The sequence below is a fragment of the Acipenser ruthenus genome, chromosome 32 (assembly GCF_902713425.1).
Source record: "Acipenser ruthenus chromosome 32, fAciRut3.2 maternal haplotype, whole genome shotgun sequence".
Lineage (NCBI taxonomy): Eukaryota > Metazoa > Chordata > Actinopteri > Acipenseriformes > Acipenseridae > Acipenser > Acipenser ruthenus.
In genome coordinates this window covers 1,602,136-1,744,102 of record NC_081220.1, presented here as the reverse complement: position 1 = coordinate 1,744,102, position 141,967 = coordinate 1,602,136, and the positions used below count along the sequence as shown (strand labels likewise).

Below are 141,967 nucleotides of genomic sequence, written 5' to 3'. Positions count from 1 at the left end.
TACAAATCCTGTCCCAGGCAGTTAGATGAGATCTGAGCTGTGAGCACCAGTGGGGCTTCATAGGGTTGGGCCACTTTTACTGTTTTCTTCTATTTTTCCCCCAGTCAAAGCTCTCAGTATATCACTGCTGTCTAATCTGTGTGTCTGTCTAAACTGACAATAATGTTTGTGTTTGTGTCATTATTTCAATCCTATTGAGAATTAAAGGGTATGTAGTGCCCTACCCCTCACCCTAGTGACTGATCACACTCCATTGCCATGGCAATCCCAGCTCACTGAGAAACACATGGCTCTTGCATTGACATGTTGTTTTGAGAAAGATTGGAACAAACCAGCTTTCTTTCATTTGGAATGAGACTGAATTAGTGGGGAGTCTGTGATGTAGAGAATTCAAGTGAATATTATGAATGTGTTCAAAATATACATGACATGTGACAGTGATATGAATGAAGAATTGTACATTTCAGTAAGTACATTTTTATTTGTATTCACATTTCACCTATTATATACACACACATAATCAGTGATCAGAATATTCTCTCGTCTAAAACGGCATCAATGTCAATATCTTAACTGTCAAGAGGATGTATGCGGCCTCGCAAGATATGCTGACGCCGAAAAACTCTGTTAAAATCAGCATGAAAGAGAAGCAGCAACAGCTGCCGAGCCGTCTGGAAATGTGATTCTACGAATAGATTACACCCACTCAAAGGTATGGATACATTTTAAACAACAACTAAGCCTTGTGTTAGAACTATCTTACCTGCTGCAACTAGTGTCAATGTAGTCATGTGTCAAATTAAAGTTAGTAAGACTTACGCTTTAACTAAGATAAGTAAGAACTCACACACAGCTGGTGCAACCCAGCCCAGGATTCATGGACGTCTTCATATGAGAATCAGATATGAAAAACATGAGTTACATTTTTACAATTCTTGGAATAACTGAATGATGTTTCAGAATTTAGAATAGATGGTATCATCACTACATTACTAGATGACCCTGTAGTCACAACAAAACCAGTTTGTTTAAATAGACTAATATTGAATCCATACCTACATGTAACTGTCTGTTGTTATTGAGCTCAGTGTGTTTGTGTGCAGTTGAGCTCCTCCACAGGCCGGGTCCCGTTTCATTGCCTTCACCCTCAGCACCTGCAGTAGGTCTCAGCTGCAGCAGTGCAGTCGATGTGCAGTCCAGCTGAGGGAGGTTTTTGTACGGGTGTGTAGCACTGTGTGAACACAACACCACTGTGTTCACTCTGACAGTAGTAATCTCCTGCATCTTCAGCCTGGACTCCACTGATGGTCAGAGTGAAGTCAGTCCCAGATCCACTGCCACTGAAACGAGTTGGGATCCCAGACTGAAGGGTACTTGCCAAGTAGATCAGGAGTTTGGGAGCTTCTCCAGGTTTCTGTTGGTACCAGGCTAGGTAGTTGCCATTGCTATCACTGTACACTGCGCTGCTGACTTTACAGCTCAGAGTGACTGTGTCTCCTGGGAGAACAGATTTCACTGCTGGAGTCTGAGTCACAGTATACTGTCCACTGGATTCTGAAAATAATAGACAATAAAATAGAAAATTATAGTAAATTATTTAATTAAATTATGAAAAGACATTAGATTTCATTCATTTTTAATTTGCTTTTTTTCAATTTGCCCCGTGACAACACATATTGTCCAACATTTTTTTTTTTTTCATAAACGTTTTTTCTTCTAAATGGTTCTTACCCTGAGTGCAGATGACAAGTGCCCAGATGAAGATGCTGATGAAAGTCATTGTTGTTGTGGATTCTGTTGCCAGGAAGGGCAGCTCTCAATCATGAAGTGTTAAACTCACAGGGCTATAAACACTCCCAGAGCACTGAAGCATGTGCTGCCAATGCAAAGTGTCTTTTCTATGCAAATTGTCTTCCTTGGCACAGCAGCCACTTCCAGCCAAGAAGTGCTCTTAAGTTTAACCCTTTGCGGTCCATTGTCGGACTGGGTCCGACATTGCAATTATTCCTCACAGGTCCTTTGTCGGACTGGGTCCGACATCATTATAGCAATGCAATAAACGGGTGTCTAGTCGTTTATTCTCCGGAAAAGCCGAGAAAACCATTCAATTGCCGAGTGGGAGCGACAGGAGCTGAGACAAGTCGAAAAAAAAAAAGGCGTATCTCATGAATAGTCATACATGGTATCAGGTATCAGATAACGGGGGCGGACGTAAGTAAACAAGTTGGCTGATTGAATCAGCGCACAGAAAACACGGACATTTGCAGAGCTTTTTTGAGATGTTATAGTAATAAAATAATGACTTGGATCGCATTATTGAGGAGTTTGGTGATAAAACGAGTGATCCGGAGATGATCGATCGGTATGTACGACTATTATTATTATTATTATTTATTTCTTACATAGGTGAACGCTATAGCAAACGAAAGGGTGGGGCTGGGCTGGAGATGCCTAGTGAGTGCTTTGTTGATATGCAGGGCCATTTAAACCCGTTTGACTGTGAAAAAAAATACTTTTAAACAGCGCGTATAAAATTAACTGCGCGTGTGAAAATTAATTAGACCTGGCGTGCCTGACGCGCAATTAATAAATGGACCGCAAAGGGTTAAGTGTGTAGTGTTTGGAACGGGAGTTATCAAATAACAGTTGATTCTTGTGTTTTAAGCGACGCCTAGTGGAAGAGAAGTTCATTACATGCATTTGCAGTCCGAAACTGGAGCAAAATAATCTGTTACACTCACATTTTGGTGCATGTGTCGGTTTAGCTGGAAACAATATATAAATATATATATATATATATATATAGAGAGAGAGAGAGAGAGAGAGAGAGAGAGAGAGAGAGAGAGAGAGAGAGAGAGAGAGAGAGAGAGAGAGAGAGGAACGGTAGTTCCTCGTACAACTTAGAATAACTTGTTTGAGTCTCTATACAGCTCAAAGAGTTTAGCTGTTTTTACCATGTTGCAGCGGCAAAACTAAATCACTTAGAATTACCATCTGTATCAGTATCAAAAGTCTGAAACTTTCTTACCTCAAATGTGAAAAAAAACGTACATACCTCTTATACACAATGAGATATAAGTCGTCAAACTAAGGTGAAATTATTCTTCTTCTTTTTAAGGGTGTGTAGCAACTATTGAAACAGAAAAGCTAAATAACTGGACCTCTACCAATCATGTGATTCCACATGTTGGTCAACGTCAAAACATACCAGGGTGTGCAAGCAGTTTGATATCCACACCATTTATATTAAACAAATTATTTATGTTTTAAAACAGCACATATCGCAGCAGGGAAAAAATAATACAGTGGTTTGGACTTGAAACATGACATTCTTGAAGAGCACACAACCTTGAAATGCGTTCATTATTTAAGCTTACATCCAAGCCTGACCAGCTTTCGCTGAAAACCTGAAGGTGCTGCTCGATTCTAGAAATTTTCGATTTCCTGTTTGAAAATGTCTAGTTTCCTGTTTGGTCGATACCATAGAATGGAATTGCACACAGGAGTGGCATGTAGCTTCCTTGTCTAAATCCCTGAACTCTGATTAATTGCAGTTCCTCATTTAATTAAATATAAATAAAGGAATAATTTATTTGGTAGAAATAAATAAATGATTTAAACAAATGCATAGAGGAATAAATACATTTAGAAATAAACATTTTTAAATAAATAAATGTATAAATGAATACATGTTTATATTATAAATGTATAAATAAATTAATAAATAGCAAGCTAGAAAACTACATGTCATATTAATTGATTTGTTGTCTTATTTGAGAAAATACTGAACGACAGAACCAAAGATTCCAAATATAATCCACTGGACGTCACCAGAAACAGCTTTGATGACACAAAGTCGTATGACACGAACCCAAAGAATGTTATTCCAGATTCATTGTCACTTAGAAACAACTGCAGCCTCCCTGCCTCAATACAAATAATACCAAATGAAAAATCGAATTCCATGTATTTAAAAATGAATGGTCTCATCCATCTGGAACGATTGGTTCTGCATTTATACAGTATCAACCTTAATCTGAGTTGAGAGGAACCCAACCTGTGCAGGATTTTAAATGTGAGGGGATGTGAATAGAGTCAAATACATTTGCATCATTCTGTGTATATATATATATATATATATATATATATATATATATATATATATATATATATATATATTTCAAGTAACTGTAGCTTTATTATCATAATGAAAACACATTCCACATGACCACAGTTCTGTAACAAAATGACAATAACAAAGACGTTTCCATACTGGGAGTCGAACCCGGGCCGCCTGGGTGAAAACCAGGAATCCTAACTGCTAGACCATATGGGAAACTGATTAGCATAATCATGGACATGCAACAGTAGCTAGTATACAGTACAATGATTGGTAAAAGTGAAACACAAAAACCACTAATTCATTACAAACACGTTACAAATTAAAGCAAACTTTAAGCCATTTATATTTATTCTAAATTAATACAAACTCTTCAATTACTAAAAAACTATAAAAAATCTCCCTTTGTGTTTCTCGGAAGGCATACGATGGAGGGCGCACTGCAGTTTTTCAGTCTGGTGAATATTACAAATTAGCAGACTGTGCTTTAAAATACACATGTAGGGCGGGCGTCTCTGTTACAAAGAACTGTCACACTTTGTATTTATCTCCATAATGTGTTGGGACTAAATATGTAGATACACTAAAGCATTTTGGAAAATGCAGGCATCGATCCCTCTATTTTTCACATGCTAAGCGAGCGCTCGACCATTTGAGCTAATTCCCCTTGAATTGCGTCAGTAATTCTCATAGGCTACATCGCAGCGTGATACGAGCAATTGTACACAAACAGCTGCAGGAAGGTTCTCTGTCTCCAGTGTAGGAATTGTTAGTTCCTGAAACCCTTCGGTGTCAGCAAATCCCTCATCTTCCTCCAATTCAATAGACAGATCAGAGCCAGCCTCCAACCTCTCAATCATGGCACCGTAGTTATGGAGAACTGATTGTACAAATACTCCACATCAATTAGTTCCCGTGCAAAAAATAAATAAATAAATTGTGTATTTGTAATTAAGAAATGCAGCCACCTTATAAATATCTGTGAAAGATTATAAAAATCAAACATGTGTGGAATTTCAGAGAAAATTGTGCTAATAATTTAGAAGCTTTATTCCTATATTTTTTAATGGTAATACTGATAATCCTTTAACAAGTTCACTGTACCTGTGTATTTGCATGGTCCAGTATAAGAAGGTACGATTTTTCTGGAGTTCTTGGTTGCTCAGTTCAGCACCAGTCATCAGAGCTGAAAAACAACATCAATAGGTACCTGGTATGGTAACTGGACCACATGTCATTTATATCAACTGACTGTTTTCCTCCAAATATAATAATGCCAGTATTTGATATGTGTATACTAAAACATTCATTATATAACACCCAAGTTCAAATCATGCCATAAGTTATAAAAATGCTTTGTAATAGATAATGAAATTAGCACTGAAAGGGAGACCTATAAAGTAGATATAATGTGAAGCAGTGTGGAGTAGTGGTTAGGGCTCTGGACTCTTGACCGGAGGGTTGTGGGTTCAATCCCTGGTAGGGGACACTGCTGCTGTACCCTTGAGCAAGGTACTTTACCTAGATTGCTCCAGTAAAAACCCAACTGTATAAATGGGTGACTGTATGTAAAAATAATGTGATATCTTGTAACAATTGTAAGTCGCCCTGGATAAGGGCGTCTGCTAAGAAATAAATAATAATAATAAGATCATTCTTTTTATAAGCATTGATTCAAATTCGAACTTACATGGTTGAACCTTCTGGGGCGATACCAGCTTATGGATTACTTTGTATCAGTCAGGTTGAGCTGCCATCAGCCTTTCTTCTACAGTATAATGCAACACTATACCACGGTACTATATGGTACTATTTATTTTACCATGGTACGATTTCTGTTGTCCCGGATACAAGTATTACAGCACCATTATAACGGACAAATGTATTAAATATAATTGCGCTTTGGATAAAACAGTCCCTCAAACAAGTTTCTAGCTGTCGGAAATATTAGATTTTATTAACACTCAGAACTGACACCTATTGTAAAAATGTCAATCGTGTATTTTTATTGATAATATTACAAAACATAGAGTTTACTATCCGCGCATTTCTACAGCTGACATTTGTAATACGAACATATATTATTATTGGGATTTTAAAATTTTTTAGTTACTATACGTACAGTACTAGTGACAATTAAAATAATACTGTAATAAAATTCTTACCTTCAGATGATTGTATTTCGAAATAAACCAAAAGGCTTCAAGATTCAATAATCTCCGGATAATTCCGTCACTTCATTCTTGATAGCTCTGCGAAATCTGATTGGCTCTTTCCTGGTCAATTCTTGGTAGCGACTTGGGCTATGATTGGTCAAACCTACGAAGATCTTCCCAAGATTGAACATCGCCTTTTGGCTGGGTGGGAGGGAGAGCTAGTCGGGCTGGGGACCGCACAGTTGAATAACTTATTTTGCTTTAATAAAGTCGGTCCACAATGCCTGGCATTAAAACACACTGATGTAAGTCTGCAGGAATAACTGGGGTGTGGGACAGACAGCTTACAGCAACTCTCAGAGAGGAGAGCAAGGGGAGAATCATTGCGCTTAAAATGCTGGCCTGCTAAAGGAACTCTAATACTGGACCCTGTCTTAATACTGTATTACATTCTCAATATAAATATAGCTGAATTATTAATTGTAGATAATACTTAGAATACCAGGTACATATTTGGCATTAAAAAGCAATACATGTGATTTATTTAACCGTCGTTCATTATTTTGTGTATCAGCCGCCACACAAAGCTGAGCGCAGTGCGGTATACTGTAATGATGCTCCAGTCAGTCTGTCCGGACTGCACCTGAACCATCTTAAAAACACGAAGCCCCTAATAAGCTAATTTGTAAAAGTTAGTAAAGAGTTGCGCTAATATAACGAAGCTAAATTTGAACTCCTAGCTGGAGCAACGAGAGAGGGCGAGAGGGCGGGGCAGAGAAGGAGGGGGAGACGCTGCTAGGCAACCGGCTCGTGAACATTCCACTCAGCTGAGCAGAGACCGTTAGGATTTAAAAATGCGAACGTTCCAAGCGGCGTTAGGCGCTTCGTTAAATTAACACACCGTTGCTGGCATTTTAATTTTGAAGAAAACCATATTTTAAATACTCAAATAACACTGTATTAAAAAAATACTTTACTTCAGTTCCAGACCGTTTTCCAACAAATAAAAGGAAGTGTGTATTTATAATAAGTATATTTGTTATGATATTAAGACTAAACAAATGTGCTTCAGTTTGGTGTATAATTTATTTATTAATTAAATGTTGTAGTATTTCTTTTTTTAATATTGTATTGTTTTCACAAAATAACATCCATACATTATCAGTTCATCTGCTAGAGTAATCAAATCACAAATATTACTCGTCAGTAATTCATATATAGACACGCTGTGGTAACTTCAAGAAGTTAAAATGTAAGGCTGGATTAAAGTTTAACCAAATAAATAAGTAAATACATTAATAACGACATGAAACAAAAATACGTTTTGGTAGCTCATACGTAGGCCTATTTAAATTACAAAATGCGACCTTTTTTAGAAATTGATTTATATTGTAGCGTTCTCGGTTCCCGCAGGCAGGCGCATCACACAGGGCGAGGAAATCCACACACAGGCGGAGGGCGGGCGCGAACCCGGGACCTCTCGCACTGAAGCATAGCGCCGATACCGCTGTACAAAAGAGCCGGCTCCTTTGCAAGGAGCGTATATCGGGCTTATGTCTCTGTGTGTGATTACGTCACCAACCAGCCCTACTGCTGCCTTCCCCCTGCACGCTACAATATACTACCTGCCATTTAAATCTAAATTATATTTAAAACTGTTTGAGGGGCAGACTAGCATAGATGATTTCTAAAATCCATTAATATGTTAAACTATAACACCACATTAGCACTCTGAGAAATATAAAAATTGATCATTTGTAAAGAATTAGCTGTGAGATTATTTAGATAAATAATCAGAATTATGGATGCATGGATTTTTGATTAAAATATACCCACATGTGTTTTTGTTTCATGTCGTAATTTATTTATTAATTTCATTTGAACCCCTTGCTGGTGCCACGGCTTGTCTCTGTATCAATTCACTGATATTTGAGGTTTTGTTTAGTACACACTAGCAGGTGATCTGATAATCTTATTGATGTTATTTTGTGAAAACAATAACACGTTAATACTGTGCTACAAAAAATGACTCGACGTGTTGTAACGTGTGCGGGTGATGTCATGGGTTGTCATGGCAGCGCCGATCATCATGGGAGTGGTTATCAGTGGTTGTCGGAGGAACGCTGGAGTTCCGCTGGCTTCCGAGGTATCCAACCCGAATATCTAAATCAATACAAGTGACAACAAAGGAATGTGACATATAAACCTAATGACTACATTAATGAAGCAGTAATACACGACAGGGTGTGTGTGTTATCATGAGGTAATATCACCACGCCTTGGGTGCGTTGGGAGGCACTAGACGAAGTCGAGTTCTTCAACTGCCCAGGAAGTGGTGATATATCTCATGATAACACACAGACTCTGGAGTGTATTATTGCTATTATTAAATGGGTCTAGGAGTGTGTTGTTGTTGGTAAATAAAGAAGACTTTAAACCTTATTTTAATAATTTTTATTTGTGTCACCTTCTACTGAGAGAAGTAGTTCCACAGTAACTAAAAATGGTTAGATTAACAATTAAACATTTTATTTTAAACTGTTTTGTATAATATTTTCTTTTTCGGGGCTTCGCTAATAGTTTGTTGTTTAGGCTTAGTAGATATTGAACTGGATCATTGTTTAATGTGTATATCTGGGTTTTGTCCAGTAGATGGCGCTGCTGCTGTTGTGATGTTTTGTTTAGCAGACTGCAGTTCACGTACCGTGTTACAAACGGGACGGCGCTGCACAGAGCGGTACAAACTGTGCAATTAAAATCTCCGGTAGTACTACAGACGGGCCGCCGATAGACATCTCTGATTAACCCAACATGAATATAAATACAAACCCAGTCTGTTTCAAAGAGCACTCAGAGTGACGGCGCCAGAGAGTCTGCGAGCAGGTTTAATAATATGAACGTGCCTCCTCGAGTCTTGCATCAAACTCAGCGTCCTCTATATAGTAAACACATTACACAAGGGGTTGCCAGCAGGTGTAGTGAATTCAGTTCCAATAACTCAGCTCTCTATTTTTTTTTTATATATATATATATATATATATATATATATATATATCCTCCTGTTTTACCAAACAGCTCAAAGAATGGAACTTCTGGTTCAGACTGGTGCGCAGATCTAAAGATTCCCCGCATCGGGTGTACCAGTTTTTTTATGGAACGTGTTTCGTAAAATGAGTTTAACCAGTAACAAACTATATAAACCACAGTCAAAACAAACAAGAAGAGAACATGTTGCCAAGTAGTTGTTTGTTTAACCAGTAACAAAACAAACTCATTTGTACACAGTGTTAAAACTGAAAAAATTAAACTAATACCTTATTGGAGATCTCACCAGGGACCACTTCCTGTGGAAGATGTCTTAACCTCAGTGAACAAAATGAATACAAACTTGTATTCATAACAAAAAAAACAAGCAATCAGCCCATATAAATCTACACACTTTTTGTGATGCTATAACATGGTATTATATATAAGGAGTGTTGATAATTTCACCCTAAACTTGCATACTGAAAGCAGCATATCAAAGCAAGAAGGAACATAAAAAAAAAAAAAAAAAGAGGGTTACAGTTCAATGAAGAAGGAAAGTCTTTGCCCCCGGGTTCACACAGTGAATTAATGAAGAGTCCTTGAGTAACACTCCATATTGAGAATGGCCTGATCAGGAAACAAGCAAAGCATTCAATGCAGTAAGAGGAAAGAATCCCATTAACATGGCAATTCAGGACACTCACCAATATATAAACACAAACCAAAACAGTCTTTACAAGCAAGATTTTTATTTATCAATACACACTTTTGGGCATTTTCCAAAAATATACAACTCCAGCTACACAGACAACCACTGAACACACACCCATTGCAGCTCCCAGAAGGGACCACACATTGACTTGGCCTGCAAGAGAAGAAAGAAATAGTTAGAGGAATATAAAAAGAGATAGTTATATATTTTACTTGAACTGCAATTGTGTTCACATCATGCATATTACCGCTTCTAGGCATAAAGTGAAGGGATCCATCTCTTCCGCTCAATTGGGCCAGAAGACAAATGCCTTTACTGCACCACCATCCATCCCTTCAGCACTGCTACCTACAGGAGGAATCCATCAAAACAAATGGACAAAAATGCATGCAAAATGTCCCCCCTCCCCCCCACAGACAGAGCTCTTACCAAGCCTCTGTTTTCCTGGAATGCACCGTCTGCTACAGAGGCTGTCTGATGGCCGGTTTGAATCACATATCACAACACTGCAGTGGAAGTAAATCTGAAAAAAAACAGTACACTGTCAAGCAAAACTTGCATCAATAGATCAGGCAGTACCATCATCCAATGGGGATTACTGAATTGAAAATCCTCTTTACACAAATATATTGCATCATAGTAAGTGTTTCTTGCAAAAGTGCAGTTATGTTTTCATTCCAACTCACTAAAGATATGAGCACAGTGATCTGCTGCTTGCAAAGCAAGACCCCCATCCCAACACTCCACTTTACCTGTCCTTTCAGTGCATCCTGGCCACTTGTGAAGGAAAACATTTTCACTTCAAACCTCTTCAGATGGGAAGGGAACAGCACTCTTGCATTGCTGGAGACTGGGTGAAAGATGGTCAAGTACTCATCTGCAGAGTTCTCTCAGCTAGAAAGAGAAAGTAGGTCAGGAGCACATCAGCCACAGCTCCAATTCCTAGGTTTTGTAGCAGCAATATCATAATTCAGCATCTTACCTGTCCACAACAACATCCCACTTTGGAGAGGTGTTCCCATCAGCAGAATAGGTTGCCCAGCAGTTCTCCAAAAACAATTCAGCCTGTGGATCCCTGCTGTACAGGAGCTCTACATCAAAATACAAGGGTCTTCACAAGTACTTCACAACAGGGTAATCCTGAGCTCCATAGAAGTCGATGTAGGTTGAATCTGCAGACACACAAAGGGAGAATTTATAGGCGGAAACACACTACTAGAGCATCTATATTATTTCAATTGCCAAGTCATACCCAATGCAAGCCGCATGATGACCGCAAGGTCCCCCAAGCCAGGCTGGACTACAGGTGCAGGATTATTCTGGTACAAGAACTGTACTACCTTGGTGTCATTGACCAGATAGTGACAGGCAACTCTCAACCTGGAAAGAGGAGATGGGGTTAGGAGAGTTTCAGGCTCAACCACAAGGATACTCAATTTGATTGCAATCCTTACCGGTAAGATGTGAACAGCACTTCATTCTCGTAAGTCAGGAGGTTGTTGTCAAACTGGAAGAGAAAATGACAAAGGCTCAGGTTGCAATGAACTTGTAGATTTAGTATGGAGCTGCATACCAAGTTGCAGACTAGCTAATATGGTACTCTGGATCATCCCCAGCTGTGTACTAACTTAGTATCAAATTCACAATTTAAAAATAAATGTTGGTCATGAATTTTTGGGAGCTCATGTTTGTTCCAGTTAATATGATACAAGTCTGTCTACAGAAACTGCTAGACTAATTTGGTATTGTTTTAGTAACCTCTAGGAGGGCAACAGCAGTTATTTTGGATTTGTTGCAAATACACATTAACACAGCTGGTGACTCTTGAGCTACAATTGGTATCAACTCATGTACTAGTTTAGTCCCATCCTACGTACTAACCACGGGATCATCCCCAGTTAGTACGCTCCTTCCAGTTCACTGCAATTGACCCAAAAGGTCTATAGGCAGCACATGCAATGCCATAACCAAGAGTCATGTCATGTGTCACAGCACCTTTCTCAACTGGACAAGCAGTTCAAAACAAAAAGGTGGCATCCTTCAGATGTCCACAATTCATGCAAGTAATTCAGCCGAGAGAAACACCAGTCACCATGGCTCCCCAGATTGATCCAGGGGTGTTGTGGCCAACTTGTCTAGGTTGAACCTCCTCAAAATATGGTTAAATGTGTCAATACTAACCCTTCTAGTGGTGCCACAGGAGTTGACATTGAAGTAGAAAACCGCATTGATAGCATCAGACTGAAGAGGCCGGCAACTTGGATTCCTTAGAGTTAGTTGACTTGGAGACAAGCTGGGGACAGATTCCACTTTCACAGCAAGAGCTGCCATAGTTCCATTGGTGAAGCAATCTGAAACACAGCATTTGAATCCAGGTTAAGGAAACAGATTATAGCTTCAATACCAATTCATGCAACCTTTGGCCAATCTCAAAAGCAGCTATTATACAGAATGCTTGGTCTGCAGGAGAGTTACCAATCATCTTTGTAGGGAAACTGCAGGATAGAGAGAAGTCAGCCACCACAACCATGGTCCCAATATCCTTCAAGGTCAAGTCAAGTCTGCTTCTGATGCCTGAAGAACTGATCACCTACAGGAGACAATACATCAGGTCAGTAATGTGTTGAACCCAAAACAGCTAAACTCATTTTAAAGTTTCATCACTTACTTCATATGTGGCATCAACTGAATTGTATGGGACAGTCATCCAGAAATTGGTAGCGTTGGCATTATACTTGTACAGGGCAAGCAGACTTCCACCAAGTTCTCTTGAGCCCACAAAAGGAATCCAGTTGCGACCCATGTTGCCATATGTTACCATGGTATAGAATGCAGCACCATCACAGTAGCCAGTTACTGTAGGTGGAACTGCAAGAGGAAGAGCAGTTGTCAGGGCAATGGACTGGATTGGTCAGAAAAGGGTAGTTGTAGACCACAAATAGTCAGGCACTTACTGATGTCTTTAAGAATGGCTTCAACTACAGCAGGATGAGTAAAGGGTGTATTCTCTGGCACTATTCAGCAAGTAGGTCAGGGGCAGAATAGAGTAAGAGATCACATAGGTGTTGTCCAATACATGGCTCTGAAAGCACAGAAGCATCTTAGGAGGAAAGCTTTAAAATGAGAAGGATTTAAAAGATGAACTTCTACATACCTTGTAATATCCACCATCAGCTCCCACAGGAATTTTTACAGTGATTAGCTGGGGACCGACATCCAGTTTATAATCTCTATTTTGAATCGTTGCAGGGTCAAGCTTGCGGCCATCAACTCCCATTTGAACATCAAGGGTAGTAATTTGTGGTGTCGGAACAAGAGGAGGTAGAACACGGGGAACATACCATGTAATCATCTGTTCTGTGAAAGCTGTTCCATCTGACAAAGGAACACCATAGACTTGGTATAGAAAATTTACACTTCAACCTAAAACCTAGAACAGTTCTTGAGCACCATTGCAGTCCATAAGCTTACTCACCAGTAGGACATGTAACTGCAGTGTCCACCATCGTGACCATCCATCTTTGCTTATAAAAGGTGGTTGATCTTAGCACAGCCATTGGGACAGTTTGGATCTGTTGGAAACAAAGGCTAAAGTTAGTCCCAGCATGTCACCATTAGAAATAAGTTCACAAGAAATAAAATGAAGACTCACTGTGTTCTGAGCAAAGCAGCTCAACACAGAAGCAAGGAACTTGGCATTTCCCAAGAAGTCAACGGTTAAGCTATATCCACACTGTGCGGCCAGTCTTGGAGAGAGGGACACAAGCGCCCCCTTATTGTCTATGGAAAGAAATCCGGTTGGCCTTTTAAGAAACCGTACAGGTGATCAAGCAAGGTAGAGATATAACAAAGTGAACAACCCCACCGCCCCATTCCATCTACTTATTGACACTCTTTAAAAACTATTTATATTAGTAGAATTATACGCTTGTTCGGAACAGTAGGTTTAGAGTAAAGGATTTCTATTTCTGCGCACTTGCAGTCAACAAATCTGACTAAAGTTGTAGCAGCACAGGTCTATTATTTAGTGTGATCAGCAACATGCTTTTAAAACTAACGCAAGAACCTTTCATAGCCTGCATTTCACAAAAACGAAAGCTGGTTGCTGCCATACAGCGCAGGAGTGCTCTGTACTTAATTCACGTTATTACATTACGAGTCAACAGGCTTTGTACATCAAAAGCTTTCCATTCAAGAAAAAAGATCACTCACCAATCACATTGATGCGAAAATACTTTCCAACAAAAGACTTATCCAACATCATCATCATAACACTCCCTTGACATTCTGTCCTCACCGAGCCTGCAGAAGACAAACGACACTTAAACCAGCAAATAAACAGGAAGCTAAAAGGACAGCTCTGCAAAAGCTACAGTTATCGTACCTAGAGGGGAGTTCTGCGTCCAAACTTCAGTGACTAACACTGCTAACAGCAATGTTATTCTGCATTGGAAACAAAAGACGCAAGTGAGAAACACACAATAAAATGAACGTTTCTAAAGAAGAGAAAAGATCAACAATTACCCAAATCTAAGACAACACGGCATCATTAAATCCAAGGCAGCCCCGACCGTGAACTTCTTTCTCCGTTATAAAGAACCAATAATAAAAACAAAACCGCCAGTAGTTGAGTTTGGTGTTCCTTAGAGCGCAATGGGGTTATAAAGAGGTTCAGGTGCTAATGGGAGCTAAATAGCTGCAATTGATGCGCGCACCTCTTTCATATTAGTCCTCTAATTTTCAATCAGCACGTTAATTTAAATAAATAATAATAATAATAATAATAATAATAATAATAATAATAATAATAATAATAATAATAATAATAATAACCCATTTAGAAGATTGTACTTTGAATTTAAGTTTGGCAGAAGTACGTGCGGATCAAATTGGACTGTCACCGACAAGGACTGTCTGATTAAAGTCTCAGCTATGGAGGCTTATAGTAAACAAACCCCAATGAATAATAAAAAGCAGGCCGCGCAAATGAAGAAACACATTTATATCATGCAGGAATCCAGGCAGATGTGTTGCCTGCGCCAGTTTGAGGGGACGAGAATGACAGCTCGAGTTCTGATGTGAACATCCACAAGTCAATTACACATTTTTACAATTTCACCAGACTAACAGGTAGGCTAAGCAGACATTAATGTAGACAATTTATTTGAGGCCACTTGATTTAAGAAACAGTGCAAAGCATCTCTTTAGCATGTCAGATTTGCCATGACAGGGGCAGTCCCGGGGAATAGAATGACCAAGTGGCAAATGGAAAGCACGGCGCTTAACCTGAAATACAACGCGCAGTATTGATTTAGAACAGACTAAACACAAATCGGAGGGCGTGTTGGAAATTTCAATTGTAATCAATTTATTTAAGATTTGAAGTTCCCCTTTCAATTATTGAGTGTAATTACATTCATTATTTTATGTATAATTCATTCAATTAGTGTGTTGAGCATTTTCAATTTGGCATATTATCTTCGAGTGTTGAGCTTTGTCTATTAGACAGCTGTTATTTCAATTCAAATGTTGAACTTTGTCGTTGATGTTTGACGCTCCGGCTTTTGCAGTTAACATTTTTGTTACATTCCACCTCTCATAGGTTTGAACACAAACGCGTTTATTTATGAAATTGTCAGATTGTTTATTGTGTATCCAGCGATCATCTGAACTAACTGGTTCAGTAGTCTGTTCCCGTGAATAGACAGCACATGCCTGAGGGGGTGTGTTCTGTACAACTGTGCATTTGAGTAAAGTTTGTCGCGGAGTTTTAAACGTTCCTATGGCAACTGAGTCAACAAAACAAACGTCATCACGCATTGAGACGCAAGCTAAGGGCGAGAAGTAAATGGTAAAAAGTGAAAGCAGTGTGAGTCAGTGGAATTTTTTGATTGTTTGATTTTATCAAATGTTCACGATAATCATGTATTTTCTGTAAATGCGGAATGCAATTAGCTGATATGTAAAAGCATGAATAAATGAATGGTGTCTATTCCTAACGCATCGGTAAAGTTTAGCATAGTGCCGCTTTTGTAGCAGCAAGCAGGCTTGTTCCGTCGCCTTGATATTCTTTCTTGTGCTGAACAACCTCAATTCTACTGCGAGGTCCCTTTAGACAGAGCTGTGGACTCGAGTCGGGGACTCCGACTCGACTCCGACTCGAGGCGCATTTTTTGGAACTTGAGACTTGAACGAATTGACTTGAGACTGGAACGAATTGACTTGAGACTTGAGATGTGAACGAATTGACTTGAGACTTGACTTGGGACTTGATGAAAATGACTTGACAACAATAAAAATTCAAACGCTGCACCGGTATGACGGCTCGTGTTGCACCCTCGCTCTGCTCCTCCTCTCGCTCTCTCTCTCCCTTCACTCTCGTGCTGCCAACGCGTGCGTGCATGTGTGTGTGCGTGTGTGTGTGTGTGTGTGTGTTTGTGTGTGTATCAGTGTGTGTGTGTGTGTGTGTGTGTGTGTAACTTATTTACATAGGTGTTCACATAGGGGCAGCGATCTGCCTACACCCCTTTTACATGGCTCAGATCGAGGACTGTTCTGGGTTTAACACAGCGTCAGTATCATATTCTGTGTGGATTTCCAAAACAACTTTGTTGTTGAAAGCTGTCAAAAGAGAAGGAGCTGGTATCATAACATTGTCTGGCAACACCCTGTGCCTTATCTTCAACTTTCAATTTCCAAGAAACGACTCAATGAAGGGCGCCACCCAGTCATCTGCCTGTTACCATGTCACGTGACCGTATTGAGTAATCACTGGCTGCGTTCACGATACGCAGACTTTGCTAACTCTGCGCAGATTCTGCGGAAAACCTGTCCAAATTCATCGTCTACGTTAACTCAGCTGGAAAAGACGTCACCAGGTCACGCATCCACTGGCTTAAAAGTCTGCACAGCCGCGCAGCTTCTCAAGAGGTACTGCGCTGGAGCAGCCGCGGCTCAAAACAATAGACGAGCGTTGACTGACAAAGAAGTGTGTAGGAAACCAGATACAATCCTCACTCCATGTGCTACTGCCACCGAGTCAGGGGGTGTGAATCGCCTTCGAGTCATGGCATTTAATTATCTTATGAATGATTTGTAATACAAATTAAAATGATTTGACTCTTTTTCCACACAGTTATTATACTTTTCAAATATTCAGATATTTATTCTAAAGGTTTAAACATGTAAATAATAATAATAATAATAATAATAATAATAATAATAATAATAATAATGCTAAACGGTTGAAATGAACCTAAAACCGCTCTGTTATTTTCAGCAGGTGTAATTGGTTATTGATGAAAGGCGATCAGGGACAGGGAATAACCTACTTAGAATTAAGGAGAATAAATCAGCTTTAATAACAGGTAGTTGAAGTGAGATATGTGACCATATGTGCAAGTATTTGAACTATTTTTGTCCCAGATCAGAATACAGTACTGTCTAATATAAACATACGTTTATATTATCTCATTATAGCAGGGACTGTTTCTACTATACATTTTCTGATCATGCTGTAAATTATGAAGCTGGTGGAGCACAAAGAACTTCGACTGCATCCACTTCTTCTGCGATTAGAATTTCTCTCAACACCACCTCCATTTTGGTTCTGCTCAGACCTGTAATACCTCGTTTCCACGACACTGTGCTGGCATGGTGCTGTCACTGTTGTGAAAGCGTGTAGAGTTGTTTCCACGATGTTTGTACAAATCCATACCGTACCCTGCCGTGTCAGCACCATGCCGTGCCAGCATCCTTTCATATGTGATACTGGCACGGCACGGTGCTGAGTGTTATGCGCGAGACCATGCAACGGCACAAGAATGAAGAGTAAAAAAAAAAAATGTCGTTAAACAAGCTCCGTGGGAGGATTACGAAATTAAAATGCTGATAAAAACATGGTGTGAATATAACATCCAAAAACAGCTAAACACCGCAGTCAGGAACATGAAGGCGTATAACCAAATATCCCAGATATTAAGAAGCGGTGTCCAGTGTCGTGACAAAATTAAAAAAATGAAAGTTGACTATCGTAAATATAAGGATCTAAACCAAAGGAGTGGACAGGGGCGTCAGGTATACAGATATGATGATCTTATTGAGAAGTTGGAGCAGGATTTAAGTAGGACTGGACTGCACCCTTTTGAAAATCCACCTGAAAGTATCTAGCTAAAGATGAAAAGTAAAAAAAAAAAAGTAGGCTACCTTTCTATTTGCTATCCTTCGCTTCTGAGTGATGATGTCAATCTTCTGTAGCGGGCTTTACGTTGTCTTTTTATTTCTTCTGTAATTGTTTTATGTATAATAAAGTTGAACACCATCGCTACAATAAACAACATCGCATTTAAAAACTCAATCTTAACACTTCTGCGTTTACAGTTATTACCATGGCTACCATTCTAGGTATTGCGTCATTACACAGAATTACACTTCTCGTGGAGACAGCCTGGCATGCTTTCATTACTATGCCATTTGAGTACCGTGCTGACACAGTATGGAAATAAAATGTGTGGAAACGAGGTTTAATTCATCTACCAAAGCTGTCCACGCTCCGTCTGCACAGACCGTGACGTCAGACGCAGACTCCCGTCTGCAATCTAGCCGGCAAAAAAGTGTCGTGAACGCGGCAGGGCAGTGTTTCAGAGCAGAGGTTCTCCCTCTCTCTATCCAAAGGGGTTTTATTTGCTGTCAGGGAATCTACCGGTATGGAAAGGGCAGAGGGTTTTTCTGAAGGGAAACTTTTACCTTCTAATGTTTTTTTTTGCAAGTTTTCAGAAATACAAAGATTCTTTATTAAGATAGTTGATGACAACAAATGAAATGATTTGTGTGCCAACGGCACAAACAATGTTGCAGCCAGGCTGCAGTAGATGGGCAAACGCATACTTGCCAACTTTTGGAAACTGTTTAGCGGGACACGCATCAAACAGATGGGAGGGGTCATACGCAAAAAAACCCTATTATATAACAATAGACGTATCCCCTCAACTCAACACCACACGACCAGCATGACAGTAAACACAGCACAATGAAGCGTTCTTACCTTTTATATACCCGTAAGCTAGTGATCAGCAGATGTGTCAGACGCACGAAGAGCACAGCGTGTGGTTTTCACTAACTCCACTGTGTAAGAACATAAGAAAGTTTATAAATGAGAGGAGGCCATTCGGCCCATCTTGCTCGTTTAGTTGTTCATATCTTATTGATCCCAGAATCTCATATAGAAGCTTCTTGAAGGATCCCAGGGTGTCAGCTTCAACAACATTACTGGGGAGTTGGTTCCAGACCCTCACAATTCTCTGTGTAAAAAAGTGCCTCCTATTTTCTGTTCTGAATGCCCCTTTATCTAATCTCCATTTGTGACCCCTGGTCCTTGTTTCTTTTTTCAGGTCGAAAAAGTCCCCTAGAGTTTTGAATGTTTGAATCAGATCACGCGTAGTCTTCTTTGTTCAAGACTGAATAGATTCAATTCTTTTAGCCTGTCTGCATATGACATGCTTTTTAAACCTGGGATAATTCTGGTTGCTCTTCTTTGCAGTCTTTCTAGAGCAGCAATATCCTTTTTGTAGCGAGGTGACGACAACTGAACACAATATTCTGGATGAGGTCTTACTAATGCATTGTAAAGTTTTAACATTACTTCCCTTGATTTAAATTCAACACTTTTCACAATCTAGATGAAGACATTTCTGAGTCAACATAAACTCCTGGTCTTTTTCATAGATTCCTTATTATTATTTAAATTATAAGAAAAAATATGTATTTCTTAGCAGACGCCCTTACCCAGTGCAACTTACAATTGTTACAAGATAACACTTTTTTTTTACATTAGTAAGTATCACATTATTTTTTTTTTTACATACAATTACCAATTTATACAGTTGGGTTTTTACTGGAGCAATCTAGGTAAACTACCTTGCTCAAGGGTACAGCAGCAGTGTCCCCCCACCTGGGACTGAACCCACGACTCTCCGGTCAAGAGTCCAGAGCCATGAGCCCTAGCCACTACTCCACACTGCTGCCCTATTAAATGTCATTTGCCATGTGTCTGCCCAGTTCTGAATGCTGTCTAGATCATTTTGAATGACCTTTGCTGCTGCAACAGTGTTTGCCACTCCTCATATTTTTGTGTTGTCTGCAAATTTAACAAGTTTGCTTACTATACCAGAATCAAAATTATTAATGTAGATTAGGTATTGCAGAGGACCTAATACTGATCCCTGTGGTATATGTAGAATAAATTATTTTTCTTCTATGTGTAAATATCGGGACTTTCTTCCCATGCATTGGGATGCGGGACATTTGCTAGGAAATCGGGACTGTCCCGACCATATAGGGACTGTTGGCATGTATGCAACAGTGCAGATGCATTAGCATGCACATTGCAAACTAAAATGTAGGGTTGGTCCGGAACCCATGCCCCATAAAATCTAAATATAAAGTTAACCAACAAAATATAAACCAAACTATCCAGCAGTATGTGAGTACCAAATCATTTAGAGGAATATTTTCTTTTTTTAAGACAAGCTAGACAAAAAGTTAGAGGGTATGACATCTTCCTCTACTCTGCTATTAAAATATGAAATCAAAACAGAAATTACTTTTACCAATCAAGAGGTACAGCTGTTTTAGTAACCGCACAAACTAAATTTTCTCTAACTCTCTAACTTTTTATAAACAACTGAAATTTTGACCACTTTCCCTAAAGCAAGCCCCACAACTTTACTTGGAAAGTTACCATCTAGTTATTATTTTTGCTTACAGCCATTAATAAGGTTCGCCATAACATGCAATTACTCTCACAACATATAACACCTTCCTATATTAGAACGATAACATTCTCATTTGTTTTTGATATAATATAATTTCTCCAGCCTTGGATGTATTTATTTTTCAGATGTGAGTCAGTTTGTTCCCAGGCTGTTGTTGTATTGTGCACAGTGTCCCTGTTCTCATTGGAGTGTGGTAATGCCAGTACTAGCTGGCCCAAGGGGTCTGTCTCTGGGGAGAGCTTGTTGCTCATCAGGGCTTTATAATGGCAGCTCTGTGTGTTGGCTTGGTTCAGATGGGCTGCTCTCTTCTGGATCGGGATTATTAAGGGGAACACCCCAGTTCAGCTCGGCATGCATTATTTGGGGTGTTTCTGTGGACTTGTAATATATTTTTGCAGAATTCCATGTGGAGTGTCTCTATTGCACATTTTCCCCAGTGTTATTCCCCAGGGTGAAGTGGTACCTGTTTCCCTGAGATCTGGCTTTCTTTTGGAAGATCATAGTTTGGGTCTTTTTCAAATTTATTGTCAGAGTCCAGGTCTGACAGTACTGCTGTAGAAGCGATAGGCTCTGCTGTAGTTAAATAGATTCATCTTAAACCCTCTTGAGGTTACTGAAATAACTCTTCACATCATTTATTTACCATTCTAATAATGATGGACATGTGTGTGTATATATATACACACGCACGCACACACGCAGGCACACACACACCTATATGTATAGAATCTGGTGATTTATAAAATGCACTTTTGAAAATGTACTTCACATGTTTATTATTTTCTTTTGTTGGGCTGTGTGCCTTATTTGATCTGTCATTTTAACACTCGGGGATCACGAAGGGAACTTCAATTGCTTATATCTCTTCTGCTATAAGAATTCAGAAAAGTCGAACAAGTCAGCTGACGTCCGTCTGCGCTGCTGCTGCCTGACAAAGCTGTCCGCGCTCCGCCTACGTAGACCGATGACGTCAGACGCAGCCCCGTCTGTTTTGCAGCCAGCGATAAAGCAGCGTGAACGCGCTCACGGCACTGCAGAGACACCGCGTAGCTGCAGTACCGACTCACGTTACATTGCTGTGTTCACGCGTGATTGGATACCGGTAAGTAATTGTTGTTTTAAAAGCATTAAAAGCGCAGTGGAAAGTATTTTATTTTTACATGGAGAAAATCTTTTTAGCTCTTTGGTAAAGTTTGGGTTCGGTAGCCTACGTTTAAAATCATAACATCAAGAGATTCCGTTCGGATAGTTTGCTTTAATATTTTATTCAATGTCGATTTATTAATATTTTTATAGGGTTTGCTTTCCAAAAACTTTAGAGAAAAACTTGGCTTATAGGTCGGGCAGAGAGCGGGTGCGGCTCAAAGTTCAGAGATGCTGTTCTGTTCTTTCACTTTCACTTTTAGAAATGCAGACATTCAACATTTTTCAAGACAGTCATTCAGTGTATGTGTGTGTGGTAGTGATGAAAAGAATTGTATTGTCATAAAATACAGTATATATATATATATATATTATAGGGATTTGTTTTTGAGTAACCCAGCCCCCCCCCCCCCCCTCCCCCCCCAGTTGCTGTGTCCACATCTGAGCAATTAGTTATGCAACAAGGTTCCCGCGTACAAGTGTCTTTTTTTGGTTTGTTTTTTTGATGCCATTGTTGTTGGGTTTTTTTCTGAACCAGCATCTACAGTTTTTACAGTTTTTAGTCGTTTTTTTTTTAGGACTGAGGTGACACTCATGTTTTTGAAATAAAATAAATTTGCTTGTAGCAGCCTATGTTTACAGCCACAAATATGTGCACTTATTCCTGGCTATATACACAGTCAACCACCGCTAGCATTTCAAAACCCACTCACATTTCAAAACCCACTCACATTTCAAAACCCACTCGCATTTCAAAACCCACTCACATTTCAAAACCCACTCGCATTTCAAAACCCACTCACATTTCAAAACCCACTCACATTTCAAAACCCGCAAGCATTTCAAAACCCACTCACATTTCAAAACCCACTCGCATTTCAAAACCCACTCACATTTCAAAACCCACTCGCATTTCAAAACCCACTCGCATTTCAAAACCCACTCACATTTCTTTTGTTCTTTCTTACAGGTTTCACACACCCGGCCCTGGCCCAGGTAAGTTTAACAATTTCTTAATTTCTTTTCCTATTTTTTTAACCCAAGCTGTTTACACATAGATATTCATTCATTCTTATTGTTTTTCGATATACAGAGAGTAGTTAGCTGGCACGCAATGCTTCCTGAATGTCTTTCAGCAGAGATAATGTATCTGCAATGGAACTGCAATGTTTTATTGAAATTCACTCCATCACACTATACAACAAAAACGAGGCTTTTTAAATGGATTTGTGTTTTTCACTTCTTCATTGTGACTAGAATTACTGTTAATGTTCATTTAAAAAAGACTTCATATTTCTAAATATGTTCACACAGGTACAACTTTCTGCTGTTGAAAATGATGAATTATTACTATTTTGTTACTAATCTCTGAGATTTTTACATTATTGTTACTTAAGGAGGATAATTTGTGTCAAAATGAATAAATGAACAAATACTTCAATCAATCAATTTTTATTTTATATAGCGCCTTTCATAGTGGAGCAGCAATGCAAAGTGCATCACAAGATGCAGTAACAACAAGAAAATCCATAATACTTTAAATACAGAGAAATGCATAATACATGATATACAGTAAAATACAATGCATAATACATTAAATACAGTGGAAAGTGCAGAATACATGATAGTAACATAATACATGAAATAGTAGCAGCAACACAGCAGCTAATAGCAGATATCAGGCTGGAACGCAAGAGAGAACAGGTGGGTCTTGAGAGTTGATTTAAAGCGAGCGACGGTGGGAGCATCACGCACCAAAGCTGGGAGAGAGTTCCAAAGAGTCAGAGCCATGAAGCTAAACGAGCGTTCTCCGAGTGTGGTGCACTTTTGCTTGGGTATAACAAGCAGGCTAGAGTCAGAGGATCTCGGCTTGCGTGCAGGGACATAGCATAATTGTATGTAAAAATAATGTGATATCTTGTAACAATTGTAAGTCGCCCTGGATAAGGGCGTCAGCTAAGAAATAAATAATAATAATAATTGATCACCCCTTATCTTTACAGACAGACAGCCTTTTAAAGGGCAAGCCACACCCATATTTCCCCAACCTTAATTAAACAATTTGGTACCGTTACTTTTTATAACAAAAAAATATATCTTTTAAATATTTACACATAAAACATACAAATACAAAAGCCATTCTTTTCCAATGCCATGCACTTGTGCTTACAGTAGCCACTAGGTACAGTAGCCACTAGGTTACAAGATGTTATTCTAAGCATCATTGTTATTATAATTTCTAAAATAGAGCCTACCTTAGCCAATTAAACTCTGTGGCTAAAACTAGCACGAAAATAAACTAGCGTGGCTTTAGTTGCAGATTTAAAAACAATGTCAGGGTTTTTAAAGAAAATAGTACTGATACATTGCCTTTAAAAAAAAATATCCACGTGAGGGTGCTTCCTCACACTCACTTACAAAATAAAGGCCAGTGCTTCTGCTGGTAGGCTGCGATAGTTGTTTATTTACAGGTGGATTAATTAAATCAAGTTTAAAGAACACGAATCACTGCACACCTGTGTAGTTGAAAAGCCTGTCGCTTACAAATATTGATATAATAGAAACGTTAATCTACCACTTTTTGACAGCAGTACAATCGCTGTCCAATCTACCACTTTTTGATGTTACATGGGTCACGTTTTGGTACGCCTATCACTTATTGACAAAGTACCACTTTCTGACATCACACCGGGTTTGTTGTTTGTCAAATTATATTTAATTTCATGTTTACAGCTTAGACAAACAAGTCTAGCTAAATTCTAGCTGTGCGCAGTTCATGAACGAGTTGGGCTTTCCCGTTCAAGTAACCTGTCTTAACCAAGTGATTGAGTTTTCATTCATTGGTTTCGTTTCACTGAATCAGTGAATCAAATGAACTAATCTTTTGAATCGTCTCACCAAACTGAATGAATCAAATGAATCGAGTCAGTAAAAAATAATCAAACTGTTGTTTTGTTGACTCTCAGGGTGTTTTGAATGTATTCTATAATATCATTTTGCATGTACATGTTGGTGTTCTCTTTATTAGTTGGTGGTAGCTTGTTTCGCTCAATCCCCCTTTATGTGCTTGTCAGTCTGCAGTCTTAAAGTGGAAGGATCGGATGACTGTAAGGGGAGGAGGAGGCCATCTTGACAAAAAATGCTGATTATGTGGTTTTCTTTCATTTGTCAATATCCTCATTATTTTCTGTGTACAGTTCCAACTTTCCAGCCTTTTCGTTGTAAACATTAAAGAATTCAGGCACTTGTATTTATTCATTCACTCGTGCTGCATCGGGGTTTTACTCTTATTGTAATTGATAAGGACATTGCCTTCACTCGTGCTGCATCGGGGTTTTACTCTTATTGTAATTGATCTGGACACTGCCTTCACTCGTGCTGCATCAGGGTTTTACTCTTCTTGTAATTGATCTGGACACTGCCTTCACTCATGCTGCATCGGGGTTTTACTCTTATTGTAATTGATAAGGACATTGCCTTCACTCGTGCTGCATCGGGGTTTTACTCTTATTGTAATTGATCTGGACATTGCCTTCACTCATGCTGCATCAGGGTTTTACTCTTCTTGTAATTGATCTGGACACTGCCTTCACTCATGCTGCATCAGGGTTTTACTCTTATTGTAATTGATCTGGACACTGCCTTCACTCATGCTGCATCAGGGTTTTACTCTTCTTGTAATTGATCTGGACACTGCCTTCACTCATGCTGCATCAGGGTTTTACTCTTATTGTAATTGATCTGGACACTGCCTTCACTCATGCTGCATCAGGGTTTTACTCTTATTGTAATTGATCTGGACACTGCCTTCACTCATGCTGCATCAGGGTTTTACTCTTATTGTAATTGATCTGGACATTGCCTTCACTCACGCTGCATCAGGGTTTTACTCTTATTGTAATTGATCTGGACACTGCCTTCACTCATGCTGCATCAGGGTTTTACTCTTATTGTAATTGATCTGGACACTGCCTTCACTCATGCTGCATCAGGGTTTTACTCTTATTGTAATTGATCTGGACATTGCCTTCACTCACGCTGCATCAGGGTTTTACTCTTATTGTAATTGATCTGGACATTGCCTTCACTCACGCTGCATCAGGGTTTTACTCTTATTGTAATTGATCTGGACACTGCCTTCACTCATGCTGCGTCAGGGTTTTACTCTTATTGTAATTGATCTGGACATTGCCTTCACTCACGCTGCATCAGGGTTTTACTCTTATTGTAATTGATCTGGACATTGCCTTCACTCACGCTGCATCAGGGTTTTACTCTTATTGTAATTGATCTGGACACTGCCTTCACTCATGCTGCGTCAGGGTTTTACTCTTATTGTAATTGATCTGGACACTGCCTTCACTCATGCTGCATCAGGGTTTTACTCTTATTGTAATTGATCTGGACACTGCCTTCACTCATGCTGCATCAGGGTTTTACTCTTATTGTAATTGATCTGGACATTGCCTTCACTCATGCTGCATCAGGGTTTTACTCTTCTTGTAATTGATCTGGACACTGCCTTCACTCATGCTGCATCAGGGTTTTACTCTTCTTGTAATTGATCTGGACACTGCCTTCACTCATGCTGCGTCAGGGTTTTACTCTTATTGTAATTGATCTGGACATTGCCTTCACTCATGCTGCATCAGGGTTTTACTCTTATTGTAATTGATCTGGACATTGCCTTCACTCATGCTGCATCAGGGTTTTACTCTTCTTGTAATTGATCTGGACACTGCCTTCACTCATGCTGCATCAGGGTTTTACTCTTATTGTAATTGATCTGGACACTGCCTTCACTCATGCTGCATCAGGGTTTTACTCTTATTGTAATTGATCTGGACACTGCCTTCACTCATGCTGCATCAGGGTTTTACTCTTATTGTAATTGATCTGGACACTGCCTTCACTCGTGCTGCATCAGGGTTTTACTCTTATTGTAATTGATCTGGACATTGCCTTCACTCATGCTGCATCAGGGTTTTACTCTTATTGTAATTGATCTGGACACTGCCTTCACTCATGCTGCATCAGGGTTTTACTCTTATTGTAATTGATCTGGACACTGCCTTCACTCATGCTGCATCAGGGTTTTACTCTTATTGTAATTGATCTGGACACTGCCTTCACTCATGCTGCATCAGGGTTTTACTCTTATTGTAATTGATCTGGACACTGCCTTCACTCATGCTGCATCAGGGTTTTACTCTTATTGTAATTGATCTGGACACTGCCTTCACTCATGCTGCATCAGGGTTTTACTCTTATTGTAATTGATCTGGACATTGCCTTCACTCGTGCTGCATCAGGGTTTTACTCTTATTGTAATTGATCTGGACATTGCCTTCACTCGTGCTGCATCAGGGTTTTACTCTTCTTGTAATTGATCTGGACATTGCCTTCACTCATGCTGCGTCAGGGTTTTACTCTTATTGTAATTGATCTGGACATTGCCTTCACTCATGCTGCATCAGGGTTTTACTCTTATTGTAATTGATCTGGACACTGCCTTCACTCATGCTGCATCAGGGTTTTACTCTTATTGTAATTGATCTGGACACTGCCTTCACTCATGCTGCATCAGGGTTTTACTCTTATTGTAATTGATCTGGACATTGCCTTCACTCATGCTGCATCAGGGTTTTACTCTTATTGTAATTGATCTGGACACTGCCTTCACTCGTGCTGCATCAGGGTTTTACTCTTATTGTAATTGATCTGGACATTGCCTTCACTCATGCTGCATCAGGGTTTTACTCTTATTGTAATTGATCTGGACACTGCCTTCACTCGTGCTGCATCAGGGTTTTACTCTTATTGTAATTGATCTGGACACTGCCTTCCCTCATGCTGCATCAGGGTTTTACTCTTATTGTAATTGATCTGGACACTGCCTTCACTCGTGCTGCATCAGGGTTTTACTCTTATTGTAATTGATCTGGACATTGCCTTCACTCATGCTGCATCAGGGTTTTACTCTTATTGTAATTGATCTGGACACTGCCTTCACTCGTGCTGCATCAGGGTTTTACTCTTATTGTAATTGATCTGGACACTGCCTTCCCTCATGCTGCATCAGGGTTTTACTCTTATTGTAATTGATCTGGACACTGCCTTCACTCCTGCTGCATCAGGGTTTTACTCTTATTGTAATTGATCTGGACACTGCCTTCCCTCATGCTGCATCAGGGTTTTACTCTTATTGTAATTGATCTGGACACTGCCTTCACTCCTGCTGCATCAGGGTTTTACTCTTATTGTAATTGATCTGGACACTGCCTTCCCTCATGCTGCATCACGGTTTTACTCTTATTGTAATTGATCTGGACACTGCCTTCACTCATGCTGCGTCAGGGTTTTACTCTTATTGTAATTGATCTGGACACTGCCTTCACTCATGCTGCATCAGGGTTTTACTCTTATTGTAATTGATCTGGACACTGCCTTCACTCATGCTGCGTCAGGGTTTTACTCTTATTGTAATTGATCTGGACACTGTCTTCACTCATGCTGCATCAGGGTTTTACTCTTATTGTAATTGATCTGGACACTGTCTTCACTCATGCTGCATCAGGGTTTTACTCTTATTGTAATTGATCTGGACACTGTCTTCACTCATGCTGCATCAGGGTTTTACTCTTATTGTAATTGATCTGGACACTGCCTTCACTCACGCTGCATCAGGGTTTTACTCTTATTGTAATTGATCTGGACACTGCCTTCACTCACGCTGCATCAGGGTTTTACTCTTATTGTAATTGATCTGGACACTGCCTTCACTCATGCTGCATCAGGGTTTTACTCTTATTGTAATTGATCTGGACACTGTCTTCACTCATGCTGCATCAGGGTTTTACTCTTATTGTAATTGATCTGGACATTGCCTTCACTCATGCTGCATCGGGGTTTTACTCTTATTGTAATTGATCTGGACATTGCCTTCACTCATGCTGCATCAGGGTTTTACTCTTATTGTAATTGATCTGGACACTGCCTTCACTCATGCTGCATCAGGGTTTTACTCTTATTGTAATTGATCTGGACATTGCCTTCACTCATGCTGCATCGGGGTTTTACTCTTATTGTAATTGATCTGGACATTGCCTTCACTCATGCTGCATCAGGGTTTTACTCTTATTGTAATTGATCTGGACACTGCCTTCACTCACGCTGCATCAGGGTTTTACTCTTATTGTAATTGATCTGGACACTGCCTTCACTCACGCTGCATCAGGGTTTTACTCTTATTGTAATTGATCTGGACACTGCCTTCACTCACGCTGCATCAGGGTTTTACTCTTATTGTAATTGATCTGGACACTGCCTTCACTCATGCTGCATCAGGGTTTTACTCTTATTGTAATTGATCTGGACATTGCCTTCACTCATGCTGCATCGGGGTTTTACTCTTATTGTAATTGATCTGGACACTGCCTTCACTCATGCTGCATCAGGGTTTTACTCTTATTGTAATTGATCTGGACACTGCCTTCACTCATGCTGCATCAGGGTTTTACTCTTATTGTAATTGATCTGGACATTGCCTTCACTCATGCTGCATCGGGGTTTTACTCTTATTGTAATTGATCTGGACACTGCCTTCACTCATGCTGCATCGGGGTTTTACTCTTATTGTAATTGATCTGGACACTGCCTTCACTCACGCTGCATCAGGGTTTTACTCTTATTGTAATTGATCTGGACACTGCCTTCACTCATGCTGCATCAGGGTTTTACTCTTATTGTAATTGATCTGGACACTGCCTTCACTCATGCTGCATCAGGGTTTTACTCTTATTGTAATTGATCTGGACACTGCCTTCACTCACGCTGCATCAGGGTTTTACTCTTATTGTAATTGATCTGGACACTGCCTTCACTCACGCTGCATCAGGGTTTTACTCTTATTGTAATTGATCTGGACACTGCCTTCACTCATGCTGCATCAGGGTTTTACTCTTATTGTAATTGATCTGGACACTGCCTTCACTCATGCTGCATCAGGGTTTTACTCTTATTGTAATTGATCTGGACACTGCCTTCACTCATGCTGCGTCAGGGTTTTACTCTTATTGTAATTGATCTGGACACTGCCTTCACTCATGCTGCATCAGGGTTTTACTCTTATTGTAATTGATCAGGACACTGCCTTCACTCATGCTGCGTCAGGGTTTTACTCTTATTGTAATTGATCTGGACATTGCCAGAGTCTGTGTAGTATGGAGTCGGAACATGTTGCTGGAGGCGGGGTTTCATTCAAGCTGGCAGGGAGTGGATTAGATTAGAATGTTAAGGGGATAAGACAGTGTGTGTGCGGATTGATTTAAAATCCAATTCACAGTTAAGCACTTCAACGTTCCAGTGGGCATCTATGCAAAATAGAAGCCCGCTAGATCTGGAAGCTGATTGGCTGTTCGCACTCAATCGTTCTCTAATTCTGGTTTTACTGTAATTAATTGAAAATTAAACTACTTGGATATGAAGAAAACCAGATTTATAATCTGAATATGTATGTTCTTTAATACAATTTCATTTTATTACAGATCTGAAGAAGATTTGCATGATGGAGAAGGTATGTTTGTTTTCTATTCTTCTTTCAAATATGAAAAATTATGAAACATTATACACCTGGCCAAGACATTCAGAGAACCAGCTTGCAAATATGTACAACTGCAGTGGCCACACCATAATAAAACCATAATAAAACCACATTTTGAAACTATCTGCAAACCGGAAAATCCACCCACGGAAAATCGAGAGTCGACTGTACCTAATGTTAAATTACATAGGCTAGTCTAGCAGTCATACTAATTGGCGTCTGTGAAACCAGCCCGTAATGTTTCATAAAATAAGCTAAATTTCACATGCTGTTTTTAAGGAGACATCAGAAGGAGAACATCAGAAGGAGTCTGATCAAGACCGGAAAGAGCTTGAGAAGAAGCTCCAGGATGTCGGGATCGATCCACACATCTGGCTACCGAGACTGCGGGGGCATCTTAACATTACCAGAGCACAAGCTTTACAATACGTGGGCTTCAAGGACTATCAGAAATTACAACATTACTGTGAGCATGAATGGGAAAAAGAGGCCCTCCAAAAACTCCTCAATATACAAGAGAAGGAGTCTCAGTCAAAAAAGAGGCGGGATGATCAGTCAAAACAGTCAAAAAAGCTGCAGGATGAGTGGTCCGAGGCATTTAAAAAGAGACAGCAGGAGGCCAGGTCTGCACTCAATGAGCTTCAACATATGCAAGAAAAAGGAAGAAATCGTAATGATGGCATTGTGAAGGAAAAAGAAGAGCAGCTTCAGCTGGCCTTACAGGTACCCAAAGAATACTGGGTGCATTCTGGGGTACCGCTTCAGGATCTGATAAAGAACATGCATAAGCAGTTAGACCTTGCAGATTGTTCAGTGTTAAAAAGAGATCATCTATCTGATGAAGAGGTTTTGAAGTGTGCTTCAGGAGGACTTGCTTTGGAGGGGATTTACAAATCTAATCAACTGGAGGAAGCTATGGTGAAACGAGAGCGCCTTCTGGATGTCCCTGAGTCTTTCTCTTTCTCCGGCCCTGAACAGATGCCTGTGCTCAATCAACAAGACGTTTCTTCCCATGAAGCAGAATCTACTTTTAGGAAAGCCATGGAAAAAATAGGCCTTAGCATCACCTGCTCAGCCAAAGCTGGCTTTTGGGGTTTTGGTTTAGAAATCAACACAAATGTTAAATCTTCCTCACAATCTGAGCAAACATGCCAGTCAGATTCTGCACACAGCTACGCTTGCACCACAAAGTACAATTACATTCCTCTAGCGTCCTGCTTTTTTGGGAAGGACCAACTTCATCTATCAAATTCAGCACTAAGAGAGCTGCAAAGCATAGATGAAGCATATCTTAAAAATAATGAAGAATTCAGCAAACAAAGATGTTTGGAATTCTTCCAAAGATTCGGCACCCATGCAAACCAAGGGCCTCTTCACTTTGGAGGGATATTCTGGTGGAAGGCGTCTTCTGAAGGCTTTAGTGCACATGAGATGAACGAGGTGAAAACACTGACATCTGAAGCATTGAGTACTTATGTTGGTGCCAGCTATAGTGGACCTGTATTGAGCTTTTCAGCAGGTGTTGATGCAACTCATTCAAAATCAGCAGGATTTGCAAGTCATGATCGCAGAGAAGCTCTTTGGCATAATATAGAGCTTTCTGTATCAAAAACAGGGGGTCCAGCTGAAGCAGACAGTCTCTTGCAGTGGAAAACTGGTCTGATTGCCAGCAACAAGACATGGTGTGTTATTGACAGAGGCCTTCAGATTGTACCTGTGTGGGATATAATCATGTGCAATCATAAGGAGGATTTCAGAGATGCTGTAAAACTTGCCAATAGTCTTTCGGCAGCATATGACATGTTAACAAAGCATGACAAAAAAGCAGAAGTTCTATGTGGGGGAGAACTAAACACTCTAGAAGTTGAGGCCCAAGCTGTCCTTCATGGCATTCGCATGTGGAATGTTTCTACTGCAGAGCAGCACTTAATGAAACTCATTGAATTTAAAAAGAAGCTGACTGATGAAAAGAAGAATGTCAGTGTATGGACCAGCATATTTCTCTCTGATGAGGTTTTTCAGGATTTCTTGACAAAACTTGTTGCGACACATACAAATTCCCCTTGTGATGACACAGTTAAAATCAGGTTTCTAATGCGTCATCTTCTTGAAGATAACATCTATGATGTAGGAAAAGAAAACTTCCCAAATCGATCCAGCATTGTGAAATGGATTCATCAGTCCAACAACAACCACCCAAGTGAAGTTTCAGTATCTGAATTTTCTCAGTTGGCTAAACTTTTAAATCAAGCAAAAAATGACACCCAGGAAATTTCTTACATTTGCGGTTCTTCTGAGGATTCTATACGTAGCGCAAAGGTCCAAAGCACCCGTCTGATTACTGATGCTCTCTACACTCTACGTAAGAGTTTGATCGACACACAGAAGATAGAGGAAGAGTTGCTATTGCTGACAATTAGTGCAGTGAAAGGATACTCTGATAAAGACAACACCTTTGATCACCTTCTTGGATGGCCAGAAATTGAGTTCTTACTCAGTAAATTAGAAAGTGCCCACACCAAGTATTCCAGTCTTAGGAATGAAAGTGTTGCCAAAGCTCAAGCCTTCTTGATCTCAACAGGGTTGACAGTAGCAGCGGATTGCACTGAAGTATCTTCTTATGAGAAGAAACTACGTTTGGCCTTCATGAAAGCTCATTTGAAAGAAACTGTATCTGAAGAAATTGCAATGCTAATTGACTTCTCTGCTGAACCGGTCAGTGGTTGGGACAGGCTTGAGGAAGACTTGAATTCTATTTCAAAAGGAACCTACCAAGCAATGGTTAAGAATGTGCACAATCAAGAAGCATGTTTAACAAAAGATTTGGAGGATATTTCTAAAATGAAAACACAGCCAAAGTCAACGGCAAAAGAAATCTCTGTAGCATTATCAAACAAGGAGTGGGGTGTAATAGAAAGACTGGGGCTTCAGAAATACTATCCAAAGAAAATGACAATGTCCGACATCCTTGTGATTGACAAATCCGCTTTAGAAGACTGCCAGCCCTCCACAGAACAGGAACTGCTGTTTTTTTTCCTGCAAAAGCTTTTGATGTTGGACTACAAGGCGAGGGATGTGTTTTGCAATCTCAAAAGCACTGCAAAGCAAACCACAAGCAGTACTCCAACTGTGGCAATGAGTCTTGATGACTTTTTTTGTGATGGAAATACAAATATAAATAAAAATACTGAAGATGAACCAAAACACATTCATCCCATGGATGTTCAAATGGCTATTTATCACTGTGCCGACAGTTTTTTGTGGCAGTACATTGCAACAAAGCTTTCATTTTGCCAGTATGCACTTCCTTGTTTGGTGCCCAACCCCTTCACATCAAATATAGAATTTCCTTCATGGTCTTTTGTGCAGCTTAAAAAGAGCTGGAAATGTTCAGAAAGAGCTGATCAACAAAGTAAGACAGCAAAGTGCAAAAGCCAATCTCTTTATGAAGCTGAACTTCCGACCGTATCGTTCATACGGTTTGGTTCTTCTGCATCATCGAAGTCTCAGATCTTGAACAATTTATTGAACAGTCAAAAGCACAATACCTTTTTCCACAGACACTGCAAAGGCAGCAGTGCACCTCGCCTCTTCATGGATGGGGTTGTGGAGAGATCGTGGTATTTCCCAGGTGGGAAGGATGATGATGTTTTTGATGACTGTGTTGCATTCACTAATCTTCATGGAGATGCAAGAGAACATGAAAAACAGTTTGAATTTTTACTCAAGACTGCAACCATCAATGTAGTCCTTCTCACAGGCTCTGATCGAAATGAAATAGGCAATGCAATTCTACAGAAACTTTTTAATTCTCCAAAGCCCCTAATCTGTCTTTGTGCTGACATGAAAGTAACTCCAAAAGAACAACAAGGAACAAAGGTTAGAATAGCTGCTGAGAGCAGAAATGAGGCTGACCTTGTTGAGGATCTTGTAACAACAATTAAGCGTCTATTGGGCAGCCTGAAGCATACCTCCAGTATTAAGACATGCACAGGTATTGCTAGGAACCTTGGATTTCTGATTGAAGAGGATCATGAACACTGTAAGCAAGGCAAGTCCTTAGCAGAGGCATTACTGGCACCACTGAAAAGTGAGAAGTTGTCTGTCATTAAAGACAAGTACCTACCACTGCAAGGGGAACTATGGCATACATGGTGCAAGAAAAACAAGGAGCTTTTACATCTGCAGATCAAAGGAAACATAAGTGTTGAACAACACAAAAGTCACATTGAACAGGTCAAAAATGACATCAGAAAAAAACAGTTCAGTAAAGCTTCTCCTATGAACAATGTAATTAGAACATTTCTTACAAATCTACAGTGCAACTCGGAGGCTACTAAAGTGTTTTTTCTCAAATGGATGGAAATATTTTTATATGACCTTACATCAGAACAGCTTTCTGTACTTGATGATACACAGCATGAGAAGTGGTCAAAGATGCAAGCTTTAAAACAAAGAGGGGGAAACACTGACCGCTTACAAAACGAACTAGTCCAGTTATCGAATGAGAGAATTGCTTCTACTTTTAGCCTTGAACACTTTTTAAGGGAACTCGGTCAAATCTATGAAGCTTTGGAGTCCCAGTCTAGCAAACAAAAAGTAATATTTTCTCTCCCAGAAATTGCAGCAGATATGATGATTTCGGGATATCCTATTGAACTGATGGATGGGGATGCTTCACATGTGCCCCTGAAATGGATCAGCTCAGTTCTTGACAAAGTCATTGAGAAGCTTGGTGACCAAAGAGTCTTTGTTCTTTCTGTTCTGGGCATTCAGAGCACTGGGAAGTCCACTCTGCTGAATGCCATGTTTGGACTCCAGTTTGCAGTCAGTGCAGGCAGATGCACCCGAGGAGCTTTCATGCAGCTGGTTAGAGTGAAGGAGGATCTGAGACGAGAGAAGCAGTTGGATTATGTTCTTGTGGTAGACACAGAAGGTCTTCGGACTTTAGAAGTTGGCAAATCAACCCTTAACCATGACAATGAGTTAGCAACCTTTGTCATTGGTCTTGGTAACATGACCCTGATAAATATATTTGGAGAGAACCCCTCTGATATGCAAGATGTTATTCAAATTGCTGTTCAGGCATTTCTGAGAATGAAGCAGATACATCTGACCCCCAGCTGCATGTTTGTGCACCAGAACGTTGGAGAAGTTACTGCAGGAGACAAAAACATGGAAGGAAAAAGGCGAATGCTGGAAAAATTAGATGACATGTCCCGTACAGCTGCGAAGCAGGAGCTGTGTGATGTTAGCTGCTTCAATGATGTCATCAGATTTGATGTTAACACACACATTCATTACTTTGCTCATCTTTGGGAAGGTAATCCACCAATGGCACCTCCTAATCCAAGCTACAGTGAAAACGTTCAGAAGCTGAAACGGATGCTGCTCTGTTCTGTGACACACCAGAATACATTGACGATCTCAGGGTTTAAAACACGCGTCCAAGATCTCTGGAGCGCACTCCTTGCAGAAAACTTTGTCTTTAGCTTCAAGAACACACTTGAGATTGCAGCATACAGGAAGTTAGAGGAAATGTATGCAGACTGGACCTGGAGGCTGAGAAGTCGGATGCTTGACATTGAAAACAAACTGAAGATTAAAATTGAGCATGACAGAGGAGAAGTTGTGGAAAAGAAGGACCTTGAATCAGACATGCAGACAGAATACAATGCTGTCACAAAAGAGATGGAATGTTATTTTTCAGAACACAATGACCGAGAGATACTGATTCAATGGAAAAGAAAAATTGAACAGCAACTTGCAGATGTTAAAGATCAGATAATTGGAGAAACGAAAAGGAAATTTGACAAACTTGTTCGGCAGAAGAAAAGTTGTTGGGATTTGGAGGAAAAGAAATCTAAATATGAAGATCAACTGCTGCAGCGGAGCAAAGAGCTGGCGCTGAGACTTAAAGCCAAAGATTTGGATGAAGAGAAACTGAAGAGTGAATTTCGAAAGCTGTGGTCGACTTGGGTGTATGATGTGTCTTCAGACATGCCCCCTGCTAAAAAAACTGATGTCAAAATTGAGACGGAGCAAATTCTCATTGAGCGTTTAGTAGGTGAGTCACTTTGTACAAGAATGGAGATTGGCTCGTATAGAAACTTACAGTCTTTCTTGAATTTCTCCAATTACATTTCAATAAATACACGTTTCTTTAATAATATGATCACATCAGAAGAAGCTAACCAGCTTTCTCTAAGGTTGACACAAGACATAATCCACAGTGTTAATGAAAGCATTAAAGTTAAGGAGCGTGCCAATGTCGACTACAGTCCAACCTTCATACATGAAATTGTCAACAAAATAGGGAAGGATATACAAGATTTTCAGTCTAAGGAAAAACGATTTGTGCTTAAAAACAATTACAAAACCGATTTATGTTTAATGTTGTGTTATCAAGCAGCACAGAGGTTTCAAGAAATGCATAATGCCTTCCAAACAGCTAATGATCCACTTACATACCTTAAAAATAAGAAAGAGGGCTACTTCGGGATTTTTGCAACTTTCTGCAAGGGTGCGACATCCACCACTGGGCTGGCTGACTTTGTAGGTAGCCAGTTAAAAGAGGCAATCCGTCAGGAGGTCTATAATAAGACAAATGCAGACCTAGCAGGTGAAATCAGGTCCAACACTCCTGCCTTTAAAGGCAATAGATCCAATCTGGAAAGCCACATTCTGAAAACTCTGGCAGAAGATGAAAACTTTGATAAGTTTATGGAATACATCCATCATCCAAAACAGTATTTTGAGGAATTTATTAACCAATCCATTGACAGTTATTGTTGGGATGGGAAATATCCCATGATACTTAAAGTCTTCAGAAAAAGTCTTGAGCACTTTAAGATTCGTGTTTTGACTGCAATTTCTAAATCAACCGAAGTAGTTCAAGACAAAAATGGCGATGTTCCAATGTGGCTGGATGAGTTTTGTGGGGAGCTCAAAGAAGACCTAGAATTCACAAGACGTGACCTGAAAAGTGTTGAATACCAGGAGATCAATGATATCAGGTTCCTTGAAGAAGCAATGACTACAGTGCTGGAACATGTTGTTGAAGATTTAGAAAAGGACTTTCGTCTGGAATCTTCAACCAATACAAAATCATCCAGGACAGAAATTCAAGAAAAACTGTTTGATCATCTCTGTGGATGCTGGGAGCAGTGTCCTTTTTGCAGTGCGATCTGCACAAACACAATCTCGGATCACGATGGAGATCACAGTGTTGACTTCCATCGCCCTACAGGAATACGTGGTGTGGAGTGGTACGAAACTGACAATCTCATTATAGATATTTGCTCTAGCCTTGTAGGGAGTGACTGTCAGATGGAACTGAGTGAGGACAAATTCATTCCTTTCAGAAATTACAGGGAAGCTGGGCCCAGCTATGCAAAATGGAGCATTACACCCGACAGCTCATTACAACCATACTGGAAATGGTTTGTGTGTCAATTCCAATCAGACCTGGAAAAGTACTATTCAAAAAAATGTCATGGACAGGGAGAGATTCCAGCTCAGTGGAAGACCATCACAAAAAGTGCAGCTATTGAAAGTTTGAAACTGTCCACATAACGTGCTTGACCAGTGAATTTCTGGCACAAGACAATTATAAGGCAGCTTGACAAGTTGCAGTCTCATCATTGTTATTTCCTGTTTATTACAACACGTGTGTTTACTATATCATTCTCCAACCATTTTTTATTTTAGAATTATAACAATACATAAACTTATTTTTCCATTATTTTGCTTTGTGCAAAGCTGAAACTGTATTTGGATAGCAGACCTGAGACAAATATAGTTACATTTGATCATTTGATTTGATTTGTAAAAATAATAGTTGTCATTATTATTACAGTATTTTAAACTATTCAAATATTTGTTCCAAAAGCAAATTATTATTTGAAAATAGTCAAAGATTGTTTCCACACTTCAGTACTATTTGAAAATATTGAAATATTAGTAAAATATAAAAGTAAACTTAAAACTATTATGTTCATCACGGCAGGTGTAATTGTTCTTCAAACTGCTCTGTTCATCACGGCAGGTGTAATTGTTCTTCAAACTGCTCTGTTCATCACGGCAGGTGTAATTGTTCTTCAAACTGCTCTGTTCATCACAGCAGGTGTAATTGTTCTTCAACCTGCTCTGTTCATCACGGCAGGTGTAATTGTTCTTCAAACTGCTCTGTTCATCACAGCAGGTGTAATTGTTCTTCAAACTGCTCTGTTCATAGCAGCAGCAGCAGCAGGTGTAATAGGACAGGGCAGGTTTATCTACATTGAATCCTGGAGACTCATTATTAAGCTTTAATTACTGAATGTTACAGAGACATATTTGAAAGTATTGTAGCTGTTCTTGTCCCAGGTTTGTTGGATAGATTGTTCTCTTCTCATTCCATATAACCATTAAACACTGAAACAATCTGCCATGTGTGATCAGTGTGTCATTAAACTCAGATTGCTATTAATATAAAAGGGGTAGTGGGGAAACACTGCTTTTAATTTCATGATATTTTGTGTCAGTAAATCTCAACAAACTTCCACTGAATGTAAGCTGCTGCATTCGGGGTAAACTCATTCATGAGGCAATGCAGAGTTATTGTTTACCATGACACTTTTACTTTTGAATTCAACTTTTTTATTATTGTTGTTACTATTGTACCTGTGCTTTGAAAATAACAGTACACACATATGTAGAAGTTTGCTTAGTTATTTTCTTTTATTGTCTCTGTAATTGCATACCCAAGTGACTTGATTGTGTCATTATTTTGAGACGTACCACAGCAATGTAATGTATGTAGTAAGTCCTGTGTATTCTGATTCCCTCAATAAAACATTAGCAACAAATTACTTCACGATTGTGTGTGTGTAATAATGACTCTTTAATAGGGTTCTCATTCAATTCATTAATTGCATTCAGAAAGATTTTCTTTAGTCAAAAAAATGATCATAGTATTTTTGTTTCTTTTACTTTTAGTTTCTAAATTCACGCGTCTCGCCGGGGTGCAAGGTGCGCCCTATAGCCCTACAGGAGATCGCTGTTTGGAATCCGGGCTGTTCCACTGGCCGGGCGCCTGCAGGCCTGCGGTGCTGTCACTTGATCTGTGTTGCACGATAGGTCAGGTGGCTCGGCTGTGGGTTTGCAGTGTGAATAAAGAGGTCGGCTTGATGGTGCTCGTTTCAGAGGATGCACGTGCTCGTCTTCGTCTCTCCCGAGTCGATACGGGAGTTGCAGCGCTGAGAAAGGGTCTTAAAAACAATAGGATAATCCAAACTGGGAGAAAATGGGGGTAAAATAATTGTTGATTCCAAATTTAAAAAAATAATGATAATGTGTAAAAATAATAATAATGTGTAAACATATTTAAAAGAATTATTAGCTCATGTTTAATCGTTTAAAAATATTTTCAAGCAGGTGTCAGCGATGAGTCCATACAAGGACGTGGTAAGAGTTGTCCATGTCCATACACATTAGTCTTCGCATTGCAGTCAGGTCAGAACAGAGCAGCAGATAATGCGTTTACTTCAACTGAGCTGTCCAAAACTGGGCAAAGTTTTCAAATCAAATCAGTGTTTCTCAATTGGAATCACAATACTCAGTGTTTTTCGAAGATAACACAATGGGCAGTGCAACGTGTTGGTGCCATCTTTTTAAAAAACAGCGAGGAATACATGAGTTAGCCAGTCCAGACACTGAACGAGCCTTCAGTCACATGAATGGGATCAAAACCCTTTACCCAGAATCAACTGGAACCATGCCACGCTGATGCTAGCTGTCCATATATACTGTACAGTATCAGCAGTACACACCAGAACTTCCAGCTCAGTCAGAGTTTGCAAAACCATGAGTGAAGGTAGGGTCTGATCACACAGCCGCAAGTACGTTACTAAAAGTCACCAGATTTTCAGTTAGCTCTGGGATTTTTACTGACATCGGTGCAATTTAATTATAAAAATATTCAGAATAAAAGAAAAATTAAAAGACGATCGTATCGGACTCAACTGGTAAGTTATGAGATTTATTTGTATTTCTTTAATGTCATTTTTACTGTGAATCTTGTGTTTAAGGAAAATAGAAAGAACATTTTACATCCAGTTCATGTTCACAGATCAAGTGCAAAAGCACCCACTCTGGACACAATGTAGCATTTCATTAAAAATGTACTGAGTCTTCCAGCCCTCATCTGGGAGGTTACTGGACCTCCTCTGCTTTTGACCAACTTTGAGGACCCCCTGTTTTTTAGTCCCATGCGAAAAATAATGAAGTGACATTTTTACCTGGGTAACAACACTACAACGTCAGTCAAACCAGTACTAAGAGACCACTCAAGAAGGGACAGTCAAATAGTGGCCTTTTCTTAACACAGGTGGGATCTTAAAAGAGGGACCCATACATTTTCTATTTGTCTCTGACATGCCTTCCTGTAATTATGTATGTATGTTTAAAATATACTGTCTTGAAGATGGAATATAAACATAAGGAAGTACAGTAATTGAATTACATTCATTTAATATGCCAGTTCTTTCCATTTCAAAATGTTCTGTATCTGCGTCTTTCCAGCGCCACGTTTTTCTGGCACTTCCCGTCTTTCCAAGTTCAGTAACTTTAACATCTAGGGTGGGGAGGAACTTTCGCTTCTCCGTGTTTTCTCTCTTCCTTTACAGGAGAGCGCTGTAGTTTTAATAATATGTTTATTGATTATGTGTGTGTGTGTGTTTACTGTCAAAATAAAAAAAAAAACGAATGCAGTCAAGTCAACTCAAAATTCTCACTTATTGAAAGATAGACCAATATACAATAGTAAATAAAGTTATTAAATTAATCCCTGGATTTATAAACATCAAGTTTATGAGCAAACAAAGAAGGTTACCAGTATTAAAATTATTATTATTTCTAAACCACTGGTTTTTAATCTCACAATACATTTTCAATTTAAAACCGCTTAGATAATATTTAATATCTGCTGGCTTGCAATGCGCTCATCTGAAGGTTAGATATGATTTGCAGGTATGAATATAATCCTAATACACTCCTATTGATGTACAATAAAACCTCTATTTTCCAAATTAATTGGGACCAGGTGGTGTTTTTATAGTGGAATTATTCTGGTTTTTGTTATACTGTGCAGTTAGAATTGTAGGCTATACGGTAAATCTCATTTATGATAACTAGAATGTGATTCAAACAACATAGTGCTGTTTCAAGATTGGTATATACACCTGTTCGTCCATTAAAAGCAATAAACAGATTATCGATAATATTCTTGTTATCGCGATGATGAAAAAAAAAATAAAAAATCGATAACAACCTCACGATAGATACTGGTCTGTCTGTCGTCCCCTCCCTAGTTGGAAGGCAGGGAAGTCCCCCTCAGGGCAGCCAGGAGAGTGCAGAGTGCCAGGCAGCAGAGGTTCCCAACCACGCAGAAGATAAGCACCAGGGTGCTGTGGTAGCACTCCACCTCGATAGAGGCCTCCGTCTCGGTGAGAACGTAGCAAGACTCTGGGGGAACATACATACTGTGACAGAAATATAATGAGTTTTGGTTGTAAGTCTCCCTCCCGACCTGTGAGGGACGCTAAGCAGCGAAAGGGGAAGGCTTTGGATGGACTGGCCTGACAGTTCTTTCCCCGGGCTGGGAAGTCGGTCAGTCTGGAAGAAGGCAAGACTCCATTGCAGGAACGTATTGACCCGGAAGGGAAACAATGTAGCAGCTGCAGACAGTAGAGACAGCTGCAGTCGTTTACCAAGGTGTCATGCGTGATAGCACAAAGGGGATGGAGAATCGTAAATGTTTTCCTTTGCTTGGGTTTCAGAGCATACGTAACTGGATCGGGAGAGATCCCCTGTGTATTGTGAGCAGTATTCATGAGTGTTTTGTTTGTTTGTAGCACTGTTAGTAATTGTCTTTTGTTTTGTAAATTCACTAGACGACTAACACATCTCCTGAGCTGTCGCCTTGGGTCAGCACTACCCGGAACAACAACACCACAGTCACTGTTTATTGTTATCATCCACCTTGAGCACTACTGCACGCACCTGGACTGGTGACCGTGTTTAGTAATATTGTGGGGTGGATAACGTGTTATTATTATTTGGTTTTGCAAACCATTATTATTGTTTCCTTCTGTGTTTTACACATTGATGTGTATTGCTGGAGGATTATTCTTTGGTCGCCAGGCCGGGAGTTTTACAAAATAAAGACCCCTTTTCCAAACCGGATTACAGTTTCCATTTGTGTGATTATCCCTGCACTGCATCACCTCTGCACCTGTTTCTACTCAGACCACATACACACCATTTTTGCTCAAACCATTGGGGCAACCTTGCCCAGCACAAAGCAAGTAGGCACAACTGTAAAACCAATGGGGGCCAAGGTTGTCCCAACTGTTTCTACTAAATTGGCTTGTGTTTTTCATGCGTTTGATCTGCATTTATTGTGCCTGAAAAACACAAGCAGAGTTAGTAGAAACAATTGGGGCAACCTTGGCCCCCACCACTTTGACAGTTGTGTGTGCTGGAATTGATTGAGGATTATGATTTCATTACATGAGAGTAGATGTTAAAACTTCATGCTGATTTGAACTCGGCTCTCACCAAGATAAGCACCAACTAAGACATAGCTTTACAGTAAACTAATGTGTCCACCTGTGTCTCCATCCATTTGCGTTTCCTTCCATATGATGATATAAGTATCCTTCTGCCTGGTGTTGATGGCTGAAGTGTAATGCTGGCTCCAGAGATCAGCTTATTTTGCCTCCCTAGCACATCAGCACACACAACAGCTGTGATGCTGGCTCCGGGGATCAACCACAGTGCGGTCTCACCAGTGCATCAGCATGACAACTGTCTGGATTGAGCTAAGTAGGGTACATCTCTGTGACCTTCAAGTGGGCACCTTCCATCCTCTGTGTTTTGTCGACTAGCCTAAGCCACCTCAAGAGGGCTCGGCAGTGATTCTAGCGTCCCAGCATCACCCCCCTCCGTCCCCCACTCAACTCAGCCCAGCTTACTTACCCGTACATCAGCGTTTCTTTCTATTGTGCTTGAGATCCCCAACCAGAATCTTTCCATCTCAATCACAGCCAGCTGCTACTCCTCTCTGCTGTTGTAGATAAGTTCTTCACTGTGCGACGCAACTCCTGGCCATTGAATCCGACGTCTCTGAGAAACCGACTTGTAGAGTGTGCCACAAATCCTCGACAACCCACCTCCACTGGGTAAACCCGGACTCTCCATCCTCGCTGTTCCGCTTCAGCGGCTAGTTAAGCATAGCGCAGTTTCTTCCTCTCATACGCCTCATCTACAGCATCCTCCCATGGCACTGTTAACTCTACTAGTTGAACAAGGCATGCTGATCCAGACCACAAGACAATATCTGGTCGAAGGTTAGTGGTGGTAATCTCAGCTGGAAAAATAAGCCGTTGACCAACATCTGGCAGCATTTTCCAGTCTAGCAGCTTCCAGTTGTCTTGGGCGAGGATTTTAACACCTTTTCTTGGTGGTTGCTCTCCTGGGCGGAGGAATGTTGTCTTTTGTGTGTAATGTTTTGATGGAACAGGTGGCAATTTATTGGACATGTTACGCCTGTCTTCCAGTGCTAAGGCCAAACATCGCAGCACCTGGTCAGGGCGCCAAGTAAACTGTCCTTGGCTAAGAGCCACCTTACATCCTGTCAAAATGTGCCTTAATGTTGCAGGTGATGAACACAAAGTTCATGAGGGATCCTCTCCTACCCAGAGGTTTAGGTTCTGTGGTGATGGGAGAACATCATATGTTGACCTGATGAGGAAACTGATCCTGCTTTGTTCCATAGGTCTTGCCAGCCGATCTTGCGTTGTTCCACACTTTCCCATGTCATCCATTCAGTGGCAGCTGGTGAGGTCTGTGGCAGGGGAGGTGGGAGCATGAGTGGAGAATTAGTGAGTTTGAGTTGTGGCTGAACCCAGCTGTACGGCACTCTTGGTGTGTCAGAGGAGCCTACCTGTGTATATCAGGGTGTCACAGAGCAGCTCACAGGTTGATGGTGTCAGTGTGGAAAAGGCTCCCTAGGTGGGTGGTTAGCTGAAGACGTATTACTCTCCCTCCCTTTCTCTGATCACAGGGCGTCACACAGCAGGGCAGACTGGGTGGATGGCTGTTTGAGGTCTACTCTGTCTTTTTCAATCCCTCCTTCTCTCTCTCTGTCTCTCTCTGTCTCTCAAGGATTGTGGGATTGTGGGATTGTGGGAGGAGCCAGGTGGTGAGTGGAGTGCGGGAGTTGTGATTCAGGAGAGTGTAAGCTTTTGCAATTATTTATTTATATATATTTATAATTTTGTGTTTTATGTAAAATGTGTTTGTTGGTTTATCGTAATAGTTTTAGTATATTTGTGAGTCATTGTTGTTTGTTTAGCTGATTGTAGATCAGCAGAAACGCCGATATTGCGTGTTTGGGGGGAGCGGGGGGGTACTGACTCGCCGGCACGGCTGCCGCTGTGTGCCTGATATCGGGGTGTCGGTGGAGGAATGCCTGGTGGCGGTAGGAGAGGTTGTGGGCTTCAATAAAATAAAATCAGCTTCAAGGATGAATAAAGCTCTAGTCATTTTTTAACTGATATGGATTTGGTAAACAAGCTGGTGGAGGAGGGGTTTAGTGTGCAGGGGTCTTTTATTGAAGTTTCACCTTTAGTAACACCTGTAACCAAAGTAATACTGTCTAATGTCCCTCCCTTCTTAAAAAAACGAGTTACTGGAAACAGATTTAGCAAGATATGGAAAATTGATGTATCACATTAAGACGATTCCTCTAGGATGTAAAACTCCCAGTGTTAAACATGTCTTGTCTTTTAGAAGACAAGCGTTTATTTTACAACACGATCCTAATTTAGTTATTGAAGTAGCGTGGAATTTTAATGTCGAGGGGATGAATTGTGTTGTTTATGCTAGTTCTGATATGATGAGGTGTTTTAAATGTGGAGCTCAGGGACATCAAAGAAAACAGTGTCCGAGGAACAGAGATCGGGCTGAAACAGAGCAGGATAAGGGAGCTCCTGGTGGGGAGGAGGCTAGGGGCGACCGGGGAGAGCGGGAGGACGAGCAGCCCCCGGAGCCAGCAAAGTCCGAGTCGGCGGAACAAGCAGAGCCCGAGGCAGCGGTGCCTGAAGCCGCAGAGCCCGAGGCAGTGGTGCCCGAAGCCGCAGAGCCCGAGGCAGCGGTGCCTGAAGCAGCGGTGCCTGAAGCAGCAGCGTCAGTCGTGTTTGAAGCCGAGTTGACACCGCAGCATAAGAGACACAGCCACAGCCAAGCGCAGACAGCCTCAGGGCAAGAGACTGGACAAAGCCAAGAAGAGTTTGAAATGGTGGCTAAAAAAAAGAAAAAGAAAAACAAACAGTCTGAAGAAGGAGAGCCCAAGCGAGACCCTGGGTTAGTGTTTGTGGGCAGCGGGGAGAAGACTCAGTCCCCCGGCGTGAAAGTTGCAGAGAGCGGAGGCGATCCCCAACCGATGCCTGAAGAGGAACTGACGTCTCCCCCGGAGGCTGTGCCACCTTGCCCTGAGGAAGAAGGCACAAGCACAGAACTGCCCCAGTCTGACTACGAGACAGGTAGCAAGACAGGAGGGGGCACCGAGGCTGAAGCTGTGGCTGTGGAGAGCGGCGAGGCCGCTTTAAAAGATGGGGCAGACGGTGAGGAAGACGAGGGCATGTACGAGTCGGATGACGGGGGACTCTCTGATTCCTCGTTAATCTCGGACGTCCCTGACAGCCAACCCGTCAGGAAAAAAAACTCTATACACTGCAGTACATTTGCAACTTTCTTGACAGTACCAAAGGTAAGAGGGGAGTGGACATTAAAAGTTTTTTCCCAATTTAAAATTGTTTTTACATTCTGCACAGGTAGTCTCCAGGAAGTCCACACTTGAGGAGCTAGATCAGCAGAAGAGGTACCGTTTAAAAACAGTAGTACAGATCGTAAAGAAAATGATACGTTCAAAAACATTATTTTAAAATGGATTTTTTTAATACGACTTTTTTATTGTTGTTTTTTAGTGTTTGGTTTAACTTGATGGTCTTAAATATTCTAACCGCCATGGGAAAGTCCATTTTTATTTCCTTTAACGTTAATGGCTGTAGACAGTCTTTTAAAAGAGCACAGTTATTTGATTTTTTAAAGCAGAAAAGGGCTGGGGTTGTGTTGCTGCAGGAGACGCACACTGAGCAGGATAATGAGGCGGTCTGGCGGTCAGAGTGGGGAGGTCAGTGTGTGTTCAGTCACGGCTCCAGCACCAGCGCGGGAGTGGCGGTGCTTTTTAAATCAGACCTGGCTGTCACTGTAAAGCAAGTAGAAGAGATTGAGAAAGGGCGGCATTTAAAAGTACAGACACAAATAGCTGGTTTTAACTTTACTTTTATATATATATATTTATGCACCGAATACAGGGAGAGAAAGAACTGTATTGTTTAATAAGTTGAATCAGACAATTTTAAAAATGCAATAATAATGACGTATTAGTGGTTGCGGGTGATTTTAATTGCACTGTAGATTTTACAAAGGATAGGAATACTGAGGAGCCACATCCTCAATCCTCCCGAGAGCTGACTGCAGTTTTACAGTCCAGTGACCTGGTTGACTTATGGAAATGATTGCACCCTCGACAGTACACGTGGACCCAGTCTCTTAATAATTACACATCTAGAGCACGACTGGACCAGCTTTATTCATTCCGCTGTCACCTCAATGTTTTTGTAGGGGCAAGTATCATTCCTAATAGTCTGTCAGAACACCACTGCCTGTTAGTTAATGTACTTATTCCAACTGAAGCACACAAATATTCTTATTGGCATTTTAACATTCAATTATTAAAAGACTGTAAATTTGGAAATATTTTTAAAGAGTTTTGGAAAATCTGGCAAAAACAAAAGAACAATTATCAAGATTTAAGGCAGTGGTGGGACATTGGGGGAAAAAACAAATTAAATTTTTTTGTCAGCAGTACACCCTGGAGGCAACCAGGTCACTGGACAAAGCAGTCAGGGAGTTAGAGAGAGACATTCTTTATTTAGAAAATAACGAAGATCACTCTAATGAGCAAACCTTCCAAAAAATAAAAGAAAAAAGGAATGTGCTGGGCAGCTTGCTGGAGGAGAAGGTGAAGGGGGCGTTGGTGCGTTCTCGCTTCGTGGAGCTGAGGGACATGGATGCACCCACTTCCTTCTTCTTTAGCCTGGAGAAAAAGAGAGCATGCAGCCAGCAGCCTAGGTGTGTGCGGATGCCCTGCGGCAGAGAACTACACAGCAGAGAGGAGATCAGTGAGGCAGCTGTGCAGTTCTACAAGCAGCTATTCACTAAAGAACAGTGTGATCCTGATGACACAGAGACCCTGCTCCAGGATCTACCCAGCCTGAGTGAGGAGGAGCAGAGCGGACTGGATACAGATCTGACCTTCGAGGAGCTGACCACTGCAATGACACAGCTCTCCAGCAGGAAGGCACCTGGGATAGACTGCCTCCCCGCAGAGTTTTTCAAACATTTCTGGGCGGTGAGCTGCCTCTCAGCTGCCGCAGGGCAGTGATCACACTGCTGCCCAAGAAAGGAGACCTCTGCCTTTTAAAGAACTGGAGACCTGTTTTGCTGTTATGTGTCGATTCGAAAATCATTTCGAAATGTCTCGCAAATAGGCTTAAAAAGTGTTTAAGTACAGTAATACACAAAGATCAAAGTTATTGTATCACAGGAAGATCTATTTTTGATAACCTATTTTTAATATTTTAAATTTTTTAACTTTGAGTGAAATATGTCATTTTAATATGGGATTGGTCTCCCTTGATCAAGAGAAGGCTTTCGAGAGGGTCGACCACACCTACCTTGTGAAAGTCCTGACAGCCTTCGGGTTTGGCCCTGTTTTTATTTCCTTGTGGCAAAGTGGTAAAGACGTGCAGGTGAGTGCAGTGCAGAATAATCACACAGACAACGTTGGTACAGGTGCAAGGGTGTTTATTTAATTTAATAAATGTCCAGAGCCTTAAGGCAAACCTGCAAATAATAATAGTGTTGGAAGTGATACAGCGGCGTGTATCACTTCTGTTTGTAATCCACGGGTTTGACCCGTAACCCCAAAAGTCCCGTTCAGTCACCCACACAAAACACAAACACAAAGACAGTGCGTGATTCAAGTGCTAGTGGTGAAAACAAAAGACAGTTCTGGTAGTGCAAAGAGTGAAACGGTGAAGTCCGGGTTTGTCGCTGGCCTGCGGCTGCAGCTCCGGATCGTGCTCAGTATTCCTCAGTGGCTAAATAACACACAAGACACACAGGGTTTTAGACACAGACACGAAAACACTCACAGTTTCTTCACTCTACGGGCTCCTTCTCGGTTAGTTCGTTTAACCATATACAAAGGAACAGATCACTCAAGCCATGCCCCCTATTTATACCCTCGCCCATGACCCCGAGGTTAACGAGCGCATCCGCTCCTCCAGTCCTCGGATGCCACGCCGCTTACCGCCCGGGTCACTGAGCTCGGGTGCCGTGGCTCCGCCCCCTTCCGAAATGACCGACTTCCATCTACCCTACGGAATAAATTGTCGTGCCATTTCATTAAGGGTACTCTGTTCCTCGTGCACCGTGCCCTCACAGGTCGAGAGGGAGATCTAACACCAAGACTCATTCGCTCTCTGTCACACTACATAGAGCTTTTATACTCGAATGTTTTTAGTGTTTTAAAGATTAATAATGGGTTGAGCAAATCTTTCTCTGTGAGCAGGGGCATTCGACAGGGCTGCTCTCTGTCTGGCATGCTGTATTCATTAACTATAGAGCCACTGTTGCATCTTCTGAGGGGCAGGTTGTCTGGCTGGGCAGTGCCTGCCTCACCCGTCCCTGTCTCTGTGAAAGTATCGGCCTACGCTAATGATGTGAACGTGTTTGTATGTAGTGATGGGGACGTCCAGGCTCTGAAGGAGAGCTTGGCAGTGTTTCAGAGAGCATCGTCAGCACAGATAAACTGGGCAAAATGCAACACCTTCCTGTCAGGCGGTTGGCAGGAGGGGGGGCCCCCCACATTGCCTCAGGCCCTGCAGTGGGACAGGACTGGGATTAAGGTGCTGAGGGTGTTCTTTGGGACAGAGCTGTTCATGCAGAGGAACTGGGAGGGCCTGGTGTATAAGGTGAGGGGGCGGCTGCACAGCTGGCAGGGGCTGCTGGCTCAGCTGTCATTCAAGGGGAGGGTCCTGGTCATCAATAATTTGGTGGCCTCGATGTTATGGCACAAGCTGGCGTGTCTGGACCCTCCATGGGGAATGGTAGAGGAGATTCAGAGGATATTGCTGGATTTCTTCTGGAGCGGGAGACACTGGCTGAGGCTGGCAGTTCTGTACCTCCCCACTGATGAAGGGAGACAAGGCCTGGTCAGCATTGCCAGCAGGGTGGCAGCCTTCAAACTGCAGGCAGTGAAAAGGCTCCTGTATGCTGAGGAAGGTGCTCACTGGAGAGAGATAGCCTTTTATTTTCTGAGAAGAGTAGAAGGAACGGGGTTAGATCGGAGCCTGTTCTTAATTGATTTTTCCAGGTTAGGTAAGTCAGGTCTCCCCTCTTTTTATGTTAATGTTTTTAAAATGTGGCAGACAGTAAGAGTGGAGAGGGAGGAGCGGTCAGTGACAGTTTTGCTGTGTGCCAGTTTTGTCAAGGCCGGTGTAACCCGACTGGCCCACCTGATCGTGTCAGGCCACCCCTGTTGGAACTCAGCAGCTCAGCTGGCCGGGCGGCTGGGCTGGTGCTCGAAGAGGCTGGCTGAGAGAATGATTAATGAGCTGAGGAACTCTCTCCCCCCAAAACTCAAGGAGACTTTGAGGGAGGGGCTAGCTGGGGGGTCAGATCAGGGAGGGGGACCCCTTTTTCTCTATAATTTTTTTATCCCCAGGTTTAGGTGAGGAAGAGGGCGGGGAAGGAGCGAGAATAGGGAAAGTGGAGAGAGTAAAAAATATAGCTCTCCACGTAGGAGAGGGGAAAAAACTATATGAGCTGCATGTTAAAACAGTCCAGTCCAAGCAGCAAAAAGGGCTTGTAGACACAAAGTGGATAAGCCATTTACAGGTAGTAGAAGAAAGAGAGCCAGTGTGGAGGGTGTTGTACAAACTGCCCTTAACTAAAAGAGTAGGGGACCTGCAGTGGAGGATTCTGCATTGTGCCGTGTCTACGGGACGGTTCCTCCACAGAGTGGACCCCAGCATCAGTGTGGAGTGCTGCTTCTGTGGGGAGGAGGAGACAGTGTTCCACACCTTCAGTGATTGTGTCAGGCTGGGGTCGTTCTTTCACTTCCTGCAGGGGCTCCTGCAAGCTTTTGGGGTGACTTTTAGCAAGGAGATTTTTATTTTTGGGTTCCCCTATAGTTTTAAATCAAGGAATAGGAGTGTTTTAATTAACTTTATTTCAGGGCAGACAAAAATGGCCATTTTAAAATCCAGGAAAATTCAGATTTTAGAGGCAGGACTAACGGACGTTGTCCGATTGTTTCGTATTTTAGCAATCAGCTGGGTAATGGTGGATTTTAATTATTTTAAAATGGTCAGTAACCTGGAGGGCTTTCAGGAGAGGTGGTGTGTGGGAGACGTCTTGTGCTCATTGAGTGAGGAGGGAGAGCTGCTGTTTAACTTCTAGTTTTAATTTATATTTTGTTTTATTGTTTTACAGTGTTTTTATTACTTTAATATTAATCTGTTTTTACAGGAAAACACTGTTTAGGTTTTTTTTAAATATTGGCTATTTTTGTTTTATTTACATTTTATGATCCTTTTATTTGGTCAAAATCTGTTTTTAAAGGAGAGCATGTTGTTGTTTTTTAGGATTTTATGCTGATGCGCTGGGGTGGTTTCAGCTGACCCCTGGTGCCAGCAAGTATCTTAATCGTGTTTTACCTTATTGTTATTGAATGGATTTTAATTGCAGTGATTTAATAAAGGATCTTAAAAGTCAAAAGTTACATTTCATTAACACTAGAACCGCCTTTTACAATACATGTTTTTATTTTGAATATAACCTACAATATTCAATTTCTTTATATATATATATATATATATATATATATATATATATATATATATATATATATATATATATATATATATATATATATATATATTGTAACACAGCAGGGAGGGGGTTAATATCCTCCCTGCATGAAAACCATGTGCAAATGAACATGGATTGAATTTAATAGTTTTGTTAATTGTTTTATTAGTAATTATCCCCTGCACCTGGCTATCATTGTGAATTAGAGCCAGGTGCAGGGTATTTAAACGAAGCAGCCAGTCTGTTTAGGGCTGCTGGTGTGTATGGAAGCCGGCTTGACTGTGTGCTCAAGTGTACAAAGAAAAGGTAGTGTGAAAACTTTTTTGTTTTTGTGTTAAACCTGTGTGGTTTGGTGTGTTTGTTTGGCAGGTAAACGGCTTAACCATCCTGCAAGCTAGTCAGGGACCTGTCTGTATAGTCAGTGCTCCAACAAGGAGCTAGGTGTTTATTTTGTTTGTGTTTTATTTATTAAAAATAGCGCCACTGCACTTAAAACTCCATTTCCTGTGTCCTGGGCCTGCTTTTAAAGGGGCAAACGAACGACAGTGAGTGCCGGCTGGTTACAATATATATATTGTAAGACAGCGGGGAGTGGGTTAAATCCTCCCTGCAGAAAAAACATGTGCGTAGGCACATTTGTTTGTTTAATTTAATTGTTTTATAGTTAATTATCCCCTGCACCTGGTAGTGATTGTAAATTAGGACCAGGTGCGGGGTATTTAAGAGGTGCAGTCAGTCTGCTCAGGGCTGCTGTGTAGAAGGAGACGGGTGGTGTGTTCTGTGTCCAAGCAGTCAACTGGAAAAGTAAGTCTTGTGTTAAAACTGTGTGGTTTTTGTTTTTGGGTATGCCAGGTAAACGGCATAGCCGTCTTGCAAGCTAGTCAGGGACCAGCATACTGTGTAGTAAGCGCTCCGAAGGAGCTAGGTGTTTGGTTTTTATTAAAGAAAAAATAGCGCGTCAGCGCTGGAAAACTCCTGTGTCCTGGGTCAGTTTTTTAACGGGGCAACGAACCTGAGTGGTGCATATATATATATATATATACACACACACACATACAAGCTGTTATCTCTAGTGGACATGGCTGTCATCAATTCATCTTTTTGTACAAGGTAGGAGAGATTTCATCTTGAAGCTAGTCACAGCACTTCGGCAGAAACATTTCGATCAAAAAACTGCAAAGCTGCAGCAGCTCAACCTGGATTCTGTGCTGCAAGTGACACACAAGATAAATCACATGTTACTTTCGTTTTAGATTAAAAACTACTTTTGTTTTTACAATTATGTAGTGCATATACCTGTTTACACACTAGTTTATTTTGAAATATTTATTTTATTATAGTTTTTCATTTTTTTTAAGTAACTAGTGCTTTATATGTGGCAAGTTAGAAAATAAACCATTTTATGCTTAATTGTTCATTTAAATACAGCATTTCGGCTGTGCAGATGTTTGATACGATGTGCTTGAATAAAACTTTTGAGTTGTATCCGATAGTTTGTCTTTTCATTTTAATATTGATGAGGTCAACAGCCAACAAGATGCTCGGATGTATTGTGAGAAGTGTTGAAATTAAATAAGGGAAGTAATGTTAGAACTTTACAATGCATTAGTAAGACCTCACCTAGAATATTGTGTTCAGTTCTGGTCACCTTGTTACAAAAATTGATATTGATGCTCTAGAAAGAGTGCAAAGAAGAGCAACCAGAATTATCCTTGGTTTAAAAGGTATGTCATATGCAGACAGGCTAAAAGAATTGAATCTATTCAGTCTTGAACAAAGAAGACTATGGAGTGATCTGATTCAAACATTAAAAATCCTAAAAGGTATTGACAATGTCGACCCAGGGGACTTTTTTGACCTGAAAAAAGAAACAAAGACCAGGGGTCACAAATGGAGATTAGATAAAGGGGCATTCAGAACAGAAAATAGGAGGCACTTTATTACACAGAGAATTGTGAGGGTCTGGAACCAACTCCCCAGTAATGTTGTTGAAGCTGACACCCTGGGATCCTTCAAGAAGCTGCTTGATGAGATTCTGGGATCAATAAGCTACTAACAACCAAACGAGCAAGATGGGCTGAATGACCTCCTCTCGTTTGTAAACTTTCTTATGTTTAAAATGTACCATGATAATGACTGCCATCAGTGGTTTTAGTGTTAAAGTAGTCCATAAATGTACATTTTGTGTGTGTGTGTTTTGTACGGTCTTTCTGCTGGAGATTACGTGATATTAAGTCAGAAGAACAGGACCTTGACTGCTGAAACCTTGTGAGCCACAAGCACGCTTCCTGCTCCGGTTTACATGGGTTTTTACAGAAAGCGATTGACCCTGCCCTTAAAGTCAAGCTGCCACAAGGACGCCCTTTTGCTGTTTCATGATGTATTCGCATGACAACGTCACACAGTCATGACTGTAGAGTCGGGTTGGACGATAATAACATATTCAGCTGTCTATTATCGTCTGTAAAGTATTACGATAATCGTGATTATCGGCTTAATAAATAAAATATTTAAAATTCCTGTAATTTATCAAATTTATACTTCAGCAGCATGACAACCGCCAGCCTAAGTCACTGAGTTTAGAAGAAAAAAAAAATACAGTATATGTGCCGAGTTTAAGTTTCTTGTGGGCAGTTCAGATCACCTCTGATTTCAATTGTAATGTTCCCATGGCTCTTTATATCTTGTTGAATTATTCAACCAGTCATTCTGTCAATGAATTAGAATGAATGCAAGATTCACAAAGTGGCATTGAATGCAAAAGTGACATACTTTCAGCAGTTGTATAATTCTCATCATTTTGTGTTGCATGTACTTTCTTTTCTTTTGCCTGACCTGAGTACATTACTGCCCTGTAACACCTGCAAGTCACCTTATAATAATAATAATAATGTATACCCAGCTATCACACAGCCTGCGTGCTTTTTAACCTGTTTCTCTTACTGATTAGTTGACTGCAGTATTCTGGTCACTCCTGTTCTTTCCTTCTTGACCCCAGCTTGCTTTTTTTACCTGCATTGCTCACACCTTTAATCACATGCATTTCATATACTCAGCCGAGGCAGCCATTGCCAAGCAACCTGCTTTCATTTTGCAGAACTGGACTTCCCCTTATTACTTAGTGACAAAGTACTCAATATCAAACTTTAAATCCCTTCCATAGATTTGGCAGCAGTGTGGAGTAGTGGTTAGGGCTCTGGACTCTTGACCGGAGGGTTGTGGGTTCAATCCCCAGTGGGGGACACTGCTGCTGTACCCTTAAGCAAGGTACTTTACCTAGATTGCTCCAGTAAAATCCCAGCTGTATAAATGGGTAATTGTATGTAAAATAATGTGATATCTGTATAATGTGATATGTTGTAACAATTGTAAGTCGCCCTGGATAAGGGCGTCTGCTAATAAATAAATAATAATTTGAACTGCAAACATGTTGATTTCTATACATTTCACTTATACTTTTCCAAAGGTAATTCCCTACCCCTCCAGCTGTATACAATGAAACAAACAAATCACTTTATTAATGCAAGTTTAATAAGTAAGAACTGTTCATGGAAATAGGGTTAGCAGTTAAACAGAAAATTCATGTACATTGTTCAAGTGTTTCAGTTAGTTTAAGCTTCATCTCTTTGGAAGAAAAATACCTTTTATTGAGTTTGCTAATTGAGATTGGACAGAGAAAAACACAAACCATCTCACCTCAAGCCCGCCAAAAGCTGACAGGCTAGAAGTGTACATACAGTACAGTGTTCATTTATATCAACAGCTGCAACACAATCCATAGTTTGTTATACATGTTGATAAATGCTTTTATACAGTATAAAAAGTATAATGCATCTAGTGCTCACTATATGACTGTTTCGCAATAGCTGAGTAGAATGATTTCATGCATGCAAATATCAGGCAGTCAATGAAAAGCAAGCACAGTATTTCTCAAGCACATGTACGTTTGTTCCACACTTCAATTTTCATTATTGACCTGCCGGCGGCAGACATTGTGGCTTTTATTACAACAGCTTTCCCAGTAAACTCTATGATCCCATCTGTTGCTTGTCTTCTGATGAAACCATCCTCCCCCTTGTGATACATTCGATTGTATAAGGCATGATCACAGGTTTTTCCAACACTAAAAGACCCTATAGCGAACCAGTTTTTATACCAATTGTAATCAAATGGTACAGAAAACATCATGGCAATGCATTCAACAGCATCATTGTTCTTGATGACATCGTAGGTTAAGACGCCCACACTTCCACGTGCTGTATAACTGGTTTTGCTGAAGGAACAGACGGCCGTGGTTTTTGCATTGATGGTTGGCTGAGGAGGATTTAAATTATATCCACTGAAAGTGTAAATCCTGATGAAAAAAAGAACATCATTACAATGATCATACAAGGGACCTGTATCTAACAAGCCAAGATCTGTACTGCTAGAGTACCTGTGTACCTGTCCCTGTTTACTGGGGAACCCTGAGCTCCTAACAAAGATACATTCTGTAACAGTCATTTCTGAATGGGCAGTAAGAATGGGAGAAGCTGCTTTTAACTTGAATTTGTTATAACTGGCACTTTATTTTTATTTAAGCAATGTAATCCATGCATAAAGCAGCTGGAATATTATGGGTACCATTGACTACAAACATTAACTGCCTTGTTACTATTATTTATTTCTTAGCAGATGGCAACTTACAATTGTTACAAGATATCACATTATTTTTACATACAATTACCCATTTATACTTACTGGAGCAATTTAGGTAAAGTACCTTGCTCAAAGGTACAGCAGCAGTGTCGCCTACCAGGGATTGAACCCACAACCCTCCGGTCAAGAGTCCAGAGCCCTAACCACTACGCCACACTGCTGCCCTGAGTGTCCTTGTATTAAATATGACTGATTAGATTAGATTGGCTAAACTGTAACAACATTTCCAAGGTATGTTGCAGCAATGCCTGCTCATAACATAGGTACTGGTGGGCCATTCGATTCCAGGTTTAATAGAGAACTGACTGATGAAGTGCTGTAGGACCTGGGGACAGATGCAATCCACAATTCTATTGGATAGATGGACAGAACGATTCAGGATTGGTTTGTAGATTCACAGTTTGCATATCATCCTACCAAATCAAATCAGGAGCCTGAGAGACTGAAGCAATGCAGAGCCCAATACAGCCATGTCTAAGGGAACCCAGTCTTTGTGTTGCAGTACATGTATGTGTTTCAATATATAGCATATTTATTTTAAATAATGCAATAAAAATGAAACTGCAGCTGGCTAATCTAGCAGGATTGAATTAAATCTACTATATGGGCCTGATTGTGATGAAACTCAGTAAAACCAAATGCAAAGTGCTTTAATAGTCCTATAAAAATGGTACCTGTGTACATACCATGCTGGCAATAGGTGAAATTAATACAGGTGTGTAACTTTGTGTGCTCCCACATCATTATAAAATTCAGTAGTTTGCTAATCCAATACATCACTCGAAAGGCTGAAGTCTTTAGATTTCATCTACATGGATATTATTTTAGATGACAGCTTTACAAAATGTGACTAACGACTAAATCAAAGGAGGTTATGATTTGGTTGTATAATGCACTAGTGAGCTTTCACTTAGAGGACTGTGTCCAGTTGTGGTCACCACAGTACCAGAGGGACACTGTGGCCCTGGAGAGAGTCCAGTGAAGAGATTAATCCCAGCATGGTTTAGAGGAATGAGCCTTGAAAACAGGCTGAAAGAACTGAATCTATTTAGCCTGGAACAAAGAAGAATTAGAAGATGGGCAGAAGTCTTTAAAATCTTAAAAGGAGTTGACAAAGTTATACACTAACTAATACTTTTAAGCGCAGCTCAGAATCCAGGTTCCCTGTACCGGTGGTCATGTTGTTGATGCTGAATCACTTGGATCCTTCAAGACCCAATTCAACAAAGTTTTGAAATCTATCAGCTACTGGGAACTGGACACCTGTGTGTGTGCTGAATAGCTTCCTCTCACTCGTACATGTTCTTAAGTTCTAACAGAGAGGAACCCTCAGTTTATCCAATTTGCTAACAGAACTTCTTAAGCAAAAGCTTACAGTGCAGATATAGTATAGGTTTAATGTTGTTTTTTTGGTTTGTTAGGGTTTGGTTTTGTATCATTTTTTCTGTACTTCTGAGCAAGAGTTGTTACATTCTGTAGATTTCATGCATATATTCCACTGTGTATCAAATGAATGCATTACCAAGAATAAACCGTTTTCATTTTCAAAGCAGGCAATGTTATTTATTCTGTGTAATTATAGGACTGATAATGACAAATAACTCCATTTGGATTCCCTGCAGAACAGCTTTTTAAAAATTCAGTATTTATATAAAAATAATTCTTCAGTGAAAATTAAAAAAATGCCAAACAGCCTTTGGGGTCAACAAAAAGTAGGATTATGATCACTTACCTTGGGTTTGTTAGACAGAAATCACAGCTGTTTTCAATTGAAATGGTAATATTTCTGTTTGTCTGTATATTTCTGGAGATTTCCTCTGCTGTTACGGCTCTAGATCCAGCTGCCATCTTCACGCTGTATCACTCGTGCTAAAATTCAAACAAATGCAAGTTTATTAGCTTATATATTATTAGTTTATTTATATATATATATATATATATATATATATATATATATATATATATATATATATATATATAGATAGATAGATAGATAGATAGATAGATAGATAGATACCCTGAAGAGGCAGCCACCACCCAGGCTGGCATCTACCGGGTTAAAGAGAATCATGTGATGTTGTGTAACACAGTATGTTCTAGTACGAGATGACTGTTTGGGTTTTGATAATTGCTTGAAATGTGTTTCTCAAGAGATAAAAAGGGCTGTGGTTAGGGCGTTGTTATGTCTACTTCCTAACTAATAAACAACCCCCTTATAAGGAGATCTTCATCCTCGAGAAAGTTCTATAACCATGCTGATGTGTTAATTTGCCTATTGTTGCTACACTAGTAGTGTATAAATATTGTGCTACCTTGTCAATAACCAAGAGAGAGTGAGTTGCTCTCACTGCTGCTCTTCCCTTGTGTGCATTGTAATAAAGCTTCTTGAACTGCTATCGAGTGGAGTCATCAGTCATTTTACACTGAGTGCAGGGCTTCCCCTACTACACCACCCCTGCCAGTGAATATTAAAGAATGTTAAAATGTCCCTTTAGCAGGCCAGCATTTTAAACACAATGATTCTCCCCTTGCTCTCCTCTCTGAGAGTTGCTGTAAGCTGTCTGTCCCACACCACAGTTATTCCTGCAGACTCACATCAGTGTGTGTCAGCATAGAGGTTACAGCATGTCATTCCACCAGCATGGGAAGGGATTTCTGTTGCAATTCCACAGCCCAGCAGCACAGACTGCACTACACTCTGTGACCACAAGAGGGAGAGAGTAATTCCACAGCCCAGCAGCACAGACTGCACTACACTCTGTGACCACAAGAGGGAGAGAGTAATTCCACAGCCCAGCAGCACAGACTGCACTACACTCTGTGACCACAAGAGGGAGAGAGTAATTCCACAGCCCAGCAGCACACTGCTCATGTAATGAGAATGTTCCGCAGGATTCCTGCTTCTTTTCTCAGTGAATAATAATTCATTCCACCCCAGATGTTTGCATCAGTAATCAGTTTCCCCGGTGCTCTAGTGGTTAGGATTTATACCTCGTTTCCACTGCCGGCCGGGCCAACAAAATTGTGTTTCTGTGTTTCTATCAAACGTGGTCAAGTCCGGAGGTTCTATAGAGCGGCACTAGCAAGGAACGACAAGCTTCTACAAAATGTGACGTGCAGCTTTTATATACGAGAAAGAAAAAGCTACTGGTTAGCAAAAGAATTACATGTCATTTTTTTAATTCTACTGTGTCCCTTCTAGGGATGTAATGGGTTAAACGATCAATCGATAAATACATTCATACCGTTTATACTTGAATGGTAACGTATACTAATTTAAAAGTAAATATCCAAACTCGCCTGCAATTTATTTGGCAATATAAACACAGGTCTGCAGTGTGGCGCGCAAGGGGGCTTTAAAAAAAACAGTGACCTGCATCCCAGCATGCTGTGCGCCTGCAGAACTGCTGACTGTAAATCAGCTGCGAACAAGACTGACACAGGAACAAGTCAGCGTGTTAAAAAAGTGACGTCATTGTTTTATTGTCATGCTATATGTATCCATAGTCCTGAAATAAACATCACCCGAACATGGACTTGAACCCTGGACCCTCAGATTAAAAGTCTGATGCTCTACCGACTGAGCTATCCGGGCTCTTTCACAGCTGCTGCGCTTTCTTAACACAAGAGCATTCAATAAATTAAATCCAAACCGAGAGGACATTTTAGAGGAACATGAAAATCAATTGAATGACGTTGCAACAGAGGGAAAAAAATCCTGGTTCATCTGAAGGAAGATGTTCCTGTTCTTCTGTAAACAGATATTTGGAAAGCACACAGAGCCGCTTCTCTGGATCATGTGTTGAATCGCTGGACGGCACCTCCCATACAGGGTCCTCATTGCAGGGACGCTCGTCAATTCAGCTTTTATTTGAAACGGTTTCAATGTGTTTATTATCGCTGGGGCTCTTCTATGTAACAGGTGCTGAAACCACACTGTCCAGGGACAGACTTCCTGCGAGACATTGTTCCAAACGCAGGCACATTTACATATTCAGGCTCTTAAGAACAGGTTAGACGGCTTGTAGCCTATGGAGGATATTCCAAGCCAAAATTATAAATAAATAAATAAATAAATAAATGAATAAATAGCTGGTAGTTGGTACCCAGTAAACATGTCTGAAATGGGTCAATACTGGACCAATATTGGCAAACCTTTTCATCAGTAATGGTGCAATGCTGACAGGCCAATTTGACTATATTGGAACAATTACGTGCCAGAACTGGATCGTTATCGTTTGCACATGGGACCTCTAGTCGAAATATTTGCTAATAAAATCTGACAATCTGAATTGCTCGTATCAGCTTGCAATGTAGCCTATGAGAATCGCTGGCACAATTCAAGGGGAATTAGCTCAAATGGTAGAGAGATTGCTTAGCATGCGAGAAGTAGCGGGATCGATGCCCGCATTCTCCAAATAGTTTTAATGTATCTGCGTATTTAGTCCCAACGCGTTATGGAGATAAATACAAAGTGTGACAATTATTTGTAACAGAGACGCCCGCCCTACATGTGTATTTAAAAGCACAGTCTGCTAATTTGTAATATTCCCGACTGAAAAACTGCAGTGCGCCCTCCATCGTATGCCTTCCGAGAATCACAAAGGGAGATGTTTTATGTTTTTTAGCAATTGAAGAGTTTGTGTTAATTGAGAATAAATATAAATGGTTTGAAGTTTGCTTTAATTTGTAACGTTTGTAATGTTTTTACCAATCATTGTACTGTATACTAGGTACTGTTGCATGTCCATAAGTTTGGTAGTCAGCTTCCCATATGGTCTAGCGGTTAGGATTCCTGGTTTTCACCCAGGCGGCCCGGGTTTGACTCCAGGTATGGGAACTCCCTTGTTATTGTCATTTTGTTACAGAACTGTGGTCATGTGTAATGTGTTTTCATTATGATAATAAAGCTACAGTTACTCGAAATATATATATATATATATATATATATATATATATATATATATATATATATATATATATATACAGAATGATGCAAATGTATTTGACTCTATTCACATCACCTCACATTTAAAATCCTCCACAGGTTGGGTGCCTCTCAACTCAGATTAAGGTTGATACTGTATAAATGCAGAACCAATCTTTCCAGATGGATGAGACCATTCATTTTGAAATACATGTAAGGCAGGGAGGCTGCAGTTGTTTCTAAGCGTCAATGAATCTGGTATAACATTCTTAGGGTTCGTGTCATACGACTTTGTCTCATCAAAGCTGTTTCTGGTGACGTGCAGTGGATTATCTTTGGTTCTGTCGTTCAGTATTTTCTCAAATAAGACACCAAATCAATTAATATGACATGTAGTTTTCTAGCTTGCTATTTATTAATTTATTTATACATTTATAATATAAACATGTATTCATTTCTACATTTATTTATTTGAAAATATTTATTTCTAAATGTATTTATTCCTCTATGCATTTGTTTAAATCATTTATTTATTTCTAACAAATAAATTATTCCTTTATTTATATTTATTTAAACAAGGAACTAAAATTTATCAGAGATCAGAGATTTAGATAAGGAAGCTACACACCACTCTTGTGTGCAATTCCATTCTATGGTATCTACCTTAACAAACAGGAAACTAGAAATTTTCAAACAGGAAATCGAAAATTTCTAGAATCGAGCAGCACCTTCAGGTTTTCAGTGAAAGCTGGTCAGGCTTGGATGTAAGCTTAAAAAATGAACGCATTTCAAGGTCGTGTGCTCTTCAAGAATGTCATGTTTCAAGTCCCAACCACTGTATTATTTTTTTCCCTCCTTCGGTGTGTGCTGTTTTAAAACATAAATAATGTGTTTAATATAAATGGTGTGGATATCAAACTGCTTGCACACCCTGGTATGTTTTGACGTTGACCAACATGTGGAATCACATGATTGGTAGATGTCCAGTTATTTAGCTTTTCTGTTTGAATAGTCGCTACACACCCTTAAAAAGTAGACGGAAGAGGAGGAAGAAGAAGGAGAATAATAATTTTACCTTAGTTTGACGACTTATATCTCATTGTGTATAAGAGGTATGTACGTTTTTTTTCACATTTGGGGTAAGAAAGTTTCAGACTTTTGATACTGGTACAGATGGTAATTCTAAGTGATTTAGTTTTGCCGCTGCAACATGGTAAAAACAGCTAAACTCTTTGAGCTGTATAGAGACTCTCGGTAGTTTCAAACAAGTTTTTCTAACTTGTGCGAGGAACTGTCATTGTCAAATAGCAATTGCTATTGTAAAATGCGTGCATAGTTTATAGCTATAACCGTACTTTTTTGGGTTGGCTTCAATCCGTTTCTTTGTTTACAGTTGTCATTACATCATTCATGGAGCATCAGTTGGTATGTGCGTAATAAACCCAATCGGGCCTTGATACAAAACCACCCTAGTGTGTGCTGAAATAAATAATGCAGTTTTCTGGTGTAATAAACGCAACTTGTCAGGATGGCCGAGCGGTCTAAGGCGCCAGACTCAAGGACTGTTTTTCCAAAGAAGTGTGTGTTCTGGTCTCCGAATGGAGATGTGGGTTCAAATCCCACTTCTGACAGTTCAATATGGCTTATTTTTAAAAGGAATAAATGTGTTCATTTTACTATAAAAGATTGTTTCAAGGAAATCAACAGCTGAAACCAAACTCTTGTCAGCACTCAATACCATTTTAATTTCCATTTTAAATCCGACTAGAATAGTGTTCCTAACACAGATTGCATTTTTGTTGTAAACAGACTACTTGTTAACGTCACTGAAAGATATTTTGTGTCCAAACATGTTATTTAACTTGATTGTTTTAATATTCCAAATAACATATTACTTGAAAAACATCTCCGTCTACCACTGGATCGTGGTCTCAGGCTGGGATGCGGACCATTTAGAACAGTATAAACCATCTATTACTAGACGCAGCTTACAGGAGAAATGCCCTCGTTTAACATGCTAGGATGATCGACTTCGGCATTCTCCAACTGCTGTTTACATTTTCTAATACGTTATGAGGAAGAAAAATATTTTGTGTCCAAACATGTGTTATTTAATTTGATTGTTTTAATATTCCACATAACATATTACTTTGAAAAACATAATATATTTTTTTAATACAGTCCTATTTGAGTATTTAAAATATGGTTATATTCAAATGCCAGCAATGGTGTGTTAATTTAACGAAGCGCCTAACGCCGCTCGGAACGTTCGCATTTTTAAATTCTAACGGTCTCTGCTCAGCTGAGTGGAATGTTCACGAGCCGGTTGCCTAGCAGCGTCTCCCCCTCCTTCTCTGCCCCGCCCTCTCGCCCTCTCTCGTTGCTCCAGCTAGGAGTTCAAATTTAGCTTTGTTATATTAGCGCAATTCTTTACTAACTTTTACAAATTAGCTTATTAGAAGCTTCGTGTTTTTAAGATGGTTCAGGTGCAGTCCGGGCAGACTGACTGGAGCATCATTACAGTATACCGCACTGCGCTCGGCTTTGTGTGGCGGCTGATACACAAAATAATGAACAACTATTAAATAAATCACATGTATTGCTTTTTAATGCTAAATATGTATCTGGTATTCTAAGTATTATCTACAATTAATAATTCAGCTCTATTCATATTCAGAATGTAATACAGTATTAAAACTATCAAACTGACTGGAAACATGGAACACATTAATTGCGATCGATTCGATACCAATAGGATTACATAAGAGCTGTTGTGTATAGACAATGTCATAAACGCCGAAATGAACACGGACGGTCTTTATTAAGGGCTGACTCGTTTAGATGTTCGAGAGATCTAGGTGTACTGGACAGATCTACTGGATTTTTTCCAAATCGTAAGTGTACCGCCTGTGATAATACATTTAAAACTAAGAAAATGCACAAGCCATACAAAGAAAAAAAAGAGTACAGTATCTTACAAGTGATTGTGCTTCAACTCATGTCATTTGTGTGATTTCTTGTCCTAGCCATTTGCAATATGGTGGTAAAACTATTAGACAGTTACAATTGCACATTAATGAGCGAGCATAAAAGTTCAATTAGGAGAAAACATATTCATCCACCACTAGCTAGACATTTTGTAGATGCCAAAAATTCCGTTTCAGATCTTAAATTCTGTGGCATACAAACATTTTCAAGATCGCAGTGGTGGTAATGTCACGGGTGTCGAATGTGTTGATTATTATTTTATACAGTATTATCACTTATGATTTTTGAATTTTAATTGGATTGGTTTTCCTTTTTTTGCACAGTTTGTTTATTTGAATTATTGTTTTATTTTTGAGCGTTAGATGCATTTTAATGTGTATTTGTTCACTTAACCATACGTCATCCACTCTCTGGTCCAGATCTCCTCCTAGGGCTCCTGTCCAGATGCCTGTTTGGGCAGCCCTCTCCATAGGGTGCTGCGCTTCAGCTGAAGGCCTCAGGAGAGATCCTGATATCCTGACATAAACCACGAACGCAAAGGTTCTTGTCAGTACCTCTTTTCAAATGTCTTCAATCACCAAGTTCCGCAGTCCTCCCAGAGTGAGTCCACGAAAAAAAATAACAAAACGAAACTGACACTGTCCGTGCACAAAAAAAAAAAAACCCAACCACTCGCTGTCTAATCTCGTCCTCTTTATTTTCGTTTACTTCCCTCGGCTTCTCTCTCTTTCCTATTCCGGTATCTCCTAGTTCCATGCTCCCAGTCTCTTAGTTCCTCACCCTTTTTATACCTCAAAGCCCACCGTGGGTGTCTTCAAAGTGTGGGATCGGCAGCCTAAACAAAAAAAAAAAAAATGGTCAGTGGAACATCCTTCAAAGAAGTTCTTGAAAAAGGTGAGTAGATAAAATGATACTGATATAACTTTCTATAATTCCAAATAATCTTTTATAATCTTTCTGTATGGTTGCAATGGGTGGACGGGTGGTGTAATTAACTACATTCCACTTATATTTTACAGTCTGTTCTGAAATTTTAAGGCAGTGTTGGGATGATTCATTATTCTGTAGTTGAATTGGCTGGTGGCACAAAATGGAGCACGGATCTAACAACAGCTGAAAAGATTCAAAATAGAATGAAAAAGTCAAATAGGTTGAATGGCTGTCTGTTGTTCTTGCCATTTCTTATTTTGTTATGTATAAATTTAAATGATCAATTATTGATAACCTTTTCAGGTTCACAAAAACTTGGCCTTCCAAAAAAGGGGCATATACTGGTCCTGGAAACTGACGGAACTGAGATTGATGATGACAAAATCTTATTGGAGATGCAATCAGAATCTTTAATAATACTGATGGAAGGAGAGAGCTGGATCCCACAGATACCCATAGAAGAACAAGTGAACATAACATCAATTGAGCAGAAGTCTGATTCTGAAAAAATAAATGAAATCATATCCCTTGACTCCGCAGCATACATGGAATCTTTTGCAAATCGGAGTAAGTACCTGTTTATGTTTATTTTTTTCTTGTTGCTCATCAGTTTAATTTTGTTGCACATTATTAAGATTGCACTCTTTATCAATGAATGTCAGCCTCAGACTTAATTATTTTTTGTTTTGTATTATTATTTGTTATTATACTCAACAGGATGTTCAACAGTGGATGATAGAACCCCTCTGCCTCCATTTTCTGACCTGGTGCATAGAAGTCTTCTGGCTGGCAATTCAAGAGGGATATGGCATAAAATGGTTGATGAAGCATCTAATTATTACCTGGCTAATTATCGCAGCCTAAGTGACAGGCCATTGGAAAAAAGCTGTATAGCAAATACCCATGCATTAAGCATGAAGGGAATGAACCGTGGGCAAGATGGAATTCAAGTATGCAAAACAATACATTGGGAATTGAAGCTTGCCATTTCTTTCTGAAACTTGATGTATTTATTCACAATTATTGTTTTCACCTCTTGTTCTTTTGTAGTCCTTATTTTCTAAGTGCCTCAGTCAGAAGATGAGGCACATGAGGTGGTCTTTAAAAAGGAAAAACCTGCCCATTGACTCCAATTCGGCACCAATTATGGCAAAGAAAGCCCAGGTACCTACCATACAGAGGCGTGAAGAACGGCCCGATGAAGAATACGACCGCCATGTCGAAGAATTAAGAAAAGAATTTGACAAAAATAAGCCTGATGACAATCACATAGACATTCTTCTTAAAGAAACGTTTGGCAATCGTCGATTGTGGCTGACCACTCTTCCAGCTGGAAGAATTAAACCAATTGTTGAAGTTTACCCTTGTTTTGAATGGGGACAATTTGTAAGTATCTGTTTATTTACTCATGTTATTGTAAAGTTATAGAGGGCATACTACAATTCACCTGCTTACAGTTAACTGCATTATTATTTTCCTTCTACAGTCTCATCAAACAGTCAATATTACTGATCACTAAAATAAAATTAAAATTGTGGTTGTGAATGTTGGATTAAAGGTTGCGATTTGCTTTAATCCAGTCCAAGTACAGTTATTATGATGATGATATACAGAAACTCATTTTGTGACATTTATTTTACTTTATTTTTTATTCATTTTAAGTAAATATTTATTTTTAATGTAATGTCAACCATTTTCTAAAACTGTTATCTGACAGCATAGGTCCTGGGTTTATAAATTCTAGTTCAACATTCCTGCGTTGGAGGTATTTTTTATTTTATTTATTTTTTTTTCAACTTCATACTTGTGCATGTGTTTTTCTATTAGGTAATGGGTGAATTTGCAATGGTCCTTGGAAGTACATGATTTGAAACATTGTGCAAAAGGGCTGAACAGGTTAGGACGGTCTCTGAGTTACTGATTGGATCCAAGAAAGAGGTGAGGAAATAAACGATCACAAAACACATTGTATTCTTGTGAATGACTTGTGGCTTTGCCAGCTGGAAACGCACGAAGGTAACAAACAAAAAGAACAACAAACCTCCTCCCTCTCCCCCTTCACACCCCGCCACTGTACAAAGCAATTACTTATACAAAGGTCATTACCCCCACCCCATTTTTCTTTTCAGGGAGATCTCAGAATGCTACCTGTAATTCAGCTCATTGAAGAAAAAACTAAATTTGATGAAGGAAAGGGGAAAAAGTCAGTTTCGGTCATCACTGTATATGAGGTAATTATACTAAATAACATTAATCAAAATGTTTGGGAGTGGGGGGGCACCCATTGACTCGGCTTCAAACAAGATGTCCTCTTACTGTCATTCAAGCATAATTATATTGACTTATATAATGCTAACAATTGACACAGTAAATTTAAAATTAAATTAAATGTATCTAACAAAGTACAATAAAAATGTTATATTTTATATATTTATATTATTTTGTCATCATTTCATTCTGTTATATTTTTCAGGATATATCTACAAGTGAACTTGACAAGTACTTGAAAACCACACCAGAAGAACCACCGCATCTTGTTCTTTGTGTTGCAAAGAACACCCTCCAGGAAGCTGTAATAGTAGGAGATACTGTTGCGATATTTTGCCAAGCAAAAACTGTATTAGATGCTGTGCTTGTTCTCCTGGGAATGTACTATGCCTTCCACCTGCAGTACCCCAAAGTTTATTCGCAGGTGCTTGGATTCCTGCAGCAATATATATTGGGAGACCCATTTACTGGATGCAAATCCCATGAATACAGATTTTTTGCAAAAGGGTTCAACGATTAAATTAGTGAATTACAACAATAACATTCTTACATAATTGTAAATATCTGTAAACAAATTAAATAATTATTTGTTAAAACTGAATTTCATGATAAGGTAGTATGTTTTTATTGTCTATTTAAATAATTTATTTGAGGGAGTGGACATATACAGTATTCTATTTGATGTTTTAGATGTTTTAAATACAATCATATATATTGTAGCGATCTCGGTTCCCGCAGGCAGGCGCATCACACAGGGCGAGGCAATCCACACACAGCCAGAGGGCAGGCGCGAACCCGGGACCTCTTGCACTAAAGCATAGCGCCGATACCGCTGTACAAAAGAGCCGGCTCCTTTGCAAGGAGTGTATATCGGGCTCATGTCTCTGTGTGTGATTACGTCACCTACCAGCCCTATTGCTGCCTTCCACCATGCACGCTACAATATGTATATAGGTGTAACAGATTTTATTCTTCAAATTGTAAATATTTATTACAATTCAAATACTTGTTACTATTGCAATAGATTTTTTGTTTAAAAAAGTTTTTGGCTTAACTTTGAAATATGCAATAAATAAAAGTAAGTTGTTTAATTTGTGTCTTTTTGTATTGTAAAAATAAGAAAGCATTTACGTGTTTAGATCTTAAACACCTGTAGATTTGTAAACGTGTTCAGGTGTTTAAAAAGTGTTAGAGCGAATAAACATGTTCACGTGTTTATTACTTAAACACCTTAACGCGTTTATATTCTAAACATGTTTATAAAGTAAACGCCTTGACGCGTTTAAAAAGTGTTACAGATAAGTGTTTATGAATGTTCCAAACTTACACATGGTTTTAGAGTGTAGCTACTGTTGCATGTAAATGAGTTTGATAATTACATTCCCATATGGTCTAGCGGTTAGGATTCCTGGTTTTCACCCAGGCGGCCCGGGTTCGACTCCCGGTATGGGAACGTCTTTGTTTTTGTCATTTTGTTACAGAACTGTGGTCATGTGTAATGTGTTTTCATTATGATAATAAAGCTACAGTTATAAAATAAAAAAGAATTAAAAAAAAACTACAGTTACTTGAGGTATATATATATATATATAATTTACAGAATGGTACAAATGTATTTGACTCTATTCACATTCCCATCGCAGTTTGTTTTTAGATTATATTAGTCCCTGGTCAAGACAAAGTCTCTCAGGGGTTGGCTTATCATTAGATTGCCGATGTAAGGTCTCTGGTCCCATCGTATAAGCAAGATAGTTTATTCACAAATAAATACATACACTTTTATTTATGTTTCTGTTGGTAAATTAACACATTATCGCATGCTTTCATGTCACGCTGTGCACTCTAACATTGCATCACAAGCAAACAGTACACCAGGACTTCGTGGCGCAACGGTAGCGCGTCTGACTCCAGATCAGAAGGTTGCGTGTTCAAATCACGTCGAGGTCAAAGCCGTCTTTATTTCTATTCCACTCTATTTCATTTTTTTTAACGTGTTTGAATTTGAATGTTTCCGTACATTTATTTATACAATTTAGCCCACACAACATATTGATTATATAGCGACAAACAAATGACTTCCTGGGGGGGCAGTTCAGTTTCAATCAAGTTCCAGTGTCTCTGCCATTATCTCGCGCTGCTGTGTTTGGTCAGGTAAAAAGGGCGTGACCAGAGCGGTATGGGCAATCCCGTTAGGTAGCTTGCATGTCAATCTCTCCTTCTTTTCTATTTATATACCCAGCACTGCTTCCGCCCTTCGTCTGTGTTTGTTTCTATTCTTTTCATCATTCAGCTTTTGTATTTTTCTGCAGGAGCTCCAACGTTAGTCTTTTCTGCTCCATCCAGTCTCCAGCGCAGCTACAGCGCCGTTCAAAGCGCAGCGTCATTCTCAGCTTGCTCTGCGTTTTCATCAGAAAGACTGTTCCGACGTCACCGCTGCACTGCAACTCTTTCACACCGGCGCCTCACAGACCATGGTTACCACGGCAACGCCTCATCTCGTGAACAGTGGGAACAATAGTATTGTGGTTTACTACATAATATCCCACCCATCGTTGGTGTTCAAACAAAGCAGAGTGTTACATTGGGAAAGGGCCGTACCTGTCAGTAAGTATTTTAAATTCATGTGGGAAGGTTTAAGATTGTGAAGAAGTTTAAATATGCTGCGTATTTGCGCATTGGGAACTTTGCATAATGACGTTTTTATTAATGCCACTTTCTTACGGACAGTAGTCAGGGTGATGATACAAGACCAGAACCAATAAACCTGTTATTTGCTTGTCCTTTCACTACCATATTCTGTCGTGCTTGCTCAGAATACGCGTGAATCCTGAAAACATCTTGTTAATATATAAACAAAGCCAGCAGTCACTTTATTGATCACCCTGTGGATTGGAATACAGATGATTGTGTTAAAGATGTTAATAGACTTTCAATGTACAAGTTTTAGAGCTAAGCGTTTGTTGAGGCAGTTCAAGCGCTGCATTTTCAGGCAGCCAGTTCCAGTGTTTGCCTTTTGGACTTACTCTGGAAGGAATACAAAAAAAAAAAAAACATTTGTTGAGAATCGCATTTGGGAGAAAACTTAACAGTTTCGAAACACATTTGTAAAGGCATCGGATTCTATTATGGTGTTGCCGAGCTGTTGAACGTTTCTCATTACAGGTTTACTGGATTGCCAAAAAGAATGCTATCTCGAAACATCAGTCTTGTCAAGCCGAAATAGCTCAGTTGGGAGAGCGTTAGACTGAAGATCTAAAGGTCCCTGGTTCGATCCCGGGTTTCGGCAACCAGCAAGACGATCTTTGTTTTGTATTATTTTGAACTAAAAAAACAGAGCACATTTATTCTTCAGCGTAATTGGATGAAATAACAGCGTATCAGAGTGCCATTATCTAATGTGATTAAGAAATGGAAAATGCATCGTCCGTGGGTGGGCTTGAACCACCAACCTTTCGGTTAACAGCCGAACGCGCTAACCGATTGCGCCACAGAGACCAACCTGTTAAGCCGCCAAAGCATACGGGAGTGATGAGCAAGGCGAGATGCTGCAGAACGTGATGGAGGGAGCAGAACTTAGCAGAACCTGAGATCACATCTAAGATGAAAGCAACACGGGGCAGGAAAGTCTATGTAATCCATTATGGCAGCACAGCATATGTCGTTTTGTTAGATAACACCCTGGGAGACAACAGAGCAGTGTGTGTAAATAGCTACAATGGAAACCATATACTTACGACTTCATTTTGATACAGAACTGTGGTCATGTGTAATCTGTTTTCATTATGATAAGAAAGCTACAGTTCAGTGGATTATATTTGGAATCTTTGGTTCTGTCATTCACTATTTTCTCAAATAAGATGACAAATTAATAGCTCAGTTGGTTACAGTGAAAAAAACGAGCACCAGTCAGCCCGGCTAGCTCAGTCGGTAGAGCATGAGACTCTTAATCTCAGGGTCGTGTGTTCGAGCCCCACGTTGGGCGTCCTTTTTAAATACAAATTGAAGATGTTTCTTCGAGACAACGGAGCAATGTCTGATTCTGTTCACATTGTATACAGTATTGCAACAAAATTACTTATTGGTCATTGTCAAATAGCAATTGCTATTGTAAAATGCATGCATCGTTTATAGCTATAACGATATTGAAATAAATAATCTTACTTTTTTTGGGTTGACTTCAATCCGTTTCTTTTTTTTACAATTGTCTTAACATCATTCATGGAGCATCAGTTGGTATGTGCGTAATAAACCCAATCGGGCCTTGATACGACCCCCTAGTGTGTGCTGAAATAAATAATGCGGTTTTCAACATTACCAAACGCAGCTTGTCAGAATGGCCGAGTGGTCTAAGGCGCCAGACTCAAGGACTCTGTCTTTCTAAAGAATTGTGTGTTCTGGTCTCTGAATGGAGGCGTGGGTTCAAATCCCACTTCTGACAGTTGACTTTTACTTATTTTTAAAAATAATAAATTTCAGCACTCAATACCATTTTAATTTTCATTTTAAATCGGACTAAAATAGTGTTCCTAACACAGATTGCATTTTTGTTGTAAACAGACTACTTGTTAACGTCACTGAAAAATATTTTGTGTCCAAACATGTTATTTAACTTGATTGTTTTAAAATTCCAAATAACATATTACTTTGAAAAACATCTCCGTCGACCACTGGATCGTGGTCTCAGGCTGGGATGCGGACCATTGAGAACAGTATAAACCATCTATTACTAGACGCAGCTTACAGGAGAAATGCCCTCGTTTAACATGCTAGGATGATCGACTTCGACATTCTCCAACTGCTGTTTACATTTTCTAACACGTTATGAGGAAGAACAATATTTTTGTGTCCAAACATGTGTTATTTATTTGATTGTTTTAATATTCCAAATAACATATTACTTTGAAAAACATATATATTTTAATACAGTCCTATTTGAGTATTTAAAATATGGTTATATTCAAATGCCAGCAACGGTGTGTTAATTTAACGAAGCGCCTAACGCCGCTCGGAACGTTCACATTTTTAAATCCTAACGGTCTCTGCTCAGCTGAGTGGAATGTTCACGAGCCGGTTGCCTAGCAGCGTCTCCCCCTCCTTCTCTGCCCCGCCCTCTCGCCCTCTCTCGTTGCTCCAGCTAGGAGTTCAAATTTAGCTTCGTTATATTAGCGCAATTCTTTACTAACTTTTACAAATTAGCTTATTAGAGGCTTCGTGTTTTTAAGATGGTTCAGGTGCAGTCCGGGCAGACTGACTGGAGCATCATTACAGTATACCGCACTGCGCTCAGCTTTGTGTGGCCGCTGATACACAAAATAATGAACGACTGTTTAAATAAATCACATGTATTGCTTTTTAATGCTAAATATGTATCTGGTATTCTAAGTATTATCAACAATTAATAATTCAGCTCTATTCATATTCAGAATGTAATACAGTATTAAAACTATCAAACTGACTGGAAACATGGAACACATTAATTGCGATCGATTCGATACCAATAGGATTACATAAGAGCTGTTGTGTATAGACAATGTCATAAACGCCGAAATGAACACGGACGGTCTTTATTAAGGGCTGACTCGTTTAGATGTTCGAGAGATCTAGGTGTACTGGACAAATCTACTGGATTTTTTCCAAATCGTAACTGTACCGCCTGTGGTAATACATTTAAAACTAAGAAAATGTACAAGCCATACAACGAAAAAAAAGAGTACAGTATCTTACAAGTGATTGTGCTTCAGCTCATGTCATTAATGTGATTTCTTGTCCTAGCCATTTGCAATATGATGGTAAAACTACTACAGTTACAATTGCGCATTAATGAGCGAGCATAAAAGTTCAATAAGGAGAAAATATATTCATCCACCACTAGCTAGACATTTTGTAGATGCCAAACATTCCGTTTCAGATCTTAAGTTCTGTGGCATACAGACATTTTCAAGATCGCAGTGGTGGTAATGTCACGGGTGTCGAATGTGCTGAATATTATTTTATTCAGTATTATCACGTATGATTTTTGAATTTTAATTGGATTGGTTTTCCTTTTTTTGCACAGTTTGTTTATTTGAATTATTGTTTTATTTTTGAGCGTTAGATGCATTTTAATGTGTATTTGTTCACTTAACCATACGTCATCCACTCTCTGGTCCAGACCTCCTCTTAGGGCTCCTGTCCAGACGCCTGTTTGGGCAGCCCTCTCCATAGGGTGCTGCGCTTCAGCTGAAGGCCTCAGGAGAGATCCTGATATCCTGACATAAACCACGAACGCAAAGGTTCTTGTCAGTACCTCTTCAAATGTCTTCAATCACCAAGTTCCGCAGTCCTCCCAGAGTGAGTCCACGAAAAAAAATAACAAAACGAAACTGACACTGTCCGTGCACAAAAAAAACCCAGCCGCTCACTGTCTAATCTCGTACTCTTTATTTTCGTTTACTTCCCTCGGCTTCTCTCTCTTTCCTATTCTGGTATCTCCTAGTTCCATGCTCCCAGTCTCTTAGTTCCTCACCCTTTTTATTCCTCAAAGCCCTTCTAATTCCAGGTGTGTACAGGTACCTGCAATTGTTTGGGGCGGGACCTGAGGTCCGTGTGGACAGTGCTTGTGATAAACAAAACAAAAAATACTTTAATTACGAACTCCGTTTCACCCGTGCACCAAATAAAATAGACAAATAATAATCAACACAGCAAAAAACACAGTGCAAAGCAAACAGAAAATTATGAAAAAGAAAAAAAAAAACGATCTAAATAAAATATTCACACAATATTAATTAATACGTGCAGAAAATAAATAAATAAACACAGGCATAGGGTAACTTGTGTCAAATACATACACATGTATTTATGTTTCGTTTGGAGGCAAATTAACCCAATACATTATTGCATTCTGCCACGTCATTAGATGAGAAAAGCCCCTTTGTGCCAGTGCGCATTCAGAGATGCGCTGAGAGAATCCGTCTTCTGTGTCACTCGGTACTGCCAGCTTTCCCCCGTTGGTGATATATTGGTCAGCATAGCTGCTTTCCAAGTAATTGACCAGAGACGATTCCCAGCCAATACAACTGTGTTTATGCCCACGTTTCAAATAATTAAATTTATAAAAGCAAATCGCATTGTTTTATGTTTTCTTTACTTTTAAAGCTGAGAATCAAACACACTTCCGACAACTTCATAGCCCTGCTGGCTACGAACACGTATTGAGTCGGCTGTTTCCCATGACCCTGGTGATACCGAGTGTTTTCCGAGTATCAGCGTCGGCATTACCGTGTTTGGCATGCTTGTTGTACACTCTAGCATTGCATAACAAGCTGGCATGACACCTGGAATGACACCTGGACTTCGTGGCGCAACGGTAGCGTGTCTGACTCCAGATCCGAAGGTTGCGTGTTCAAATCAAGTCGAGGTCAAAGCCGCCTTTGTTTTTATTACACACTATTTCATTTTTTAACGTGTTTGAATTTGAATCTTTCCGGACATTTATTTATACAATTTAGCCTATACAGCATATTGATTATATAGCGATCAAACAGATATTTATTGTATTGCGATTCATTTTTATGTTTCATTTGATACAGCACAATAAGCTAAAGTGAATCCGAAATTACTGTTGACCAGTCTCCATTGACACAGTTGGGTAATAAAGTCATATTAACACTTCCTTGCATGAGATAGTGAAAATGTGTGTAACCTGTCAGTCAGTATTTTAAATTCATTTGGGATGGTTTAAGATTGTGAAGAAGTTTAAATATGCTGCGTATTTGCGCATTGGGAACTTTGCATAATGACTTTTTATTAATGCCACTTTCTTACGGACAGTAGTCAGGGTGATGATACAAGACCAGAGCCAAAAAAAACCATTTGTTGAGAACCGCATTTGGGAGAAAACTTAAGAGTTTCGAAACGCATTTGTAAAGGCATCGGATTCTATTATGCTGTTGCCGAGCTGTTGAACGTTTCTCATTACAGGTTTACTGGATTGCCAAAAAGAATGCTATCTCGAAACATCAGTCTCGTCAAGCCGAAATAGCTCAGTTGGGAGAGCGTTAGACTGAAGATCTAAAGGTCCCTGGTTCGATCCCGGGTTTCGGCAAACAACAAGACGGTATTTGTTTTGTATTATTTTGAACTAAAAAAACAGAGCACATTTATTCTTCAGCGTAATTGGATGAAATAACAGAGTATCAGAATGCCATTTTCTAATGTGATTAAGAAATGCAAAAAACATCGTCCCTGGGTGGGCTTGAACCACCAACCTTTCGGTTAACAGCCGAACGCGCTAACCGATTGCGCCACAGAGACCAACCTGTTTTGTCGCCAAAGCATACGGGAGTGATGAGCAAGGCGAGCTGCTGCAGAACGTGATCGAGGGAGCAGAACTCAGCAGAACCTGAGATCTCATCTAAGAAGAAAGCAACACGGGGCAGGAAAGTCTATGTAATCAATAATGGCAGCACAGCATATGTCGTTTTGTTAGATAACACCCTGGGAGTGTGTGTAAATAGCTACAATGGAAACCATATACTTACGTCTTAATTTTGATACAGAACTGTGGTCATGTGTAATCTGTTTTCATTATGATAATAAAGCTACATTTCAGTGGATTATATTTGGAATCTTTGGTTCTGTCATTCACTATTTTCTCAAATAAGATGACAAATTAATAGCTCAGTTGGTTACAGTGATAGAAACGAGCACCAGTCAGCCCGGCTAGCTCAGTCGGTAGAGCATGAGACTCTTAATCTCAGGGTCGTGGGTTTGAGCCCCACGTTGGGCGTCCTTTTTAAATACAAATTGAAGATGTTTCTTCGAGACAACGGAGCAAAGTCTGATTATGTTCACAGTGTATACAGTATTGCAACAAAATTACTTATTGGTCATTGTCAAATAGCAATTACTATTGTAAAAAGCATGCATCGTTTATAGCTATAACGATATTGAAATAAATAATCTTACTTTTGTGGGTTGGCTTCAATCCGTTTCTTTGTTTACAGTTGTCATTACATCATTCATGGAGCAACAGTTGGTATGTGCGTAATAAACCCAATCGGGCCTTGATACAATAGACAACCCTAGTCTGTGCTGAAATAAATAATGCGGTTTTCTACTATAGCAAATGCAGCTTGTCAGGATGGCCGAGCGGTCTAAGGCGCCAGACTCAAGAACTCTGTTTTTCCAAAGAATTGTGTGTTCTGGTCTCTGAATGGAGGCGTGAGTTCAAATCTCGCTTCTGACTGTTCACTTTTACTTATTTTTAAAAGGAATAAATGTGTTCATTTTACTATAAAAGATTGTTTCATGGAAATCAACAGCTGATACCAAACTCTTGTCAGCACTCAATACCAATACCAACAAAACTGATTTGCTATTTGATTGGTTTCCACAATGTTTAGCTGTTCTTTTCCCACCCAGCTGTTATATTAATCAGGAAGGCTATTTCCGCGGCCAGCACGAAGCGCCAGCAAACAGAAGAGCCTCAACAAAAGAGCCGGGAGTCTAGCTGTGGGAGTCCAGCGAGGGGAGGCCTGCCTCGAGACGCTGTTCGAATAGATCCTAACCTAACAGTGCTCTGGAAGATGCCATCTACTAGTCAGGTCTGTACCCTCCACCCCACCGCTCCCACTGTGCCTATTTGTCTTGCCTGTCCTGCTGTGACTGTCTCTCACATCCCTGTTCTGTCCTCTCGTCCTCGTCCTCTGCCCTCTCTCCGCTGCTGCTCCTCCAACCCCTCTAACCTCATCCCTCTGCCTCTCCCCCCCTCCCGCACACTCTCTGGTGCACTCTGGAACTGTCACTCTTCTGCTAACAAAGCTGATTTCATCTCTGCCTTTGCCTCCCACCTCTCTCTCGATTTCCTTGCTCTCACTGAAACCTGGCTGTCCCCTGATAACACTGTAATTCCTGCTGCCCTGTCCTCTCTCTACGTCCTGTCCCATACCCCGCGTCTCACTGGACAGGGAGGAGGGACTGGTATTCTCCTCTCACCCTCCTTACTCTTTTCGGTCCACTCCCACCTCTCCTCACTTGCCTTCAAACAAGCCTCTATCACTCCCATCCTCAAAAAACACCCTCGACCCCACCTCCCTCCAGAGCTACCATCCTGTCTCCCTCCTACCCTTCCTCTCCAAAACCCTCGAGCGGGCTGTACACCGCCAGCTCTCTGCTTTCCTGTCCAACCACTCTCTGCTCGACCCTCTCCAATCTGGCTTCCGCTCTGCTCACTCCACTGAAACCGCCCTCCTGTCTGTCACCAACTCACTAAACTCAGCCCGAGCAGCCTCTCTGTCCTCTGTCCTAATTCTCCTCGACCTCTCTGCTGCCTTTAACACTGTCGATCACTCAATTCTACTATCCTCTCTCGCTGACCTGGGAATCTCTGGCACTGTTCTGGCCTGGTTCTCCCCTAACTCTCCAACTGCACTTACCAAGTAACCTGACGTGGAGAAACTTCCACACCTCGCCCTCTCACAACAGGAGTCCCCCAAGGGTCAGTCTTGGGTCCTCTCCTTTTCTCTCTCTACACCTGCTCCCTGGGCCCCCTCATCGCATCCTATGGTTTCTCATACCATTTCTATGCTGATGATGCTCAGATTCTCTCTAAATCTGACCTCCTTTTCTTTCCCTCCTCCTCCTCCTCTGATCTCTCTATCTCCATTCCTCTGGAATCTACCACACTCTCTCCCTCCTCCTCAGCTAAGAAACTCGGAGTCACCCTGGACCCCTGCCTCTCTTATTCCCAGCACATCTCCACTCAGGCACTCACTTGCCAACTCTTCCTGAGCAACATATGAAGAATCCAACCCTTCCTCACCAACTACGCCACCCAGCTCCTGGTCCAGGCCCTGGTACTCTCCCACCTAGACAACTTCAACTCCCTCCTGGCTGGCCTCCCTGCATCCGCCACCTGTCCGCTCCAGCTCATCTAAAACTCCGCTGCTCGCCTGGTGTTCTCTCTGCCTCGCTTCTCCCACGCTACTCCACTGCTCCGCTCACTCCACTGGCTCCCGATCACCGCTCACATCCATTTCAAGACTCTTGTACTAGCCTACAGATGCCTTGACCAGACTGCACCCAGCTACCTCCAGACCCTCATCTCTCCCTACACCCCCACTCGACCTCTCCGCTCCGCCTGCACTAGAAGACTAGCTCTACCTCCGCTACGCTCCCCTGCCTCCAGAGCCCGCTCCTTCTCCACCCTTGCTCCGCAGTGGTGGAATGACCTTCCTACAGATGTCAGGACTGCTCAGTCCCTGACCACATTCCGGCGCCTCCTCAAGACTCACCTCTTCAGACAGCACCTGTAGAACTCCTCTGTTTTTCCCTCTGGACACTTATCACTCTTCCTTAAATGCGCTTTACTTGCTCTTATCTGCCCCCTATTTTACTGCATCTAATCCTGTACTTTAGAGTACTCTAATCTGTCAAGTGTTATTTAATCTGTAGTATTTTGTATTTAATTATATCCTGATGTAACTGTAACTGACACTGTTATCTGCTCCGTTATTGAATTGTATTTTGTCATACTTGTACTTGCTAGAACCAAAGTCATAGTATTTATCTTGCTCTTAATTGTATTAATACTTGTACTGTGATTCTTGAAATGTATTTTGGTTTACGACTATAAGTCGCCCTGGATGCAGCAGCAAAGGTCATTCAAAATGATCTAGACAGCATTCAGAACTGGGCAGACACATGGCAAATGACATTTAATAGAGGAAAGTGTAAGGTACTGCACACAGGCAATACATTTCTCCCACCTTCCTTTCTATATTGGTTAATTGTAGGCTCTAGTTTTTTTTTTTTTTTTAACATCACTGAGTCCCTTGTCCCTGTGCAACCACAATGTAGAAACATATAGAGAATGTATGGCAATGGACAATAAACATCACTGCTGTTTCTCTTAAACCGTGTTTATTTATTTATAATACTGGACCCTGTCTTAATACTGTATTACATTCTGAATATGAATAGAGCTGAATTATTAATTGTAGATAATACTTAGAATACCAGATACATATTTAGCATTAAAAAAAGCAGTGAGGTATACTGTAATGATGCTCCAGTCAGTCTGCCCGGACTGCACCTGAACCATCTTAAAAACACGAAGCTTCTAATAAGCTAATTTGTAAAAGTTAGTAAAGAATTGCGCTAATATAACTAAGCTAAATTTGAACTCCTAGCTGGAGCAACGAGAGAGGGCGAGAGGGCGGGCAGAGAAGGAGGGGGAGACGCTGCTAGGCAACCGGCTCGTGAACATTCCACTCAGCTGAGCAGAGACCGTTAGGATTTAAAAATGCGAACGTTCCGAGCGGCGTTAGGCGCTTCGTTAAATTAACACACCGTTGCTGGCATTTTAATTTTGAAGAAAAATATATTTTAAGTACTCAAATAGCACTGTATTAAAAAAAATACTTTACTTCAGTTCCAGACCGTTTTCCAACAAATAAAAGGATTTACGTATTCATAATAAGTATATTTGTTATGATATTAAGACTAAACAAATGTGCTACAGTTTGGTGTATAATTTATTTATTCATTAAATGTTGTAGTATTTCTTTTTTAAAAAAAAAAATATTGTATTGTTTTCACAAAATAACATCCATACATTATCAGTTCATCTGCTAGAGTAATCAAATCACAAATATTACTCTTCAGTAATTCATACATAGACACGCTGTAGTAACTTCAAGAAGTTAAAATGTAAGGCTGGATTCAAGTTTAACCAAATAAATAAGTAAATACATTAATAACGACATGAAACTAAAATACGTTTTGGTAGCTCATACGTAGGCCTATTTAAATTACAAAATGCGACCTGTTTTAGAAATCGATTTATATAGTACCTGCCATTTAAATCTAAATTATATTTAAAACTGTTTGAGGGGCAGACTAGCATAGATGATTTCTGAAATCCATTAATATGTTAAACTATAACACCACAGTAGCACTCCGAGAAATATAGAAATTGATCATTTGTAAAGAATTAGCTGTGAGATTATTTAGATAAATAATCAGAATTATGGATGCATGGATTTTTGATTAAAATACACCCACATGTATTTCTGTTTCATGTGGTAATGTATTTATTAATTTCATTTTAACCCCTTGCTGGTGTCACGGCTTGTCTCTGTATCAATTCACTGATATTTGAGGTTGTGTTTAGTACACACTAGCAGGTGATCTGATAATCTTATTGATGTTATTTTGTGAAAACAATAACACGTTAATACTGTGCTACAAAAAATGACTCGCCGTGTTGTAACTTGTGCGGGTGATGTCATGGGTTGTCATGGCAGCGCCGATCATCACGGGAGGGGTTATCAGTGGTTGTCGGGGAAACGCTGGAGTTCCGCTGGCTGCCGAGGGCTCCAACCCGAATATCTAAATCAATACAGTGACAACAAAGGAATGTGACATATAAACCTAATGACTACATTAATGAAGCAGTAATACACGACAGGGTGTGTGTGTTATCATGAGGTAATATCACCATGCCTTGGGTGCGTTGGGAGGCACTAGACGAAGTGGAGTTCTTCAACCGCCCAGGAAGTGGTGATATATCTCATGATAACACACAGACCCTGGAGTGTATTATTGCTATTATCAAACGGGTCTAGGAGTGTGTTGTTGGTAGATAAAGAAGACTTTAAACCTTATTTTAATGTTTTGTATTTGTGTCACCTTCCACTGAGAGAAGTAGTTCCACAGTAGCTAATGGTTAGATTAAGAAATAAACATTTGATTTTAAGATGTTTTGTATAATATTTTCTTTTTCAGGACTCACTAATAGTTTCTTGTTTAGGTTTTATGCATGTCTGGGTTTTGTCCAGTAGATGGAGCTGCTGCTGCTGCTGTTGTGATGTTTTGTTTAGCAGAATGCAGTTCACTTAAAATCTTCAATTAAAATCTCCGGTAGTACTACTACAGACGGGCCGCCGATAGTCATCACTGATTAACCCAACATGTATATAAATACAAACCCAGTGTGTTTCAAAGAGCACTCAGAGTGACAGTGCCGGAGAGTCGGCGAGCAGGTTTAATAATATGAATGTGCCTGCACGAGAATCTTGCATCAAACTCAGCGTCCTCTATATAATATAAACACATTACACAAGGGGTTGCCAGCGGCTGTAGTGAATTCAGTTCCAATAACACCACGCTCTCTTTCTCTCTATATAGATATATATCTAGTCCTTCTGTTTTACCAAACAGCTCAAAGAATGGAACTTCTGGTTCGGTCTGGTGCGCAGATCTAAAGATTCCCCGCATCGGGTGTACCGGTTTGTTACGGAACGTGTTTTGTAAAACTAGTTTATCCAGTAACAGACTATATAAACCAGTGAAAACAAAAGAGAACATGTTGCCAAGCAGTGGTTTGTTTAACTAGTTCCTCAGTAAAGTAAGACTCTTGTGTACACACAGTATTAAAAACTGAAAAGCTAAACTAATACTTTACTTGGAGCTCTCACGAGGGACCACTTCCAGTAAAAGACGTATAAACCGCAGTGAACAAAATAAAAACTTGCATTCATAACAGAAAAAAAGACAGCCCATATAAATCTACACACTTTGTGATGCTATAACATGGTATTATATATAAGGAGTGTTGATAATTTAACCCTAAACTTGCATACTGAAAGTAGCATATCAAAAGCAAGAAGGAATATAAAAATAGGGTTACAGCTCACTGGAGGAGGAAAGTCTTTGCCCCGGGTTCACAATGAATTAATGAAGGGTCCTTGAATAACACACCATATTGAGAATGGCCTGATCAGGAAACAAGCAAAGCAGTAAGAGGAGAGAATCCCATTAACATGGCCATTCTGACACACACCACTATATAATCTGTGTAGAATTAATCAAGCACCCAAACAAAAAAAAAAAACACCACACACCCCACACAATCCAAACAGCCTTTACAAGCAAGATTTTTATTTATCAACACACACTTTTGGGCATTTTCCAAATATATACAACTCCAGCTACAATGACAACCACTGAACACACACCCATTGCAGCTCCCAGAACGGACCACGCATTGAATTGGGCTGCAAGAGAAGAAAGAAATAGTTAGTGGAATGGAATATAAAGAGATAGTTATATATTTTACTTGAACTGTAATTGTGTTCACAACATGCATATTACCGCTTCTAGGCATAAAGTGAAGGGATCCATCTCTCTTCAGCTCAATTGGGCCAGAAGACACAAACGCCTTTACTGCACCACCATCCATCCCTTCAGCACTGCGACCTACAGGAGGAATTAGGAGGAGTCCATCAAAACAAAGGGACAAAAATGCATGCAAAATGTCCCCCCTCCCCCCCAACAGACAGAGCTCTTACCAAGCCTCTGTTTTCCTGGAATGCACCGTCTGCTACAGAGGCTGTCTGATGGCCGGTTTGAATCACATATCACAACACTGCAGTGGAAGTAAATCTGAAAGACAGTACACCTTGTCAAGAAAAACAAGCATCAATAGATCAGGCAGGACCATCATCCAATGAGGATTACTGAATTGAAAAACAAATATATTGCATCATAGTAAGTGTTTCTTGCAAATGTGCAGTTATATGTTTTCATTCCAACTCACTAAAGATTTGAGCACAGTGACCATTTGCTGCTTGCAAAGCAATCCAAACCACACATTGTGGTACAAGATGCCCCAAACCAACACTCCACTTTACCTGTCCTTTCAGTGCATCCTGGCCGCTTGTGAAGGAAAACATTTTCACTTCAAACCTTTTCAGATGGGAAGGGAACAGCACTCTTGCATTGCTGGAGACTGGGTGAAAGATGGTCAAGTACTCATCTGCAGAGTTCTCACAGCTAGAAAGAGAAAGTAGGTCAGGAGCACATCAGCCACAACTCCAATTCCTAGGTTTTGTAGCAGCAATATCATATTCCAGCATCTTACCTGTCCACAACAACATCCCACTTTGGAGAGCTATTCCTGTCAGCAGAATAGGCTGCCCAGCAGTTCTCCAAAAACAATTCAGCCTGTGGATCCCTGCTGTACAGGAGTTCTACCTCAAAATACAAGGGTCTTCGCAAGTACTTCACAACAGGGTAATCCTGAACTCCATAGAAGTCATTGTAGGTTGAATCTGCAGAGATTCAAGGGAGAATTTTATAGGTGGAAACATGCTACTAGAGCATCTATATTATTTCAATTGCCAAGTCCTACCAAATGCAAGCCGCATGATGACCACAAGGTCCCCCAAGCCAGGCTGGACTACAGGTGCAGGATTATTCTGGTACAAGAACTGCACTACCTTGGTGTCATTGACCAGATAGTGACAGGCAACTCTCAACCTGGAAAGAGGAGATGGGGTTAGCAGAGTTTCAGCCTCAACCACAAGGATACTCAATTTGATTGCAATCCTTACCTGTAAGATGTGAACAGCACTTCATTCTCATAAGTCAGGAGGTTGTTGTCAAACTGGAAGAGAAATCAAAGACCCAGGTTGCAATGAACTTGTAGATTTAGTATGGAGCTGCATACCAAGTTGCAGACTAGCTAATATGGTACTCTGGATCATCCCCAGCTGTGTACTAACGTAGTACCAAATTTCACAATTTAAATAATAAAAAAAAAAACATTGGTAATGAATATTGCAATTTCATAATTAAACACTTTTGGGACCTCATGATTGTTACAGTTAATATGATACCACAAGTCTGTCTACAGAAACTGCTAGACTAATATGGTATTGTTTTAGTAACCTCTAGGAGGGCAACAGCAGTTATTTTGGATTTGTTGCAAATACGTTTGAATACACAGCTGGTGACTCTTGAGCTGCAATTGGTATCAACTCATTTATTAGTTTAGTCCCGGCCTCACCACGGGACCATCCCCAGCAAGTACGCTCCTTCCAGTTCACTGCAATTGACCCAAAAGGTCTCTTGGCAGCACATGCAATGCCATAACCAAGAGTCATGTCATGTGTCACAACACCTTTGTCAACGGGACAAGCAGTTCAATACAAAAGTGGCATCCTTCAGATGTCCACAAGTCATGCAAGTAATTCAGCGGATAGAAACACAGGTCACCATAGCTCCGTAGATTGATCCAGGGGTGTTGGGGCCACCTTGTCAATATGTTGAAACTCCTCAAAATATGGTTTTAAAATGTGGTCAATACTAACCCTTCTAGTTGTGCCACAGGAGTTGACATTAAAGTAGAAAACTGCATTGATAGCATCAGACTGAAGAGGCCGGCAACTTGGATCCCTTAGAGTTAGTTGACTTGGAGACAAGCTGGGGACAGATTCCACTTTCACAGCAAGAGCTGCCATAGTTCCATTGGTGAAGCAATCTGAAACACAGCATTTGGAGCCAGGTTAAGGAAACAGATTATAGCTTCAATACCACTTCATGCAACCTTTGGCCAATCTCAAAAGCAGCTATTCTAAAGAATGCTTTGTTTGCAGGAGAGTTACCAATCATCTTTGTAGGGAAACTGCAGGACAGGGAGAAGTCAGCCACCACAACCATGGTCCCAATATCCTTCAATGTCAAGTCAAGTCTGCTTCTGATGCCTGAAGAACTGATCACCTACAGAGACAATACATCAGGTCAGTAATGTGTTGAACCCAAAACAGCTAAAACGCATTTTAAAGTTCCATCACTTACTTCATATGTGGCATCAACTGAATTGTATGGCACAGTCATCCAGAAATTGGTAGAGTTGGCATTATACTTGTACAGGGCAAGCAGACTTCCACCAAGTTCTCTTGAGCCCACAAAAGGAATCCAGTTGCGACCCATGTTGCCATATGTTACCATGGTATAGAATGCAGCACCATCACAGTAGCCAGTTACTGTAGGTGGAACTGCAAGAGGAAGAGCAGTTGTCAGGGCAATGGACTGGATTGGTTAGAAAAAGGTAGTTGTAGACCAAAAAATAGTCAGGCACTTACTGATGTCTTTGAGAACAGCTTCGACTACAGCAGGATGAGTAAAGGGTGTATTCTCTGGCACTATATTCAGCAAGTAGGTCAGGGGCAGAATGTAGGTTCTGGTGTCTGGAGGAGTTACCTGAAAGAAGAGCAAGGGTTTGTAGGATTAAACCCAAAGTCAGACAGCAAGCAACACGTCCACAGGAAGCAAGCGTTTTCAAAGGGCAATTGGATGGTTGAACAGGTGGGATGTTACCTTTTGCTTCACATTGGGGTCCTCAAATGGCACCTGGAGAGTGTAGGTCTTGGATCCATTGGGAAAGACATGCTCCTGGACATTATAACCTTTTAGGTTGGCTTCTGGCACAGTTAACGTCTCTGGTCCAACTATAATTCTGACCAGCTCCACATCAGGCAGGAATGTCCCCAGGGTCACATTGAACACTCTGGCTTTAGGAACAGTGTCTGAAATTAAAGCATACAGTTAAAATGAAGGACATGAAGTGGAGCACTGCAACAAATCCCTTTGATTTACTGCATGTGGACAAGTTCTACATACGGTTTGTGACAACTGGTGGCCGAGGCATGAAAGGAGTGGTTATTGGATGAAGTACTGTGTACTTGGTCTTCTCAGGCCCATCTTGCCAGGTATGCTCCAGCATTGGTTCAATAGAGTAAGAGATCACATAGGTGTTGTCCAATACATGGCTCTGAAAGCACAGAAGCATCTTAGGAGGAAAGCTTTAAAATGAGAAGATTTAGAAGAAGCTGAACTTCTACATACCTTGTAATATCCACCATCAGCTCCCACAGGAATTTTTACAGTGATTAGCTGGGGACCGACATCCAGTTTATAATCTCTATTATGAATCGTTGCAGGGTCAAGCTTGCGGCCATCAACTCCCATTTGAACATCAAGGGTAGTAATTTGTGGTGTCGGAACAAGAGGAGGTAGAACACGGGGAACATTCCATGTAATCATCTGTTCTGTGAAGGCGGTTCCATCTGACAGAAAGGAACACCACAGACTTGATATAGAAAATTCATACATAAACCTAGAACAGTTCTTGAGCACTGTTGCCCTCCATAAGCTTACTCACCAGTAGGACATGTAACTGCAGTGTCCACCATCATGACCATCCATCTTTGCTTATAAAAGGTGGTTGATCTTAGCACAGCCATTGGTACAGTTTGGATCTATTGGAGGGGAGGGGGAACTTTTACTAAAATAAAAGCAAGACTAAATCTCCCTTCATAGTCTGGATATACTGTACTAGACAACAATGAAGCCTAGACTACTTACCACCTGAGGCTGGCTTTCTGTGGAGTTGTATGCAGCTCTAACCAGAATTCGAGTTGGTGTAGTGTTTATGCCATAGCCATTTGTCATGCCCTGAGCAACAGTCATGGTTGTCTTTCTATTTGCTGGGAGATGGAACACAATTTTCCAGATGCTGTTGTCAGCAGCAGTTGCCTAGCAGAAGAAAATCTCATTAGATTAGGGAGTTTGAACACAAAGCATCCCCAGTCTAAAATAATTTGTCATAACAGATGTCATGTTTAATAAACAGGAACTAAAACTGAAAGTTGAAAGTTAAATGACACATCACTGAAACCGTTCTAGGTTCAGCAGGCATCTAAGGGAACAGAAAATCCTCAAATACAACTTCGTACGAAAGCCTGTGAATGCATGTTGTCTGGATCCGATACAGGCAGAGTTTACAGCCATTCATTTGTACTGGACCTTAATACATCAGTGTACCAAACTTTAGGACAGCTAAATTGCTCCTATGCAGCAGTCCTCAAAAAAGTAAATCAGGATACATTTATCATGAAGGATTTATAGCCCTGCACATATGAAGCCACTACCTCAGTGGTTGAAATAAGGCTTACACCAACAAGAAAGGGTTAATTTCTCCACAATCAATTTCTATCAAAGCAATCACAGAATACATGTATGCAAAGCCAATGCCTTAAATGTCACACAATTCATATATGGCCACCCAATTGGGAGACAGGTTAAAGTTAAGGGGGCCGTTAGATTTTGCTTCCTCTAGACGAGACAGTAGAGTAGACTTCAATAAGCAAGACCAAGGGGACGTGAATGAAGCAAATGCAAAGTCACATGATTCTACCTCTGGGTACGCAAGGGACCAATCAGGATCATCTTGAACAAAGTTTGGCTCAATAAGTGGCACCCCTCTTCTCACAGAAACCTAAAGAGAATTCACATTAGTCATGAGTGAAGCACTTCTGTAATGACAATTAAATACCCACACAACCCAACAAGTTATACTGAACAGCATTATCACATCCTGACAGCCCTTACCTCCATGTAGTTTCTTTCACACAGAATCTCCCTCTCTGCCCATGGAGAATAGCGGCATGTCATGCTCTGAACATAGGAGGAAGCTGAAGTCATAGCACTGTTTGAGAAGACACTGATTTGTACTGTCAGCTTGTAGGTCTCATCATTCTGGAAACAAAGGCTAAAGTTAGTCCCAACATGTCACCATTAGAAAAGTTTACAAGAAATAAAATGATGACTCACTGTGTTCTGAGCAAAGCAGCTCAGCACAGAAGCAAGGAACTTGGCATTTCCCAAGAAGTCAACAGTTAAGCTATATCCACACTGTGCAGCCAGTCTTGGAGAGAGGGACACAAGCGTCCCCTTATTGTCTGTAGAAAGAAATTCAGATGGCCTTTTAAGAAACCACACACGTGATCAAGCAAGGTAGAGATATAACAAAGTGAACACCCCCACCGCCCTGTCCCATCTACTTATTGGAATTTTTAAAACTATATTAGTAGAATTAAACGCTCGTTCAGAACAGTAGGTTTAAAGTAAATGATTTCTATTTCTGTGCACTTGCAGTCAACAAATCTGAGTAAGGTTGTAGCAGCACAGGTCTATTTAGTGTGATCAGCAACATGCTTTTGAAACTAACGCAAGAGTTTCACATCCTGCATTTGAAAAAAAAAAAAACAAAGCCTGGCTGATGCCATACAGCGCATGAGTGCTCTGTACTTAATTCAAATTATTACATTATGAGTCAACAGGCTTTGCACATCAAAAGCTTTCCATTCAAGAAAAATGATCACTCACCAATCACATTGATGCGAAAATACTTTCCAACAAACGACTTATCCAACATCATCATCATAACACTCCCTTGACATTCTGTCCTCACCGAGCCTGCAGAAGACAACGATACTTGAAAACACACAACCGGCAAATAAACAGGAAGCTGAAAGGACAGCTCTGCTGAAGCGACCGTTATCGTACCTAGAGGGGGGTTCTGCGTCCAAACTTCAGTGACTAACACTGCTAACAGCAATGTTATTCTGCATTGAAAAAAAAAGACGCTAGTGAGAAACACACAATAAAATGAACGTTTCTAAAGTAGAGAAAAGATCAACAATTACCCAAATCTAAGACAACACGGCATCATTAAATCCAAAGCAGCCCCGACCGTGAACTTCTTTCTTCGTTACCAATAAACAATAATAAAAACAAAACCGTCAGTAGCTGAGTTTGGTGTTCCTTAGAGCGCAATGGGTTTATAAAGAGGTTCAGGTGCTAATGGGAGCTGATTAGCTGCAATTGATGCGCGCACCTCTTTCATATTAGTCCTCTGATTGTCAGTCAGTACGTTAATTAAAATAAATAATAATAATAATAATAATAATAATAATAATAATAATAATAATAATAATAACCCATTTAGAAGATTGTACTTTGAATTTAAGTTTGGCAGAAGTACGTGCGGATCAAACTGGACTGTCACCGACAAGGATCATCAGCGATCATCTGAACTAACTGGTTGAATAGACAGCACATGTCTGAGGGGGGTGTGTTCTGTACAGCTGTACATTTGATTAAAGTTTGTTGCGGAGTTTTAAACGTTTCCATGGCAACTGCTGTAGGATGAAGTTGCCCGGAGCCGCGGACACCAGATCAGATTGGATCGCATTGCCTGAAAATTCGATGTTTGATTGACGTGGTCAGTTGGCCAATAGAAAATGAGCGCGCTTTTGAGAGCAAGTCGAGTTGCGAATGAGAGGACAGGTAAGTTAGCAGTAGTATCGATAAAAAAATTAAAAAACAACGACTTGACCTAACAATGCTTGTACATATCTTGCTACGCTAGCCGCCCCCCAGATAAGTTTAAGTAGTAACGTTAGCTAACTTATGTTAGCAGCTAGCTAGTGTTAGCCAGCTAGCAAGCACCACCGGTACCTAGCTAATGTAGTCAACTGGGTAACGTTAGCTAACGTTAGATTGAATAATATCCCAAATAACGAGCATGATTAGTAGCAGCAGTGTTGCTCTTCCTTTTTATCCAGGCGAGTTTGTTCGTTAAAGTTAGATAACGTCACCCCGTTTATTACATTTACATTTTAGTCATTTAGCAGACGATCTTATCCAGAGCGACTTACAGTGCAAAACATTACATTTATATGAGAGAGAGAGAGAGAGAGAGAGAGAGAGAGAGAGAGAGAGAGAGAGAGAGAGAGAGAGAGAGAGAGAGAGAGAGAGAGAGAGAGAGAGAGAGAGAGAGAGAGAGAGAGAGAGAGAGAGAGAGAGAGAGAGAGAGAGAGAGAGAGAGAGAGAGAGAGAGAGAGAGATGTAGTTGCATACTTTGCATACCGTATCTCTGATTTGTAACGTTTCCATGGTTCGCCCCTGCCACTGCCGTGACTGGTTAAAACGATTAGTTCAGTTTTTTTTCTGTTTGGTAATTCAGTCATGAGGCAGCTGTAGCAGAGTGGCGCAGCGGAAGCGTGCTGGACCCATAACCCAGAGGTCGATGCATCGAAACCATCCTCTGCTAGCTTGTTTTTCTTCTGTTTGCAAAGTAGGTTTTCTAAAATATTAACTGAAGGCAAGACTTTGTGTTATTACATTTCAGTTTAGTGTGTGTATTTCGTAAATGTTAAAGTGTAGAAACGGCAGGTACGCAGCTTATCTGCCTCTACCCATAGAGGACCCATACATTTAAAAAAAAAAAAAATCTGAACACAAGGTGTGTTTATGTAATCTGATACGTTACATCTAGACTTAACTGTTAAATTGTGCTTCTCGGAAGACATACGCTGGAGGGCGCACTGCAGTTTTCAGTCTGGGGAATATTACAGATTAGGAGACTGCTTTAAAATACACAAGTATGGCGGGCGTCTCTGTTACAAAGAATTGTCACACTGTATGTATCTCCATAATGCGTTGGGACTAAATACGCAGATACGTTAAAACTATTTGGAGAATGCGGGCATCGATCCCGCTATTTCTCGCATGCTAAGCGAGCGCTCTACCATTTGAGCTAATTCCCCTTGAATTGTGCCTGCGATTCTCATAGGCTACATCGCAGCTTGATACGAGCAATTCAGATTTATATATATATATATATATATGCATCAACACTGTGTTGTGGCTCGAGCTTGTTTGACGAGGCAGGCAATGCAAAAATGCCAAAACTTGCTGTGTTAAGCACCACTTTTGATATTGATTTATGTTTTGCCATGTTATCACACTGCTACTAAGGGCCGGCCCTTTTAAATGTTAGCGTTTAGATGTAATTCAGAGGATGGCGTAGAGGGCTCTCTCGCTCTTTGCGCTGCTTTTTTCTTATCCTAAATCCTTTTCTTTAGCCTGTCTTTCCTTCCCTCCGTGGCGTCCTGCCCGGTAGCGTCCGCGATCTCTTCCGGGTGGAAGCTGATCCCAGTTCAGCCTCATTTAGTATTTCCAGCCAATCACACAATGCAGCGCTCGCCTCGTCAATTATTAGGGCAGGGCCAGCGCTGCTCCACGTATGTTATTGGCTGCCCCTCCTGTCTATCTCTCTCTTTTTCTTCTTTAACCCAGCACTATTTCCGCTTCCTTGTCTGTGTTTGTTTTTTGTTCGTTTCTTTCACTGCAGGTCGTTTCTCTGCTCAGCGCTCTCAAGATAGTATCTGCTATTTTCCTACCTGCTCAGTCTGCGCCGTTCAAAGCGCAGCGTCATTCTCAGCTTGCTCTGCGTTTTCATCAGAAAGACTGTTCCGACGTCACCGCTGCACTGCAACTCTTTCACACCGGCGCCTCACAGACCATGGTTACCACGGCAACGCCTCATCGAGTGACTCCTGGGAGTGGCAAGTTGCCATGGCGACCAGGCAGCTTTAACAGGCAATGCGAGTCTGTGCCTCACTACTGCAATCTTGTGGCTCCTGCTGCTGCGCTTTTGCAACATGAGAGCTTCAACTCGCCGAATTGTGAAATCTAAATACTGCAGGCTCCTCTTCTAGACCTACGTTAACTTACTTATATCATCACTAACTGTTCTAGAGCAAATGTTTTATACATAGACAAGGATTTTAATCGCATTAACAAAATATATGTTACCCTGCTTCACTGGACAATAGTTTCAATTCCAATCGCAACCTCTAGATGGCAGCATAACACCACAAACTACATAATTTAAGCTGATTTGCTATCACTGCGAATCTCTCACACTCTAAACTTTCTATCAATTCCTGCAGTTCGTTGTCATTCCAAGGGATTCTCAGTCCCCTCCTGCCTCAACCTCTTTTGCTTCATATATTAACTTGAATTTTTGAAATCCAAACCCCTCCCGTTTAGGATCTGGTCATGAAGCCATGCTTATCAGCTTTCTGAGATGTTAAGAATCCACCGTCACATTAATTTTCCAGCTTCCCTGCATCAGGTCATTCCTGCAACCTTCTTGTTCCCGGATTTGCACTTCCTCATTTGCCCCCAACTTCATCAAGACACTTAATACAACTTTCAAAGTCCATTTCATTCAATTTGAGCTTCCAGGCACATACGGAAACTATGTCCTACGATTATCAACATTTACACCGCAATAGACAATACACTCTTAGACTGCTCCTGATCAAATCAATAGGTTTTGCAGCAGCCTCAGAGCAACGCATTCCCATCCTCTCAGGTTCTGCAGCGGCCTCAGATCTACGCATTCTTCATCTCTGACCAAAGGCAAGCCCATCTCCAACATCATCTAAAAACGCCTTAACTCTCAAATACCAATTTCCACTGCATTCAGCAGCTCTCTGCTCTCTACAGCAAGCCACTGCACACTACTGACAGCATTCCATCGTTTACTCCCTCAGATCTCTGCCCGTTCAGCAGATCTTGCCTCTACTGTTAATATCCCCTCATTACAACAAATCTCGGCACTCTCTTCAGATCTGCTCACTATTGCAGCATACAAAGTGGCTTTAGTTTACTGTTCAAATCTGGAACTGCTCTCTTCTAGAGCTTCCAACGCTCCAGCTTTCCTCCAATACCTGGATCTAAAATATATATATATATATATACACGGAGAGCTTGACTTCCTCAGCAATTTAGTCATATGTCCGCTCATCCTCTCAGATACTACAAGCTTTAATACATTTTACGAGACTGGAAAACTGTTTGATTTATGAATTATGAGTCTCACTCCCCGGCTGTCCGGGTCGGCCTCTTGTCTCAACCACTGCCGCCGGCCTGAGGGGACCCCCGGCCACATCCTATTCTTCTGCTGCTTATGCGCTGAGCCTTCCAGGCCTCAACCTTGCTGTCCCATCTCCTCTCTTCCATTTCAGCCCCCTCATGCAGTAGGCCGTGCCTCCACCTACCGAGCGGGCCCCGAGGGGGGGGGGGGGTGTTTCTCTGTTTTCGTCTCTCCTAAACGGACCTGAGACACTTTTCCTAAGCTCTCCACGCCGCCCAGCTGCCAGCTTAGCTGCCTGAGGATGCTGCACTGAGTTGCGAAGGATCTGTCCTTTTGTTCTCTTCGTCCCCTTCCTGTCTCTTGCTCCACTAAACGCCCGGGAGCGAGAGGATGCTGCCTGACCTGTCGGGAGCGAGTGTCAGATTGTTGTATGTTATGTGTCTAAACTTTGCTCTTTCTCTATCACTTTTACGTCACCCCTCTCAAGCCCTCGTAGGCAACCAGTGAAATGCGAGGTGATGTGAATAGAGTCAAATACATTGCATCATTCTGTGTATATATATATATATATATATATATATATATATATATATATATATATATATATATATATTTCAAGTAACTGTAGCTTTATTATCATAATGAAAACACATTACACCCATGCCCACAGTTCTGTAACAAAATGACAATAACAAAGACGTTCCCATACCGGGAGTCGAACCCGGGCCGCCTGGGTGAAAACCAGGAATCCTAACCGCTAGACCGTATGGGAAGCTGAGTACCAGAATCATGGACATGCAAAAGTAGCTAGTATATAGTACAATGATTGGTAAAAAAACCACGAAAACTGATATTTCATTACAAACACGTTACAAATTAAAGCAAACTTCAAGCCATTTATATTTATTCTCAATTAACACAAACTCTTCAATTGCTAAAAAATATAAAAAATCTCCCTTTGTGCTTCTCGGAAGGCATACGATGGAGGGAGCACTGCAGTTTTTCAGTCTGGAGAATATTACAAATTAGGAGACTGTGCTTTAAAATATACATGTAGGGCGAGCGACTCTGTTACAAAGAATTGTCACACTGTATGTATTTCCATAATGCGTTGGGACTAAATACGCAGATACATTAAAACTATTTGGAGAATGCGGGCATCGATCCCGCTACTTCTCGCATGCTAAGCGAGTGCTCTACCATTTGAGCTAATTCCCCTTGAATCATGCTAGCGATTCTCATAGACTACATCGCAGCTTGATATGAGCAATTCAGATTGTCCTATAGTTTTTTATTGGTAATGCAGTCTGCCATTTGCAAATTCAAAAAATAAATAAATTAACTAAATAGCAAATATTTCGACTAGAAGTATGTTTTCAATTTCTTCAAAAAGTAGTCTTAGCTCGTTGATTTAGTCGCTTTAAAATCCACCTCTGTCCCGATGCAGCAGCGCTGTGTGCTGTGGCTCGAGCTTGTTTGACGAGGCAGAAATTAAAATGGTATTGAGTGGTGACAAGAGTTTGGTATCAGCTGTTGATTTTCTTCAAACAATCTATTATAATAAAATGAACACATTTATTTATTTTAAAAATAAGTAAAAGTCAACTGTCAGCAGTGGGATTTGAACCGACGCCTCCATTCGGAAACCAAAACACACAATTCTTTGGAAAGACAAAGTCCTTGCATCTGGCATCTTAGACCAGTCGGCCATCCTGACAAGCTGTATTTACTTAAATATAAATTTAATATAAATAAAGGAATCATTTATTTGGTAGAAATAAATGATTAAAAAATGCATAGAGGAATTAATACATTTAGAAATAAATATTTTTAAATAAATAAATGTAGAAATGAATACATGTTTATATTATAAATGTATAAATAAATTAATAAATAGCAAGCTAGAAAACTACATCATATTAATTGATTTGGCGTCTTATTTGAGAAAATACTGAACGACAGAACCAAAGATAATCCACTGGACGTCACCAGAAACAGCTTTGATGACACAAAGTCGTATGATACGAACCCTAAGAATTTTATACCAGATTCATTGTCGCTTAGAAACAACTGCAGCCTCCCTGCCTCAATACAAATAATACCAATACAAAAATCAAATTACATGTATTTAAAAATGAATGGTCTCATCCATCTGGAAAGATTGGTTCTGCATTTATACAGTATCAACCTTAATCTGAGTTGATTAAGGTTGATATGTTGTGCTGCCATAATGATCTATTACGATCTATTACTAGACGCAGCTTACAGGAGAAATGCCCTCGTTTAACATGCTAGGATGATCGACTTCGGCATTCTCCAACTGCTGTTTACATTTTCTAATACGTTATGAGGAAGAAAAATATTTTGTGTCCAAACATGTGTTATTTAATTTGATTGTTTTAATATTCCACATAACATATTACTTTGAAAAACATAATATTTTTTTTTAATACAGTCCTATTTGAGTATTTAAAATATGGTTATATTCAAATGCCAGCAACGGTGTGTTAATTTAACGAAGCGCCTAACGGCGCTCGGAACGTTCGCATTTTTAAATCCTAACGGTCTCTGCTCAGCTGAGTGGAATGTTCACGAGCCGGTTGCCTAGCAGCGTCTCCCCCTCCTTCTCTGCCCCGCCCTCTCGCCCTCTCTCGTTGCTCCAGCTAGGAGTTCAAATTTAGCTTCGTTATATTAGCGCAACTCTTTACTAACTTTTACAAATTAGCTTATTAGGGGCTTCGTGTTTTTAAGATGGTTCAGGTGCAGTCCGGACAGACTGACTGGAGCATCATTACAGTAGACCGCACTGCGCTCGGCTTTGTGTGGCGGCTGATACACAAAATAATGAACGACTATTAAATAAATCACATCTATTGCTTTTTAATGCTAAATATGTATCTGGTATTCTAAGTATTATCTACAATTAATAATTCAGCTCTATTCATATTCAGAATGTAATACAGTATTAAAACTATCAAACTGACTGGAAACATGGAACACATTAATTGCGATCGATTCGATACCAATAGGATTACATAAGAGCTGTTGTGTATAGACAATGTCATAAACGCCGAAATGAACACGGACGGTCTTTATTAAGGGCTGACTCGTTTAGATGTTCGAGACACCTACCAGCCCTATTGCTGCCTTCCACCATGCACGCTATAATATGTATATAGGTGTAACAGATTTTATTCTTCAAATTGTAAATATTTATTACAATTCAAATACTTGTTACTATTGCAATAGATTTTTTGTTTAAAAAAGTTTGGCTTAACTTTGAAATATGCAATAAATAAAAGTAAGTTGTTTAATTTGTGTCTTTTTGTATTGTAAAAATAAGAAAGCATTTTACGTGTTTAGATGTTAAACACCTGTAGATTTGTAAACGTGTTCAGGTGTTTAAAAAGTGTTAGAGCGAATAAACATGTTCACGTGTTTATTACTTAAACACCTTAACGCGTTTATATTCTAAACATGTTTATAAAGTAAACGCCTTGACGCGTTTAAAAAGTGTTACAGATAAGTGTTTATGAATGTTCCAAACTTACACATGGTTTTAGAGTGTAGCTACTGTTGCATGTAAATGAGCTTGATCACCTTCCCATATGGTCTAGCGGTTAGGATTCCTGGTTTTTACCCAGGCGGCCCGGGTTCGACTCCCGGTATGGGAACGTCTTTGTTTTTGTCATTTTGATACAGAACTGTGGTCATGTGTAATGTGTTTTCATTATGATAATAAAGCTACAGTTATAAAATAAAAAAGTATTTAAAAAAAACCTACAGTTACTTGAGGTATATATATATATATATATATATATATATATATATATATATATATATATATATATATATATATATATATATATATATATATATATATAATTTACAGAATGGTACAAATGTATTTGACTCTATTCACATTCCCATCGCAGTTTGTTTTTAGATTATATTAGTCCCTGGTCAAGACAAAGTCTCTCAGGGGTTGGCCTATCATTAGATTGCGGATGTAAGGTCTCTGGTCCCATCGTATAAGCAAGATAGTTTATTCACAAATAAATACATACACTTTTATTTATGTTTCTGTTGGTAAATTAACACATTATCGCATGCGTTCATGTCACGCTGTGCACTCTAACATTGCATCACAAGCAAACAGTACACCAGGACTTCGTGGCGCAACGGTAGCGCGTCTGACTCCAGATCAGAAGGTTGTGTGTTCAAATCACGTCGAGGTCAAAACCGTCTTTATATCTATTCCACTCTATATCATTTTTTAGCGTGTTTGAATTTGAAATCCGGACATTTATTTATACAATTTAGCCCACACAACATATTGATTATATAGCGACAAACAAATTACTTCCTGGGGGGGCAGTTCAGTTTCAATCAAGTTCCAGTCTCTCTGCCATTATCTTGCGCTGCTGTGTTTGGTCAGGTAAAAAGGGCGTGACCAGAGCGGTATGGGCAATCCCGTTAGGTAGCTTGCATGTCAATCTCTCCTTCTTTTCTATTTATATACCCAGCACTGCTTCCGCCCTTCATCTGTGTTTGTTTCTATTCTTTTCATCATTCAGCTTTTCTATTTTTCTGCAGGAGCTCCATCGTTAGTCTTTTCTGCTCCATCCAGTCTCCAGCGCAGCTACAGCGCCGTTCAAAGCGCAGCGTCATTCTCAGCTTGCTCTGTGTTTTCATCAGAAAGACTGTTCCGACGTCACCGCTGCACTACAACTCTTTCACACCGGCGCCTCACAGACCATGGTTACCACGGCAACGCCTCATCTCGTGAACAGTGGGAACAATAGTATTGTGGTTTACTACATAATATCCCACCCATCGTTGGTGTTCAAACAAAGCAGAGTGTTACATTGGGAAAGGGCCGTACCTGTCAGTAAGTATTTTAAATTCATTTGGGAAGGTTTAAGATTGTGAAGAAGTTTAAATATGCTGCGTATTTGCGCATTGGGAACTTTGCATAATGACGTTTTTATTAATGCCACTTTCTTACAGACAGTAGTCAGGGTGATGATACAAGACCAGAGCCAATAAACCTGTTATTTGCTTGTCCTTTCACTACCATATTCTATCGTGCTTGCTCAGAATACGCGTGAATCTTGAAAACATCTTGTTAATATTTAAACAAAGTTTAAATATTTAAACATTGTTTTAATATTCCACATAACATATTACTTTGAAAAACATAATATATTTTTGAATACAGTCCTATTTGAGTATTTAAAATATGGTTATATTCAAATGCCAGCAACGGTGTGTTAATTTAACGAAGCGCCTAACGCCGCTCGGAACGTTCGCATTTTTAAATCCTAACGGTCTCTGCTCAGCTGAGTGGAATGTTCACGAGCCGGTTGCCTAGCAGCGTCTCCCCCTCCTTCTCTGCCCCGCCCTCTCGCCCTCTCTCGTTGCTCCAGCTAGGAGTTCAAATTTAGCTTCGTTATATTAGCGCAACTCTTTACTAACTTTTACAAATTAGCTTATTAGGGGCTTCGTGTTTTTAAGATGGTTCAGGTGCAGTCCGGGCAGACTGACTGCAGCATCATTACAGTATACCGCACTGCGCTCAGCTTTGTGTGGCGGCTGATACACAAAATAATGAACGACTGTTCATTATTTTGTGGCATACAAACATTTTCAAGATCGCAGTGGTGGTAATGTCACGGGTGTCGAATGTGTTGATTATTATTTTATTCAGTATTATCACTTATGATTTTTGAATTTTAATTGGATTGGTTTTCTTTTTTTGCACAGTTTGTTTATTTGAATTATTGTTTAATTTTTGAGCGTTAGATGCATTTTAATGTGTATTTGTTCACTTAACCATACGTCATCCACTCTCTGGTCCAGACCTCCTCTTAGGGCTCCTGTCCAGACGCCTGTTTGGACAGCCCTCTCCATAGGGTGCTGCGCTTCAGCTGAAGGCCTCAGGAGAGATCCTGATATCCTGACATAAACCACGAACGCAAAGGTTCTTGTCAGTACCTCTTTTCAAATGTCTTCAATCACCAAGTTCCACAGTCCTCCCAGAGTGAGTCCACGAAAAAAAAAAAAAAAAAACTGACACTCTCCGTGAACAAAAAAAAACCCAACCCAATCCACACTATTTCATTTTTTTAACGTATTTGAATGTTTGCGGACATTTATTTATACAATTTAGCCTATACAACATATTGATTGTATAGCGATCAAACAGAGATTTATTGTATTGCGATTCATTTTTATGTTTCATTTGATACTGCACAATAAATTAAAGTGAATCCGAAATTACTGTTGACCAGTCTTCATTGACACAGTTGGGTAATAAAGTCATATTAACACTTCCTTGCATGAGATAGAGAACATAGCTATAGAAATACTAGTTTTGAAGAAATTTAAAGTACAGCAAGTAATGATTGGTACCTTTAAGCTTAACAGACCTTTAAGAATTAACAACGACTTTCAATGTACACGTTTTAGAACTCAGCATTTGTTGAGGCAGTTCAAGCGCTGCACTTTCAGGCAGCCAGTTCCAGTGTTTGCCTTTTGGACTTACTCTGGAAGGAATTCAAAAAAAAAAAACATTTGTTGAGAACCGCATTTGGGAGAAAACAACAGTTTCGAAATGCATTTGTAAAGGCATCGGATTCTATTATAGTGTTGCCGAGCTGTTGAACGTTTCTCATTACAGGTTTACTGGATTGCCAAAAAGAATGCTACCTCGAAACACTTGCCTTGTCAAGCCGAAATAGCTCAGTTGGGAGAGCGTTAGACTGAAGATCTAAAGGTCCCTGGTTCGATCCCGGTTTTCGGCAACCAACAAGACGGTATTTGTTTTGTATTATTTTGAACTACAAAAAAAGAGCACATTTATCCTTCAGCGTAATTGGATGAAATAACAGCGTATCAGAGTGCCATTTTCTAATGTGATTAAGAAATGCAAAAAGCATCGTCCCTGGGTGGGCTTGAACCACCAACCTTTCGGTTAACAGCCGAACGCGCTAACCGATTGCGCCACAGAGACCAACCTGTTAAGCCGCCAAAGCATACGGGAGTGATTAGCAAGGCGAGATGCTGCAGAACGTGATCGAGGGAGCAGAACACAGCAGAACCTGAGATCACATCTAAGATGAAAGCAAGATGGGGCAGGAAAGTCTATGTAATCCTTTATGGAAGCACAGCATATGTCGTTTTGTTAGATAACACCCTGGGAGACAACAAAGCAGTGTGTGTAAATAGCTACAATGGAAACCATATACTTACGACTTAATTTTGATACAGAACTGTGGTCATGTGTATTCTGTTTTCATTATGATAATAAAGCTAGAGTTCAGTGGATTATATTTGGAATCTTTGTTTCTGTCATTCAGTATATTCTCAAATAAGATGACAAATTAATAGCTCAGTTGGTTACAGTGAAAGTACCATGCACCAGTCTGCCCGGCTAGCTCAGTCGGTAGAGCATGAGACTCTTAATCTCAGGGTCGTGGGTTCGAGCCCCACGTTGGGCGTCCTTTTTAAATACAAATAGAAGATGTTTCTTCGAGACAACGGAGCAATGTCTGATTCTGTTCACATTGTATACAGTATTGCAACAAAATTACTTATTGGTCATTGTCAAATAGCAATTAAAATGCATGCATCGTTTATAGCTATAACGATATTGAAATAAATAATCTAACTTTTTGGGTTGACTTCAATCCGATTCTTTTTTTTACAATTGTCTTAACATCATTCATGGAGCAACAGTTGGTATGTGCGTAAACCCAATTGGGCCTTGATACGAGAACCCTAGTGTGTGCTGAAATAAATAATGCGGTTTTCTACATTAACAAATGCAGCTTATCAGAATGCCAAGTGGTCTAAGGCGCCAGATTCAAGGACTCTGTCTTTCCAAAGAATTTTGTGTTCTGGTCTCTGAATGGAGGCGTGGGTTCAAATCCCACTTTTGACAGTTCAATTTTACGTATTTTTAAATAGAATACATTTCTTTATTTTACTAGAAAAGATTGTTTTAAGGAAATCAACAGCTGATACGAAACTGTTGTCAGCACTCAATACCATTTTAATTTCCATTTTAAATCCGAATAAAATAGTGTTCCTAACACAAATTGCATTTTTGTTGTAAACAGACTACTTGCTAACCTCACTGAAAATATTTTGTGTCCAAACATGTTATTTAACTTGATTGTTTTAATATTCCAAATAAAATATTAGTTGAAAAACATCGTCTACCACTGGATCGTGGTCTCAGGCTGGGATGTGGACCATTGAGAACAGTATAAACAATCTATTACTAGACGCAGCTTACAGGAGAAATGCCCTCGTTTAACATGCTAGGATGATCGACTTCGGCATTCTCCAACTGCTGTTTACATTTTCTAACACGTTATGAGGAAGAAAAATATTTTGTGTCCAAACATGTGTTATTTAATTTGATTGTTTTAATATTCCAAATAACATATTACTTTGAAAAATATAATATATATTTTTAATACAGTCTTTTTTGAGTATTTAAAATATGGTTATATTCAAATGCCAGCAACGGTGTGTTAATTTAACGAAGCGCCTAACGCCGCTCGGAACGTTCGCATTTTTAAATCCTAACGGTCTCTGCTCAGCTGAGTGGAATGTTCACGAGCCGGTTGCCTAGCAGCGTCTCCCCCTCCTTCTCTGCCCCGCCCTCTCGCCCTCTCGCCCTCTCGCCCTCTCTCGTTGCTCCAGCTAGGAGTTCAAATTTAGCTTCGTTATATTAACGCAATTCTTTACTAACTTTTACAAATTAGCTTATTAGGGGCTTCGTGTTTTTAAGATGGTTCAAGTGCAGTCCGGGCAGACTGACTGGAACATCATTACAGTATACCGCACTGCGCTCAGCTTTGTGTGGCGGCTGATACACAAAATAATGAACGACTGTTCATTATTTTGTGGCATACAAACATTTTCAAGATCGCAGTGGTGGTAATGTCACGGGTGTCGAATGTGTTGATTATTATTTTATTCAGTATTATCACTTATGATTTTTGAATTTTAATTGGATTGGTTTTCCTTTTTTTGCATAGTTTGTTTATTTGAATTATTGTTTAATTTTTGAGCGTTAGATGCATTTTAATGTGTATTTGTTCACTTAACCATACGTCATCCACTCTCTGGTCCAGACCTCCTCTTAGGGCTCCTGTCCAGACGCCTGTTTGGGCAGCCCTCTCCATAGGGTGCTGCGCTTCAGCTGAAGGCCTCAGGAGAGATCCTGATATCCTGACATAAACCACGAACGCAAAGGTTCTTGTCAGTAACTCTTTTCAAATGTCTTCAATCACCAAGTTCCGCACTCCTCCCAGAGTGAGTCCACGAAAAAAAATAACAAAACGAAACTGACACTGTCCGTGCACAAAAAAAAAACCCAACCACTCGCTGTCTAATCTCGTCCTCTTTATTTTCGTTTACTTCCCTCGGCTTCTCTCTCTTTCCTATTCCGGTATCTCCTCGTTCCATGCTCCCAGTCTCTTAGTTCCTCACCCTTTTAATACCTCAAAGCCCTTTTAATTCCAGGTGTGTACAGGTACCTGCAATTGTTTGGGGCGGGAACTGAGGTCAGTGTGCACCGTGCTTGTGATAAACAAAACAAAAAAATACTTTAATTACGAACTCCGTTTCACCCGTGCACCAAACAAAATAGACAAATAACAATCAACACAGCAAAAAACACAGTGCAAACATTAGATGAGAAAAGCCCCTTTGTGCCAGTGCGCATTCAGAGGAGACGCGCTGAGAGAATCCGTCTTCTGTGTCACTCAGTACTGCCAGCTTTTCCCTATTGGTGATATATTGGTCAGCATAGCTGCTTTCCAAGTAATTGACCAGAGACGATTCCCAGCCAGTACAACTGTGTTTATGCCCACGTTTCAAATAATGAAATTTATAAAAGCAAATCGCATTGTTTTATGTTTTCTTTACTTTTAAAGCTGAGAATCAAACCCACTTCCGACAACTTAATAGCCCTGCTGGCTACGAACACGTATTGAGTCGGCTGTTTCCCATGACCCTGGTGATACCGAGTGTTTTCCTAGTATCAGCGTCGGCATAACCATGTGTTTGGCATGCTTGCTGTACACTCTAGCATTGCATAATAAGCTGGCATTACCCCAGGACTTCGTGGCGCAACGGTAGCGCGTCTGACTCCAGATCTGAAGTTTGCGTGTTCAAATCACGTCGAGGTCAAAGACGCCTTTGTTTTTATTCTGCACTATTTAATTTTTTAACGTGTTTGAATTTGACTGTTTCCGGACATTTATTTATACAATTTAGCCTATACAACATATTGATTGTATAGCGATCAAACAGAGATTTATTGTATTGCGATTCATTTTTATGTTTCATTTGATACTGCACAATAAATTAAAGTGAATCCGAAATTACTGTTGACCAGTCTTCATTGACACAGTTGGGTAATAAAGTCATATTAACACTTCCTTGCATGAGATAGAGAACATAGCTATAGAAATACTAGTTTTGAAGAAATTTAAAGTACAGCAAGTAATGATTGGTACCTTTAAGCTTAACAGACCTTTAAAAATTAACAACGACTTTCAATGTACACGTTTTAGAGCTCAGCGTTTGTTGAGGCAGTTCAAGCGCTGCACTTTCAGGCAGCCAGTTCCAGTGTTTGCCTTTTGGACTCTGGAAGGAATACAAAAAAAAAAAAAAAAAAACATTTGTTGAGAACCGCATTTGGGAGAAAACTTAACAGTTTCGAAACGCATTTGTAAAGGCATCGGATTCTATTATGGTGTTGCCGAGCTGTTGAACGTTTCTCATTACAGGTTTACTGGATTGCCAAAAAGAATGCTACCTCGAAACACTTGCCTTGTCAAGCCGAAATAGCTCAGTTGGGAGAGCGTTAGACTGAAGATCTAAAGGTCCCTGGTTCGATCCCGGGTTTCGGCAAACAACAAGACGATATTTGTTTTGTATTATTTTGAACTAAAAAAAGAGCACATTTATCCTTCAGCGTAATTGGATGAAATAACAGCGTATCAGAGTGCCATTTTCTAATGTGATTAAGAAATGCAAAAAGCATCGTCCCTGGGTGGGCTTGAACCACCAACCTTTCGGTTAACAGCTAACCGATTGCGCCACAGAGACCAACCTGTTAAGCCGCCAAAGCATACGGGTGTGATTAGCAAGGCGAGATGCTGCAGAACGTGATCGAGGGAGCAGAACACAGCAGAACCTGAGATCACATCTAAGATGAAAGCAACACGGGGCAGGAAAGTCTATGTAATCCTTTATGGCAGCACAGCATATGTCTTTTTGTTAGATAACACCCTGGGAGACAACAAAGCAGTTTGTGTAAATAGCTACAATGGAAACCATATACTTATGACTTAATTTTGATACAGAACTGTGGTCATGTGTAATCTGTTTTAATTATGATAATAAAGCTAGAGTTCAGTGGATTATATTTGGAATCTTTGGTTCTGTCATTCAGTATATTCTCAAATAAGATGACAAATTAATAGCTCAGTTGGTTACAGTGAATGTACCATGCACCAGTCAGCCCGGCTAGCTCAGTCGGTAGTGCATGAGACTCTTAATCTCAGGGTCGTGGGTTCGAGCCCCATGTTGGGCGTCCTTTTTAAATACAAATTGAAGATGTTTCTTCGAGACAACGGAGCAATGTCTGATTCTGTTCACATTGTATACAGTATTGCAACAAAATTACTTATTGGTCATTGTCAAATAGCAATTGCTATTGTAAAATGCATGCATCGTTTATAGCTATAACGATATTGAAATAAATAATCTAACTTTTTGGGTTGTTAACCCATTACTTGTTCCCTGAAAAAGGCCTTTTTGTATAACTCTGAAATGTACATTATTTTTCAGTTTTTGGTAACCTAAACTTTTTTTTTTAATCTCTGGCAGTTTACCGCTTACCTTTGTACCATTTCAGGTTATTCACTGGACTTGAACTGCTTAAATTTCAATAAAAACTGGAAAAATGGGGGTGTTCTAAAACATTTGACCGGTAGAATATATATATATATATATATATATATATATATATATATATATATATATATATATATATATATATTAGGCAGCCTATTTCCACGCCAGCAAGAAGTGCCAGCAAACAGAAGAGCCTCAACAAAAGAGCTGGGAGTCTAGATGTGGGAGTCTAGCTGTGGGAGTCTAGCTGTGGGAATGCAGTGAGGGGAGGCCTGCGCTGAGATGCTGTTCGAATAGATCCGAACCTAACAGCGCTCTGGAAGAAGCCATCTACTAGTCAGGTCTGTACCCTCCACCCCACCGCTCCCACTGTGCCTATTTGTCTTACCTGTCCTGCTGTAACTGTCTCTCACATCCCTGTTCTGTCCTCTCGTCCTCGTCCTCTGCCCTCTCTCCGCCGCTGCTCCTCCAACCCCTCTAACCTCATCCCTCTGTCTCTCCCCCCCCTCCCGCACACTCTCTGGTGCACTCTGGAACTGTCACTCTTCTGCTAACAAAGCTGATTTCATCTCTGCCTTTGCCTCCCACCTCTCTCTCTCTCGATTTCCTTGCTCTCACTGAAAACTGGCTGTCCCCTGATAACACTGTAATTCCTGCTGCCCTGTCCTCTCTCTACATCCTGTCCCATACTGTCACTGGACAGGGAGGTGGGACTGGTCTTCTCCTCTCACCCTCCTTACTCTTTTCGGTCCCCTCCGACCTCTCCTCACTCTCTTTTAATACCTTTGAATTTCATACTGTCCAACTAACCTCTCCCTGTGAACTCCTGTTAATTGTACTGTACCGTCCCACTGAACCTCTCGCTCACTTTCTAGATGAACTTGACTATCTACTCTCCTCCGTCCTCTCTGTCTACCCCAACTGTCCTGTTAGGTGACTTCAGTATCCATCTCTCCAACCCCAGCCACTCTGCCGGATTCCTCCCTCTCCTTCACTCCTTCGACTTCTGTCTCTCTCCACCCCCCCTACCCACAAAGCTGGCTGTCAACTGGACCTCACCCTCTCTTTTTCTCTGTCTCTCCCCGCTCCTCCTACCCCCACTGTCACCTCTTGTCGTAACCTCCGCTCTCTCCCCCTGTGTCCTTGCCTCCACTGCTCTCTCTCACCTCCCTCCTATCGACTCCTTCTCACAACTCTCCATAGACTCTGCTACCTCCACCCTCTTCTCCTCACTCCTCCCTCGACTCCCTCTGTCCCCTCAGCTTCCGACCTGCTCGCCCCTCCTCTCCCCAACCCTGGCTCTCCTCTGCGCTCCGCTCAGAAAGAATCACATCTGCTGAAAAGAAATGGAAGAGAACCAACTCCCTGCTGCCCTAGACCTTTACCGCACTCTCCTCTCCTCCTTCTCCTCTACTCTCTCCTCTGCTAAATGTACTTATTTCCAATCTGTAATCCAAGCCTCCACTAACAACCCAAGTAAACTATTCTCTACCTTCTCCTCCCTCCTAAACCCTCCCCACTCCTCCTCCCTCCTCTATCTCTTCTGATGACTTTGCCTCTTTCTTCTCTTCTAAAATCTCAGATATCCGCAAACTCTTTAACACCACTTCCTCCCCCGCACCCCCTCCTACTCCAACCCCTACACCAACTGCATCCCCTACTAACTCACCCTCCTTCTCCAGCTTCTCTCCCCTCTCAGACTCTGACCTCTCCTCCCTGCTCCAGGGTCACAAACCCACCACGTGTGCCCTGGACCCCCTCCCTACTCACCTCTTTCAAGCTGCTGCTCCTGCTCTACTTCCCTTCATCTCCTCCCTTCTCAACACCTCTCTCCTTTCTGGTATCTTTCCCTCTGCCTTCAAACAAGCCTCTATCACTCCCCTCCTCAAAAAACACCCTCGACCCCACCTCCCTCCAGAGCTACCGTCCTGTCTCCCTCCTACCCTTCCTCTCCAAAACCCTAGAGCGGGCTGTACACCGCCAGCTCTCTGCTTTTCTGTCCAGCCACTCTCTGCTCGACTCTCTCCAATCTGGCTTCCGCTCTGCTCACTCCACTGAAACCGCCCTCCTGTCTGTCACTAACTCACTGAACTCTGCAAGAGCAGCCTCTCTATAATTATAATAATTTATTTCTTAGCAGACGCCCTTATCCAGGGCGACTTACAAGATATCACATTATTTTTACATACAATTACCCATTTATACAGTTGGGTTTTTACTGGAGCAATCTAGGTAAAGTACCTTGCTCAAGGGTACAGCAGCAGTGTCCCCACCGGGAATTGAACCCATGACCCTCCGGTCAAGAGTCCAGAGCCCTAACCACTACTCCACACTCTCTGTCCTCTGTCCTAATTCTCCTCGACATCTCTGCTGCCTTTGACACTGTCGATCACTCAATTCTACTATCCTCTCTCGCTGAACTGGGAATCTCTGGCACTGCTCTGGCCTGGTTCTCCTCTTAACTATCCAACCACACATACCAAGTAACCTGACGTGGAGTAACTTCCACACCTCGCCCACTCACAACAGGAGTCCCCCAAGGGTCAGTCTTGGGTCCTCTCCTTTTCTCTCTCTACACCTGCTCCCTGAGCCCCCTCATCGCATCCTATGGTTTCTCAGACCATTTCTATGCTGATGATGCTCAGATTCTCTCTAAATCTGACCTCTCTAAATCTGACCTCCTTTTCTTTCCCTCCTCCTCCTCCTCTGATCTCTCTATCTCCATTCCTCTGGAATCTACCACACTCTCTCCCTCCTCCTCAGCTAAGAAACTCGGAGTCACCCTGGACCCATGCCTCTCTTATTCCCAGCACATCTCCACTCAGACACGCACTTGCCGATTCTTCCTGAGCAACATATGAAGAATCCGACCCTTCCTCACCAACTACGCTACACAGCTCCTGGTCCAGGCCCTGGTACTCTCCCATCTAGACAACTTCAACTCCCTCCTGGCTGGCCTCCCTGCGTCCGCCACCTCTCCGCTCCAGCTCATCCAGAACTCCGCTGCTCGCCTGGTGTTCTCTCTGCCTCGCTTCTCCTACGCAACCCCACTGCTCCGCTCACTCCACTGGCTCCCAATCACCGCTCGCATCCAGTTCAAGACTCTTGTACTAGCCTACAGATGCCTTGACCAGACTGCACCCAGCTACCTCCAGACCCTCATCTCTCACTACACCTCCACTCGACCTCTCCGCTCCTCCTGCACTAGAGGACTGGCTCTACCTCCTCTACGCTCCCCTGCCTCCATAACCTGCTCCTTCTCCACCCTCGCCCTGCAGTGGTGGAATGACCTTCCTACAGATGTCAGGACTGCCCAGTCCCTGACCACCTTCCGGCGCCTCCTCAAGACTCACCTCTTCAGACAGCACCTGTAGAACTCCTCTGTTTTTCCCTCTGGACACATCACTATTCCTTAAATGCGCTTCACTTGCTCTTATCTGCCCCCTATTTTACTGCATCTAATCCTGTACTTTAGAGTACTCTAATCTGTCAAGTGTTATTTAATCTGTAGTATTTTGTATTTAATTATATCCTGATGTAACTATCACTGACACTGTTATCTGCTCCGTTATTGAATTGTATTTTGTCGTACTTGTACTTGCTAGAACCAAAGTCATTGTATTTATCTTGCTCTTAATTGTATTATTACTTGCTCTGTGATTCTTGAAATGTATTTTGGTTTACGACTATAAGTCGCCCTGGATGCAGCAGCAAAGGTCATTCAAAATGATCTAGACAGCATTCAGAACTGGGCAGACACATGGCAAATGACATTTAATAGAGAAAAGTGTAAGGTACTGCACACAGGCAATACATTTCTCCCCCCTTCCTTTCTATATTGGTTAATTGTGGGCTCTAGTATTTTTTATTTTTTTTAAAACATCACTGAGTCCCTTGTCCCTGTGCAACCACAATGTAGAAACATATAGAGAATGTATGGGAATGGTCAATAAACATCACTGCTGTTTCTCTTAAAGCATGTTTATTTATTTATAATACTGGACCCTGTCTTAATACTGTTTTACATTCTGAATATGAATATAGCTGAATTATTAATTGTAGATAATAGCAGTGCGGTATACTGTAATGATGCTCCAGTCAGTCTGCCCGGACTGCACCTGAACCATCTTAAAAACACGAAGCCCCTAATAAGCTAATTTGTAAAAGTTAGTAAAGAGTTGCGCTAATATAACGAAGCTAAATTTGAACTCCTAGCTGGAGCAACGAGAGAGGGCGAGAGGGCGGGGCAGAGAAGGAGGGGGAGACGCTGCTAGGCAACCGGCTCGTGAACATTCCACTCAGCTGAGCAGAGACCGTTAGGATTTAAAAATGCGAACGTTCCGAGCGGCGTTAGGCGCTTCGTTAAATTAACACACCGTTGCTGGCATTTTAATTTTGAAGAAAACCATATTTTAAATACTCAAATAGGACTGTATTAAAAAAAAAAAAATTCTTCAGTTCCAGACTGTTTTCCAACGAATAAAAAGAAGTGTGTATTTATAATAAGTATATTTGTTATGATATTAAGACTAAACAAATGTGCTACAGTTTGGTGTATAATTTATGTATTTATTAAATGTTGTAGTATTTCTTTTTTAATATTGTATTGTTTTCACAAAATAACATCCATACATTATCAGTTCATCTGCTAGAGTAATCAAATCACAAATATTACTCGTCAGTAATTCATACATAGACACGCTGTGGTAACTTCAATTAGTTAAAATGTAAGGCTGGATTCAAGTTTAACCAAATAAATAAGTAAATACATTAATAACGACATGAAACAAAAATACGTTTTGGTAGCTCATACGTAGGCCTATTTAAATTACAAAATGCGACCTGTTTTAGAAATTGATTTATATACTACCTGCCATTTAAATCTAAATTATATTTAAAACTGTTTGAGGGGCAGACTAGCATAGCTGATTTCTAAAATCCATTAATATGTACACCACATTAGCACTCCGAGAAACATAGAAATTGATAATTTGTAAAGAATTAGCTGTGGGATCATAATCAGTATTATGGATGCATGGATTTTTGATTGAAATACACCCACATGTATTTTTGTTTCATGTCGTAATTTATTTATTAATTTCATTTTAACCCCTTGCTGGTGCCACGGCTTGTCTCTGTATCAATTCACTGATATTTGAGGTTTTGTTTAGTACACACTAGCAGGTGATCTGATAATCTTATTGATGTTATTTTGTGAAAACAATAACACGTTAATACTGTGCTACAAAAAATGACTCGCCGTGTTGTAACTTGTGCGGGTGATGTCATGGGTTGTCATGGCAGCGCCGATCATCACGGGAGGGGTTATCAGTGGTTGTCGGAGAAACGCTGGAGTTCCGCTGGCTTCCGAGGTATCCAACCCGAATATCTAAATCAATACAGTGACAACAAAGGAATGTGACATATAAACCTAATGACTACATTAATGAAGCAGTAATACACGACAGGGTGTGTGTGTTATCATGAGGTAATATCACCACGCCTTGGGTGCGTTGGGAGGCACTAGACGAAGTCGAGTTCTTCAACCGCCCAGGAAGTGGTGATATATCTCATGAGAACACACAGACCCTGGAGTGTATTATTGCTATTATTAAATGGGTCTATGAGTGTGTTGTTGGTAAATAAAGAAGACTTAAAACCTTATTTTAATAATTTTTCTTTGTGTCACCATCCTCTGAGAGAAGTAGTTCTACAGTAACTAAAAATGGTGAGATTAACAATTAAACATTTGATTTTAAACCGTTTTTAGAATATTTTCTTTTTCGGGGCTTCGCTAATAGTTTCTTGTTTAGTCTTTGTAGATATTGAACTGGATCATTGTTTAACGTGTATGTCTGGGTTTTGTCCAGTAGATGGCGCTGCTGCTGCTGTTGTGATGTTTTGTTTAGCAGAATGCAGTTCACGTACCGTGTTACAAACGGGACGGCGCTGCACTGAGCGGTACAAACTGTGCAATTAAAATCTCCGGTAGTACTACAGACGGGCCGCCGATAATCATCTCTGATTAACCCAACATGAATATAAATATAAACTCAGTCTGTTTCAAAGAACACTCAGAGTGACGGTGCCGGAGAGTCTGCGAGCAGGTTTAATATGAATGCGCCTGCTCGAGTCTTGCATCAAACTCAGCATCCTCTGTATAATATAAACACATTACACAAGGGGTTGCCAGCTGGTGTAGTGAATTTAGTTCCAATAACTCAGCACTCTCTCATATATACTGTATTTTAATCGAACAGCTCAAAGAATGGAACTTCTGGTTCAGACTGGTGCGCGGATCTAAAGATTCCCCGCATCGGGTGTACCGGTTTGTTATGGAACGTGTTCCGTAAAATGAGTTTAACCAGTAACAGGCTATATAAACCACAATCAAAACAAACATGAAGAGAACATGTTGCCAAGTAGTGGTTTGTTTAACTAGTTCCTCAGTAAAATAAGACTCATTTGTACACAGTATTGAAAACTGAAAAGCTAAACTAATACCTTACTTGGAGCTCTCACCAGGGACCACTTCCAGTAAAAGACGTATAAACCGCAGTGAACAAAACAAAAACTTGAAATTCATAACAGAAAAAGACAACAAACCCAAATAAATCTACACACTTTCTGTGATGCTAGAACATGATAAATTATATTGATAATTTCACCCTAAAAACTTTGCATACTGAAGGTAGCAGATCAAAAGCAAGAAGGAATATAAAAATAGGGTTACAGCTCCATGGAGGAGGAAACTCTGCCCCTGGGTTCACAATGAATTAATGAAGGGTCCTTGAATAACACACCATATTGAGAATGGCCTGATCAGGAAACAAGCAAAGCATTCAATGCAGTAAGGAGGAGAGAATCCCATTAACATGGCCATTCTGACACACATGAATATATTATCTGTGTAGAATTAGTCAAGCACCCACCAAAAGAGAAAAAAATAAATACAAACCAAAACAGTCTTTACAAGCAAGATTTTTATTTATCAAAACACACTTTTGGGCATTTCCCAAAAATATACAACTCCAGCTACAAAGACAACCACTGAACACACACCCATTGCAGCTCCCAGAAGGAACCACACATTGAATTGGCCTGCAAGAAGAAAGAAATAGTTAGTGGAATATAAAGAGATAGTTACATATTTTACTTGAACTGCAATTGTCACATCATGCATATTACCGCTTCTAGGCATAAAGTGAAGGGATCCATCTCTCTTCAGCTCAATTGGGCCAGAAGACACAAATGCCATTACTGCACCACCATCCATCCCTTCAGCACTGCGACCTACAGGAGGAATTAGGAGGAGCCCATCAAAACAAAGGAACAAAAATGCATGCAAAATGTCCCCCCCTCCCCCCAACAGACAGAGCTCTTACCAAGCCTCTGTTTCCCTGGAATGCACCGTCTGCTACAGAGGCTGTCTGATGGCCGGTTTGAATCACATATCACAACACTGCAGTGGAAGTCAATCTGAAAGACAGCACACCTTGTCAAGCAAAACAAGCATCAATAGATCAGGCAGTACCATCATCCAATGAGGAGTACTGAATTGAAAAATGTATTGCATCATAGTAAGTGTTTCTTGCAAAAGTGCAGTTATATGTTTTCATTCCAACTCACTAAAGATTTGAGCACAGAGACTATTTGCTGCTTGCAAAGCAATCCAAACCGTGCATGGTGGTACAAGACCCCCATCCCAACACTCCACTTTACCTGTCCTTTCAGTGCATCCCGGCCGCTTGTGAAGGAAAACATTTTCACTTCAAACCTCTTCAGATGGGAAGGGAACAGCACTCTTGCATTGCTGGAGACTGGGTGAAAGATGGTCAAGTACTCATCTGCAGAGTTCTCACAGCTAGGAAGAGAAAGTAGGTCAGGAGCACATCAGCCACAACTCCAATCCCTAGGTTTTGTAGCAGCAATATCATATTCCAGCATCTTACCTGTCCACAACAACATCCCACTTGGGAGAGCTATTCCTGTCAGCAGAATAAGTTGCCCAGCAGTTCTCCAAAAACAATTCAGCCTGTGGATCCCTGCTGTACAGGAGTTCTACCTCAAAATACAAAGGTCTTCACAAGTACTTCACAACAGGGTAATCCCGAGCGCCATAGAAGTTGTTGTAGGTTGAATCTGCAGAGATGCAAGGGAGAATTTTATAGGTGGAAACACGCTACTAGAGCATCTATATTATCTCAATTGCCAAGTCCTACCCAATGCAAGCCGCATGATGACCGCAAGGTCCCCCACGCCAGGCTGGACTACAGGTGCAGGATTTTTCTGGTACAAGAACTGTACTACCTTGGTGTCATTGACCAGATAGTGACAACTCTCAACCTGGAAAGAGGAGATGGGGTTAGCAGAGTTTCAGCCTCAACCACAAGGATACTCAATTTGATTGCAATCCTAGCTAATATGGTACTCTGGATCATCCCCAGCTTTGGTACTAATGTAGTACCAATTTCACAATTTAAAAATTTAAAAAAAATCATTGGTAATGAATATTGCAATTTCATAATTGAACACTTATGGGACCTCATGATTGTTACAGTTAGTATGATACCTCAAGCCTGTCTACAGAAACTGCTATACTAATATGGTATTGTTTTAGTAACCTCTAGGAAGGCAACAGCAGTTATTTTGGATTTGTTGCAAATACACAGCTGGTGACTCTTGAGCTGTAATTGGTATTAACTCATGTATTAGTTTAGTCCCGGCCTCACCACGGGATCATCCCCAGTAAGTACGCTCCTTCCAGTTCACTGCAATTGACCCAAAAGGTCTCTAGGCAGCACATGCAATGCCATAACCAATAGTCATGTCATGTGTCACACCTTTGTCAACTGGACAAGCAGTTCAATACAAAGGTGGCATCCTTCAGATGTCCACAATTCATGCAAGTAATTCAGCGGATAGAAACACAGGTCACCATGGCTCCCCAGATTGATCCAGGGGTGTTGTGGCCAACTTGTCAATATGTTTAACCTCCTCAAAATATGGTTTTAAATGTGGTCAATACTAACCCTTCTAGTTGTGCCACAGGAGTTGACATTGAAGTAGAAAACCGCATTGATAGCATCAGACTGAAGAGGCCGGCAACTTGGAACCCTTAGAGTTAGTTGACTTGGAGACAAGCTGGGGACAGATTCCACTTTCACAGCAAGAGCTGCCATAGTTCCATTGGTGAAGCAATCTGAAACACAGCATTTGGATCCAGGTTAAGGAAACAGATTATAGCTTCAATACCACTTCATGCAAACTTTGGCCATTCTAAAGAAGGCTTTGTTTGCAAGAGAGTTACCAATCACCTTTGTAGGGAAACTGCAGGACAGGGAGAAGTCAGCCACCACAACCATGGTCCCAATATCCTTCAAGGTCAAGTCAAGTCTGCTTCTGATGCCTGAAGAACTGATCACCTACAGAGACAATACATCAGGTCAGTAATGTGTTGAACCCAAACAGCTAAACACATTTTAAAGTTCCATCACTTACTTCATATGTGGCATCAACTGAATTGTATGGGACAGTCATCCAGAAATTGGTAGAGTTGGCATTATACTTGTACAGGGCAAGCAGACTTCCACCAAGCTCTCTTGAGCCCACAAAAGGAATACAGTTGCGACCCATGTTGCCATATGTTACCATGGTATAGAATGCAGCACCATCACAGTAGCCAGTTACTGTAGGTTGAACTGCAAGAGGAAGAGCAGTTGTCAGGGCAATGGACTGGATTGGTTAGAAAAAGGTAGTTGTAGAACAAATAGTCAGGCACTTACTGATGTCTTTGAGAATGGCTTCAACTACAGCAGGATGAGTAAAGGGTGTATTCTCTGGCACTATATTCAGCAAGTAGGTCAGGGGCAGAATGTAGGTTCTGGTGTCTGGAGGAGTTACCTGAAAGAAGAGCAAAGGTTTGTAGGATTAAACCCAAAGTCAGACAGCAAGCAACACGTCCACAGGAAGCAAGTGTTTTCAAAGGGCAATTGGATGGTTGAACAGGTGGGATTTTACCTTTTGCTTCACATTGGGGTCCTCAAATGGCACCTGGAGAGTGTAGATCTTGGATCCATTGGGAAAGACATGCTCCTGGACATTATAACCTTTTAGGTTGGCTTCTGGCACAGTTAACATCTCTGGTCCAACTATAATTTTGACCAGCTCCACATCAGGCAGGAATGTCCCCAGGGTCACATTGAACACTCTGGCTTTAGGAACAGTGTCTGAAATTAAAGCATGCAGTTAAAATGAAGGATATGAAGTGGAGCACTGCAACAAATCCCTTTGATTTACTGCATGTGGACAAGTTCTACATACTGTTTGTGACAACTGGTGGCCGAGGCATGAAAGGAGTGGTTATTGGATGAAGTACTGTGTACTTGGTCTTCTCAGGCCCATCTTGCCAGGTATGCTCCAGCATTGGTTCAATAGAGTAAGAGACCACATAGGTGTTGTCCAATACATGGTTCTGAAAGCACAGAAGAATCTTAGGAGGAAAGCTTTAAAATGAAGGATTTAGAAGAAGATGTTGAACTTCTACATACCTTGTAATATCCACCATCAGCTCCCACAGGAATTTGTACCGTGATTAGCTGGGGACCGACATCCAGTTTATAATCTCTATTATGAATCGTTGCAGGGTCAAGCTTGTGGCCATCAACTCCCATTTGAACATGAAGGGTAGTAATTTGTGGTGTCGGAACAAGAGGAGGTAGAACACGGGGAACATTCCATGTAATCATCTGTTCTGTGAAGGCTGTTCCATCTGACAGAAAGGAACACCATAGACTTGGTATAGAAAATTCATACATAAACCTAGAACAGTTCTTGAGCACCGTTGCCCTCCATAAGCTTACTCACCAGTAGGACATGTAACTGCAGTGTCCACCATCATGACCATCCATCTTTGCTTATAAAAGGTGGTTGATCTTAGCACAGCCATTGGTACAGTTTGGATCTGTTGGAGGGGAGGGGGAACTTTTACTAAAATAAAAGCAAGACTAAATCTACCTTCATAGTCTGGATATACTGTACTAGACAACAATGAAGCCTAGACTACTTACCACCTGAGGCTGGCTTTCTGTGGAGTTGTATGCAGCTCTAACCAGAATTCGAGATGGTGTAGTGTTTATGCCATAGCCATTTGTCATGGCCTGAGCAACAGTCATGGTTGTCTTTCTATTTGCTGGGAGATGGAACACAATTTTCCAGATGCTGTTGTCAGCAGCAGTTGCCTAGCAGAAGAAAATCTCATTAGATTAGGAAGTTTGAACACAAAGCATCCCCAGTCTAAAGGAATGGTCATAGCAGATGTCATGTTTAATAAACAGGAACTAAAACTGAAAGTTGAAAGTTTAATGACACATCACTGAAACTGTTCTAGGTTCAGCGGATATCTAAGGGAACAGAGTAAATCCTCAAATACAACTTCGTACGAAAGCCTATGTGAAAGCATGTTGTCTTGATCCGATACAGGCAGAGTTTACAGCCATTCATTTGTACTGGACCTTAATACATCAGTGTACCAAACTTTAGGACACCTAAATTGCTCCTATGCAGCAGTCCTCAAAAAGGTAAATCAGGACACATTTATCATGAAGGATTTATAGCCCTGCACATATGAAGCCACTACCTCAGTGGTTGAAATACAAGGCTTACACCAACAAGGGTTAATTTCTCCACAATCAATTTCTATCAAAGCAATCACAGAATACATGCATGCAAAGCCAATGCCTTAAATATCACACAATTCCAATATGGCCACCCTCTTGGGAGACAGGTTAAAGTTAAGGGGGCCGTTAGATTTTGCTTCCTCTAGATGAGACAGTAGAGTAGACCTCAATAGGTAAGACCAAGGGGACATGAATGAAGCAAATGCAAAGTCACATGATTCTACCTCAGGGTATGCAAGGGACCAATCAGGATCATCTTGAACAAAGTTTGGCTCAATAAGTGGCACCCCTCTTCTCACACAAACCTAAAGAGAATTCACATTAGTCATGAGTGAAGCACTTCTGTAGTGACAATTAAAATACGCACACAACCCAAAAAGTTATACTGAAACAGCATTATCACATCCTGACATCCCTTACCTCCATGTAGTTTCTTTCACACACAATCTCCCTCTCTGCCCATGGAGAATAGCGGCATGTCATGCTCTGAACATAGGAGGAAGCTGAAGTCATAGCACTGTTTGAGAAGAGACTGATTTGTACAGTCAGCTTGTAGGTCTCATCATTCTGGAAACAAAGGCTAAAGTTAGTCCCAGCATGTCACCATTAGAAACAAGTTCACAAGAAATAAAATGATGACTCACTGTGTTCTGAGCAATGCAGCTCAGCACAGAAGCAAGGAACTTGCCATTTCCCAAGAAGTCAACGGTTAAGCTATATCCACACTGTGCGGCCAGTCTTGGAGAGAGGGACACAAGCGCCCCCTTACTGTCTATGGAAAGAAATTTGGTTAGCCTTTTAAAAAACTGTACACGTGATCAAGCAAGGTAGAGATATAAGTCAGTGTGTTTGTTTGTATGTGTGTGTGTCAGTGTGTATCAGTGTGTGTGTCTGTGTGTGCGTGCGTGTGTCAGTGTGTGTGTGTGTCATTGTGTGTGTGTGTGTGTGTGAGTGTGTGTGTGTGTGACAGTGTGTGTGTCTGTGTGTGTGTATTATTATTATTATTTATTTCTTAGCAGATGCCCTTATCAAGGGTGACCTTACAGTCGTAAACAAAAATACATTTCAAGAATCACAGTACAAGTATTAATACAATTAAGAGCAAGATAAATACAATGACTTTAGTTCTAGCAAGTACAAGTATACGACAAAATACGATTCAATAACGGAGCAGATAACAGTGTCAGTGATAGTTACATCAGAATATAATTAAATACAAAATACTACAAATTAAATAACACTTGTGACAGCTTACACTACTCAAAAGTACAGGATTAATTGCAGTAAAATAGGGGGTAGATAAGAGCAAGTAAACATTATGGACAGCAGTGGTGCTCTTGCTCCCTCTTGTGGCCAGTATGAATGATGGCAGTGTGTGCAGCTTGGCAGGGCACTGATGCCTGTTTCCAGGCTATACAAACACAGAGAGGGATTCAATCAAACACTAAGTTCACAATTTAATAGAAGGGTGGATTAGTTCTTTTTGTATATGTGTTCTAAGCGCTGCACTTCTGTTTCAATAAGTGTCACAGACCACAGATATCTGAGCTGTGAACACAGGTGGGACTTGATAGGGTTGGGTGACTCACAGTACAGTTAGATTATCCTTCCTGTAGTTTTAAGTTTAGCCTCTCAATGCTTTCCTGCTCTTTAGGAGGGACATTAGAAATCTGCCTGTTCAGAATGAACTGGCCCATAAGTGTTGAGTCATCACTGTGAGCCGCTCCTTCCTCCAGACACAGACCACACTGTAGTGTTTAGATGACTGGGTGTGAGGAGCCTTGTGTTAACAATGGGAGAACTGGGCTGACTGGGTTGGTAACTGCTGCCTATTTCAAATGTCTTATTACTGTACTGTTATTACATTATGGACAGCAGTGGTGCTCTGGCTCCCTCTTGTGGTCAGTATTAATATCTGCAGTGTGTTTCTTGAGATCAAATGAATGGAAGCTATAGTGCTGCTGACAGTAGTAATCTCCTGCATCTTCAGCCTGGACTCCACTGATGGTCAGCATGAAGTTTGTTCTTGACCTGCTGTCAGTGAATGGAGCTGGACCTCCAGAGACTCGGCTATTCAGTGAAGAGAAGAGGAGTTTAGGAGCTCCTCCGGGTTTCTGCAGATACCAGGCTAGACTGCTGGTAAAACCAGAGCTACTGGATCTGCAGTTCAGAGTGACACTCCCTCCTATAGAGACAGACTCCGCTGTGGGACTCTGAGTCAGGACAATCTGACCGCTGGATTGTGAAAACAAAAACACAGAACATCAACCCACCGAGTCAACAGCCTCGTCCATTAACTGCATTCCACTGTGTGCTGAGGAAGTGCTGATATTAATAATAATTCATAATAATGAGGATTTCATACCATGAGCAAAGAGTGCCAGTGTGCAGAGGAGGAGCCCCAGTGAAGCCATGTTCTCTGTGTGTCTCAGTGACTGTGAAAGGGCTGAACTGTCAGCTTTAAAAACCCTGAGCAATGGAGCAGTGCAGTTATTCTAGCTGTTGTGTAGAGCAGTGAGGCAGGCACAGGTATGCAAAGCACCTTCCTTTATACAAATCCTGTCCCAGGCAGTTAAGTGAGATCTGAGCCGTGAGCACCAGTGGGGCTTCATAGGGTTGGGCCACTTTTACTGTTTTCTTCTATTTTTACCCCAGTCAAAGCTCTCAGTATATCACTGCTGTCTAATCTGTGTGTCTGTCTAAACTGACAATAATGTTTGTGTTTGTGTCATTATTTCAATCCTATTGAGAATTAAAGGGTATGTAGTGTCCTACCCCTAACCCTAGTGTTATACCTTCCCATGTGTTGCTGCTGCTGTACAAGTAATGGACCTGTCATTTTTCTTTTCATTGTTCTCATTTTGCCAGCTTCTTACTCTTCTAAATGGAACATCTACTTCACTGTCTTTCACGGCCCCTGAATCACTGCTGCTCTTCATGAAGCCCCAGAGTGTGCAGTATGGGACAGGGGGTCAGTGTGAGGGGCAGTGCTGCACTGGGGGTGCTGGGGAGGGGCTGGGGGCACTTTTAGATTGTTTTGAAATCTGTTCATAAATATTGTGCTGCTCATAAAGGAAGGGTTGTGGCTGTGAAAGGCGCTATAAAATGAGCCGTGGTCACTGTGTGAAGCCACAGAATCCAGGTTTAAAAGAGCACCCCTCTGTGAGGCTGGAGCAGTGCAGTGTCAGTGTGCAGAGCTGCTGTGTTTGCAGTGAGCTGTGTGATGTGTGGAGTCAGTGGAGCCCTTTAGAGAGCTGGAATACTGGACTGACACTGAGAGAAGAGGGGCTCCACTGTGCATGACTGCTCTTCACTGCTGCTCTGTTCTTGTACAATAACTCTCCTCATGGCATTCTCCATTCTCCCTCACTACTGCATCCCAGCTCCTGATTGAGGGCTGACTGGATTCAATTCATTCCTCTCCTGTGTCTTTAATCACACACAGCGGCTCCCTTCAGTCCCTGCTTAATGTTGAGGAGCCATAGCAGATCCTGTACAGCTGCAATTACACTTTCTTTAGCTTTGAAAAAGGGACCTGCAGCTTTTTATATCAGAGCATTCATTCATTAATTTCTTAACAGCTTCCATATCCTTAATTAAATGTGTAGGCATCATGATTCATGAACATCTTCATATGAGAATCAGATAGAAAAAATGTGAGTTACATAGTTTCAATTCTTTGAATAATTGAATGATGTTTTGGAATTCCTAAATACATTTAGAATAGATGGTATCATCACTACATTATTAGATGACCCTGCAGTCACAACAAAATCAGTTTGTTTAAATAGACTAATATTGAATCCATACCTACATTTAACTGTGTGTTGTTATTGTGGTCAGTGTGTTTGTGTGCAGTTGAGCTCCTCCACAGGCCGTGTCCCGTTTCATTGCCTTCACCCTCAGCACCTGCAGTAGGTCCCAGCTGCAGCAGTGCAGTCGCTGTGCAGTCCTGCTGAGAGAGGTTTTTGTACGGGTGTGTAGCACTGTGGGAACACACCACCACTGTGGTAACTCTGACAGTAGTAATCTCCTGCATCTTCAGCCTGGACTCCACTGATGGTCAGAGTGAAGTCAGTCCCAGATCCACGGCCACTGAAACGAGTTGGGATCCCAGACTGAAGGTTACTTGCCCTATAGATCAGGAGTTTGGGAGCTTCTCCGGGTTTCTGTTGGTACCAGGCTAGTTCGTTGTTACTGTACACTGCGCTGCTGACTTTACAGCTCAGAGCGACTGTGTCTCCTGGGAGAACAGATTTCACTGCTGGAGTCTGAGTCACAGTATACTGTCCACTGGATTCTGAAAATAATAAATAATAATATAGAAAATTAGAATAAATTACTGAATTAAATAATGAAAACGCATTACATTTCAGCACGTTTTCATTTCATCTTTTTAATTTCCCTGTTTTACTTTGTATTAAGAATTGTCCCAGAAACAGATATTTCTTTAAACATGTTTTTCTAAATGATTCTTACCCTGAGTGCAGATGACAAGTGCCCAGATGAAGATGCTGATAAAAGTCATTGTTGTTGTGGATTCTGTTGCCATGAAGGGCAGCTCTCAATCATGAAGTGTTAAACTCACAGGGCTATAAACACTCCCAGAGCACTGAAGCATGTGCTGCCAATGCAAAGTGTCTTTTCTATGCAAATTGTCTTCCCTGGCACAGCAGCCACTTGTAGCCAAGCAGTGGTGTAAACACAGGCTTGGTGCTGTGTGTTCTGACAGAGCAAGATTAGCAGTTTAGCATGAACATTCCCAGGACAGCAGGACTAGACAAAGAACAGCTTTAATAGGAGCATATGATGAGAGCCAATCAGCCAAGCCCTTATTCCACTCAACACAGCTGGAATGGAGTCAAGTGTGGAGTGTGTGTTTAAAGCAGTACTTTCACTGTGTGTTGACAGAGCAAGATTAGTAACTGCCCTGGCATTAACACTTCCAGGACAGTGGGACTATACAATAGAGCCCAGCTATTAAGAGTAGCATTGGAGCCTGATTAGCACAGTCCTTAATGCACTCATTAAAGTGTAATGCAGCAGTATTGCTTATTAAACAGCAGTACCAGCATGATTGAAGTGCAGTGAAGTTCTCACTGGCTTCAGTAACACTAGAAGACACTCAGGGCCTCATTCACTAAAAGCTGGTAAATGACCAGAATGATATAAATGTTCTTAAGCTTTAACCTTAGGGTGATCTCTAAAATAAGATTGGATGGATTGGCAGTTAGCTCATTTGTGAATGGTCCCTGCTCTGCTCACAGCATCACCAGTGCGCTGCCCTATTTACTGAATGTTGTGACAGTACAGACCGCCTGCTTTACAAACACAGTATTTGAACACGCGCCGAGGACCCAAACATTTTAGCACCCTTCAGTGAACAATGTCTTGAATATCAGATCCCTCCCTCGCGGTATTTCTGGTGTAATGTGCATACATTTCCCATCCATTAACATCATGAATTATATTGAAATGACCCGCATGCGGTACTTTTCCTTCGCATTGTTCACCACTGGTTAGGCTGCTCTTCACTGCTTGGTGAATACAGCAGGTGTACACAGTAGCACATGGTACAGAGCCTCACTGCGTGTTAACACAGTACCGCTGTGTGATAAATGAGGTCCTTACACTTTGATGCTGGTAGCTCCTCACTGTTGTGGGCAAGTTAGGAACTGCAGTCTGTGATGTTTATGGCATTTTCAGCTGCGTTCAAAAACTAAAGGCATAATATGCCACCTAATATATCCTTCAAGCCCCTCAAGTGAAATACACAGCAATGGAAAAGTTATTTTATTTGTATTTAATGTGTTTATTTGATATTATAAGATGCAGCAATGTTTATATCAGTATGTCAGTAAAGCTTTTAATAACTGCTGGCGATGAAATCAAAGAGGGAGTAATTCACTGCTACTACATTAGGGACAACATGGTCCCTCTTGTGGACAATGTCGATAATTACTGCATGTTTTGTTTGTTTGAGTTGCGTTTTAATATAACTTATTAAGGAATTGATTGGAATAATAAGTCCTATTTGTTTCTGACTCCCCTTGAATCCCCTAGACTGCTGTGTGGTGTTTAACACTTGTGTAATTCTTCAGTAAAGTCACTGTCTCAGCTGATACACAGCACTGTCTCCAGCCCCTCCTCCCTCTGGCTCTTTAATGAGTTCAGAGTGAGGGGGAGATCATTGACGTGCCCAGCCTGGGCTCTGGGAGAAGCTCGTAGCTTCAGCCCTTTTTCTGTTGGTCTGCTGGAGGTTCAGCACCGGACAGCTCCCTCTGACTCACTCCCTGGGAGAGGCTCAGGGAGGAGAGGAAGGATGAAAGAGAAGATTGAAGCCCTTCAGCATGTGTATCTAACACTAACCGACACATAAATAAGATCAACAACGGATTAAGAGAGGATATTTAAAAGAAAAACAGCCAGCTGCATCATGTGTAAACAAAGGAAATCTATGGATAATAATTAGGGAATCCAATCCCGGATTCCCGGATCTTTTTCTGATACAGAAATCCCTGGATTGGAAACATAAAATCTGGGAATTCGGGAGTCAGGATATTTTGGAAATGTTTTTTTTTTCTTTTTTCAAAAACGAGCGTGCCTTTGACCTCGACGTGATTTGAACACGTAGCCTTTTGAGTTCAACGCGCTGCCGTTGCGCCACGAAGTCCTCGCGTGTGTTTGTGAGCCTCTAATAAGCTAATTTGTAAAAGTTAGTAAAGAATTGCGCTAATATAACGAAGCTAAATTTGAACTCCTAGCTGGAGCAACAAGAGAAGACGAGAGGGCGGGGCAGAGAAGGAGGGGGAGACGCTGCTAGGCAACCGGCTCGTGAACATTCCACTCAGCTGAGCAGAGACCGTTAGGATTTAAAAATGCGAACGTTCCGAGCGGCGTTAGGCGCTTCGTTAAATTAACACACCGTTGCTGGCATTTGAATATAACCATATTTTAAATACTCAAATAGGACTGTATTAAAAAATATATGTTTTGAAAGTAATATGTTATTTGGAATATTAAAACAATCAAATTAAATAACACACGTTCGGACACAAAATATTTTTCTTCCTCATAACGTATTAGAAAATGTAAACAGCAGTTGGAGAATGCCGAAGTCGATCATCCTAGCATGTTAAACGAGGGCATTTCTCCTGTAAGATGCGTCTAGTAATAGATTGTTTATACTGTTCTCAATGGTTCGCATCCCAGCCTGAGACCACGATCCAGTGGTCGACGGAGATGTTTTTCAAAGTAATATGTTATTTGGAATATTAAAACCATCAAGTTAAATAACTTGTTTGGACACAAAATATTTTTCAGTGACGTTAACAAGTAATCTGTTTACAACAAAAATGCAATTTGTGTTAGGAACACTATTTTAGTCGGATTTAAAATGGAAATTAAAATGATATTGAGTGCTGACAAGAGTTTGGTATCAGCTGTTGATTTTCTTAAAACAATCTTTAATAGTAAAATAAAGAAATTTATTCTTTTTAAAAATAAGTAAAATTGAACTGTTAGAAGTGGGATTTGAACCCACGCCTCTATTCAATAAGTAATTTTGTTGCAATACTGTATACAATGTGAACAGAATCAGACATTGCTCCGTTGTCTCGAAGAAACATCTTCAATTTGTATTTAAAAAGGACGCCCAACGTGGGGCTCGAACCCACGACCCTGAGATTAAGAGTCTCATCCTCTACCGACTGAGCTAGCCGGGCTGACTGGTGCTCATTTCTTTCACTGTAACCAACTGAGCTATTAATTTGCCATCTTATTTGAGAAAATAGTGAATGACAGAACCAAAGATTCCAAATATAATCCACTGAACTGTAGCTTTATTATCATAATGAAAACAGATTACACATGACCACAGTTCTGTATCAAAATTAAGTCGTAAGTATATGGTTTCCATTGTAGCTATTTACACACACTGCTCTGTTGTCTCCCAGGGTGTTATCTAACAAAAAAGACACATGCTGTGCTGCCATAATTGATTACATAGACTTTCCTGCCCCGTCTTGCTTTCATCTTAGATGTGATCTCAGGTTCAGCTGAGTTCTGCTCCCTCGATCACGTTCTGCAACATCTCGCCTTGCTAATCACTGCCGTATGCTTTGGCGGCTTAATAGGTTGGTCTCTGTGGCGCAATCGGTTAGCGCGTTTGGCTGTTAACCGAAAGGTTGGTGGTTCAAGCCCACCCAGGGACGATGCTTTTTGCATTTCTTAATCACATTAGAAAATGGCACTCTGATACGCTGTTATTTCATCCAATTACGCTGAAGAATAAATGTGCTCTCTTTTTTTAGTTCAAAATAATACAAAACAAATATCGTCTTGTTGTTTGCCGAAACCCGGGATCGAACCAGGGACCTTTAGATCTTCAGTCTAACGCTCTCCCAACTGAGCTATTTCGGCTTGACAAGACTGATGTTTCGAGATAGCATTCTTTTTGGCAATCCAGTAAACCTGTAATGAGAAACGTTCAACAGCTCGGCAACACCATAATAGAATCCGATGCCTTTACAAATGTGTTTCGAAACTGTTAAGTTTTCTCCCAAATGCTGTTCTCAACAAATGTTTTTTTTTTTTTTTTTTTGTATTCCTTCCCGAGTAAGTCCAAAAGGCAAACACTGGAACTGGCTGCCTGAAAGTGCAGCGCTTGAACTGCCTCAACAAACACTTAGCTCTAAAACGTGTACATTGAAAGTCTATTAACATCTTTAACACAATCATCTGTATTCCAATCCACAGGGTGATCAATAAAGTGACTGCTGGCTTTGTTTAAATATTAACAAGATGTTTTCAGGATTCACGCGTATTCTGAGCAAGCACGATAGAATATGGTAGTGAAAGGACAAGCAAATAACAGGTTTATTGGCTCTGGTCTTGTATCATCACCCTGACTACTGTCCGTAAGAAAGTGGCATTAATAAAAACGTCATTATGCAAAGTTCCCAATGCGCAAATACGCAGCATATTTAAACTTCTTCACAATCTTAAACCTTCCCAAATGAATTTAAAATACTTACTGACAGGTACGGCCCTTTCCCAATGTAACACTCTGCTTTGTTTGAACACCAACGATGGGTGGGATATTATGTAGTAAACCACAATACTATTGTTCCCACTGCTCACGAGATGAGGCGTTGCCGTGGTAACCATGGTCTGTGAGGCGCCGGTGTGAAAGAGTTGCAGTGCAGCGGTGACGTCGGAACAGTCTTTCTGATGAAAACGCAGAGCAAGCTGAGAATGACGCTGCGCTTTGAACGGCGCTGTAGCTGCGCTGGAGACTGGATGGAGCAGAAAAGACTAACGATGGAGCTCCTGCAGAAAAATACAAAAGCTGAATGATGAAAAGAATAGAAACAAACACAGACGAAGGGCGGAAGCAGTGCTGGCTATATAAATAGAAAAGAAGGAGAGATTGACATGCAAGCTACCTAACGGGATTGCCCATACCGCTCTGGTCACGCCCTTTTTACCTGACCAAACACAGCAGCGCAAGATAATGGCAGAGAGACTGGAACTTGATTGAAACTGAACTGCCCCCCAGGAAGTAATTTGTTTGTCGCTATATAATCAATATGTTGTGTGGGCTAAATTGTATAAATAAATGTCCGGATTTCAAATTCAAACACGCTAAAAATGATATAGAGTGGAATAGATATAAAGACGGTTTTGACCTCGACGTGATTTGAACACGCAACCTTCTGATCTGGAGTCAGACGCGCTACCGTTGCGCCACGAAGTCCTGGTGTACTGTTTGCTTGTGATGCAATGTTAGAGTGCACAGCGTGACATGAACGCATGCGATAATGTGTTAATTTACCAACAGAAACATAAATAAAAGTGTATGTATTTATTTGTGAATAAACTATCTTGCTTATACGATGGGACCAGAGACCTTACATCGGCAATCTAATGATAGGCCAACCCCTGAGAGACTTTGTCTTGACCAGGGACTAATATAATCTAAAAACAAACTGCGATGGGAATGTGAATAGAGTCAAATACATTTGTACCATTCTGTAAATTATATATATATATATATATATATATATATATATATATATATATATATATATATATACCTCAAGTAACTGTAGTTTTTTTTAAATACTTTTTTATTTTATAACTGTAGCTTTATTGTCATAATGAAAACACATTACACATGACCACAGTTCTGTAACAAAATGACAAAAACAAAGACGTTCCCATACCGGGAGTCGAACCCGGGCCGCCTGGGGGAAAACCAGGAATCCTAACCGCTAGACCATATGGGAAGGTGATTATCAATCTCATTTACATGCAACAGTAGCTACACTTTAAAACCATGTGTAAGTTTGGAACATTCATAAACACTTATCTGTAACACTTTTTAAACGCGTCAAGGCGTTTACTTTATAAACATGTTTAGAATATAAACGCGTTAAGGTGTTTAAGTAATAAACACGTGAACATGTTTATTCGCTCTAACACTTTTTAAACACCTGAACACGTTTACAAATCTACAGGTGTTTAAGATCTAAACACGTAAAATGCTTTCTTATTTTTACAATACAAAAAGACACAAATTAAACAACTTACTTTTATTCATTGCATATTTCAAAGTTAAGCCAAAAACTTTTTTAAAGAAAAAATCTATTGCAATAGTAACAAGTATTTGAATTGTAATAAATATTTACAATTTGAAGAATAAAATCTGTTACACCTATATACATATTGTAGCGTGCATGGTGGAAGGCAGCAGTAGGGCTGGTAGGTGTCTCGAACATCTAAACAAGTCAGCCCTTAATAAAGACCGTCCGTGTTCATTTCGGCGTTTATGACATTGTCTATACACAACAGCTCTTATGTAATCCTATTGGTATCGAATCGATCGCAATTAATGTGTTCCATGTTTCCAGTCAGTTTGATAGTTTTAATACTGTATTACATTCTGAATATGAATAGAGCTGAATTATTAATTGTAGATAATACTTAGAATACCAGATACATATTTAGCATTAAAAAGCAATAGATGTGATTTATTTAATAGTCGTTCATTATTGTGTGTATCAGCCGCCACACAAAGCCGAGCGCAGTGCGGTATACTGTAATGATGCTCCAGTCAGTCTGCCCGGACTGCACCTGAACCATCTTAAAAACACGAAGCCCCTAATAAGCTAATTTGTAAAAGTTAGTAAAGAGTTGCGCTAATATAACGAAGCTAAATTTGAACTCCTAGCTGGAGCAACGAGAGAGGGCGAGAGGGCGGGGCAGAGAAGGAGGGGGAGACGCTGCTAGGCAACCGGCTCGTGAACATTCCACTCAGCTGAGCAGAGACCGTTAGGATTTAAAAATGCGAACGTTCCGAGCGGCGTTAGGCGCTTCGTTAAATTAACACACCGTTGCTGGCATTTGAATGTAACCATATTTTAAATACTGAAATAGGACTGTATTAAAAAAAATATATTATGTTTTTCAAAGTAATATGTTATTTGGAATATTAAAACAATCAAGTTAAATAACATGTTTGGACACAAAATATTTTTCAGTGAAGTTAACAAGTAGTCTGTTTACAACAAAAATGCAATTTGCGTTAGGAACACTATTTTAGTCGGATTTAAAATGGAAATTAAAATGGTATTGAGTGCTGACAAGAGTTTGGTATCAGCTGTTGATTTTCTTAAAACAACCTTTAATAGTAAAATAAAGAAATGTATTCTTTTTAAAAATAAGTAAAATTGAACTGTTAGAAGTGGGATTTGAACCCACGCCTCTATTCAATAAGTAATTTTGTTGCAATACTGTATACAATGTGAACAGAATAAGACATTGCTGCGTTGTCTCGAAGAAACATCTTCAATTTGTATTTAAAAAGGACGCCCAACGTGGGGCACGAACCCACGACCCTGAGATTAAGAGTCTCATCCTCTACCGACTGAGCTAGCCGGGCTGACTGGTGCTCGTTTCTTTCACTGTAACCAACTGAGCTATTAATTTGCCATCTTATTTGAGAAAATAGTGAATGACAGAACCAAAGATTCAAATATAATCCACTGAACTGTAGCTTTATTATCATAATGAAAACAGATTACACATGACCACAGTTCTGTATCAAAATTAAGTCGTAAGTATATGGTTTCCATTGTAGCTATTTACACACACTGCTCTGTTGTCTCCCAGGGTGTTATCTAACAAAAAAGACACATGCTGTGCTGCCATAATTATTACATAGACTTTCCTGCCCCGTCTTGCTTTCATCTTAGATGTGATCTCAGGTTCTGCTGAGTTCTGCTCCCTCGATCACGTTCTGCAGCATCTCGCCTTGCTAATCACTCCCATATGCTTTGGCGGCTTAACAGGTTGGTCTCTGTGGCGCAATCGGTTAGCGCGTTCGGCTGTTAACCGAAAGGTTGGTGGTTCAAGCCCACCCAGGGACGAAGCTTTTTGCATTTCTTAATCACATTAGATAATGGCACTCTGATACGCTGTTATTTCATTCAATTACGCTGAAGAATAAATGTGCTCTATTTTTTTAGTTCAAAATAATACAAAACAAATATCGCCTTGCTGTTTGCCGAAACCCGGGATCGAACCAGGGACCTTTAGATCTTCAGTCTAACGCTCTCCCAACTGAGCTATTTCGGCTTGACAAGAGAAATGTTTCGAGATAGCATTCTTTTTGGCAATCCAGTAAACCTGTAATGAGACGTTCAACAGCTCGGCAACACCATAATAGAATCCGATGCCTTTACAAATGTGTTTCGAAACTGTTGTTTTCTCCCAAATGCGGTTCTCAACAAATGTTTTTTTTTTTTTTTTGTATTCCTTCCAGAGTAAGTCCAAAAGACAAACACTGGAACTGGCTGCCTGAAAGTGCAGCGCTTGAACTGCCTCAACAAACGCTGAGCTCTAAAACGTGTACATTGAAAGTCTATTAGCATCTTTAACACAATCATCTCTATTCCAATCCACAGGGTGATCAATAAAGTGACTGCTGGCTTTGTTTAAATATTAACAAGATGTTTTCATGATTCACGCGTATTCTGAACAAGCACGATAGAATATGGTAGTGAAAGGACAAGCAAATAGCAGGTTTATTGGCTCTGGTCTTGTATCATCACCCTGACTACTGTCCGTAAGAAAGTGGCATTAATAAAAACGTCATTATGCAAAGTTCCCAATGCGCAAATACGCAGCATATTTAAACTTCTTCACAATCTTAAACCTTCCCACATGAATTTAAAATACTTACTGACAGGTACGGCCCTTTCCCAATGTAACACTCTGCTTTGTTTGAACACCAACGATGGGTGGGATATTATGTAGTAAACCACAATACTATTGTTCCCACTGTTCACGAGATGAGGCGTTGCCGTGGTAACCATGGTCTGTGAGGCGCCGGTGTGAAAGAGTTGCAGTGCAGCGGTGACGTCGGAACAGTCTTTCTGATGAAAACGCAGAGCAAGCTGAGAATGACGCTGCGCTTTGAACGGCGCTGTAGCTGCGCTGGAGACTGGATGGAGCAGAAAAGACTAACGATGGAGCTCCTGCAGAAAAATACAAAAGCTGAATGATGAAAAGAATAGAAACAAACACAGACGAAGGGCGGAAGCAGTGCTGGGTATATAAATAGAAAAGAAGGAGAGATTGACATGCAAGCTACCTAACGGGATTGCCCATACCGCTCTGGTCACGCCCTTTTTACCTGACCAAACACAGCAGCGCAAGATAATGGCAGAGAGACTGGAACTTGATTGAAACTGAACTGCCCCCCAGGAAGTAATTTGTTTGTCGCTATATAATCAATATGTTGTGTGGGCTAAATTGTATAAATAAATGTCCGGATTTCAAATTCAAACACGCTAAATAATGATATAGAGTGGAATAGATATAAAGACGGTTTTGACCTCGACGTGATTTGAACACGCAACCTTCTGATCTGGAGTCAGACGCGCTACCGTTGCGCCACGAAGTCCTGGTGTACTGTTTGCTTGTGATAATGTGTTAATTTACCAACAGAAACATAAATAAAAGTGTATATTTATTTGTGAATAAACTATCTTGCTTATACGATGGGACCAGAGACCTTACATCGGCAATCTAATGATAGGCCAACCCCTGAGAGACTTTGTCTTGACCAGGGACTAATATAATCTAAAAACAAACTGTGATGGGAATGTGAATAGAGTCAAATACATTTGTACCATTCTGTAAATTATATATATATATATATATATATATATATATATATATATATATATATATATATATATATATATATATATATACACACACACACACCTCAAGTAACTGTAGGTTTTTTTAAATACTTTATTTTATAACTGTAGCTTTATTATCATAATGAAAACACATTACACATGACCACAGTTCTGTAACAAAATGACAAAAACAAAGACGTTCCCATACCGGGAATCGATCCCGGGCCGCCTGGGTGAAAACCAGGAATCCTTACCGCTAGACCATATGAGAAGGTGATTATCAAACTCATTTACATGCAACAGTAGCTACACTCTAAAACCACGTGTAAGTTTGGAACATTCATAAACACTTATCTGTAACACTTTTTAAACGCGTCAAGGTGTTTACTTTATAAACATGTTTAGAATATAAACGCGTTAAGGTGTTTAAGTAATAAACACGTGAACATGTTTATTCGCTCTAACACTTTTTAAACACCTGAACACGTTTACAAATCTACAGGTGTTTAAGATCTAAACACGTAAATGCTTTCTTATTTTTACAATACAAAAAGACACAAATTAAACAACTTACTTTTATTTATTGCATATTTCAAAGTTAAGCCAAAAACTTTTTTAAACAAAAAATCTATTGCAATAGTAACAAGTATTTGAATTGTAATAAATATTTACAATTTGAAGAATAAAATCTGTTACACATATATACATATTGTAGCGTGCATGGTGGAAGGCAGCAATAGGGCTGGTAGGTGACGTAATCACACACAGAGACATGAGCCCGATATACGCTCCTTGCAAAGGAGCCGGCTCTTTTGTACAGCGGTATCGGAGCTATGCTTTAGTGCAAGAGGTCCCGGGTTCGCGCCTGCCCTCTGGCTGTGTGTGGATTGCCTCGCCCTGTGTGATGCGCCTGCCTGCGGGAACCGAGATCGCTACAATATATATGATTGTATTTAAAACATCTAAAACATCAAATAGAATACTGTATATGTCCACTCCCTCAAATAAATTATTTAAATAGACAATAAAAACATACTACCTTATCATGAAATTCAGTTTTAACAAATAATTATTTAATTTGTTTACAGATATTTACAATTATGTAAGAATGTTATTGTTGTAATTCACTAATTTAATCGTTGAACCCTTTTGCAAAAAATCTGTATTCATGGGATTTGCATCCAGTAAATGGGTCTCCCAATATATATTGCTGCAGGAATCCAAGCACCTGCGAATAAACTTTGGGGTACTGCAGGTGGAAGGCATAGTACATTCCCAGGAGAACAAGCACAGCATCTAATACAGTTTTTGCTTGGCAAAATATCGCAACAGTATCTCCTACTATTACAGCTTCCTGATAGGTGTTCTTTGCAACACAAAGAACAAGATGCGGTGGTTCTTCTTGTGTGGTTTTCAGGTACTTGTCAAGTTCACTTGTAGATATATCCTGAAAAATATAACATAATGAAATGATGACAAAATAATATAAATATATAAAATATAACATTTTTATTGTACTTTGCTAGATACATTTAATTTAATTTTAAATTTACTGTGTCAATAGTTAGCATTATATAAGTCAATATAATTATGCTTGAATGACAGTAAGAGGACATCTTGTTTGAAGCCGAGTCAATGGGTGCCCCCCCACTCCCAAACATTTTGATTAATGTTATTTAGTATAATTACCTCATATACAGTGATGACCGAAACTGACTTTTTCCCCTTTCCTTTATCAAATTTAGTTTTTTCTTCAGTGAGCTGAATTACAGGTAGCATTCTGAGATCTCCCTGAAAAGAAAAATGGGGCAGGGGTAATGACCTTTGTATAAGTAATTGCTTTGTACAGTGGCGGGTGTGAAGGGGGAGAGGGAGGAGGTTTGTTGTTCTTTTTGTTTGTTACCTTCGTGCGTTTCCAGCTGGCAAAGCCACAAGTCATTCACAAGAATACAATGTGTTTTGTGATCGTTTATTTCCTCACCTCTTTCTTGGATCCAATCAGTAACTCAGAGACCGTCCTAACCTGTTCAGCCCTTTTGCACAATGTTTCAAATCATGTACTTCCAAGGACCATTGCATATACGCTCCTTGCAAAGGAGCCGGCTCTTTTGTACAGCGGTATCGGAGCTATGCTTTAGTGCAAGAGGTCCCGGGTTCGCGCCTGCCCTCTGGCTGTGTGTGGATTGCCTCGCCCTGTGTGATGCGCCTGCCTGCGGGAACCGAGATCGCTACAATATATATGATTGTATTTAAAACATCTAAAACATCAAATAGAATACTGTATATGTCCACTCCCTCAAATAAATTATTTAAATAGACAATAAAAACATACTACCTTATCATGAAATTCAGTTTTAACAAATAATTATTTAATTTGTTTACAGATATTTACAATTATGTAAGAATGTTATTGTTGTAATTCACTAATTTAATCGTTGAACCCTTTTGCAAAAAATCTGTATTCATGGGATTTGCATCCAGTAAATGGGTCTCCCAATATATATTGCTGCAGGAATCCAAGCACCTGCGAATAAACTTTGGGGTACTGCAGGTGGAAGGCATAGTACATTCCCAGGAGAACAAGCACAGCATCTAATACAGTTTTTGCTTGGCAAAATATCGCAACAGTATCTCCTACTATTACAGCTTCCTGATAGGTGTTCTTTGCAACACAAAGAACAAGATGCGGTGGTTCTTCTTGTGTGGTTTTCAGGTACTTGTCAAGTTCACTTGTAGATATATCCTGAAAAATATAACATAATGAAATGATGACAAAATAATATAAATATATAAAATATAACATTTTTATTGTACTTTGCTAGATACATTTAATTTAATTTTAAATTTACTGTGTCAATAGTTAGCATTATATAAGTCAATATAATTATGCTTGAATGACAGTAAGAGGACATCTTGTTTGAAGCCGAGTCAATGGGTGCCCCCCCACTCCCAAACATTTTGATTAATGTTATTTAGTATAATTACCTCATATACAGTGATGACCGAAACTGACTTTTTCCCCTTTCCTTTATCAAATTTAGTTTTTTCTTCAGTGAGCTGAATTACAGGTAGCATTCTGAGATCTCCCTGAAAAGAAAAATGGGGCAGGGGTAATGACCTTTGTATAAGTAATTGCTTTGTACAGTGGCGGGTGTGAAGGGGGAGAGGGAGGAGGTTTGTTGTTCTTTTTGTTTGTTACCTTCGTGCGTTTCCAGCTGGCAAAGCCACAAGTCATTCACAAGAATACAATGTGTTTTGTGATCGTTTATTTCCTCACCTCTTTCTTGGATCCAATCAGTAACTCAGAGACCGTCCTAACCTGTTCAGCCCTTTTGCACAATGTTTCAAATCATGTACTTCCAAGGACCATTGCAAATTCACCCATTACCTAATAGAAAAACACATGCACAAGTATGAAGTTGAAAATAAATAAATAAATAAAAAATACCTCCAAAGCAGGAATGTTGAACTAGAATTTATAAACCCAGGACCTATGCTGTCAGATAACAGTTTTAGAAAACGGTTGACATTACATTAAAAATAAATAAAAATAAAAATGAATAAAAAATAAAGTAAAATAAATGTCACAAAATGAGTTTCTGTATATCATCATCATAATAACTGTACTTGAATTGGATTAAAGCAAATCGCAACCTTTAAACCAACATTCACAACCACAATTTGAATTTTATTTTACTGATCAGTAATATTGACTGTTTGATGAAACTGTAGAAGGAAAATAATAATGCAGTTAACTGTATGCAGGTGAATTGTAGTATGCCCTCTATAACTTTACAATAACATGAGTAAATAAACAAATACTTACAAATTTTCCCCATTCAAAACAAGGGTAAATTTCAACAATTGGTTTAATTCTTCCAGCTGGAAGAGTGGTCAGCCACAATCGACGATTGCCAAAGGTTTCTTTAAGAAGAATGTCTATGTGATTGTCATCAGGCTTATTTTTGTCAAATTCTTTTCTTAATTCTTCGACATGGCGGTTGTATTCTTCATCGGGCCGTTCTTCAGGCCTCTGTATGGTAGGTACCTGAGCTTTCTTTGCCATAATTGGTGCTGAATTGGAGTCAATGGGCAGGCTTTTCCTTTTTAAAGACCACCTCATGTGCCTCATCTTCTGACTGAGGCACTTAGAAAATAAGGACTACAAAACAACAAGAGGTGAAAACAATAATTGTGAATAAATACATCAAGTTTCAGAAAGAAATGGCAAGCTTCAATTCCCAATGTATTGTTTTGCATACTTGAATTCCATCTTACCCACGGTTCATTCCCTTCATGCTTAATGCATGGGTATTTGCTGTACAGCTCTTTTCCAATGGCCTGTCACTTAGGCTGGGATAATTAGCCAGGTAATAATTAGATGCTTCATCAACCATTTCATGCCATATCCCTCTTGAATTGCCAGCCAGAAGACTTCTATGCACCAGGTCAGAAAATGGAGGCAGAGGGGTTCTATCATCCACTGTTGAACATCCTGTAGAGTATAATAACAAATAATAATACAAAACAAAAAGAAATAAGTCTGAGGCTGATATTCATTGATAAAGAGTGCAATCTTAATAATGTGCAACAAAATTAAACTGATGAGCAACAAGAAAAAAATAAACATAAACAGGTACTTACTCCGATTTGCAAAAGATTCCATGTACGCTGCGGAGTCAAGGGATATGATTTCATTTATTTTTTCGGAATCAGACTTCTGCTCAATTGATGTTATGCTCACTTGTTCTTCTGTGGGTATCTGTGGGATCCAGCTCTCTCCTTCCATCAGTATTATTAAAGTTTCTGATTGCATCTCCAATAAGATTTCGTCATCCTCAATCTCAGTTCCGTCAGTTTCCAGGACCAGTATATGCCCCTTTTTTGGAAGGCCAAGTTTTTGTGAACCTGAAAAGGTTATCAATAATTGATCATTTAGATTTATACATAACAAAATAAGAAATGGCAAGAACAACAGACAGCCATTCAACCTATTTGACTTTGTCATTCTATTTTGAATCTTTTCAGCTGTTGTTAGATCCGTGCTACATTTTGTGCCACCAGCCAATTCAACTACAGAATAATGAATCATCCCAACACTGCCTTAAAATTTCTATAAGAGACTGTAAAATATAAGTGGAATGTAGTTAATTACACCACCCGTCCACCCATTGCAACCATACAGAAAGATTATAAAAGATTATTTGGAATTATAGAAAGTTATATCAGTAACATTTTATCTACTCACCTTTTTCAAGAACTTCTTTGAAGGATGTTCCGCTGACCATTTTTTTTGTTTAGGCTGCCGATCCCACACTTTGAAGACACCCACGGTGGGCTTTGAGGTATAAAAAGAGTGAGGAACTAAGAGACTGGGAGCATGGAACTAGGAGATACCGGAATAGGAAAGACAGAGAAGCCGAGGGAAGTAAACGAAAATAAAGAGGACGAGATTAGACAGCGAGTGGCTGGGGGTTTTTTGTGCACGGACAGTGTCAGTTTTGTTTTGTTATTTTGTTTCGTGGACTCACTCTGGGAGGACTGCGGAACTTGGTGATTGAAGACATTTGAAAAGAGGTACTGATAAGAACCTTTGCGTTCGTGGTTTATGTCAGGATATCAAGATCTCTCCTGAGGCCTTCAGCTGAAGCGCAGCACCCTATGGAGAGGGCTGCCCAAACAGGCATCTGGACAGGAGCCCTAAGAGGAGGTCTGGACCAGAGAGAGGATGACGTATGGTTAAGTGAACAAATACACATTAAAATGCATCTAACGCTCAAAAATAAAACAATAATTCAAATAAACAAACTGTGCAAAAAAAGGAAAACCAATCCAATTAAAATTCAAAAATCATAAGTGAAAATACTGAATAAAATAATAATCAACACATTCGTCACCCGTGACATTACCACCACTGCGATCTTGAAAATGTTTGTATGCCACAGAATTTAAGATCTGAAACGGAATTTTTGGCATCTACAAAATGTCTAGCTAGTGGTGGATGAATATATTTTCTCCTAATTGAACTTTTATGCTCGCTCATTAATGTGCAATTGTAACTGTCTAGTAGTTTTGCTATCATATTGCAAATGGCTAGGAGAAGAAATCACATAAATGTCATGAGCTGAAGCACAATCACTTCTAAGATACTGTACTCTTTTTTTTCGTTGTATGGCTTGTGCATTTTCTTAGTTTTAAATGTATTATCACAGGCGGTACACTTACGATTTGGAAAAAATCCAGTAGATTTGTCCAGTACACCTAGATCTCTCGAACATCTAAACGAGTCAGCCCTTAATAAAGACCGTCCGTGTTCATTTCGGCGTTTATGACATTGTCTATACACAACAGCTCTTATGTAATCCTATTGGTATCGAATCGATCGCAATTAATGTGTTCCATGTTTCCAGTCAGTTTGATAGTTTTAATACTGTATTACATTCTGAATATGAATAGAGCTGAATTATTAATTGTAGATAATACTTAGAATACCAGATACATATTTAGCATTAAAAAGCAATACAAGTGATTTATTTAACAGTCGTTCATTATTTTGTGTATCAGCCGCCACACAAAGCTGAGCGCAGTGCGGTATACTGTAATGATGTTCCAGTCAGTCTGCCCGGACTGCACCTGAACCATCTTAAAAACACGAAGCCCCTAATAAGCTAATTTGTAAAAGTTAGTAAAGAATTGCTCTAATATAACGAAGCTAAATTTGAACTCCTAGCTGGAGCAACGAGAGAGGGCGAGAGGGCGGGGCAGAGAAGGAGGGGGAGACGCTGCTAGGCAACCGGCTCGTGAACATTCCGCTCAGCTGAGGAGAGACCGTTAGGATTTAAAAATGCGAACGTTCCGAGCGGCGTTAGGCGCTTCGTTAAATTAACACACCGTTGCTGGAATTTGAATATAACCATATTTAAAATACTCAGATAGGACTGTATTAAAAATATATATTATGTTTTTCAAAGTAATATGTTATTTGGAATATTAAAACAATCAAATTAAATAACACATGTTTGGACACAAAATATTTTTCTTCCTCATAACGTGTTAGAAAATGTAAACAGCAGTTGGAGAATGCCGAAGTCGATCATCCTAGCATGTTAAACGAGGGCATTTCTCCTGTAAGCTGCGTCTAAGAATAGATCGTTTATACTGTTCTCAATGGTCCGCATCCCAGCCTGAGACTTTAACTTTGACGTTAAAAAGTAGTCTGTTTACAACAAAATGCAATCTGTGTTAGGAACACTATTTTAGTCGGATTTAAAAAGGAAATTAAAATGGTTTTGAGTGCTGACAAGAGTTTGGTATCAGCTGTTGATTTCCTTGAAACAATATTTTATAGTAAAATGAACACATTTATTCCTTTTAAAGTAAGATTGAACTGTTTAAAGTGGGATTTGAAACCACGTCTCCATTCGGAGTTCAGAACACACAATTCTTTGAAAAGACAAGAGTTCGTGAGTCTGGCGCCTTAGACCACATTGCCATCCTGACAACCCAACCTAAAACTAAGATTATGTATTTCAGTATCGTTATAGCTATAAACGATGCACACATTTTACAATAGTAATTGCTATTTGACAATGACCAATAAGTAATTTTGTTGCAATACTGTATACAATGTGAACAGAATCAGACATTGTTCCGTAGCCTCGAAGAAACATCTACAATTTGTATTTAAATGGACGTCCAACGTTGGACTCGAACCCACGACCCTGAAATTAAGAGTCTCATGCTCTACCGACTGAGCTAGCCGGGCTGACTGGTGTTCGTTTCTTTCACTCTAACCAACTGAGCTATTAATTTGTCGTCTTATTTGAGAAAACAACAACAGAACAAAAGATTCCAAATATAATCCACTGCACGTCACCAGAAACATCTTTGATGAGACAAAGTCGAATGACACGAACCCTAAGAATGTTATTCCAGATTCATTGTTGCTTAGAAACAACTGCAGCCTCCCTGCCTCAATACAAATAATACCAATACAAAAATCAAATTACATGTATTTAAAAATGAATGGTCTCATCCATCTGGAACGATTGGTTCTGCATTTATACAGTATCAACCTTAATCTGAGTTGAGAGGCTCCCAACCTGTGGAGGATTTTAAATGTAAGGGGATGTGAATAGAGTCAAATACATTTACATCATTCTGTATATATATATATATAATGTTATACATATGTGTGTGTGTATTAACAATTACCGTTTTGACGGCGGATTGCGGAACCAGTATCTACATTTAAATCCCATTCATAATTTTTGGGGGTGTCGCCATCTTTCTGTTGATCAGCTCACCAGCTCTGAGAGTCACTCGCTCTCAGCGGTGAGTTTAGGAACGATTTTGAGATTTGATGCTTCTCAGCGTTAAATTTAGGAACGCAGTCAAGTGTGCCCACTTCTGCACTGGAAGTAACAGCAGTAAGGACGCAACACCTATATCACTTCTATAGACAATAGTGCAAAGAGTAGGAGTATATATAGGCGCCTATATATAGTTTAGCTCAAGGAGCCAGCTGCCCAACGTTTCGATATGTTGTACATATCTTTCTCAAGTACATATATATAACCAGTACACAAGTTAATAGGTGCTGTCAAAAGCATGCTGTTGGAAATGTTAACTCGCTGCGCTGTCCGCTGCTTTCTGATGATGTAAAATCCTCAGCAGCTTTCAAACCGCACGCGCACAGCAGCAGCGGCTTTGGAATTGAGCGCGCGCATGAGAACGCAGAGACTTTCGAAACTGGCGCCATTTCGGATCTCGCGCAGGGTCGTCATCGCATCGAACACAGCGCTGAAAGAGCCAACATGGCGAAGTCTGGCATCCAGTTTCATAACCGCCTCGACAGGGAGGCAATCAGGCTCATATGCTGGAGATAGAGTGTTTCTACAGCCAATAATACGCGTTGGTTCCAACCAGACCCGCCTTCTGCTAGTGACGCTTTCATTTCAGTGCAGGAAATAGAGAGGTTTGTTTTGTTCATGTGTGGAGAGGTGGCTGCAGTCAGTGATGATTTTACAACACGCTGTCTCCTGCTGTTTAAAGTATTTAGGCTGGGATGAAATGTTTTCTAATAATTACTGATTTTTGTGTTTGTTTATCACCTGCACAGAGTTCCGTGAAAAGGAAAGCATCCCTTTTCTGTGTTGAATTACACACACAGAGCGGAGCGCGTCAGTCGCAGCTACAGACAAGTCGAGCTTTTCAATGAGATGATTTACTGAGAAACAAACGCGTTGAAGCTCCAGCAGAGCTCTGCGCGATTCTGAAAGACCAAAGCAAAGTTACTCCTTGCAAAGCCTGTTGTTTGTGTGCTTTCTTTATCACACCAGAAGAAGTGATGAATATATTTGAATGGGAAGGCTACAGTTAAAATTAAATATTAGTAAATAATATGAAAAGAGGATTCCGCTACTAGACCAGTGTGAAACTCAAACCAGTGAAGATGGACGGCAGCGTGTCCGTGTCGCTCTTTCAAGACGATCTCGCCTCGACCATCGAGCACGCAGTGAAAGCGGCTCTACACACCGTCTTGTGTGCGATTACTAAAGCTGTCGGCAGCAAATTCACTGAATTCAGAGTGGAAATGGCTGGAAAGGAGAAAGAGAATGAAAGTCTGAAGCTGAGATTGGAAATATCAGAGAGCGAGCTGAAAGCTGTGCGAGGGTGTATAAACGCTGCAGATGCAGACATTAAACAGCATTTAATATTTCAAGGTAAGATTGATTTTATTGTGTGGTATTGCTTGGTCAATCAAACACCTTAAACCACCTTCTATTGGAAAGATCTTGGTTAGAATTTCTCTTAAGACACGTTTTAAAGTGTTTGATTATAATAAGTGTTGTTAATAACACAACTCTGTCCTGAAATTGGCTATAAGGAGTCTAATCAAGACATTGTATTATTTTATATATTTAAATAGGTAGTCTAGAAATTAATAAAGTACTAGATTGATAAATCTTAGCCAGTCTAATTTAAGAGGCTTCAATGGCATCCTTCTGGTAAAGTGATGTCTTGTATAGAGTCCCACTGAGACAGTCACAGACCATATTGCAGAGGGTTAGAATAATGATTTGTGATCTAATATCAACATACAGGCAGCAGCACATCGGGTTTCAGTGTTTGATTGAACTGTTTGACTGCGAATCTATTTTTAGATAAATGGTTTCATTGTATTCCGCTCCAGTGCTGTTGAGTTTGTCTTTGGTACAGTCGCGGCTCATTCGCTGCTCGTTCTTTTGCTTCAGTCCTGTTTCCTTCTTGTTCCACACACACACATTTACACGATCTTTCCAGACCTCACTGTGTGAATAAAGGGGCGGCAGCAGCACCCTGCCTGCACCAACCCGGTGTAAGATTTTGGACCCGAGTGCTTCCACAAGTTCAATTAAGGGTTGAAGTTGGAGGAAGTAAATACAGCACAGTAAGGTGTCAACTGAATTGTATCATTTTAATGAATCTCTAGATTGAGTCTCTAAATAAAGTACTATGATCAGCTGATGGTAAACAGAATTAGGAAACGGTCGCTCATATTGCTTATAAACATTTACTAATCCAGGTTATTATTTAAGAGCAGAGATGAGTTTGCACAGGATACATACAATAGGGAGAGCCACACCATTACAAATGTATTTTAATACTACAAGGTATGTTATTGGATTTATATCTACAGGTCACCTGACATTGCACAAGTAAGCTTCCAGTGTTGTTGCTAATGATTATTACACCGGTGGAGTTTGTACAAAAAACATATGGCTGCACTTTAAAAAGTTTGAGTTGTGTAAATCACATGTTTAAATGAAACTGCTTTGAGAATAAGCAGGCTATCCTGCTGCAGTCGCTTGTCTGCTCATTGTATTTGACACATTGAAACTTGTATTCTGCGTTGACCGTTTCCTTCAAAACCGTTCTCACAATACAGGATCAGGTAACAAAAAGACATTCCTCAGACACTTTGCTAAGACTGCAAGTCTCCAGGCTTGGTTTCTAAGCATGTTTGCAGTAGAGAAATTGATGTTTGCATTAGAACAATGCAAAGGCAGAACGGCGGTCATGATGGTGATTGACAGGGGGGTAGAAGTGGATGCAATGCTCCAGTGTGAGGCTACAGGAGGTGAGAAAGCCCAGCAGCACTGAGGCTTGTTTTGTACAGGACGTAGAATAAAAAGATGTTCATATGAAATGCCTTTTCCTTCACTTTGTTCATAGGAACACAAACACAGCGTTAACCGATAATTGCAATGTAGAATAACAGGAATGGTATCATTGCCATCATGTACCTAAACCACCAAACTATTATACCGGCTCACCGCTATACGAAATAACTGAGGAACAGTAACTTTAAATCCCTGATCAAAGCAACCAACAAACATAGCTAGTAAGTAAGAGATC

General features: G+C 40.4%; 7 protein-coding genes, 3 long non-coding RNA genes, 24 other non-coding genes and 1 gene segment (V, D, J or C); 19 read left to right on the top strand and 16 right to left on the bottom strand.

Moving 5' to 3' along the window:
* Positions 1 to 14,623, bottom strand: part of LOC131703067 (uncharacterized) — a 25,021-nt gene extending 10,398 nt beyond the window's left edge. The window contains exons 1-4 of the mRNA XM_059005934.1: positions 14,540 to 14,623; positions 14,400 to 14,458; positions 14,228 to 14,317; positions 13,668 to 13,795 (exon numbers count right to left, since the gene is read on the bottom strand). Coding sequence (XP_058861917.1) covers positions 13,668 to 13,795; positions 14,228 to 14,317; positions 14,400 to 14,458; positions 14,540 to 14,565 — 303 coding nt within the window. The 5' untranslated portion in view covers positions 14,566 to 14,623. The remainder of the gene's footprint in view (positions 1 to 13,667; positions 13,796 to 14,227; positions 14,318 to 14,399; positions 14,459 to 14,539) is intronic.
* Positions 1,081 to 1,815, bottom strand: LOC131703203 (Ig kappa chain V region K29-213-like). The segment is given in 2 exon segments: positions 1,081 to 1,554; positions 1,732 to 1,815. Coding segments are annotated over 2 exon segments (456 nt in total).
* On the bottom strand, positions 10,033 to 10,358 carry LOC131703205 (uncharacterized). Its single transcript, XR_009309721.1, has 2 exons — positions 10,263 to 10,358; positions 10,033 to 10,168 (listed from the first exon to the last, which is right to left on the bottom strand). It is a non-coding gene; the product is annotated as an uncharacterized LOC131703205 (long non-coding RNA).
* On the bottom strand, positions 10,449 to 11,034 carry LOC131703204 (uncharacterized). Its single transcript, XR_009309720.1, has 3 exons — positions 10,998 to 11,034; positions 10,768 to 10,909; positions 10,449 to 10,538 (listed from the first exon to the last, which is right to left on the bottom strand). It is a non-coding gene; the product is annotated as an uncharacterized LOC131703204 (long non-coding RNA).
* Positions 14,624 to 21,796: 7,173 nt separating the features above from the next.
* On the top strand, positions 21,797 to 40,303 carry LOC117395347 (interferon-induced very large GTPase 1-like). Its single transcript, XM_059006174.1, has 4 exons — positions 21,797 to 21,889; positions 22,901 to 22,926; positions 30,477 to 30,505; positions 30,812 to 40,303. The coding sequence occupies exons 3-4, from the start codon at positions 30,494 to 30,496 to the stop codon at positions 38,105 to 38,107; spliced, it is 7,308 nt and encodes a 2,435-aa protein (XP_058862157.1). The 5' UTR covers positions 21,797 to 21,889; positions 22,901 to 22,926; positions 30,477 to 30,493; the 3' UTR covers positions 38,108 to 40,303.
* Positions 40,304 to 55,089: 14,786 nt separating this feature from the next.
* Positions 55,090 to 58,383, bottom strand: LOC117395363 (uncharacterized). Its single transcript, XM_059006173.1, has 3 exons — positions 58,296 to 58,383; positions 58,011 to 58,147; positions 55,090 to 55,934 (listed from the first exon to the last, which is right to left on the bottom strand). The coding sequence occupies exons 2-3, from the start codon at positions 58,124 to 58,126 to the stop codon at positions 55,511 to 55,513; spliced, it is 540 nt and encodes a 179-aa protein (XP_058862156.1). The 5' UTR covers positions 58,127 to 58,147; positions 58,296 to 58,383; the 3' UTR covers positions 55,090 to 55,510.
* A 4,344-nt stretch (positions 58,384 to 62,727) lies between these two features.
* On the top strand, positions 62,728 to 62,836 carry trnal-caa (transfer RNA leucine (anticodon CAA)). The gene is made up of 2 exons: positions 62,728 to 62,765; positions 62,791 to 62,836. It is a non-coding gene; the product is annotated as a tRNA-Leu (tRNA).
* A 2,277-nt stretch (positions 62,837 to 65,113) lies between these two features.
* On the top strand, positions 65,114 to 67,348 carry LOC117970366 (uncharacterized). Of its 2 annotated transcripts, XM_059006172.1 has the most exons (4): positions 65,114 to 65,690; positions 65,841 to 66,073; positions 66,174 to 66,509; positions 66,951 to 67,348. In XM_059006172.1, the coding sequence occupies exons 1-4, from the start codon at positions 65,243 to 65,245 to the stop codon at positions 66,987 to 66,989; spliced, it is 1,056 nt and encodes a 351-aa protein (XP_058862155.1). In that variant the 5' UTR covers positions 65,114 to 65,242; the 3' UTR covers positions 66,990 to 67,348. The 2 variants fall into 2 exon arrangements, with proteins under 2 accessions (XP_058862155.1, XP_058862154.1); XM_059006171.1 differs by lacking the exon at positions 66,951 to 67,348 and having other exon boundaries at positions 66,174 to 66,598.
* A 1,424-nt stretch (positions 67,349 to 68,772) lies between these two features.
* On the top strand, positions 68,773 to 68,844 carry trnae-uuc (transfer RNA glutamic acid (anticodon UUC)). Its single transcript has one exon. It is a non-coding gene; the product is annotated as a tRNA-Glu (tRNA).
* Positions 68,845 to 69,266: 422 nt separating this feature from the next.
* On the top strand, positions 69,267 to 69,338 carry trnaw-cca (transfer RNA tryptophan (anticodon CCA)). Its single transcript has one exon. It is a non-coding gene; the product is annotated as a tRNA-Trp (tRNA).
* A 1,266-nt stretch (positions 69,339 to 70,604) lies between these two features.
* trnaf-gaa (transfer RNA phenylalanine (anticodon GAA)) lies at positions 70,605 to 70,677 on the top strand. The gene has a single exon. It is a non-coding gene; the product is annotated as a tRNA-Phe (tRNA).
* A 1,041-nt stretch (positions 70,678 to 71,718) lies between these two features.
* trnal-caa (transfer RNA leucine (anticodon CAA)) lies at positions 71,719 to 71,829 on the top strand. Its single transcript has 2 exons — positions 71,719 to 71,756; positions 71,784 to 71,829. It is a non-coding gene; the product is annotated as a tRNA-Leu (tRNA).
* Positions 71,830 to 75,370: 3,541 nt separating this feature from the next.
* Positions 75,371 to 78,449, top strand: LOC131703202 (uncharacterized). The gene is made up of 3 exons (XR_009309719.1): positions 75,371 to 75,489; positions 76,797 to 76,978; positions 78,078 to 78,449. It is a non-coding gene; the product is annotated as an uncharacterized LOC131703202 (long non-coding RNA).
* trnaf-gaa (transfer RNA phenylalanine (anticodon GAA)) lies at positions 75,405 to 75,477 on the top strand. Its single transcript has one exon. It is a non-coding gene; the product is annotated as a tRNA-Phe (tRNA).
* trnan-guu (transfer RNA asparagine (anticodon GUU)) lies at positions 75,613 to 75,686 on the bottom strand. The gene has a single exon. It is a non-coding gene; the product is annotated as a tRNA-Asn (tRNA).
* trnak-cuu (transfer RNA lysine (anticodon CUU)) lies at positions 76,089 to 76,161 on the top strand. The gene has a single exon. It is a non-coding gene; the product is annotated as a tRNA-Lys (tRNA).
* trnal-caa (transfer RNA leucine (anticodon CAA)) lies at positions 76,510 to 76,620 on the top strand. The gene is made up of 2 exons: positions 76,510 to 76,547; positions 76,575 to 76,620. It is a non-coding gene; the product is annotated as a tRNA-Leu (tRNA).
* A 3,387-nt stretch (positions 78,450 to 81,836) lies between the features above and the next one.
* Positions 81,837 to 88,802, bottom strand: LOC131703066 (uncharacterized). The gene is made up of 17 exons (XM_059005933.1): positions 88,709 to 88,802; positions 88,569 to 88,627; positions 88,389 to 88,478; positions 87,834 to 87,961; positions 87,612 to 87,758; positions 87,418 to 87,498; positions 86,586 to 86,756; positions 86,383 to 86,479; positions 86,067 to 86,287; positions 85,842 to 85,992; positions 85,539 to 85,747; positions 85,304 to 85,421; positions 85,017 to 85,216; positions 84,824 to 84,938; positions 84,530 to 84,699; positions 83,775 to 83,823; positions 81,837 to 81,862 (listed from the first exon to the last, which is right to left on the bottom strand). Exons 1-17 carry the CDS (start codon positions 88,732 to 88,734, stop codon positions 81,837 to 81,839), a joined length of 2,058 nt encoding a protein of 685 aa, XP_058861916.1. The 5' UTR covers positions 88,735 to 88,802.
* Positions 88,803 to 93,433: 4,631 nt separating this feature from the next.
* trnae-uuc (transfer RNA glutamic acid (anticodon UUC)) lies at positions 93,434 to 93,505 on the bottom strand. The gene has a single exon. It is a non-coding gene; the product is annotated as a tRNA-Glu (tRNA).
* Positions 93,506 to 96,900: 3,395 nt separating this feature from the next.
* Positions 96,901 to 96,972, top strand: trnaw-cca (transfer RNA tryptophan (anticodon CCA)). The gene has a single exon. It is a non-coding gene; the product is annotated as a tRNA-Trp (tRNA).
* Positions 96,973 to 99,466: 2,494 nt separating this feature from the next.
* trnaf-gaa (transfer RNA phenylalanine (anticodon GAA)) lies at positions 99,467 to 99,539 on the top strand. The gene has a single exon. It is a non-coding gene; the product is annotated as a tRNA-Phe (tRNA).
* Positions 99,540 to 99,674: 135 nt separating this feature from the next.
* On the bottom strand, positions 99,675 to 99,748 carry trnan-guu (transfer RNA asparagine (anticodon GUU)). The gene has a single exon. It is a non-coding gene; the product is annotated as a tRNA-Asn (tRNA).
* Positions 99,749 to 100,162: 414 nt separating this feature from the next.
* Positions 100,163 to 100,235, top strand: trnak-cuu (transfer RNA lysine (anticodon CUU)). Its single transcript has one exon. It is a non-coding gene; the product is annotated as a tRNA-Lys (tRNA).
* A 2,635-nt stretch (positions 100,236 to 102,870) lies between these two features.
* Positions 102,871 to 102,942, top strand: trnaw-cca (transfer RNA tryptophan (anticodon CCA)). Its single transcript has one exon. It is a non-coding gene; the product is annotated as a tRNA-Trp (tRNA).
* A 653-nt stretch (positions 102,943 to 103,595) lies between these two features.
* On the top strand, positions 103,596 to 103,668 carry trnaf-gaa (transfer RNA phenylalanine (anticodon GAA)). The gene has a single exon. It is a non-coding gene; the product is annotated as a tRNA-Phe (tRNA).
* A 7,973-nt stretch (positions 103,669 to 111,641) lies between these two features.
* Positions 111,642 to 112,750, bottom strand: LOC131703201 (zona pellucida sperm-binding protein 2-like). The gene is made up of 5 exons (XM_059006170.1): positions 112,629 to 112,750; positions 112,399 to 112,540; positions 112,062 to 112,155; positions 111,865 to 111,969; positions 111,642 to 111,777 (listed from the first exon to the last, which is right to left on the bottom strand). Exons 2-5 carry the CDS (start codon positions 112,438 to 112,440, stop codon positions 111,668 to 111,670), a joined length of 351 nt encoding a protein of 116 aa, XP_058862153.1. The 5' UTR covers positions 112,441 to 112,540; positions 112,629 to 112,750; the 3' UTR covers positions 111,642 to 111,667.
* Positions 112,751 to 124,493: 11,743 nt separating this feature from the next.
* trnan-guu (transfer RNA asparagine (anticodon GUU)) lies at positions 124,494 to 124,567 on the top strand. The gene has a single exon. It is a non-coding gene; the product is annotated as a tRNA-Asn (tRNA).
* Positions 124,568 to 124,702: 135 nt separating this feature from the next.
* On the bottom strand, positions 124,703 to 124,775 carry trnaf-gaa (transfer RNA phenylalanine (anticodon GAA)). The gene has a single exon. It is a non-coding gene; the product is annotated as a tRNA-Phe (tRNA).
* Positions 124,776 to 126,039: 1,264 nt separating this feature from the next.
* Positions 126,040 to 126,111, bottom strand: trnaw-cca (transfer RNA tryptophan (anticodon CCA)). The gene has a single exon. It is a non-coding gene; the product is annotated as a tRNA-Trp (tRNA).
* Positions 126,112 to 126,571: 460 nt separating this feature from the next.
* trnae-uuc (transfer RNA glutamic acid (anticodon UUC)) lies at positions 126,572 to 126,643 on the bottom strand. The gene has a single exon. It is a non-coding gene; the product is annotated as a tRNA-Glu (tRNA).
* A 2,068-nt stretch (positions 126,644 to 128,711) lies between these two features.
* trnan-guu (transfer RNA asparagine (anticodon GUU)) lies at positions 128,712 to 128,785 on the top strand. The gene has a single exon. It is a non-coding gene; the product is annotated as a tRNA-Asn (tRNA).
* Positions 128,786 to 128,920: 135 nt separating this feature from the next.
* On the bottom strand, positions 128,921 to 128,993 carry trnaf-gaa (transfer RNA phenylalanine (anticodon GAA)). The gene has a single exon. It is a non-coding gene; the product is annotated as a tRNA-Phe (tRNA).
* A 1,258-nt stretch (positions 128,994 to 130,251) lies between these two features.
* trnaw-cca (transfer RNA tryptophan (anticodon CCA)) lies at positions 130,252 to 130,323 on the bottom strand. The gene has a single exon. It is a non-coding gene; the product is annotated as a tRNA-Trp (tRNA).
* A 443-nt stretch (positions 130,324 to 130,766) lies between these two features.
* trnae-uuc (transfer RNA glutamic acid (anticodon UUC)) lies at positions 130,767 to 130,838 on the bottom strand. Its single transcript has one exon. It is a non-coding gene; the product is annotated as a tRNA-Glu (tRNA).
* An 8,700-nt stretch (positions 130,839 to 139,538) lies between these two features.
* LOC131703197 (zinc finger protein 829-like) overlaps positions 139,539 to 141,967 on the top strand; it is a 6,086-nt gene continuing 3,657 nt past the window's right edge. For both annotated transcript variants that reach the window (XM_059006166.1, XM_059006167.1), the window contains exon 1: positions 139,539 to 140,292. In XM_059006166.1, coding sequence (XP_058862149.1) covers positions 140,022 to 140,292 — 271 coding nt within the window. In that variant the 5' untranslated portion in view covers positions 139,539 to 140,021. The remainder of the gene's footprint in view (positions 140,293 to 141,967) is intronic.

Excerpts from the sequence above, each read along its gene's own strand:
- LOC117970366 (XM_059006171.1), top strand. The coding sequence starts at position 65,243 with ATGATTCATTATTCTGTAGTTGAATTGGCTGGTGGCACAAAATGGAGC. Across the intron at positions 65,691-65,840 it reads GGAATCTTTTGCAAATCGGA|GATGTTCAACAGTGGATGAT; the intron begins GTAAGTACCTGT and ends TATACTCAACAG. Across the intron at positions 66,074-66,173 it reads GTGGGCAAGATGGAATTCAA|TCCTTATTTTCTAAGTGCCT; the intron begins GTATGCAAAACA and ends GTTCTTTTGTAG.
- LOC117395363 (XM_059006173.1), bottom strand. The coding sequence starts at position 58,126 with ATGGCAGCTGGATCTAGAGCCGTAACAGCAGAGGAAATCTCCAGAAAT. Across the intron at positions 55,935-58,010 it reads TTCTGTCTAACAAACCCAAG|GATTTACACTTTCAGTGGAT; the intron begins GTAAGTGATCAT and ends TTTTTTCATCAG.
- LOC131703066 (XM_059005933.1), bottom strand. The coding sequence starts at position 88,734 with ATGATGCCGTGTTGTCTTAGATTTGG. Across the intron at positions 86,480-86,585 it reads CAGAAAGCCAGCCTCAGGTG|ATCCAAACTGTACCAATGGC; the intron begins GTAAGTAGTCTA and ends CCCCTCCAATAG. Across the intron at positions 84,700-84,823 it reads TTTCCCTACAAAGATGATTG|ATTGCTTCACCAATGGAACT; the intron begins GTAACTCTCCTG and ends GCTGTGTTTCAG.
- LOC131703201 (XM_059006170.1), bottom strand. The coding sequence starts at position 112,440 with ATGTTTTCCTTCACAAGCGGCCGGGATGCACTGAAAGGACAG. Across the intron at positions 112,156-112,398 it reads GGGATGCACTGAAAGGACAG|ATTGACTTCCACTGCAGTGT; the intron begins GTAAAGTGGAGT and ends GCTGTCTTTCAG. Across the intron at positions 111,970-112,061 it reads TCCAGGGAAACAGAGGCTTG|GTCGCAGTGCTGAAGGGATG; the intron begins GTAAGAGCTCTG and ends TTCCTCCTGTAG.